This window comes from Lactuca virosa, chromosome 3, assembly GCF_052849685.1.
Source record: "Lactuca virosa cultivar CGN04683 chromosome 3, Lactuca_virosa_CGN04683_v6, whole genome shotgun sequence".
Lineage (NCBI taxonomy): Eukaryota > Viridiplantae > Streptophyta > Magnoliopsida > Asterales > Asteraceae > Lactuca > Lactuca virosa.
The window spans coordinates 26013523-26157701 of record NC_136428.1 but is presented as its reverse complement, the minus strand read 5'-3'; the positions used below and the strand labels follow the sequence as shown (position 1 = coordinate 26157701).

General features: G+C 37.1%; 1 pseudogene; it reads right to left on the bottom strand.

Annotated features, from left to right (window-relative positions):
- Nucleotides 1-48233: 48233 nt before the first annotated feature.
- Nucleotides 48234-83171, bottom strand: LOC145163367 (putative polygalacturonase; annotated as a pseudogene).
- Nucleotides 83172-144179: the final 61008 nt, after the last annotated feature.

Here is a 144179-nt window from a genome sequence, read left to right as displayed (position 1 = left end):
AGTCATGCAAGTTGATGCTACTACTAGAATCAACATTGTTCGCATTCGAAACCTTGAAAACAGTCATAATGCGAGGTCGTACTAATTTCTTGCTGAGAGAACTGGCGGCATCCTAAGCCGAAGTTAGAGAACTGCGAGAACGACAAATATCACAAGACAGGCGTATGTATGAAATAGAACGCCAGTTAGCCAAATCCAGGGCCGGATCCAGTAGGAAGTAGATTATACTCCACTCCTCCTCTGTTTACTCCTTTGGTTATAGTCCAAGTCTTCGGATATGTTCTAGGGTTATTTTTCATGTTTGTCAGTACGACCGCGAAAATTTCATTTTCGGTAGGTCGGTTTGGGTCGATGTTTTCCTAGTATTTTGGTGTATTGTAGACCTGTTTAGGGTCAAGTTTTTCCAGACTATATGTATTCAATATGCCAATACAGTAGACTTCTATTTCCAATTCCTTATAACATTCATATTGAACTAAGTGTTTTAGTTCAGAGATATCATATTTATGTTCATTATTGATATCTGAGTGTCTCTTCATCTGTTATTTCTTAAAGTAAAAGAGACCTCCACGGAGAAACCCAAGGCTTGTCAATGTTAATGAAGCGCCAACACCACCTCTTCCACCACCTCCTCAATTTGACGCTGCCATGTTTCAGGCGGCAGTCACGACAGCTGTTGCAGCTGCTATGTCTCATATAAACACCACTGGTGCTAGTGGATCACGAGTTGGTGTGCATCCCTCCAACCACGGCGAGAGTCACGGGCACTCACGAGAGTGTACCTACAAGGACTTTTCAAACACTAAACCCATGACCTTTAACGGGACTGGGGGAGTTATGGCGTTAAGACAATAGATTGAGAAAACAGAGGTAGTCTTCGAGATCTACTCCTGCCCGGAGGGTAGCAAAGTTATATTCGCTGCATGTACCTTTGCTAATAGAGCCCTAACATGGTGGAACGTCCATGTTAAGTCACTGACCTTAGCAATGGCTAACTCAATAAGTTGGGAGAACTTGAAAACAATGCTGATGCGGGAGTACTGCCCACCGGGTGAAATTCAGAAGCTCGAGCAAGAGATGTGGGGGTCTTACTATGGTTGGTTTGGACATAACAACCTACACTAATAGGTTCTGCAACTTAGCAATTCTATGTCCAGATATGGTAGCCCTGGAGAAGAAAAAGGTTAAAAGGTACATCTGGGGGCTGACACCTCAGATTCAGGGAAGTGTTATTGCTTTCACGCCTGTTACCTTTGACAGTGCCAAAGAGTTGGCACAGTCGCTTATTGGCATGGAGCCTGTCCAAACTCTATGGTTGCTACTCCAGAACAACCCAAGGGAAACAACAACAGCAACAATAACAACAACAACAACAAGAAAGGCTGGAATAAAAGGAAAGGCAAATCTTCTCAGGAACCCTCGAAAAAGCAAAAGTTAGTGGTGGTCCATGCTGCTACTATACCTGCTTCTGTTCCTGCTAACCCCACACCAGCTAAGCCTTATGCTGGTAGTCTACCTAAACGTAACAAGTGCAATTTTCACCACAACGGAAATTGCCGAGAAATTCAGTGTCGAAACTATAACAGGAAAGGGCATACTGCCCGATTCTGTAAACCACCACCCCAACTAATTTCCCAAGTACTTGCTGAAGGAGTGAGCCAAGCATGCTATGAATGTGGAGAAGTAGGGAATTTCAAGAAAAATTGTCCTAAGTTAAAGAACGCTGGCGGTACTGGAAGAGTCTTGGCGATTGGTTATGAAGAAGCAGTAGCGGATCCTAATGTGCTGACCGATACGTTCCTTCTCAACGACTCGTACGCATGCATTCTTTTCGATACCGGTGCAGAGAAAAGTTTCGTAAGCCATAAGTTCAAATATATTCTAAAACAAAATCCCAAAGCATTAAAAGATACATAAACCGTTGTGATGGCCAACAGAAAAACCAAAAGTACCAATGACATTTACATAGGATGCACACTTACTAAAAATAACCATTCATTCCAAATTGACCTTATGCCGGTCTCAATTAAAAGTTTTGACATCATAATCGGCATGGATTGGTTAAGTCTTCATCGTGCTTATATCCTATGTTTCGAGAAAGCCATCCGTCTTAATCTGCCAAGTAACAAATCTCTCGTTATCTATGGCGACAAATATAGTGCGAATCTTCAAATCATTTCTTGCGTCAAGGCTCAGAAATATCTTCGCAAAGATTACTGCGCCTTCTTAGCTCACGTTGTTGATAAAACTCAAGAAGTGAAAAGCATCAAGGAAATCCCTGAAGTCTGTGACTTCCCTAATGTATTCCCTGAAGATATTTCAGGAGTCCCTCCTGAACGCCAAGTCGAATTCCGAATCGACTTGATTCACGGAGCTACCCGAGAAGCTAAATCCCCATATCCTCTTGCACCTTCATAAATGCAAGAACTGTCCAGCCAGTTGAGCGAATTACTCAGCAAGGGCATCATTAGACCAAGCTTCTCACCCTGGGGAGAGCCGGTATTGTTCGTGAAAAAAAAGGATGGATCATTTCGTATGTACATAGACTACCGGGAATTAAACAAACTTACCGTTAAAAATCGATACCCTTTGCCCCAGATTGATGACCTCTTTGATCAACTCCAAGGAGCTAGTTTCTTGTCCAAGATTGACCTGAGATCATGATACCATCAGTTATGAGTCCAGGAGTCCGACATTCTAAAGACTGCTTTCAGAACTCGCTACGGTCACTATGAATTCGTAGTGATGCCCTTTGCTCTAACGAATGCACCCGCAGTATTCATGGACCTGATGAATCGAATGTGTCGACCTTACTTAGACAAGTTCGTCATAGTCTTTATTGACGATATACTAGTCTATTCTCAGAGTAAGGAAGAACACCGCCAACACTTGCGACAAGTATTGGAAACTTTGAGGGAAGAGAAATTGTATGCGAAGTTCTCTAAATGTGAATTGTTGATTCGAAAGGTGGATTTCCTAGGTCATGTAGTCAGAAAGGATGGGATACATGTTGATCCCTCCATAATCAAGGCTATCGAAAGTTGGGCGACCCCTCGAACCCCAACATAAATTCGACAGTTTTTAGGTCTCGCTGGCTACTACAGGAGATTCATTTAGAACTTCTCAAAGATAGCGAAGCCACTCACCACCTTGACTCAAAAAGGTGTGCCATTCAAATGGGAGGAGAAACAAGAAACTGCTTTCCAAACCTTAAAACAAGCCCTCTGCAGTGCACCGATCTTGTCCATCCCAGAAGGAACGGAAGATTTTGTAGTCTACTGCGACGCGTCAAATCAAGGGCTAGGTTGTGTTCTTATGCAACGAGGCAATTAAGGTTATATCTTATGCATCAAGACAGCTTAAGACCCACGAAGTCAACTATACCACCCATGATCTCGAACTGGGAGCAGCAGTTTTTGCTTTGAAGATCTGGAGGCATTACCTGTATGCTAAAAAGTGCACAATCTTTACTTATCATAAAAGCCTTCAGCACATCTTTGATCAGAAAGAACTCAACATGAGGCAACGACGATGGGTAGAACTACTAAATGATTACGGATGTGAGATTCGTTATCACCCCGGCAAGGCCAATGTGGTAGCAGATTCCCTTAGTCGGAAAGAGTACTCGGGCCGCCAAGTAAAGTCTCTGACTATGACTATCCATTCCCACTTATCCGCACAAATCAAGGAAGCTCAGTTGGAAGCCTTGAAACCTGAGAACATGACGGGTGAAGATTTGAGGGGAATGGAAAAGAATTTTGAAATCAAGGGTGATGAGTTCGTTATTTCATGAATCGAATCTGGACACAGAAGTATGGTGGCTACAGAGATGTTGTCATGAATGAAGCCCATAAAACTCGATACTTTGTTCACCCGGGTTCAGACAAGATGTATTTGGACCTAAAGAAGCTCTATTGGTGGCCAAACATGAAAGCCGAAATAGCTACTTTTGTGGGCAAGTGTCTAACTTGCGCCAATGTCAAAGTAGAAAATCAAAAGCCCTCAAGTTTACTTCAACAGCCAGAAATACCTGAGTGGAAGTCGGAGCGAATTACAATGGATTTCATAACCAAGTTACCTAGAACAACGGACGGTCATGATACCATTTGGGTTATTGTCGACACATTAACCAAATCCGCCAACTTCCTGCCAATAAAAGAAACAGATAAAATGGAGAAGTTAACAAGGACGTACATAAATGAAATAGTACGGTTACATGGAGTGCCAATATCTATTATCTCTGACCGAGATAGTAGCTTTACCTCACAGTTTTGGCAATCATTGCAAAAATCCTTCGGAACAAATCTTGACATGAGTACAACGTACCACCCTCAGACTAATGGGAAAAGTGAGAGAACAATTCAAACGTTGGAAGACATGTTAAGGGCATGTGTGATAGATTTCGGTAAAGCTTTGGATACCCATTTACCACTTGTTGAATTCTCCTACAACAACAGCTATCACACTAGCATTAAAGTTGCACCCTTTGAAGCTCTCTACTGCCCGATTCTGTAAACCACCACCCCAACTAATTACCCAAGTACTTGCTGAAGGAGTGAGCCAAGCATGCTATGAATGTGGGGAAGTAGGGAATTTCAAGAAAAATTATCCTAAGTTAAAGAACGCTGGCGGTACTGGAAGAGTCTTGGCGATTGGTTATGAAGAAGCAGTAGCGGATCCTAATGTGCTGACCGATACGTTCCTTCTCAACGACTCGTACGCATGCATTCTTTTCGATACCGGTGTAGAGAAAAGTTTCGTAAGCCATAAGTTCAAATATATTCTAAAACAAAATCCCAAAGCATTAAAAGATACATTCACCGTTGTGATGGCCAACAGAAAAACCGAAAGTACCAATGACATTTACATAGGATGCACACTTACTATAAATAACCATTCATTCCAAATTGACCTTATGCCGGTCTCAATTAAAAGTTTTGACATCATAATCAGCATGGATTGGTTAAGTCTTCATCGTGCTTATATCCTATGTTTCGAGAAAGCCATCCGTCTTAATCTGCCAAGTAACAAATCTCTCGTTATCTATGGCGACAAATATAGTGTGAATCTTCAAATCATTTCTTGTGTCAAGGCTCAGAAATATCTTCGCAAAGATTACTGCGCCTTCTTAGCTCACGTTGTTGATAAAACTCAAGAAGTGAAAAGCATCAAGGAAATCCCTGAAGTCTGTGATTTCCCTGATGTATTCCCTGAAGATATTTCAGGAGTCCCTCCTGAACGCCAAGTCGAATTCTGAATCGACTTGATTCCCGGAGCTACCCCAGAAGCTAAATCCCCATATCCTCTTGCACCTTCATAAATGCAAGAACTGTCCAACTTGTTGAGCGAATTACTCTGCAAGGGCTTCATTAGACCAAGCTTCTCACCCTGGGGAGAGCCGGTATTGTTCGTGAAAAAAAAGGATGGATCATTTCGTATGTATATAGACTACCGGGAATTAAACAAACTTACCGTTAAAAATCGATACCCTTTGCCCCAGATTGATGACCTCTTTGATCAACTCCAAGGAGCTAGTTTCTTGTCCAAGATTGACCTGAGATCATGATACCATCAGTTATGAGTCCAGGAGTCCGACATTCTAAAGACTGCTTTCAGAACTCGCTACGGTCACTATGAATTCGTAGTGATGCCCTTTGCTCTAACGAATGCACCCGCAGTATTCATGGACCTGATGAATCGAATGTGTCGACCTTACTTAGACAAGTTCGTCATAGTCTTTATTGACGATATACTAGTCTATTCTCAGAGTAAGGAAGAACATCGCCAACACTTGCGACAAGTATTGGAAACTTTGAGGGAAGAGAAATTGTATGCGAAGTTCTCTAAATGTGAATTGTTGATTCGAAAGGTGGATTTCCTAGGTCATGTAGTCAGAAAGGATGGGATACATGTTGATCCCTCCATAATCAAGGCTATCGAAAGTTAGGCGACCCCTCGAACCCCAACATAAATTCGACAGTTTTTAGGTCTCACTGGCTACTACAGGAGATTCATTTAGAACTTCTCAAAGATAGTGAAGCCACTCACCACCTTGACTCAAAAAGGTGTGCCATTCAAATGGGAGGAGAAACAAGAAACTGCTTTCCAAACCTTAAAACAAGCCCTCTGCAGTGCACCGATCTTGTCCATCCCAGAAGGAACAGAAGATTTTGTAGTCTACTGCGACGCGTCAAATCAAGGGCTAGGTTGTGTTCTTATGCAACGAGGCAATTAAGGTTATATCTTATGCATCAAGACAACTTAAGACCCACGAAGTCAACTATACCACCCATGATCTCGAACTGGGAGCAGGGGTTTTTGCTTTGAAGATCTGGAGGCATTACCTGTATGCTAAAAAGTGCACAATCTTTACTTATCATAAAAGCCTTCAGCACATCTTTGATCAGAAAGAACTCAACATGAGGCAACGACGATGGGTAGAACTACTAAATGATTACGGATGTGAGATTCGTTATCACCCCGACAAGGCCAATGTGGTAGCAGATTCCCTTAGTCGGAAAGAGTACTCGGGCCGCCAAGTAAAGTCTCTGACTATGACTATCCATTCCCACTTATCCGCACAAATCAAGGAAGCTCAGTTGGAAGCCTTGAAACCTGAGAACATGACGGGTGAAGATTTGAGGGGAATGGAAAAGAATTTTGAAATCAAGGGTGATGAGTTCGTTATTTCATGAATCGAATCTGGACACCGAAGTATGGTGGCTACAGAGATGTTGTCATGAATGAAGCCCATAAAACTCGATACTTTGTTCACCCGGGTTCAGACAAGATGTATTTGGACCTAAAGAAGCTCTATTGGTGGCCAAACATGAAAGTCGAAATAGCTACTTTTGTGGGCAAGTGTCTAACTTGCGCCAATGTCAAAGTAGAAAATTAAAAGCCCTCAGGTTTACTTCAACAGCCAGAAATACCTGAGTGGAAGTCGGAGCGAATTACAATGGATTTCATAACCAAGTTACCTAGAACAACGGACGATCATGATACCATTTGGGTTATTGTCGACACATTAACCAAATCCGCCAACTTCCTGCCAATAAAAGAAACAGATAAAATGGAGAAGTTAACAAGGACGTACATAAATGAAATAGTACGGTTACATGGAGTACCAATATCTATTATCTCTGACCGAGATAGTAGCTTTACCTCACAGTTTTGGCAATCATTGCAAAAATCCTTGGGAACAAATCTTGACATGAGTACAACGTACCACCCTCAGACTAATGGGAAAAGTGAGAGAACAATTCAAACGTTGGAAGACATGTTAAGGGCATGTGTGATAGATGTCGGTAAAGCTTTGGATACCCATTTACCACTTGTTGAATTCTCCTACAACAACAGCTATCACACTAGCATTAAAGTTGCACCCTTTGAAGCTCTCTACTGCCGTAAGTGCAGATCCCCTCTATGCTGGGCTGAAGTAGGCGATACGCAACTTGCCAAGAACCAAATACCTGATAGTACTCTAACCGGTCCCGAGATCATTTGTGAAATCACATAAAAGATTGTTCAAATCCGGGAACGGTTGAAAGCTTCTCGTGATAGACAAAAGAGTTATGCGGATAAACGACGAAAACCCTTGGAATTCTAGGTTGGTGATCACATTCTATTGAAGGTCTCACCCTGGAAAGGATTGATACGTTTTGGTAAACTTGTCAAGCTAAATCCAAGGTACATTGGACCATTCTAGATCATTTCTAGAATTGGTCTTGTTGCTTACAAACTCAATCTACCGCATGAACTCAGTAACATTCATCCCGTATTTCATGTCTCAAATCTCAAGAAGTGTTTGTCCGATGAGACTCTTGTTATCCCACTCGACGAAATCGAATTAAATGAGAGTCTCAACTTCATAAAACAACCCATAGAAATCCTAGACAGGGAAGTCAAGAGAACCAAACAAAGCCGTATCCCGATAGTGAAGGTTCGCTGGAATGCAAAACAGGGACCTAAATTCACTTGCGAGCGGGAAGATCAAATGCAACAGAAGTATCCACATCTTTTTCCCTAGTCTTTCTGTATTGATTTAATCCGAATTTTGGGACGAAATTCTCTCTAACGGGGGGATAATGTAACATCCCGTTATTTTCTATATGTAAAGTCAACCCTCATCAACCAAAGTCAAACTTAGGTCAACTAAAGTCCTCTTTGTTATATTGGATTTTATTAAGGTTAGTATAATAACCTTTGCACGTTAAAACCCTAAGAATATTAAATGTTTAAGAAAGGAATAAGTTAGAACTTCACAACAATTTTTCTTCTTTCTTCTTCTATTCGGACCATACACTTCGGGACGCAAAAGGTTCACGGCCGTGAAGTCCTCGGACCGTGAACCCTCGCAGCCGTAATCATCTTCTCTGCCACAACCGCCTACGGACTGTGTACGAGGTTCATGTTGGGTTTTGAGCATTCTAACACTCCTATGGTGTACATGCAACCCTATAAACCTTGGATCTATGTTTTCTCTATTATACATGCAAATAATAAATATTCCAAGGTTTCATCCTAACTAGCATATTATGAAGCAACTATACTACAAAGTTCTAGTTAGATGACATACCTTTGATGTTGCTTGAAGGCTTGAACTTTAAGAGCTTAGCCCCAATAGTGTGGAAGCCTCAAGTGGAATCACAAATCACCAAAACACCTTGGAAGAACTTGAGAGAATATGTATGCTCACTAAAATCGGCCCACACTTTTTTCACACACTAGTGTACATTTTTGTGAGCCAAGGACCCCTTTATATATTATGGAGGATTAGGGTTACATCCATGTAAACCCTAATACCCATGACCTTTCATTTCTATAGGATCCATGGGTTAAAAACTCCATGGACTATCCATGAAAGCTTAGCCCAACCTAAATGAACTTGGCCCACTCCATACATATATATATATATATATATATATATATATATATATATATATATATATATATATATATATATACATATATAAGAGTCCATATTTAATTAGTTCCTTTTGACCACTAAATTAATTCTAAATTAATTCTTGATCAATACTGATTAAATAATATGATTCCATATTAATATATTAGAACTTATAATATATTAATATAAATCATAAAACATACTATTCTCAAAAGACTATCCATATAAATTGTTCTGGTGAAGTGCAACCCAAATGGACCATGCCAAGTCGGGTCAAGTACATACCAATTATAGTTATTGCCTTAGACATTAATCCAACAGTCTCCCACTTGGATAAGTCTAAAACTATTATTGTGTATGACTCCAAAACCTAACTGGCAATCGTAGCTCTTAAAGCCGTTGTCGAACTCTGACCTAGTCAATGACTTGTCCATTAGATAAGGGATCATATATTCCTCCATTCTAGATATCATATGGACTGAGACATGGATTATCAATCATTCTCTCAGTCTATTTGTTGTTTCCCGATTTCCGATTCATGATGACTGACTGATTGAACAAATCAAATCAGTCCTGGCTTGGCCAAGCACTCACATGTGTCATCACTAAATCATCGAGGGGCCCACAAATATCGCTTTTATCCCGAAGGTAAAAGGAATGGATAAACTTCGACTCATATGGCTTGTTCTACAACTTGTTGAATCATACACAAAGGAACGTTTTATAACATCGAGTTACCAAATGTGTTTTCGTGCAATCAATGTATAACCAACTCATAGTAACAACTCATATCTCTAGGTTTGAAGAATATAAGATATTATCGTCTTATGATCACTCGTGATAAAATCCATGAAGTGATTCAAATGAGCGTGGGTTGAATCCAATACTCAGAACTTATGAGCACTCATGAGTGTTGTAGCACCACTTTGTCCAACATCTAAGACCTCTACAAGCCAACCCATGACAGTCTTGATTCATATCTAGTTCCAACATATGACCGACTGTGGATGGTTTGAATAACTTAGTCATTCGGGAAGAATGACCTAGTTTATTCTGGAAGTCAAAACATGCAAAATGAAACACAAGAATAATTGAATCCAATATCGTATCAAAACCTATGAATATAAATAGAACACTTTTATTTATCACCATACTGATTACTCATTATTCATTGTTTTGGTTTTATCAACTTTATACTTGAATTAAAAACACTAGTTGTCCCATGCTCCATGCATGTACACTATTTTTTTCAAAACAATAACTTTTCCATACACCAAGTATGCACTCTATGTTTGTCTATGATCCTTACTTTGCGAAATAAACCAATTGAACATAATTTCAATGATTCCAATTTGACACTCCCAAATCCTTATCGAAAAATGTGAGAATTTCAAAATCCTATCATTTATCGAAATCTGTTTAGATTTTAAACTTATATGCACTGACCCTCTTGTAATGAATATGTACAAAGTAACAAAGACTTGTGAACAGTCATTATAAGGTATTCCAATGGAGATCAACTCCATGGAAACTAAGTCTCATATTCAAAGTACACTGCTTTGAACATGCTTCTTGCATTAAGTTTTCTAATCTTACACAGATAACTACCACCTATGGAGACAACTCCATATTCTCATTTTGACTATCACTTCTGAACAAGAGATGCCTCTTTTCAGAATATGTCAATATGGTCCTTCCAAAATTAGCACTATACTTCCAATTGTCCTTGAGCAACCAATCTTTGGTAAACCTTAGATTGTCCTCGACAATTGCTTAATCATTTTAGTCATATCCAATTCTAGACCTTTTCCCTTCTTAATGCCTCTGGGCATTTGGAAAATTTAGAAAGGACAAATATTATAACACATGCAATCGATCCTGTACCCAAAGCAAATGGGACACGATTAATGATGTCTCACATAAAGACATGATTCTAGACCAGTCTTTTTCTACAATATTTTTATTTGCCATGTTTTCAAAATTTGACTATCAAGAGGGATGTCGTAATCATAATCGAATTTTGAGAAAACAATATATAGAATTTCCTTAAGTTGAACCAATCCAACATGAAATTCATATATATATATATATATATATATATATATATATATATATATATGTATATATATATATATATATATGTATATATATATATATATATATATATATATATATATATATATTCTTGACTAAAGATGATTAAGGTCTCAATCTATGCCTTTAGAACTGAAATGAAGTATATCCTCTCCCTTAATTATAGCAACACAACTTTTTCAACCCCTGCAACTTCACGAATTGAAACTTCTGTTTTCTATAATTAACATTGCTAACTTGCAATACTTATCATAATTATCATGCTCCCACTAACATGATGATTATTAGCACAACACTTATGCTCCCACTACTTTGACATGTATCTAGAAGACAGCTGGGCTTCTAGAAGTCAATACTTTATTGACTTTCTTACCAAAGTTCAGATTTCTAATACGAGATTGCTTTGATAAGACTTTATCAAACTCATACACTTTATCTTAGATAGCTTACAGGTGTGTCTAAACAATTTCAGAACTATGAAAAGGGATGCCGTAATCATAGTCCCAATTGTTTAGACCTTTTCCATTTCTCATAAGTCCATGTTAGTGTGCCGGTTAACCACGCACGCTCCACTAACAACTTTGAGAACTGCAAATATCACAGTTGCTATCTTCTTAAAATCTACTTAGTGAAAGTTTTTCCTCACCATCATTTTCATGATTCGGAGAGAAACCTTGTGACACTTAGATTTTATGGTGTATGTGTTCTTATCCATGTGAATTTTGTCAAAACCATAATCACAAGACAAGGTTAGTGACAAATTCAAACTCATATGGATTGAACTTGTGGAATCTTAACTATAGGGCCTGCCATTGCTTCCAATTAGTTATGCAAACAATTGAGAACATGTAGAACTCAAGTGGCTCTGATACCACTGTTGGGTTTTGAGCATTCTAACACTCCTATGGTGTACATGCAACCCTATAAACCTTGGATCTATGTTTTCTCTATTATACATGCAAATAATAAATATTCCAAGGTTTCATCCTAACTAGCCTATTATGAAGCAACTATACTACAAAGTTCTAGTTAGATGACATACCTTTGATGTTGCTTGAAGTCTTGAACTTTAAGAGCTTAGCCCCAATAGTGTGGAAGCCTCAAGTGGAATCACAAATCACCAAAACACCTTGGAAGAACTTGAGAGAATATGTATGCTCACTAAAATCGGCCCACACTTTTTTCACACACTAGTGTACATTTTTGTGAGCCAAGGACCCCTTTATATATTATGGAGGATTAGGGTTACATCCATGTAAACCCTAATACCCATGACCTTTCATTTCTATAGGATCCATGGGTTAAAAACTCCATGGACTATCCATGAAAGTTTAGCCCAACCTAAATGAACTTGGCCCACTCCATATATATATACATATATAAGAGTCCATATTTAATTAGTTCCTTTTGACCACTAAATTAATTCTAAATTAATTCTTGATCAATACTAATTAAATAATATGATTCCATATTAATAGATTAGAACTTATAATATATTAATATAAATCATAAAACATACTATTCTCAAAAGACTATCTATATAAATTGTTCTGGTGAAGTGCAACCCAAATGGACCATGCCAAGTCGGGTCAAGTACATACCAATTATACTTATGGACTTAGACATTAATCCAACAGTTCACGGCCGTGAACCCTCATATATATATATATATATATATATATATATATATATATATATATATATATATATATATATATATATATATATATATATATATATATATATATATATATATATTCCAGCTAGTTTTTGCTTCATTTCTTCACTTTCACTCGAGATTTCAACCTTTTCTCTCAAGTATAATCAAGCAAGAACACCCTCTCTCCTCAAGAACATGCTAGGATCATCCTTTCTCATCATATTCAAGTGTTAGTCACTAGTTCTTCATAAAATTTAACATGTATCATTCTTGATCTTGTTATCACTGCAAGAACACCCTTCCATCTTCTTATACTAGGCTAAAATCCATTGATTTCACTAGTTTTCACGAAGAACATGCAAAGAACACGAATAACAACTATCAGAAACCATTTGAATCTTCTTAGAAACTTGCTTAGGATCATCAAGTGTTTATCTTTCATCAAGAACTTAGGGTCGTCAACACCCCTCTTGGTCGTGAACACCTATCAACTTCCATTTTAGCTTCTAACACTCCTATTTGTAAATTATACTTACAAATTAGTCTAGTTTCTAATCATTCCTATGATTATTTTAGCTAATTGGTTGCATATATGCTATACAAATTACTATATACGACTTTTTTTTGCTCTGGGATTACACTTGTGGAACTAAACATCCTATATCAAATCATCATTTGAAATCACCCTACAAAAGATGAGTTAATACCCCCGTATTTTAATAATTTTTACAGTTTTAGGGGGGGGGGGGGGGGAATACAAGTCTAACACAAAGATTTTGTGTTACCAATAAATGGTTTCAAAATATCTCACAAAATGGATTTCAATTATTTCCAAATCAATAAGTCACCAAAAGTATTTCAGAATGTTAAATTCTTTAAAATAATTTTATTAACTTATATTTTTCCACAAAAATCATATATATATATATATATATATATATATATATATATATATATATATATATATAAGATTTAAAGGACTTAGGGCTGATAACTCACCTTATTCCCTTTTCCTTGTTTGGATGTGGGCTTGAAGTATCACTTATTTGTCCGAATGTCGTTTAACTTTTAGTTATATATATTTGTATATGTATATAAATATAAAGGTTATTTCATTCAGTTTCAATACCCTTTGGAACATGTCGAACAAGGGGTTGCCTTCATGAACAGTTAGTATCAATACAGATAGTACATATAAATTATAATAGGTAGAATTTATGATTCAGGAACAATAATTCACGAGCCAAGTATACTAGAGTACATTGTTTTACAAGAATAAGGAGTAGATTCAAAAATACATAAGGGTATACAACTATCAAATACATTCCAAGTATACTAAATAAGGAACATACTATCAATCATTTATTTTAGAATGATTAGGTATTCATTATTATTATACACATAACGTCTATATGCTTTTTATGAGTCAATAGATTCAGGTTGTTTAATACACTTAAACAACATAGTTAAAGTCCTGATATTATAACCAGAATCTCCAGTCGGGGATCGAAACAAGTGTATATAGATCTATATTCGGATTGACAACCCCACACTCGGGCTGCTAGCTACAGTCGGGCATACACGCCTATGACTGACAATTGTTATCAACAGTTGTAACGCCTTCAAAGCGTTTAATTCAGGCCATCTAGTCTTAGTATGGTTATAATAACTCATTAAAAAGATATTAACAATACGTTAGTGTTTAATTAACTAAACATGTGTACATTTTCAATGTATTAGTTTACAACAACAACTGGTGGAGCCAGGCACACTCACTTTTACAGTTTTCCAAAGGAATACAAAAACAGAACATTGGTTTACAAATAGAACGGTTTTTATGAGATTAAAACTACTTTTCATATACAACAGAAAATATAGGATTTTCTGGAACAGTTTACATATTCAAAGAACAGAAAACATACTTTCAAACATAAATACTTATGCACTCACTCAAATTTATGTTGATACTCTCTTTTCAAATTACTTGTATTCTCAGGGAATCAGTAAGCAGGTACTCCCCGAGCTTTTGAGAAGATGGAGCCATTTTGAGTCATGTCTTCTGTATTTTGCTATAAATATTTTGGTGTCAATATACAGTGGTTGAACACATGTAAAAACATGTTCTTATTAATGCAATGGTTGCTTGTACTCTGAATACTATAATGCATGTGTTGTGATACTACAAATGAAGTCATCCACCCTAGGACGTTTCCGCCATCTGGTTTGGGGGTGTGACATCGATTATTAGTTGTTGTAAAGCTATTTCGTTGTTAAGGTTATAAATCAAAATAAATTAAATAATAGTGATCTTAAATAATATCTAAACAGATTAATCAATAAGTAGAGGTATAGAACTATATAAAATGGTTTTGTAGGAATATTCAAGGTAAATGAAACTGATTACAGGTAAAAATGAAGTTCAGAATTCAAAGAGTTATTCTTGAAAGTATAAGAAAAATGGTGCTTTTGGATTTAGGGTTTATAGTGTTACTATGGCACGTTTGAGGGACCAAATTGGAAAATATGTTTAATGACTCCATGCGTTTGATTAGGAGATCCATCTTCACCATTAGTTACATCTTACACACATAAAACCTACTTAAGATTGCCTATTGGTCTCCATTTTTTTAGGCTACTACTTCATGAGGGAAGACAACTGGAGGCAGGGGAAGAGTGAAGGTAACATCAATGATGAAGAAGTTGTGAGGAGAGAGAGAGAGAGAGAGAGAGAGAGAGAGAGAGAGAAAGAAAGAGAGAGAGAGAGAGAGAGAGAGAGAGAGAGAGATTGAGTGTATGTGTGCGTATATGTGTGCAAAGGGGATAAAGAGTGAAACGATTGAGAAGGAGGCTTGGGCATTCGAGCTCTTTTCTGCTAACACGTTCTTGACAAACGACAGAAGTACCAATTGGAATTCGGTAAGTTTCCTCCTCATATTCATGTTGGTAATCCTAATTTTTGTTATGAATGGAATATGGAATGAAACACCCCGAAAATACGGTCCTAAAATTTCTTATTAAAATCATCTAAGAAAACCATAATGTATCCACATCATAATAAAATCACAAGTCATGTATCCAAAACATTATATCTAAATACTGTATCAAAACCGTGTATCAAAATATCATAGTCTAAAACATCCCAGGTCATAAACTGTGGTGTGTGTCATGTAGTCATCCCGAGCTCTTCCCCTTGCTAGTGGAATGTCACACCCCCAAACCAGATGGCGGAAACGTCCGAGGGTGGAGGACTTCATTTGTAGTAGCACAACCCATGCATCATAGTAATCAAAGTACAAACAACCATTGTATTTAAAAAGTATAAGTATTTACATGTGTTCAATCATTGTATATGGAAACCAAAATAGTTATACAAAAGAAGAAGATATTACTCAAAGTAGCTCCATCTTCTCAAAAAGCTCGGGGAGTACCTGTTTATTGTTTCCCTGAGAATACAAGTAATTTGAAAAGGGAGTATCAACATAAAGTTGAGTGAGTGCATAAGTGTTTATGTTTAAAAGGGTGTCTTTGTATCTTGCGTATGTAAACTGTTCCAGAAAATCCTATATTTTCTGTTGTATATGAAAAGTAGTTTTATTCCCATAAAACCGTTCTATTTGTAAATAAATGTTCTGTATTTGTAAAACTTGTAACTGAGAGTGTGCCTGGCTTCACCAACTGTTATTGAAAACTGTATTGAACCATTGTAGTTTGTATTTTGTAAACTGGTACTTTGAAGGTGTACTTACGTTTAGTTGATTATACACTAACATATTGTTAATATCTTTTTAATGAGTTATTATAACCATACTAAGACATGATGGCCTGAAACAAATGCTTTGTGGGCGTTTAAACTGTTGATAACAATTGCCACTCATTGGCGTGTATGCCTGACTGTAGCTAGCAGCCTGAGTGCGGGGATGTCAATCCCGATATAGATCTACACACAACTTGTTTCGATCCCCTGGCTGGAGATTCTGGTTATAATGTCAGGACTTTACCGTGGTTGTCTAAATGAATTAAACAACCTGAATTGAATGACACATAAAAAGCATATAAACGTTACATGTATATTAGTCATGAAAACCCAATCATTCTGAAATAAATGATTGACAATATGTTCTTGAATTATTATTCCGAACATGTATTTGACAATTGTAAACCCTTGATTTGTTTTGAATCAAAACCCTTGTTTCTTGTAAAACAGTGTATTCTAGTATACTTGAATCATGAATTATTGTTCTATGTATCATAAATTATACATATTATAATTTATATGTACTTTCTGAATCGGTATTTAACTATTTTTGCATGTAACCCCTTGCTCAACATGTTACAAAGGTATTTGAACTGATGAAATAACTTTTATATTTATAGACATACACAATTCTATATATAAGTAAAATTTAAACGACACTCGGACAAATAATCGGTACTATAAGCCCACATCCAAACAAGGAAAAGGACCCAGAATGAGTTATCAGTCCTAAGCCTTTTAAATCTTATATATATATATATATATATATATATATATATATATATATATATATATATATATATATATATATATATATATATACAAATATGAATTTTAGGCAAAAATATAAGTTTATAAAAGAGTTTAATGTTATGAGTATTTTTGATGATTTAATGTCATTTTATCATGATTTGAAATCATGATTTTATAACACAAAGTTCTTGTGTTATATTTGTATTCCCCCCTTAAAACAGTAGAAATTATGAAAATACGGGGGTATGAACTCACTTGATAGGTGGTGATTTGAACATCGTTTCGTTTCCCGGAAAGGAGTTTATTTGACGAAAAACCGGCTTAAATCGAGCAGAGTTTCGACTGGAGAAAGTTGTTTTTCTCGGGAATCTCGGGGCTTCGAGGCTTACTTAGGGTTTTAGACTTGATACTGGGGCTTTAGGGGTTGTATGTAAGTTTGTGGAAATGAAAGAAGTGAAAAGAAATGGAAAATTGGGTGAAAATGTGTAAAAATCCGGAGAGTCTCGCATGGCTTATATAGGCCGAAGCCTCGGATCCGAAGCTGTGGGAGGCTGCCGCGTGTTCGGACAGTTGGCAAAGGCAAGAGGCTCGCTTCGGACAGCTGGCTCGGTGTGTCGGACTAGGAGTGGACCAAACTTCGGTCCAATTGGAAGAAGGCGCGTGTCCGAGGGGTGTGGTCCTGCGAGGGTGTCGGCTGGCTACTGGACCTCGGCCTCGGTCCAATCAGAAGGTGACACGCACAACTTCGGTCCAATCAGAAGGTGCCACGAAGAAGACACGGGGAAGCCTCGCATGCGAGGGTGACGTGGCCGAAGGTACACCATGCACAATTGCCCGGTTTTCAATATTTCTTGATTTATGTGCCAAAAACTTGCGAAAATCATAACTTTCGCATACGAGCTCTGTTTTTGACGTTCGTTATATGCACCCGTAGGTAAAATTATTCTCTACGAATTTTGTTTAGACTTTGTCTGCTAATTTTGACATTATTTTTAATATTATTATTTTTAACAGACCGGGACAGGAAATCCGTTAAAAATTCATAACTTCTTCATCCGACGTCCGTTTTTGTCTGTTTTTTTTACCGTTGTACTACTATTGATGAGACCTTCAGTTTTCGTGTAGGTTGTGTCGGCTAAAAATCACTCGATCTTTATTTCGAGTTTTTAGCTGTACACTGCTATACTGAAACTTAGAAAAATCGTAACTTCCTCATACGAAGTCAGATTTTGCCGTTCTTTTCATGAAAGTTCTCGGTTTAACATAAACTAAAAGTTTCATTTATATTGTTATGGCTAAAAAGCCTTTTATTGAAAATTCAGTTTTTACACTGAATAGTGTTTTGCCGGTTTTGTCGCGGATCTTCGGTTGGTCATAACTTCTTCGTTATAACTCGGATTTTAGTGTTGTTTATGTTTTTGGAAACCTTGTTACAATCTATACCACTTGGTTCATCCCAATCGAGATTGTTTAACAATTTATTTTTGAGGGTCAATTATGTAAATATACACAGTATGCTAAAATTTTTCTTTATTGTTTTTAAAAAGAACTACAAATTGACCTACATTATTACATAGGTTTGAAATAACGGTTTGTTACATGGAAGTACCTGAAACCACAACTGAAAATTGTAAGCACGAAGCTTAGTGAGTCTCCCCAATCTTGTTGGATTAGGTGTCTAAGCCCATAACTATAACTGATATGTACTTGACCCGATAGTAGCATGGTCCTTTTGGGTTGTCTTCACTAGAACAATTTGATAGGATGGACTTTTAAGAAAGAGGTTATTTGTGATTTATTAATATATTATAAGTATAATATATTAATTGATAAATTTATATTATTTAATTAGTATTGATCAAGAATTAATTTGGAATTAATTTAGTGATCAAAAGAGACTGATTAAATATACGGGGACTGATTAAGTAAATCAATGATTCTTATAGTGTGGGCTTATGATCCATGGTTGATTAAGAGGGGCTAAACCAATATGATAGTCCATGGAGGTTTAACCCATGGAGCCTAAGAAATATGAAGGGTCATGGTGCATTAGGGTTTGCATGGATGAAACCCTAGCCTTTATCACACTATAAAAGCAACCCCCTAGCCCTAAAATCGGTGCCCATTCATTCTAAGAGAGTGATAATCGATTTTGAAGATAACTAGCCTATTCTCTCAAGCCTCCTCTTGCATTTTGTGTTTGTGACACATTAGAGGCATCACACTTGAGGTGGTAAAGCTTTCTAAGGCCAAGACCTACAAACTACATCAACAGGTATTCATCTAACTTGGTTTTTATGTTGTATATCCTCTATTGTATGCTAGTTAGGATGTATGCTTTGGAAAATTGAAATTGCATGTATAATTAGAGAAAAATTAGATCCAAAGCATCTAGGGTTGCATGTGCACCATAGGAGTGTTATAGTGCTTAAAACGCAACAGTGCTATCAGAGCCTAGGATTGTTTTCTATTATATTTGATGCTGGTTATTTTTTAAAGCTGAAAAAAATGATTTTCTGGCCTCCGACTGATGAACTCGCCGAGTCCAATGATCTGACACGCCGAGTTCACTCACTAAAAGGGCAACCCGACGAGTCCAATTCATGCACTCGTCGAGTAGAGGCTGCTTTTTGCAGAATTTTGAGTTTTGGCCAGAATTGGATTAGGATCATTACCACAAAGTGTTTTGTATCATAAAAATCGTATTTTCTGATTTGGTAATGATGATCCTCATCCAATTAAAGGAAAAATGCCAAATTTTAAGATAATAAGATAATTATTTGTATTATTTGATATGAATTGCCTTGCTATATGAGTTAGATTAGATCAATGGTAAATTATATGATAATGTAGTTAGTTAAAATTGATCTATATTGTTCTTGAAGTGAGTTTTGTAACTTGTCCTCAAATTATATGTAAAATCTCATTCATGAACATTAAAACTCATAAGTTTTCATAAGTTATGGAAACCAAAAGTTTTGAAGAGTTACAAAACTTGGCCTCAAGTTTTGGAATTTGTGAAGTCTCACTTATGAAACATTTAATTCCAAACCTTAGAATTTTAAAAGTTTAAAATTCAACCCTTATACTATTATAATATTATAAGTTTATATATATATATATATATATATATATATATATATTTATATATATATATATATATATATATATATATATATATATATATATATATATATATATATATATATATATATATGTATAAGACAAGTCAGTCTTACCGTTAGTAGGCCTCATTCACGAAGCCTATCTATAAGGGGGTATAAGGTTACTGCCTATAAAATGATGGTTTAATGGATGTCTACTCTCACCCACCGCTTTCTTGACTGATGGAGGGTCGTTAGCCGAACGGGTAGGATAGGACATTAATTCTCGTTATAAGTATAATGATAATTATGTAAGTAACTAAATGTTTTTTTAAATTCCCAATCTAAGTTACATTAGGAAAAATGTGAAAATGGAGCTATTCCATGAAATTGCACTATGCACCTTGCGGAGTCGTTAGTGGAGCGTGTGTGGTTAACCGGCACACTAATCTTGGACTAGCAAGGGTGGCAAAGGGTAGCTTGATATTAATCATAGATCAATGGAGCGTGTGTGGTTAACCGACATAATGATTAGGTGATTTGTAACATTAAGAGTACCAAGCACATTTGCATGGTTATTCACACCTTGTTTGTGATCCTCGGCATCCCAGTCACAAACTTGAAGGGCATAATTGAGATTTAAACATGCCATTGAAAAGTTCATTGAATCTCAAAAGAATCTAGGAATTTCAATCCAATTGAAAACTTAATAATGAATTTCGTTTTTCATGGTGTAAATTGGTAAATCGTCATTTACCTACCTTCAAATATTTTGCAATTGGATTACGACATCCCTCTTCCGAATTGTAAAATATTATGTTGGGTCCTAGCCTTAATATTTCATTTGGGTGTTATATTAAGGATTCTTATCTAATCAAAACTTGTTCTTTTTCTTTTCAGATGTCTATCCCAAACAATGCTTCAGGCTCCAACCCTTCTAGCTCATTATCCCTCATGAACTTGGTTAGGAGAACTATCTTTGATGGGTCAACCTTTAACGATTGGATTAGAAACATTCGTCTGGCCCTTCGCTACGAGGACAAAGAATATGCCCTCGATAAAGAGCTGGAGGAGATTGATGAACAAACTGCTACTCCCGAACAAATTGAGGAATACAGGGGTCATGAGAGGGACGCGACAAAGGTGTCGTTCATTATGATTGCTACCATGACTTCTGAGCTTCAAAAGTCCTATGAGGACTTTTGGCCCTACGAGATGCACCAAGATTTGATGGAAAAGTACCATCAAAGTGCTCGACAGGAAAGGTATGAGATTATTGCCTCCATGATCACAACCAAAATGAAGGATGGAGAGTCCATCACGACCCACTTGCAAAAGATGCAGAGATTTGTGGACCGCTTGTTGAAGTTGAATGTGAACTTCGATGAAGATTTGGCTATTGATATCATTCTACATTCATTGTCTCCTTGTTATGATCAGTTCAGAATGACTTATCATATGAACAAAGAGGAAGTCACTCTTAGCAAGGTTCAAGGCCTACTAAGAACTACAGAAAACAATTTGAAAGGGAAGGCTGTTGTACCTACTCCTACTGCTGCTGCCCCTGTTCTGGCAATTGGACATGGGAAAGGGAAGAAGAGGAAGGCTCCTTCTAAGAGCCGCAACGGAAAGTATCTTGATGGATCCTCTTCCAGTGGGACCAAAGTTGGTTCTTCTAATCCCTCTACCAATCCAAAGGAAGCAGAGTGCTTCCATTGTCATGAAAAAGGGCGCTGGAAACGAAGCTGCCCCAAATACTTGCAGGACATTAAGGATAAGAAGATAAAGCCCACCTTCACTGGTATTTACATTATTCTATCTAATAACTCATCGCATGCTAATTCTTGGGTCCTTGATACAGGTTGTGGATTACACATTTGTTCTGATTTTCATGGACTAAAAGGAAGTAGGGATGTGGAGCAGGGGAAGATAAACTTAATCATGGGGAATAGGAAAGTGTCACATGTGACCAAGATTGAAGTTTATTCTTTATTGCTTAATAGTGGGTTAAATTTAGATTTGAATAATTGTTGTTACTCATCAGATATGACAAGAAATATTATTTCCTTTCATAGTTTGTATAAACAAGGTTTTACCTTTTCTTTTAAAAAAGAAATTGGTAGTATTAATGCTTATTATAACGGTGTATTTTATTTTGAAGCATTACCTTGTAATAGTATATATGGAACTGTGATGGTTGTATATAACTTAGGAAATAATACGTTGCATATTGATTCGTCCAATGTATTGGATAAAGCAGGCTTATGGCACTGTCGTCTTGGACATGTTAACAAAAAGCGCATATCCCAACTCCAAAAGGATGGAGTCTTGGAGTCATTCAACTTAAAATCGGATGACACTTGCAAATCTTGTTTGCTTGGAAAGATGACCAAGTCACCCTTCACTGGTACTTGTGAAAGGGGTGAGGGTTTGTTCGATCTTATACATATAGATGTGTATGGACCTTTCAGATCCGCCACAAGGGATGCTAACCGCTTCTATGTGACTTTTATTGATGATTATAGTAGATCTGGGTATATCTATTTAATCAAGCATAAGTCAGAAACCTTTGAAAAGTTCAAAGAGTTTAAACAAGAAGTAGAGAATCAATTGGGCAGGAAGATAAAGATGTTGTGATCCGATCGAGGTGGAGAGTAAGATAATGTGGAATTGTTTCACAGTTGACACCACCTAGGACACCGCAGTTGAATGATGTGGCTGAGAGGCGCAATAGAAACTTGTTGGACATGGTTCGTTCCATGATGAGTCGAGCTCGTTACCTATCTCATTCTGGGGGTATGCCTTAGAGACTGCCACCCTTATCCTTAATCTAGTACCTACTAAGAAGGTTTCCAATACACCTCACGAGATGTGGACAGGGAAGGTTCCCTCGTTATACCACATCAAGGTTTGGGGTTGTGAGGCTTTCGTAAGATGAGAGACTCAAGACAAGCTCAAACCTTGCAGTGAGCGATGTATTTTCATCGGCTACCTACAAAAATCCTTTGGATATCTCTTCTACAGACCGAGTGACAATGTTGTCTTCGTTGCGAGGAATTTTCAACCCCAATTCTACCACATATCATATATGATCAACCAAACACCATATAAACAATCGAATAACATGTAAACAATCACATTTCATACATAGATAACCTTTACTTGTTCAACCTTTTATTAATGACCAACCGTTTGTTACATACTCAACCTTTTAATATACAACCAACCTTTGTTATATATTGAACCTTTTATTATACCTATCGAACTGATTGATAGAAAAGTGTCCCTTAGTGCTACGTAACCCAAGAGAAACACCCCGTTCACTACTTGTGTGCACAGCCAGCCGAATGCTCTAAGTGGCTCATGACTTCCACCCGAAACACCAACCCCGTGACTCCACTTTCGCTACTCCGACTTTGCAAAGTACAAGTACCCCGCGGTGTCGTTCAAGAATCGGTACAAACAGTGCCAATTCTAGAGCAACACCACCCGAGTCCCACGTGATGTTTACGCTTGTCACGAATGATGGACCAACATCACTCCAGCCCACGAACACCGGAGTGCCCGCAAACCATGTGTCACACGGTCATCTAGAAAGACTGGAAACTATCAACCTCTGTGGATATAGCTCTTCCTATAGGTACTCTTTCATCCTAGTAGGCACCTTCAATGATCCGGATAAGGTTTTAGGCAAATATCATGAACTACCCAAACCCTCTATAAATAACCCCGCAATGTCATTTATACATTAGGTAAAGCATGTAATTCATACAATATAAGTGTGTATTTAAACAAGAAATATATTCATAACCAACACATCAAATGACTTTCATACATTATTCATTCAAACAACTTAAACTAGCATGTCATATACATCAAGTTCATTAAAGTGTAAGAAAAATAGCAATTAGGTCATAACATAGCATTAGAACAAAGCATATATTAGCATAAAAAATATCATATCATCATCAAGCACAAGTAATGACATGGTCATCCTAAAGTGAATCAAATCATCATCTATGGATTGCACGTTCCAATCATGCAACCTTAGTGAGTTAAAACTATGAACTCACCTTTAGCCTTGATGAAATCGTCCTTCTATTCTAAAGGACCCACCTAAACATCACACATAACATTCAATTAATAAAAAAAGTAAATGGTTTAAAATGCAATTTAATTCTAACTTTTATATTATTTTTTTTTATAATTTCCCAGCTCGACCCCCATTCAGTTTTTTAAACATAAAACCAAATTTTCAACTCTAATTGGGATGAAATCCGACATTCTAGAAACTAGACTCGATTTCCTAGAACTTCATGAGAGAGGAGTATCTCCCAATTCGGCCCAGATTAGCAGATATAGCTCTCGCAAGTTGGGGAAAAGTTGTTGTGAAAAATTCCAACATTCACCAAAATTCACCATATGCTTCAAGACTTTAGGTAAAGGATTATAGTCACTCAATTTTACACACAAGAGGATTGAATGATAGTACTAAGACATCAATTGTGTACTTTATGAGAATATCAAACAGAGGACACAAAAATGTTGAGAGTAGAATGCCTAAACATATAGACGAACGTTTAGAACAAAGTTCCAGATTTTGATCCGTAACAGCCACCTGTTCAAAGCCATTTTAACACCACCAAGGACTGCAAACTATACAATATTTTTTTATATTTTAGTATTTTAGACTCTTCGGTTTTCATAAAGTACTTTTGAAGGTCCAAACAAAATTTCTACAATTTTATATGATTTTCACAAAACTGCCTATCAATGCAGCTAAATTCTGACCAGCTGGTGGAAAAGACGATTTTCGCCTAAGTTGGAGGCAACCACAGGTCCTGAAAAAATTCATGGACAAACTAGACACGAATTGCAAACAGGGATAGATTGTTAGTTTTGCTGACTTTTCCATCTTTGAAATTCAAGGACTTTTTGACCGCTTAACCTATTAAATCATAACCAAAAGCACCCACAAAGATAAAAAATGAGTTCTTAACAGTAGCAACTTGTCAAGAAACATTAATAGCAATTTCATTCTCACACCAAGGTTCAAATTAGTAATCAACAAAGAAAACAAGGTCTCCAAAACATAGAGTAATACATGAACATGAACTAAGAATTCTTGAGGGTGTTCATAACCAAGTTTTGACAGCAATAAGCCATCAAAATACAGCCAATAGAACTAGAATAAAACATATGAACTTTCAAAGGTTTCTAGGAAGAAGAAGATGAGATTGTAATCATCAGTTAGGAAGAGGATTGACAACCTTAATCTTCAATTGACAAGGAATTTGACATATAAACACAACAAAAGAGATTAGAAGGTGATTTTACCAATTACTTGTCCAAAAACGATGCACTCCCTCTTCCCCTTAATCACACTTGTTTCTTTTTTTCTTCCTTATTGGCTTGATCGACGACGTACACGACAACAAAACAAGAATCAGTTTCTTTTTGTTTGTTCGTTCCTATGATCGAGCGTGGCACATGGATCGATTTCTCTCTTGCCCTTCAATTTGACGCACACAAGGCAAGGAAGAGTGTCGATCGTTTTTATTCTTTTGTAGTCACGTGATATTGGACGGACACAAGGAGAAGTATCGATCCTTTTCCTTGGGGGTTACTCCAAGTTTCCTAGTTTGTCCCTCCAGATTCTCAAGAAGATTTCCAACACACCTAACCCTAATTATTTCATAAATCAATTTCATTAAATTACACACCTTTTAAATTTTTATTAATTCTTTTAGATATTAAATAATACTATTTTTAGTTAATTTATTACATTTTAACCTCATGAAGCTAAAATATTTTGCATAAATAGTCCCTCGAGTAATGGAAAAATTAACGTCGTTTACGGTAGGATTTCGGGGCGTTACAATTCTCCCCTCCTTAGAATGATTCCGTCCTCAGAATCAGATACCGATACGAACAACTTAGGGTAACAAACCTTCATGTCTTCAACTGTTGGGTTTTGAGCATTCAAACACTCCTATGGTGTACATGCAACCCTAAATACCTTGGATCTATGTTTTCTCTATTATACATGCAAATATCAATTTTCCAAGGTATTGTTCTAACTAGCATAATATAAAGTACACATAATATAAATTCTAGTAGAGTTACATACCTCTTGTTTGGTGCTTGATTCCATGAAGCTCAAGAGCCTAGTGCCCCAAATGTGACACCTCAAATGGTTCACACAACATCATATGCACTTGGAATAACTTAGAGAGAAATCATCACTTCATGAAACCGGCTTGCCCTCTTCATGCATACATGGTCGCCGATTTTGCAAGAATAAGATGCTTATATAGTTGTTACAATTAGGGTAAACCCTAATTGTCATGGCTTTCCATTTCCTTGGATCCATGGGTTCAAATACACCATGGAGCATCCATGGAGCATCCTATGGGTTTTGGCCCAACTTGATAATCCATGGAGTCTTAGCCCACAATACAAGTATGGATGATTTACACAATCAACCCATATATTTAATTAGTCTTCTTTTGATCACTTAATTAATTTTAGATTAATTCTTGATCAATACTAATTAAATAATCTCATTAATATATTAGAACTTATAATATATTAATAAACCTGAAGTGTTATTTCTCTCATTTTAGTCTATCCAAATGCACGATGCCATGCAACCCAAATGGACCATGCCGGGTCGGGTCAAGTATATACCAATTATAGTTATGGACTTAGACACTAATCCAACAGTCTCCCACTTGGATAAGTCTAATAACTATTATTGCAAGTATGCCTTCACAACCCGACCAGCAATCGTAGCTCTTAAAAGCTGCTGCCGAACTCTGAACAAATCAATAACGCGTCCATTAGATAAGTGATCATATATTCCTCCATTCTAGATATCATATGGACTGAGACATGGATTATAATCATTCTCTCTGTCCATCTGTTGTTTCCCGATTTCTTATTTACGACGACTGACTAATTGAACAAATCAAATCAGTCCAGGCCCGGCCGAGCACTTACATTTTGTCATCACTAAATCATCGAGGGGCCCACAGATATCGCTTTTATCCCGAAGGTAAAAGGAATGGATAAACTTCGACTCATATGCTTGTACTGACTACTTGTTGAATCATACACAAAGGCACGTTTTATAACATCGAGTTACCAATGCGTTTACGTGCAATCAATGTATAACCAACTCATAGTCAACAACTCATATCTCTAGGTTTGAAGAATACAATGTATTATCGTCTCATGATTCACTCGTGATAAAATCCATGAAGTGATTCAAATGAGCGTGGGTTGAATCCAATAATCAGAACTTATGAGCACTCATGAATGTTGTAGCAACCACTGCTATGTCTAATGCACATTAGACAAATCATACAAGCCAAATTCATGACAGTCTTGATTCATATCTACTTCCAACATATGACCGACTGTGGATGGTTTAAATAACATAGTCATTCGGGAAGAATGACCTAGTTATTCTGGAAGTCAAAACATGCAAAATGAAACACAAGAATAATAATAATCCTATATGGCCCCAACACTTTGAGTGTACATAAAAACCCTTTTATCTAAGCACCATGTTGATTACTCATTATTCATGTTTCGATTAATCAACTTAATACTTGAATTGAAACAATAGTCATGCCATGCTCCAAGCATGCACACTATGTTCGTCCAAACAATAGCTATGCCATACTCCAAGTATGCACACTAAGTTTACATGTGGTCCTCTCTTTGTGAAACAGATCGATTGACAATATTTCAATGATGCTCATTTCACAATCCCAAATCCTTTACAATAAATGTAAGAACACCAAATTCTTGTCATTTACCGTTATCTTGTTAGATTCTAAACTTATATGCAATGATCCTCTTGTAATGAATATGCACACAAGTCAAAAAGACTTGGCAACAGACATTACAAAGTATTCCAATGGAAAGCAATTCCATGGAAACGAAGTCTCAAATTCAAAGTACATTCCTTTGAACATCCTTCTTTGCATTAAGTTCTTTAATCTTACACAGATTCAAAGAATAACTTCCACCTATGGAAACAATTCCACATTCACATTTCGCCCATCACTTTTGAACAAGAGTTGCCTCTTTTCAAAATATATCAATATGGTCCTTACTCTATACTTCCAATTGTCGATGAGTAACCAATCTTTGGTAAACCTCAAATTGTCTTCGACAATTGCTTAATCATTTTAGTCATATCCAGTTCTAATCCCTTTTCCCTTCTTAATGCCCTAAGCATTAGGAAAATTTAGAATGGATGAATATTATAGCACATGCAATCGATCCTATATCCGAAGCATATGGGACACGATTCATGCTATAAAAAATTTTTATTTGCCATATTCTCACAATTCGAACTATGAAGAGGTATGCCGTAATCATAATCGAAATTTTGAGAACGCAACATATATAGAACGCAACATATATAGAATTTCCTTATGTTGAACCATTCCAACATAACATTCATATATATCCTTGACTAAAGTTGATTAAAATCTCAATCTAAGCTTGTAGAATTGGAATGAAGTATAAAATCCTCTCCCTTAATTATAGGGAAACAACTTTTCAAAGCGAATTGAAACTTTTGTTTTCTATAATTATCATTGCTAACTTGCAACATAATCATCATGCTCCCACTAGCATAATGATTATTATCTTACTAGCATAACACTTATGCTCCCACTAGCTTTGACATGTACTTAGAAATCAGCTGGACTTCTAGAAAAAAAACATTACTTTATTGACTTTCTTACCAAATTTCATATTTCTGATACAAGATGCTTTGATAAGACTTTATCAAAATCATACACCTTTCCTTAGATAGCTCACTTTTGTGTCTCAACAATTATGAAGAGGAATGCCGTAATCATAATGTTTAGACCTTTTGTCATTCTCACAATTGCTATCTACTTAAAATCTACTTAGTGTAAGAGTTTCCTCACCATCATTCTCAAGAATCGGAGAGAAACCTTATGACACTTAGATTTAATGGTGTATGTGTTCCTATCCATGTGAATTTTTCATTACCATAATCACAAGACAAGGTTAGTGGCAAATCCAAACATATATGGACTGAACTTGTTCAATCTTAATTTCTTGCCACCCGGCAGCAAAAGGGCCTACCATTGCTTCCAGGTTGTTATGCAAACAATTTCGAACTCATAGAACTCACAAGCATAGTCATCTTTTAACTGGAATAGACACAGAAATAAGAATATGTCAACACGATAAGTTACAAACCTCAAGTCGTGGGCTAGTGATTAACAAAACTCTTGATTCGTTCTTGAAACTATTTCAGGATCTTTTAGACTTCCACTGGCCTCTTGACATATAAGACTCTCTTGCCCAATATTCAAGAGATAGTGTGGATTCTTTTACAAACACTTCACACAATTGGCCTTAGTTGGTCTTTGTTTTATCCAAAACATCACAACTTACCAATTTCAAATGTACAAGAGTAAGAAAACATTTTACTCTACATTTGACAAGTGTTTTAAACTTTCTAAAGATTATGTCACTCAAGGCTCAATCTTGGAGTATGACTCTAAGATTTTATTTTGGAATGAAGTATGATTTATCTTTTGATTTAACCATTTCCACAATTCACGATTCCTCTCCTTAGCCACCTAATGCACTAAGGTGTCCTTAGAGGATCAATTGTGATATGGTTCCATCATCACTAAGATAATCATAAAACAAGATACACAAGTACTCTCCCATCTCTTCAGATTGGAGAAACTATTATCTTTCTGCCTTATTTGATTCTTCTTATTCAACCTTTGTGGTGGACCTGACTAGTACACAACCTAATGTACCCGATCCTTTAGTCCTTCGCTTGACTCACATGCGAATGTGAACAAGGAATTAGTCTTAATTTACCAAAGATGAAAAATCTTATTCATCACACAATACAACTTGCATGATTCCAAGTTTCTATCCAACTGAAACTTGGGTGATGAGAATCTTTCCTTATTTGATAAATTATGACACTACCACAAACGAAAGAATCAAATTCATTTTCCAATATTGCTTATCAATGGAAACATATAAACAACAATTTTTCACAAATGCCTTTGTAAGGATAATTAAAATAAATAAAATCAAAACTTTTCTTTTATTTTAAAACTTGCGGAAAAACTTGTCCTTACAATGCAAATTCATATGAAAACTTTGTTGTTATCTATTCCTAAGCAATATCTCATAACCCTTATGCAGTGGCTCAAAATTCTGGTCATCGAACCATACGATCAGAATCAGCACACTTTTACTTTAAGCTTCCTTTGATTCTTCAAAAACATCAAAATGTAATTAAATTACATCATGTATTAAGAATCTCCAAAAGAGACTTAAGAGAGTTAGATAACGGACTTTACCTGAATTAGAGTCAAACTTTTGACTTTACCATCCTTATGAGGTTTCAGGTAAATTCGGCAGCTTCGCAACCAATGCCCCTTTTCTTTGGCAATAGGCACATATGGACTCTTTAGGGATGGTACATGGGACTATCTCAGACTTAGCCTTTCTCTTTACCATTTGGTCAACCGAGTTGACTATGGCCGATCCTTTTCCATTGGGAAGAGAAAGTTTTTCTGGATTTCCAGTGTCATCATTGTCAATGTCCACGAAGTTTTGGGAAGTCGATCCTCTAATCAAATTTGCTTTACCAGTGTTCAAAATCATTGCTGATTCAGCATCACCAAACAAATGGATAAGATCATTAAAGGGTCATGTCGTGATCTGTCATCAGGGAGTGACTGAAGAACCAAGTCAACAGCCAGCTACCTCGAGACTTCGACACCCGACTCTCCCGGCTTGTCAATATGTGACTTAATCTCCAAGACCTAAGCACATATAGACTTTGTCTGCCAATAGGGATTGAGTGACTTAGAACTTATCAAGTCTTGAAACTTGTGGGATAGGGAGATTTATTGGAGGAGGTGGAGGAAATGAAGTATGATTTCCAGTCCCATTAGTGCTCAAAAAAGGGATTAGTCTTTCACCTTGATTGCCTTATGGGATATCATCTTCATTAGGATAGCTTGTTCCTAAAGATTTGGGAAGACCATAGTTGTCTGAAGGAGACATCTATAAGGGAGAAATTCAAGTTAATTGATTTAAAGTCCTTAATATAACACCCAATATGAAATATTAAGGCTAGGATCCAACAACCTATTTATAACTGGAAGAGGGATGTCGTAATCCGAGTTATAAAATAGTTGAAGGTAGGTAAATGATGATTTACCAATTTCCACCATGAAAAACGAAATATAATTAAGTTTTAATTGGATTTGAAACTCCTAGATCTTTTGAGATACATTGAACTTTCAATGGCATGTTTGAATCTCGATTGTGCCCTCTCAAGTTTGTGACTGGGATGTCGAGGATCACAAACAAGGTGTGAATAACCACGCAAATTGACTTGGTACCCTTAATTTTATCACCTAATCGATGTGCCGGTTAACCACACACGCTCCACCGATCTATAATAAAGTCAAGTTACCCTTTGCCACTCTTACTAGTCCTTATTAGTGTGCCGGTTAACCACACACGCTCCACTAACGACTTGGTAAGGTACAAAGTGTAATTTCATGGGTTAGCACCTATTTCACATTTTCCTAAGTAAAGTAAGATTGGGAATTTATAAGTGTTTAGTTACTTAGTATTTATCATTATACTTTTAATGAAGGGAGAATTATAGTCCTTTCCTACCCGTTCGGATAACGACCCTCCACCTGTCAAGGAAGCGGTGGGTGAGAGTGGACACCCATTAAACTGTCATTTTATAGGCAGTAACCTTATACCCCCTTATAGACCGGCTTCGTGAATGAGGCCTACTAATGGTAAGATTGACTTTATCTTATACATATCTATATAATTAAAATTATAATAATAGTATAAGGGTGTATTTTAAACATTTAAAATACTTAGTGGTTTAATCTATTAATTAAACTATACGCTTAATTTAATTAAACTTAAACCATGTCTTTATGGAATTATTAACTCTTTTAATTAAACACTTTAATTAATTTAATGAAGTCCATTAAGTTTGAATTTTAGCTTTTAAAATTCTAAGGGTTCAATTTGGAATTAAAGTATACATGAAGAGTAACTTTACAAATTCCAAAATTTGTGGGCAAGTTTTGAAACTATTCAAGACTTTTCATTTCATAACTTATGAGTTTAATGTACATTAAAATGAAGACTCTTCATTTTTATGTAACTCCTTATCTTTTAATGACATCTTTTAAAGAAGTGACTCTTTAACATCCATAACTTGAGGACAAGTTATGGAGTCATAATACTATTTAATGAAAAGGACTCTTCACTTTTATGTAACCTATGACACTTTTATGAGTTTTAAGATTCATAAATATGACTTTTCATATAACTTGAAGACAAGTTACAAAAACATATTTTATGAACTCCTTTTAGATTAATTTGGATCAAAAACAACTAAAACACAATTTTTTTCATTAATCTAAACTAACTCATAAATCAAGGAAACATAAAAAACTTTTGGTAATCCATAATTTGAGGACAAGTTATGGACTCCTTACAATTTCATTGAGATCAAGAATTATAATAAGAAACAATTTGCAAATAATTCCTATGATCTACCAAAACTCATAAGCATGAACATTCACAATCAACAATTTTCAAGAATTACATAAACATATATAAACTTGAAACTTTGATTATGGCATTGAAATTGGTTTAACATAAACATTACCACATTAAAAACAGGTTTTATAAGACCAAAACAGTCAAAGGTAATGATTCTAGACCAATTCCAGCACCAAAACTCGAAGATATGCTGTTTGGGGGTCCAACTCGTCGAGTGCACGAACCAACTCGGCGAGTTGGATGCATTTGGTCTTGGACTCGTCGAGTCCATCAGTGAACTCGGCGAGTCCACTGTCCCAGCAGCAAAAAAACTTCGATTTTAAGCAGTTTGCATCAAGTATAAGTGAAAACAAGCCTAGGCTCTGATACCACTGTTGGATTTTGAGCATTCTAACACTCCTATGGTGTACATGCAACCCTAAATACCTTGGATCTATGTTTTCTCTATTGTACATGCAAATATCAATTTTCCATGGTATTGTTCTAACTAGCATAATATAAAGTACACATAATATAAACTCTAGTAGAGTTACATACCTCTTGTTTGGTGCTTGATTCCATGAAGCTCAAGAGCCTAGTGCCCCAAATGTGACACCTCAAATGGTTCACACAACATCATATGCACTTGGAATAACTTAGAGAGAAATCATCACTTCATGAAATCGGCTTGCCCTCTCCATGCATACATGGTGGCCGATTTTGCAAGAATAAGATGCTTATATAGTTGGTACAATTAGGGTAAACCTTAATTGTCATGGCTTTCCATTTCCTTGGATCCATGGGTTCAAATACACCATGGAGCATCCATGGAACATCCTATGGGTTTTGGCCCAACTTGATAATCCATGGAGTCTTAGCCCACTATACAAGTATGGATGATTTACACAATCAACCCATATATTTAATTAGGCTTCTTTTGATCACTTAATTAATTCTAGATTAATTCTTCATCAATACTAATTAAATAATCTCATTAATATATTAGAACTTATAATATATTAATAAACCTTAAGTGTTATTTCTCTCATTTTAGTCTATCCAAATGCACGATGTCATGCAACCCAAATGGACCATGTCGGGTCGGGTCAAGTATATACCAATTATAGTTATGGACTTAGATACTAATCCAACATCAACCACCTTGGTTACTTCTGACCTATACCTTTCCTACCACTAGAACTTAATGAGATTGACTCATTTTATCCCCTACTGCTTGGTCTCACTCTAACCATGTTATCTACCATCTCTTCCATCTCTTGCGTCAACTAATCGTCTCACCACTTTTCCATCATCAAGTCACTCGGCTCTTAACTTGCTGCGATTGCCAACATGAATAATTCTCAACCAAGGAGAGTCTTTTAGTATCACTGTTTGTCCATTGGGGAGCATACACAATCACTTCCCCTCGCTGCATCTTCTTACCCCTAACCAAAGTCGGATGTAGATTTCTATTTTCCTTCATCTTGATCGTGTGTAATCTTAGACAATTGCTACCCAACCGCATGTATCGTCTTTTGTTTAATGAGTTGGACTAGCACTCTATAAAACGAGGAACTTGGTCGAATTATTCACACTCAAACAAATCATGAAGCTATGTCACCATTTCCTTCATAACCGAATGAAACAATTTAAAAGATTCTTTGGCTTTGGATCCTTACAAAAAGTATGGTCAAACGAGATCTCTACCTAACGTGGTGTTTACACACTCGACACCTCATCAGGGAAAAACATCGCTACATTCCTTAGCAAGCTCTGTATCAAAGAGGCTTATCATCTTCCTTGAACTCTCAATCGCACGAGTCAAGAAGACCTCATATCACCTCGCTAGGAACTTGAGTGTCATCATCATAGGAATTGTAGGAGAAAGAATAAAGAATTGAATTTTTCTTGTAAGACATACCCTCTCTCGACAAGCAGAATACGCATAAGCTCTTCAACTCAGAGAATTTCAGTCCGGTTGGCGGAAAACCAAACCATACTGAAAACAACACCGAACAATAAGATTCCAAAAGGAAGACAATGTTAAGGAAATTGTGGTCATCTGCAAAGATTTCAAACACGTCAAACATCTCACTACACAAAGGATAGATTTCCTACAGCCACATTACAATCTAATGTCGACGTCAACAGGCTCTAAGGTACATCAAAACGAGCACAAAAGAGAACAATGACACAAAAAGGTCTACCAAACATACATCCATTGCAACTCTGATCACCAGGTCCTCAGGTTTCTTATTGGTCCCTCTAGTCCCAAATATATACCATGTGCTTATGATGATATTAGCCCAATACTAACGTTCACACACACACACACACACACACATATATATATATATATATATATATATATATATATATATATTTGCTTCTGGCATTACCACGAAGTTATCTGTGTCATAGGTTTAGGTTAAAGATCTATGCACCTACTTGTTGGGTTTTGTGTACAATAACAATCCTATGGTACACATAGAACCCTAATAGCTTTGGATCTTAGTTTTCTCTAGTTATACATGCAACAAAAATTTCTAAAGCTTGAAACCTACAACTAGCATACAATTTGACATATGAATCATAAAAGTAAGTTAGAAGATTACCTCTTAATTGTAGCTTGTAGGAATTGGTCTTTCAAGAGCCTAGCACCTCAAGTGTGATGCCTCAAATGTATTATAACAAACCAAGAACAAGAGGAGGACTTTGAGAGAGAGGTTTGGAGACACAAAATCGTTTTTGGTTTCTAAGAACACTTGGTCCGCGATTTTGGCTTTGAGGTATACATATATAGTGTATAATTCCATGAGTCATAAGCAAACCCTAATTCTTACACTTAGGCTTATGATCCATAATTCATATGGACTAATATTTCATGGACTTTCACATAAGCTTAGTCCATTATGGATCAATAGCCCAAGCCATATGTATCACTGATTTACACAATCAGTCCCCGTTAATTTGATTAGTCTCTTTTGATCACTAAATTAATTACAAATTAATTCTTGATCAATACTAATTAAATAATATGATTTCTCAATTAATATATTATACATATAATATATTAATAAATCACAAATAAACTCTTTCTCAAATATCCATCCTATCAAATTGTTCCAGAGTGTTACAACCCAAATGGACCATGCTGTGCCGGGTCAAGTACATACCAATTATAGTTATAGGCTTAGACACCTAATCAAATAGTCTCCCACTTGGTTAAGTCTAATAACTATAATTGCAAGTACGACTTCAAAATCCGATTGGCAATCGTAGCTCTCAAAAAGACCATTGTCGAAATCTGATCTTATTAGTAACGCATCCATAAGATAAGGGATCATATATTCCTCCATTGTAGATATAGTATGAACTGAGACATGGATTATAATCATTCTCTCTGTTTATGTGTTGTTTCCCGATTTCCGATTTATGACGACCGACTAATTGAAGAAATCAAATCAGTCCAGGCTTGGCCAAGCGCTTAGGGTTGTCACCACTAAATCATCGAGGGGTCCACATATATCGCTTTTATCCACTTTGGGTAAAAGGAACGGATAAACTTCGACTCATGTGCTTGCTCTATTTACTCATCAAATCACACACAATGATACGCTTTATAACACCGAGTTACCGGTGCGTTTACATATCATCAATGTGCAACTGACTTGTAAACTGCAACTTATATCTCTCCGTTTCAATAATATAAGATATTATCGTCTCATGATCACTCGTGATAAAATCCATGAAGTGATTCAAATAAGCGTGGGTTTAGTCCAATACTCAAATCTTATTAGAGGAATACTCATGAATACTGCAGCAACCTTGTGCTATGTCTAAACACCTTTAGACAATCTACGGACCCATTCATGACAGTCGAGCTTCAATACCTACTTCCAAAGTATGGTCGACTGTGGATAGTTTGAATAATTTTATTATTCGGGAAGTCAAAACATGCAAAGTGAAACACAAGAATAATCAAATTCAAGATGGTGTCAAAGCTTTTGAATATAAATAAAACACATTTTATTTAATCACCATATTGATTACACATTTTTCATTGTATAATGTTTCGATTAATCAACTTAATACTTGAATTAAAATAATAGTTATCCCATGCTCCAAGCATGCACACTATGTTTGCCTATGGTACTTACTTTTTGAAATAGACACATTTTCAATGAAATTCATTTCACAATTCCAAATCTTTATCATAAGTGTAAGATCCTAGACTATCATGCAATAATTCATTGTGTAATGTCATGGTTCCAAAGTCATATAGACTTTGCCAATGATATTACAAAGTATTCGATTGGAGATTGTTACAATACAATTCCCCGGAAATGAAGTCTTACATTCAAAGTACATTCCTTTGAACATCCTTCTTGCATAAAAGTTTCTAAGTTTCTCATATATTCTTAATATCCAACCCCCATTATGGAAACATTTCCATATTTTCCATATGACAACTAATTATTAATAGAATCCTGTCTATTCATAATAATGTCAATACAGTCCATTCATTAGTATACTTCCAACTATCCTTAAGCAACCAATACTTAGCGAATCTTAGATTGTCCTTGATAGTTGTTTAACCACTTTAGTTATATCCGGTTCTAGTCCTTTTTCCCTCTTAATGCCCTAGGCATTTGGAAAATTAGAACACGAGAATATTATAGCATATGCAATCGATCCTATACCAGAATCATATGTGTTACAATTCATAATGTCTTACATAAAGACATGATACTCGATCAGTCTTTTGCTATAACATTTCCATATATAGAATTTCCAATGTTGAAACATTCCAATATGGTAACCATATACACTCATGACTAAGTCTGATTAATACTTCAATTTAAGCTTTTAGATTGGAAACAAATTATAAGTACCCTCTCCCTTAATTATAGCAAAACAACTTTTCAAAATATGCAACTTTGTGAATTGAACCTTGTGTTTTCTATAATTAACATTGCTAACTCGCAACACTTAACGTAATAATTGTGCTCCCACTAGCATAATAATTACATTATTATTAGTATAACAGTTATGCTCCCACTAGCTTTGACATGTACCCAGAATTAAGCTGGACTTCTAAAAATCAATACTTGTTGACTTTCTTCCCAAAGTTCATATTTTTGATACAAAATGCTTCAATAAGACTTTATCTAAGCTTCTCAAACTCATACACCTTTTCCTTAGATAACTCACATGTGTTTCTAAACAATTTTAGAACTTATAGCAATAAGTCTCAAATGTTTAGACCTTTTGCCATTTCTCACAATTCGAATTATGAAGAGGGGTGTCGTAATCATAATCGAATTTGAGACTCACAATTAATATCTCCTTAAAATCTACTTAGTGAAAGTGTTTCCTCTCAATCATTTTCATAAATTGGAGAGAAACCTTATGACACTTAGATTTTGATGGTGTATGTGTTCCTATCCATGTGAATTGTCATTGCCAACCATTATCATACGACAAGGTCTATGACAAAATCAAACTCATATGGAATAATCTTCTTCAATCTTAATTTCTTGCTACTTGGCAGCAAAAGGGCATACGATTGCTTCCAGGTTGTTATGCAAACAATTGAGAACTCATAGAACTCACATGAGTACTCAACTTAATTGGAATGGGCACAGAAACAAGAATATGTCAACACGATAGGTTACAAACCTTAAGTCGTGTGTTAGTGATTAACAACATGTACATTCTTGATTAGTTCTTGAAACTTTTCAAGATCATTAAGACTCCCACTGACCTCTTGACACCAAAATATTCAAGAGTTAGTGCCGGTTCTTACCAAGAAAAACACTTCACACAATTGTGGAAGAGTAAGAAAACATATTTTTCTATACCATATTTGATGAGTATGTTATAAACCTTCTTAAGGTCATGTCACTCAAGTCACAATCTTGGAGTATGACTCTAAGACTTAACTTTGGAACGAAGTATGACTCACCTAACCATTTCAACAATTCACGATTCCTATTCTTAGCCATACAAATGCACTAAGATGTCCTTAGAGGATCAATTGTGATATGGTTTTCATAATCATTAAGATGATCATAAAACATGATGCTAAAGTACTCTCTATAATTTTCAGTTTGGAGAAACTTTTATCTTTCTGCTTAATTGATTCTTCTTATTCGTTCTGCCACACATTGAAAGTTTTCCAATTATTCAAAATTACACTTAATCTTGTAAGTATAACCATGTTTACTAAACTTTTAGTAAATCATAACGAATAGTCTTATCGTTCTTTGCGGTGGACCTGACCAGCGCACAACTAAGTGTACCCGATCCCCTAGTCCTTCACTTGATTCACATATACATGTGAACAAGGAATTAGTCCTAATATCCCAAAGACGAAGGTTCTCATTCATCACACAACACAAGTTGCATGATTCCAAGTTTCTATCCAATTGAAACTTGGGCGATGAGAATCTTTCCTTATTTGATAAATTATGACACTACCACAAGCGAAATAATCAAATCTATTTTCCAATATTTCTAAAAATAGAAATATACAAACATAAATTTTCACAAATGCCATTGTAAGGATAAATATAAAACAAGATAAAACCAAAATTTTATTTATTTATAAAATGCGGAAAAAACTTTTCCTTACAATGCAATTACAAATGAAAATTATGTTCCAAAATGTTTCTAAGCAATCTATCATAACTCTTAAGCAGCAGGTCAAAAATCTGATCATCGAGCCATGTGATCGGAATCCATCTCTTCACGATCAGATTCAGCTTACTCTTCCTTTAAGGTTCCTTTCTTTTCTTCGATCCTACAAAACATCAAAATGTAATCTCATCACATCATGTATTAAGAATCTACAAATAGGAACTTAATAGAGTTAGATAGTGGACTTACCTCAAGTAGAGTCAAACACTTTGACTTTACCATCCTTGTGGTCCTTCAGGTAGATACGGCAGCTTCGCAACCAACGCCCCTTCTTTTGGATGTCACACCCCGAAACCGATGGCGGAAACGTTCCGGGGCGGAGGACGTCATGTGTAGCATCACAACCAATGAATAACAGCAATCATAACAACACAACCATTATAGTGAATACTTAAATAAAAAGGTTTACATCAGTTGAAACTTTGTCTGAAACTTTGTTTGAATTACATCCAATAGGTTTGTATAGTATAAACATAAAACTCTTATTGCTCCAGTTCCTCGAAAATCCAGCAAGTACCTGTCTACTGATTTCCTGAGAATACAAGCAGTTTGAAAGAGTATTAGCATAAAGCTGGTGAGTTCATAAGCGGTGGTTTGTAGTGAAAATCGTTGATGAGTTCGGAAAATATTTGTATAGTTTCAAGAAAATCCGATATTTTCCTTAGTGAAAATGTAGTGTTATCAGTTCTGTAATAAACCATGAATATCAGTATGTTTCCAAGAAAATCCGATATTTTCTTTAGTGAAGAGGTAGCGTTATCGATTTCGTTAAAACCATGAATGTTCGTTACTGAAAATACTACCTCATGTGACTAGCTAAAACTAATCATGAAGTATAAGTATTTTGTATGTGAAACCATTGCATAATCGGCTCTGTTTGAAAACCATGGCTTTAGCCAGTATACGTAGTGTGTATCAGTCCTATTTAGTAGAAATAAAAGTGTTGAAGTGTGCTAGGTTGTAAACTAAAGGTGAATTATACATAATGTGAGTCGTATAACGATGCTTGATATGACTAGAGACCTTTCCAACGTTCTTCAGGCGTCGAGTTAAATGATATTTGTACATCTCAGGCGTGCCCGCCTAACTGTAGCTAGCAGTCCAGATGTGGGATTGTCAGTCCCGAATAGATCTATTTACAAATCTCACGCTCTCCCTCCAGGAGACTCTGGTTATACAGTGGTAGGATTTTACCCTGTATACCTAAGGGTACAGTAGTGAAGTAGCGCCTCACAGTATCGTACAATCTAGTTTACATGTAGTGGAGTAGCGTTCTATCGTAGTGAAAATCCGTATGTATACCGTATATAGTGATAATTACAGTTATGAAAACCATGATAAAGTAGTGATGTAACTGTAAACTATTTCTGTCTTAGTGCATATGTTTAGTAGTGAAAGTTTTTGTACTCGTTATGTTTAGAAAATCCCAAACTATACCGATTATAGTTTGCATGTATAGTGAATAGCGTGTCCGGAAAACTATGCAAATTTTAGTGAAAACGTCCCTTATGCTCAACACAGTACAAAAGGGTTAAAGTATGAGATTTGCATAAGTTTTGAAGACATTTATGTTTAGCTTGTATTCCCCTCCTGAAAACATTAAAAATACGGAAAAATGTAGGGGTATGAACTCACAGTTCTTGTGTGAAATCGTTGACTGAAATGAAGATCCTCGAGTTGTTGCACATGACACTTAACGAAATCCTATTATCAAATGAATACATATATGTATCTAAATTAGCGATCTCGTTAGATAACCTGTTAGAGGAACACCTGTATTCGGTTGAGGAATGTTACCGGGACTTGATCGAATCGATGAAAGTGGGTTTTCAGCCAATAGCACCACTTAAAAGGTGTTTACGGCCGTGAACTAGGGTTTACGGTCAACAGACAGTTTACGGCCATGAACGGGGTTTACGGTCGTAACTGGGGTTTACGGTTTCTGAAGGCTTGGTGAGTTTACAGCCATAAACTCAAGAACAGGGTTTACGGTCTTTGAAGGCTTGGACCGTAAACTCAAGAACAGTGTTTACGGTCATTGAAGATGGACCGTAAACTCAAGAACAATGGTGCTGATTTCGAAGAGATAAGCGTTTCCAGACGTTCTGAAGTGACTCCAAACGGTGTTTCTCGATGTTTCCCGAAGTTTGAAGGTGTTTACGGTCAAGGTTCTTAGAGAGAAAATGAGAGAGTTTTTGGCCAGAAATGTTCAAATGAAGGTGGAGGTCTCATATTTATAGTGGTTTTGTGGTCGGTGGTGAGGGTCCACCCTTTGCTGACCGTAAACAGGTATACGTCCGTAAACGAGTTTACGGTCGTAAACGAGTTTACGGTCGTAAACGAGTTTACGGTCGTAAACTAGTTTACGGTTGTAAACTAGCTTAGGCCAGATTTGATTTGGTTTTTCGAGATAATCGGGTTTCCGCGCGATTTTTGGTTCCGACTCGTAAATAATTTAATTATATATAACTAGATTATTTTCTAAACCAAGAAGTTTTGTCGGAAGAGTTAATGAATTCGAAATTTTATTAACGAATATCGCGTAACGGAAACGGACAAAGTTTCGGGTTGTCACATTGGCAATAGAAACAAACAGACTCTTTTGGAATGGTACACGGTACAATCTCAGACTTAGCCTTTCGCTTTACCACTTGGTCAAACGGTTTCACCTTGGCCAATCCCTTTCCATAGGGAAGAGAAGACTTTTCCGGACTTCCAATGTTTCCATTGTCAGTGTCCATGGAAGTTTGGGAAGTAGATCTTCCAATCAAATTTGCATTACCATTGCGGCAAATCATTTCTGATTCAGCAGCAATTAGCAAATAGGTAAGAGTGATAAGGGTCATGTCGCGGTCTGTCATATAGTAATCTTTAATGAAATCACTATATGACTCAGGAAGTGATTGAAGAACCAAGTCAACAACCAACTTCCTCGAGACATCGACTCCTAACTTTCCCAGCTTGTCAATGTGTGACTTCATCTCCAAGACATGTGCACACACAAACCTTCCATCTTGGTGTTTGCTAGCCAACAAGGTTTGAGTGACCTTGAACTTTTCAAGTCTTCGAAAATATGGGTTAGGGAGAACTATTGGAGGAGGTGGAGGAAGAGAACCATGTTAGAGTACAAAGTTATCCACGTATGACTTTGTAATGGTTTGACTTTTGTAAGACCCACTTACATGTGGTGCATTAGCCTTTTGACTAATGAGCTAGAGAGTGAGAGAGAGACATGTAAACACCTCTATATAAGGTGGGTTCATACCACTTGTAGAGGTGTGCTGGAGAGGTGTAAAAGTGAGTGTGTAAGTGTGTGTTCTTTATGTAGATGTAGATCTACGTCCTTTTTTGTAACACCATACATATTCAATACATCTCTTGAACACCCAAATCACCATGTTCATTGTGTAATCTTTAATTCCGCATGCCAAACCATGTTCTATAATCACTACAATTGGTATCAGAGCGGGTATTCAAAGATGAACGTGATTTTTGAAGAACGATTCTCGGTTTCGCAAAATTTGTCACAATTGGAGCAATTTTTGATGAGTCTCTATCTATGAAATCTCTTAATCTTGAATTAGTGCGTTGCGTTTTTGATTGTTTGATCGTTTTGTCTCAATGGATCAAAATTCGTTTTCATCCTATTGATTGATCCTTTTTTTTGTTGCTTAGATCTAAAGTTCATAAATAAAATCAAATTCCAAAATTAATCCAAATTCCATTTCAATCCCCATTGCTATGATCCAATATGTTTTCTTTAATTGATCAAGATCAAATTATATTCAAAATCATGTTCGTTACTGTTCATTGTGGGCCAATTGCTTGATCCAGATTAAATTGTTTCAATTTTCTTTACATAAGCCCGAATTTTCGATCATTACTGTTCATATCCAATTCATGAAGCCCAAAAATTCGTTAAATCAGATAGATACATATGATTCGTTGTTCATCGTTCTTCGTCCTATGCATATAAGAGTTGTACCATCGAAGACTTTTATCTTTGTTCCTACTCCAGAATGTTCCTGATGTGTAATGACGTTACTTCATATTTAGTTGGTTGATTCAGTTCACACTTGATCATCAATTATTCATCGATTAAGCAATTTGTTCTTGATTATCATCTGTTCATTGATAATCTCAACTTGTTCTTGATCGTATTCAATTTTTCCACAAAATCAATTTGAAGATCTCTATGATAAGCTGATGTGGATAGATTTGATTGTAAATGGAAATTTAATTTCGAATTCGATTTTGGAATATGAAGAACTGGTTGATTTTGGTTTTGATGAACTCGATGAAGAACAGATGAAGAACTTTATTTTTCTCGGATGGTTAAAGACGAAAGTCAACATTTTGTTTTTGATCTAAAATTGATATTGAGAAGATAATTGTGGTGTTTGTCGGTAATCGAATTTGAATAGTCAAACTCAGAAAGTCAACATTTGTGTTCTTGGATGTTGAATGATCGATGCTTGGGTATCAAGATCGATAGTCGACTGGAACCAAAAAGGATTTGGATTCGATGGCTAATCGCTGATGTTGATTTGATAATCATTGAATGTTCGACTGAAGTCTTTGTCGTTTCACTATTCGTTGATTTTGATTTTGTTAAGGACGAAGGACTGGTTGAATGGTCAAGTTGGATTAATGAAAACTGAAGGATGTGTTTTGAGTATGAGTCAGTAATCGATGACTGCTTGGCATTGAGAATCGAAGGTTTGATTTTGTGATGCTATTGAAATCGATGATTGGAGAATCAATGTTGAGTATATGGAATGGTTTAACCAGAATGTGTTTATTAGGGTCTATGGATGGATTGCAGAAAGCAAAGGGTAGCCGATGAATGAAAAAGCGAAGGATGATTTGGATTGATCAAAGAACGAACTGATTGAAGACAGGATTTGTTTTTTAATGAATGTCTATTGATTTTGGGGAAGAACTGTAAGAACGAAGGTTTGGAATTGTGGGTTTGAGTCGACGATTTGTGAGGAAATAATGAAACGAAGGTTTTGCTATTCCAAAACTAACAACAAATTGGTATTATGAAGGAAAGATAATCTGGTTGATTGAAGACGAAGGCAGACAAAATCGTGATTTAGAAGGTCTTCGATAAGCTAGTGTTGTTGATTGAAAGTGAATGATGAGCAGGTTTTGGGTTCACACCAAAAAGCGAAGGCTGTGTTGAAATTAGCATTAATGGTCGATGGATCGATTTTGATGGTTTCCATTTTAATAACGAAGAGGTTACTGTTCATGGATAAGGCTTCGAATGCCTTCGTTTTCGTTAAATGGCAGTGAAAAAATTCTTTAAAACGGTGTTGTAGTTTTGGTGCTCTGATTGAACGAAGGGGGGAGAGAAAATGGGAAAATGATTTCGTACGAAGGGTGATGAAGTTTCGTACGAAGGGGAGAAAGAAAAATTTTCGTACGTTGAAAGGAAATTGGGAAGATGAAGTTTCATATGAAGGGTGGAGATGAAGTTTCATACGAAGGGTGCTGTGATTTCGTATGAATTAGGGAAGAAGAAAGCAAAGTTTCGTAAATGGTCCTTAAAGTTTCTTTAGTTTAACATCTTTTTCAACTCTTCGTATGATTGGGACAACATTTCGTATGTTTCGAAGAAAAGTGCAGAAGTTTTGAAATCACCCCCTGAAGTTTCGAAAATTTGGCGCTTCATACCTAAATTCGAAAAAGGACTAATTTTGCTGAGAATTTGAAGAAAATGCATTCCAGGCCCCTGCAGTTTATGCAAATTCACGCTTTCTACCTAGCTTTGGAAAAGGGGGAGAGTTTTGCATTTTTTGCTGTTTTGGGCGCACCGGGTCACTGCAGAATTTTGAAATTGACAATTTCTACCCATTTTTGAGAAATTTTGTCAAAGGAGGTCCGTGAACGAAGCTAAAAATTGAAGATTTTTTGGATTTTCCGGATTGAAGCACAAAGTTTATGCCACATGCTAAGGGGGAGTTTTGACACGAAAAATTCCGAATAAAGCACGTTCTCTTTCCTTGAAGGTTTTATAATCAAATTTCGATTATAAAAAGGGGGAGAAATATATATGGAAATTCGAACTTGAATTTTTCATATTACGCGGAAGTGATTGAAGAACCAAGTTAACAACCAACTTCCTCGAGACATCGACTCCTAATTTTCCCAGCCTGCCAATGTGTGACTTCATCTCCAAGACATGTGCACACACAAACCTTCCATCTTGGTGTTTGCTAGCCAACAAGTTTTGAGTGACCTTGAACTTTTGAAGTCTTCGAAAATGTGGGTTAGGGAGAACTATTGGAGGAGGTGGAGGAAGAGAATCATGTTGGGGTACAAACTTATCCATGTATGACTTTGTAATGGTTTGACTTTTGTAAGACCCACTTGCATGTGGTGCATTAGCCTTTTGACTCATGAGATAGAGAGTGAGAGAGAGACATGTAAACACCTCTATATAAGGTGGGTTCATACCAGTTGTAGAGTTGTGCTTGAGAGGTGTAAAAGTGAGTGTGTAAGTGTGTCTTATTTATGTAGATGTATATCTATGTCCCTTTTTGTAACACCATACATATTCAATACATCTCTTGAACACCCAAATCACCATGTTCATTGTGTAATCTTTAATTCTGCATGCCAAACCATGTTCTATAATCACTACAAATCATGATTTCCACGATCAAATCGTGGGACATCATCTTCATGAGATAAGTTATTTCCAAAAGATTCGGAAAGATCATAGTTGTCAGAACTAGACATCTACAGGGATAAATTCAAGTTAGTTGATTTAAGTCCTTAATATAACATGCAAAATGAAATATTAACGCTAGGACCCAACACAATATTCTACAATTTGGAAGAGGGATGTCGTAATCCAATTGTAAAATATTTGAAGGTAGGTAAATGACGATTACCAATTTCCACCATGAAAAATGAAAATGAATATTAGGTTTTAGATGAATTGAAATTCCTAGATTCTTTGAGATTCATTGAACTTTTCAATGGCATGTTTAATCTCGAATATGCCCTTCAATTTTGTGACTGGGATGCCGAGGATCACAAACAATATGTGAATAACCATGCAAATGTGTTTGGTACTCTAAATGTTACAAATAACCTCATCAATGTGTCGGTTAACCACACACGCTCCATTGATCCATGATTAACATCAAGCTACCCTTTGCCACCCTTGTTAGTCCCAAATTAGTGTGCTGGTTAACCACACACGCTCCATTAACGACTTAGCAAGGTGCAAAGTGCAATTTCATGGGTTAGCATCAAATTCACATTTTCCTAAAGTAACTAAGATTGAGATTTATAAAAATTTTAGTTACTTTATATTTCATTATACTTTTAATGAGGATTTAAATGTCACTACAAGAAAAATGACTTACAGTCACACCAAAAAAGTGTGACCATATGCGTATAGTGACATTTTATTTTTTCACTGAAAGTGTGACGGAAGGTGACGCCATCGTATGGGTCTTATGGTCACTTTAAAATGTAGTGTCCGTATGATATGAAAATATGTGGCCGTATTATAAAAGTGTGGCAAATGTGTACGGAATTTTGTTCCTTAAATATCCAATATTGTAGCATTAAACCGTCAGTAGACACATTTATTTAGTAACTATGGTGACTGTATATCACCAACTTGCGACATTCATGATGTTTTAGTGTAGTTGTTTTCTTTTATATTGTCACACAATTTAAATTTTATTAAGACTATTGTGTATCTTTTGTAAACATGTAATTACGGTGAGCATGACCATGTTTGCTAGATGGCCACATGTAATTAATTCCATAAGTGGCGAATTGCTAAAAATTAGTCACAAAAAAACAATCAATTTTTGTGACTATAGCCTATCGTATAGAGACACACAATTAAGTGAAATACAATCATAAGTATTATAAAGAAACACATTTTGTTAAAATTAAGGACTATTCGGTGTCGTATTAAGACTATTGGGTATATTTTAGACACATATAATTACGGTGAACATGTCCATGTTCGGTAAATGGACACATATAATTAATGAGGTAAGTGACGATTTGCTAGTATTTAGTCTCAATAACAATCAATTATGGTATTTATTTGCCACATAAATTTTTTTTGTGTTGTTATTGTTGAACTTATCGTCACAAAAACTTTAGAAAACATGATTTTAAAATAATTGTAGACTCATAATTACTTTAGATTATGGTTATTATTAACCGTTTAGCCATATGGCAAAAAATGATATAATGTCACCATTGTAAAATTTTAGAGACATTGAAAAACTATAAAACATAGCCAAATTTATATTAAAGTCACAATAATTTAGTTTTTGTTGTTACTTTTTCTATATTGTAGACACATTAAAAGAATATAAATTAAAGTCATCAAAACCCGACAATATGAAACAATATCAAAATTCAGAATTAGATGTTATTAATAACTGAAATCCAAATCCATACATTAAATTCGTACTTAAAATACCAAAAAAAATTATACTGATTGCAAGTATTAAAATATGGTAAATAAAGCAAAAACATCATAAACCAAAAACTAGACATAACTAGGCATTCATCGTGTTGGTACTGCTCCCTGTCTTCTTGAGAAGGGTGTCAAATGATATATAAGTTGGTTTCCGTTTCTTTGAGTTTTGAAGTTCATGGTCTTTGAGGTGATATCTTATTTAGTACCTATACCAACAACATTGAAACAAAAAAAGAGTACATTAAAAATTTAGTAGAGTGGTTCATGAAGGAAAAAAAGTGTAATGAACAAAGAAGTTAACATAAAAAAACCTTTAAATCGGCTTTCACAAGGTGTTTTGGCCATGGAACAAAACTTTTATATGCCTGCTCAACTGTTTTCAATTCTAGAGTTTCATGGGGTAGAAATGAATCTTTTTTTACCAATTCATCAATGGTCCTTATTCAAGATTATTGTTATGTTTTTTGTCACCATTTAAAGTATAACTGATTTTTACAATTTTGATCCAAGCAATATAGTCACTTACTTGGAGAAGGGACCAAAAACATTACAAAAAAACTCAATGAAGGAGCAAAACTGGAAGAGAAAACTTGTGGGGAGTAAAATTGAAAAAATCAGCTAGACTCAAGGACCAAAAATGTAATTTACTAAATAAGAGAACAATGCTAATAAATCAATATTTTAGTTTTTATTGTTTTATATTACATACCTGGATCAATTCCATCGGTGTTGGGAGAGTCGGATGGAGCCAATATTGTAACATTTCGGATAACAACATTACTGTGTATAGACAAAAAAAAACAAAAAAAAGGTATACGTTAGAAGTTTAACATGGGAGTTTGTAACTATTTTTGTAAAAAATGGGTTTAGATATTAATAATACATGCAGTATACAGGATGAATGTTCCAGAAAGGTGAATTCTTGAAGATGACAATAGAAATAATGAAGCTTCTAGAATCCTTGAACTCAACAAGATTTGGTCTAGTGAACTGCAAGGTTCTCTGTCTCCACATGTTCCACCACACATCACCTTGCCCATATATTGTCCCATTCTCACCTGAAAATGATGATCAATTCATCAAAATAATACGTAAATATATAAAGTAATTTCAAGAGCAAGAATTTATGTATTATACATTATACATACCAGTAATAATGACATCATGGAGACCATCTCCATGGATGAAGCTCATGTACCTTCCACCTGTACATTCTCTTCCTCTTCCATAAGAAGGCAATGGAGCAATAAGAGGTCAGTTGGTTGTGTCCTGAACATAATCACAAAAGGATAATAAAGTTAATTACAATCATATTATGTTCTACTGTTTGCTAAACAAATAACTTTACAGATGAATTGTTTATAAATATAAGAAAGTATGTCTTCAATATAGCTGTCAATATAGATTTTGCACATAGGAACCCACTAAACTTACCATTAGCCCTGTTGTTTTCCGAAATAAGTTTTGCTTATGTTGATGCTTTGTCGTCCCTAATAAATTAAACTTTTTGCTCCTTTAATAAATCATTAACTAATCATCATGGGCAAAGTATTATACTATTATTCTCAAAACACAACATCACTTCAATTAGCAACAATGCAAAATAAGTACAAACTGTTTTTGGGAACTATATTTAATAGTCTGGTCTCCAAATAGCAACAATGCAAAATAAATACAAATTGTTTCTGGACTTGTGGAAGCACTGTGAACTACAACAGGAAGAACATTAAGTAATTGTTTTTCAAATATGCAGAGATTGTTGTTTTCCTTTTGTTTTGTAGCAAATTAAGTTTGTTAGCTCAAAAGTCAATAAACTACACCGTAACTTGACAAATTCAACAACCCATTTCAAAATTTGTACATTATAATCTGTGACAACCCGAAATTTCTATTTTGTACAACCATTCACTTCAATAGAAGTCAGAACAGTTTCTGCTAACTTTTGAGTTGTGTAGAGTCAGTTTGAGTGTTCTAAAGCCTAGTACTTCAGGAGATAACAGGAGAGAGGATGCCCTAGGGTTTATTGTGCAACAATAATGTCCTAAAACTCCAAGAGTTTGGAGTTTACGGCCTAAACAAGGTGTTTACGGCCGTAAACCCTAAGGGGGTATAAATATGACACTTAGTCATATTTACCACTTTTTCACATTTTCAAGATCCAAAACTCAAATCCTCTCAAGTACCATCCGATTTTCCTTCTTGATCTTCAACTTTGTAAGTGTTTTTTACCCTAAAAATTTGATATTTTACTTAATCTAGGGATCTTACATGATTCCATCCGTGAAATCATTCCATATGTGTAGATCTTCAAGTTTCACCAAGAACACCAAGAACACACACTAGTGTTCTTGGACTTCTAACACCTTTTCAAGCTTGTACATAGTAAGTACTCTTACCCTAGTGTGTTATAAGACTTGCTACACTTCTTAATCATCTAGAAAACATAAGGAAACAGAAGATCAAAGGTGTTTACGGTCCAAGATGTTCTTGGACCGTAAACCCTAATGAAGGGGCCAAAGTGTGCCCTAGTCCCTTACTAAGCCTTGGATACTAGTGTAGATACCATCCTTGATGTGCTTAGGACTTAAAACATCAAAACGACCATAAACCATTTGGGTTTACGGCCGTAAACCCAAGGAGAAATGGTCCAAGGACCGTAAACTCCACAAAGGGGTGAAATGGTGCCCTAATCACTTCCTAAGGCTTAAACATGAAGTAGGAATGCTTCTTATGACCATTAAAGCTTCAAAACACAAAATGGTAAAAGTACCATGAGTTTACGGCTGTAAACTCATGAATTACGACCGTAAACTCAATGAGAGTTGGTCCCAAAACCGTAAACTCCAAAAGAGTTTACCCTTGGACCCCAAACTCAATAGCCAAGTCCTACAACCCTTAGATGCAATCTTTAGTACTTATAACACTTAAATCAAGTGTTTTACATGTATTAGGATGTCTTAACTTGGTTAATTAGTTACTAAATGACTAATTGGATACATATATGTGTGATTATATGTTAATTAGGATCCTTGTGTGTGTTCAAGTCTTCACTTGACACTTAGCATCCTATGCTATCCGTTCATCCAAACCACTCACTACAGGTGAGTTCATACCCTTTAATCAACCTTTTAAATGATTTTAAATGCTTTTATGGGGGGATACAAGTTGAACTATTATAGTTATTATATCAATCACATGTGATTAATAACTACCAAACAAGTGGATTTCTTACATTTCAAACTGTGTTATCAAACTGTTTTACTTCAAACTGTTTTACAAACTCTTTCACATATCAAATACTTTTATTAAACCCTTTTAAACTTGTATTCTGTTAAATGTGTACATATATAGATATAGTTATATAAGTAGGATTGAAAGGACTTAGGACTGATAGCTCACCTTACTTCCTGTTCCTTGTTTGGTTGTGGACTTAGGGTATTCAGGTTATTTGTCCAAAGGTCGTTTGAATCCTAGTTATATATTATGTATATGTATATAGGTATAAAAGTTCCTTCTTTCATTCAGTTGAATACCTTTGGGTAGCAAAGGTATGCACACATGTTCATACATTCAAACAACATTACTAGTAAGCTATAATAGGTATAGTTTAGGGATATACTAATACTATTAATAGAACAGTGAAACATACAAAGAGTCAGTTCATACATGAGTCAATACTATACAGAGAGAACATAACATACATATAGAAAATACTATGATGAGAAACAAACAATACTATACAGAGAGAACATACATACATGCTAGACAGGGAGAGAACACACAATACAGCTAGCACATACATATACTAGAACACTACTACAGTTATGTGAGCCACGTAACGGGGCATGGCACTACCTGTCATGACTGTTTTGTATCCAGAATCTCCTTAAGTGGGGAGCGTATGAGTTTGTGTATAGATCTATATTGGATTGACTATCCTACACCTCGCTGCTCGCTACAATGGGACTTGCAAGTCTACGAGTGCCAAACGTTATTTCTTCCGACATCTTACATTGTCGCGTTCTATAGTCGGTAGCAGGGTATAGGCCGATCACATGGTACTTTCAATAACAATTGGTTTAAGGTAGTTAGTATAACAGTAGTTACAAGAGACACACACAGATACTAGATGCCTTGGTAGAAGGCTACTTTTAGTAGGAAACATAGGGTTTTCTAGGGGAGTTCAAACAATTACAAACTTTTACACCTTATACAATTACAGACTTACAAACACTTTCATACAAATACAGACACTAATATACTTATGATCTCACCAGCTTTAAAGCTGACAAACTCTTTCAAAATAACTTGTATTCTCAGGTCACCAATAGACAGGTACCGGAGCCAGGTTTTGAGAAGATGGAGCTCGTTCAAGACTCATCTTTTATTTTGATTCATATTTTTGGTGTCTATATAACTTGACAGAACATACTTGTATGAAATTATATTATTAATGCAATGGATGATGTTGTTGCTTGTTTACTACTATGCATTGTTGTGATACTGTACATGACGTCCTCCACCCCCGAACGATTCCGCCGTTCCGGTTTTGGGGTGTGACAGATTGGTATCAGAGCACTGTTTATAGTGAATCGAGTGTATCAACCCATAAAAGATATACGAACTATAAACACTACAGGATTAGAATACTCTGATAAAGAGCTTATACTTTTAAATAATAAAATATTTAACTAAGTATACATACCTGCATTCATACTAAAATCAGTGTCACTAGGACAGAACAAAAGTATTACGATTGTTGGGCAGCACAAGTAGACTTAGAGACATATGGTCAACCCTGGGAAGATATAGCCTGATCAACTATATTACCCGAGGAGTGATTAGCATGTGCCTAAGTGTGGTTGTGAGGTTGCAACAAGTCTAAAAACTTACCAACACTACTACAACGAGAACAATAGAACATAACATAAACTTAAAATACTATAGGAGTATTTTGTGTTACTATTAATTACTTATCTGAGAACTAAAGGTCTTTATTAGTATGTCAATAGTTGCTGAGTGGATACACTAAGGTTATATGTATCTAGGATATCATAGACTTAGAATCTGTGATCTTTGCTTTACTTCCTGTTCCTTGTTTGGTTGTGGCCTTAGAGTTAGGGTCACTTATTCGAAGGTCTATCCTGTCTTGGTTACATATGACTGGTATGCACTACGCAGATGTTGAAATAACTGATAAAGATCATCTTATAAATATCTAATTAGTTCGTCTATTTAGTTATTTCTTTATCCCTTTCCTCGCGTAGATATCATGGCTGGATTCCATCTTCCCAGAGACCCGTACTACCTCAACAACGGCAATGCAGGATGGCTGGGAGAAGAGCCAGAAGATGATCACCCAATCCCTTTGGATGATCACGAAGCTAAAGGTTTTTCTGATGGTTCTGACTCAGAGCCAGAAGTCAACAACCTACCCCCAGCTGCTCAAGGCCCAAACCCAAACCCTCGTCCAGCATTTCAAGGACCCACTCCTCTGTGGGCCACAAACTTGAATAGATGGAGTCAGGAACAGGGTCAACCCATTCCCTACAATGGAGATAGAAGCTTCTACAACCTCACCGAGGGAGGTTCAGCTGACAGGGTCCTACCCATCATGGTTCGTAGGATTTCTCGGAACACGGAACAAGGTCGAGCGACTATCGACCGAGTCATAGAGATTGACGCCAACTCTGGCGTTAACATGGTCCGCATTCGCCAACAAGAGTCTGCTCATGAAAGGACTCAGGTCCGTAATGCGGTTCTGCAGAGGGAACTTGCTGAAACCCAAGCTGAAGTCAGGGAACTTCGCGCTCAACAAGTGTTGGATTTCAAAGCACTCCATGGATGATGACAATGGGCCCCCTTGATGAAGTGTAGGTTAAAAGCCCAAGACTTGTATTTTCCCTATAAATAGTCATGTATTATTCATTATTAGGGTTAAGAGTGAGGCAAAATGTAGCCGCCACGTTGTGAGGTTTCTTAGGTAATGTTAGATTCTTTAGTCTATGCTGAAAGTGTAATTTATTCCTCATGTTTGAATAAATCGAGTGATCATTCGACCTAATCTTCATATTTGTGTTTGTTCTTATTTTCCGCATCTTGTTCATCAAATCTCAATTAGGGTTTTAATCCCAACAAGTGGTATCAGAGCGGGTCTTTGAAGATCTATTGATTTTTGAAGTATCGGTTCTTGATTTGATGATTTTCTGCACAAGTTATTGAAGATTTTTGGTGTTTTGGCGGTTTGGAATCAAGGTTCTTGTTCGTTCTACTGTTCATGAAGAGCTATAATTTTCTTCTACTGTTCATCTGGGTAATTTATTCCGATTCATATTCTCTTTGTATTTTCTGATTGGATCTTATCAGTGAGTTCAATTCGTAATCAACATATTACATTGACAGATCTATTCCATTGATTTAGCCCAACTGTTTTTAATCTATATTCATTCATCCGATGGAGCCCATCATTGTTGTTTACTATTCATTTGTTTCACTCAAATTGCCCACATATTTCGTACACTGTTCATTGTTCCTTTATTGCCGATTGAAATCACAAAATCTTGCAAATCAAAAGTTTTTTTTTGGATTACTTCATGGCAATTGAATACTCTTTTGTTCTGCTGTATCTTACGATTCTCGTTTTCTATTCGATTTTGGTCTTGCTCTTGAGTTTTGGTCTTCAAAGCGATTTTATATGACCTAATCGACTTTGTTCTCGAGTTTATGTTTGAACCAAAAATTAGATTAGAATGTTCTTGGAATAATCTCTTGGTATCTGTATGATCGATCGTGACACTGGGTTTAGATTTGCCAATCGATGTTACTTAGGGATTGTTATTTATAATTGATTATTTTGTTTTGAGAACTGGTGAAGAACAGATGGACATGGTGATGGATTTGATTGAAAATAGATTGTTGATCTAGAAACAATTTGAAGAAGATGACTTTCGTGTTTGTCAAGTATGATGAAGGGTTTCGCTATCGAGGTTAGATCTCAGTCGTAATGGTTGTGTGATTAACTCGCAATCGTTAATCAATTGAGACTATTATGTATAGTCAAACCAGAAAAGTCACAATCAATGATGAAATTAAATTGGTGCTGCTAATACTATCAGAACAATGAAAGAAAAGCGAATCTTGACACCTTTTGCAAGTTGAATCTGTCTCGCTTTCGAATTACCTTCAGCTGGGAATCTTAACATTCATCTGCAATCGGAAACGTTTCTGTGCTCAGAGTATTAGGGTTAATCGGAAGCGCTTGTCACTCGGAACTTTCAGTATTCGAAATTGAAATCGGATTTGGAACTCAATCGGAACAATTTGAGCAGATGTTCTTGGTGGTCAATGCGAATAGTCAAAATTACAAATGGATTAACTACGAACAATCGGAGCTCGTCAGTCTGGGCTCATACTCCTTTTTCACGAACATTCGTTGTCATGGATTCACATCGGGTTTGTTATCAATTGATTAGGAGCGAATGCAGAGTGAGAACAATAAGCGAACCTATGAGTGGATTCGCCTTGGGGTAAATGCTGATGATCTTGGACCGAACCTGGAACAACGAACTTGGGTTCGCTTGTTAATGGTTGGAGCGAACGGAGGATGAACCGAAAGCGAACCTGTGCTCGGAACGAACATGGTTTCGGTTCAATGAACCTGGACCGAACTTGGTTTCGGTTGCTTGTACTCGGAGCGAACCTATTGGAGTCGATGTTTATATGTGCCAATTTCAAGGTTTCGCGTCTAGTTTGAGTCATCATTGAAAGATCAACTGGAGTATGATGCAGTGTTCGTTCAATCTCATCTAAATGGGGAAGATGACTAATGATTACACTTTTGGTCCCTGTTGTTTTCACAGTTTGGCTTTTTTGGACCATTTACAGTTTTTGTTACAAATAAAGGGGTATATTGATGCAGAATTACCATTTCAGCCCCTGTTTTTCAGCAAGTGACAGTTTCTGCCGAATATTCTGAAAAGTTTGCAAATTTATGGGCTGGTGAACAGTTTTGGATTTTTTTTAACGCACATATTTTTTCGTGAACAGAAAAATAAAGATTCCATCTAGTTTCTGCCGAATATTCTGAAAGTCGTTTTTCGGATTTTATACTTCATTGTATATATCATTTTGTCGAGGGGGAGCACAGTAATTTTTATCCATTCATGATCATTCTCATGACCATAAGAAGGCTTTATAATCATGTTTTCGATTATAAATCGGGGGAGAATTTGGTATGGCCATTCGAAATTGGATTTGTGACATTTCAAAGTTGAAGATTTTTGATAAAGCTTGTGGTAGAATTATGAAGGTAGCTTTTACAGTGGAAGTTCTTCATCGAGCTCTGCTAAAGCTTTTACAGAGAAGTATCCTTTACAACGGAAGTTCTTTATCGAGCTCTGCTAAGGACTTGTTATTGATGGGTTTTGAGCATTCTAACACTCCTATGGTGTACGTGAAACCGTAGAAACCTTGGATCTATGTTTGACTAAGATACATGCAAATAATTATTTTTCCAAGGTTCTTATCCTAACTAGCATGGCATGGGGTACTTGAATCAAATAAAACTAGTAGAATTACTTACCTTGTAGTAGTAGTTAATTGCTTGGAGTTTAAGAGCCTAGCACCAATAATGTGGATGCCTCAAATGGAAGTCACAAATCACCACAAACTTGGAAACTTGAGAGAATAGTACACAAACTTCTTGAAATTGGCCCTCTTAGTTTACACACATCAACTCGTGTTATTTCAAGAACTAAAGCCTCCTTTATATAGTGTGGTGGATTAGGGTTACATCCATGTAAACCCTAATACCCATGTCTTTTCATTTCCATGTGATCCATGGGTTAAAGCTCCATGGAGTATCCATGGACTTTCCATGCAAGCCTAGCCCATTCCAAATAAGCATTAGCCCACACTATATAAATACAAGAGCCCATATTTAATTAGTCATACTTTTGATCTCTAAATTAATTCTAAATTAATTATAGATCAACACTAATTAAATAATATGATTTATATTAATATATTAGAACTTATAATATATTAATAAATCATAACTTATACTATTCTCAAAAGATTATCCGTAAATTGTTCGGGTGAAGTGCAACCCAAATGGACCATGCCGGGTCGGGTCAAGTACATACCAAATATAGTTATGGACTTAGACACTATCTCCAACAGTCTCCCACTTGGATAAGTATAATAACTATAGTTGCAAGTATGACTTCAGGAACTGATCAACAATCGTAGCTCTTAAAACTCTGTTGAACTATGAAGCGTCATTTTTAGATAAGTGATCATATAATCCTCTGTTCTAGATATCAGCCGGACAAATACATGGAACATGGTCTTGCTTATTGTCCAACATTTGTTTCCCGATTTCCGATTTTTTTGACATAGAACATAACTGAACACATCAATTTAGTTCTGACCGGGCCCGGTACATAGGTCAAAACAAAATCATCAAGGGGCGCAGATATTGCTTCTAATCCTAGAAGGAACAGATAAACTTCGACTCATATGTTTGCTCTACTACTTGTTGAACTACACACAAAGGCACGGTTTATAACATCGAGTTACCAATGCGTTTTCGTGCAATCAATGCATAACCAACTCATAGGCAACAAATCATATCTCTAGGTTTGAAGACTTATATGATATTACCGTCTCACGATCACTCGAGATAAATTCCATGAAGTGATACAAGTGAGCGTGGGTTGAATCCAATTCTCAGAACTTATGAGCACTCATGAGTGCTGTAGCCCCGCTTTGTCTAACATCTTAGACCTCTACAAGCCAACCCATGACAGTCTTGATTCATATCTACTTCCAACATATGACCGACTGTGGACAGTTTGAATAATATGATATAAACCATAACATAATTATTCTGGAAGTCAAAACATGCAAAAAGAAATAATAGTAAACGATTGACAAGAGATAGCAACACTTTACTCATAAATAACAGCTTTTATTTATCATCAAATGTCAGTTACATTTTACAAATTTCAAGATTATCTAACTACTAAAACTAATATCATCCTTTAGCCCTATGCTCCGAGCATGCTGGAGATGCTTAGCCCGAGTCAATCCCTTCGTGAGGGAATCTGCTGGGTTCTCATCCGATGATACCCTCTTTGCTATGAGGATTCCTTCTTCTATTCGATGTTTGATGAAGTGATATTTTCTGTCAATGTGTCTGGATCTCCCATGATCTCTTGGTTCCTTGGCTAAGGCAACCGCACTATTGTTGTCACAGAAAATCTCCATTGGCTCCTTTATAGCTGGTACAACTACAAGGTCTCCGATGAAGTTCTTTAGCCATATAGCCTCCTTTGCTGCCTCGCTTGCTGCTATATACTCTGATTCACAAGTGGAATCAGCCATTGTCTCCTGCTTGGAACTTTTCCAAGTAATTGCCCCTCCGTTTAGAGTAAAGACCCAGCCCGACTGAGAGCGGAAATTATCCCTGTCAGTCTGAAAGCTAGCATCACTGTACCCTACAACTCTTAAGTCCTCACTGCCACCGAGGGTAAGGACCCAGTCCTTAGTCCTCCGTAGGTAATTGAGGATATTCTTTACCGCAGTCGAGTGTGCCTTGCCAGGGTTCCCCTGATACCTGCTAACCATGCTCAAAGCAAAGGCTACATCAGGTCGAGTACACGTCATAACATACATGATCGATCCTACAGCTGAAGCATAAGGTATTCGACTCATTTCTGCTATCTCAGCCTCAGTACTAGGGCTTTGTGTCTTACTCAATCTGGCGTTACTCTGGATGGGTAACTCTCCTTTCTTGGAGTTATGCATGTTGAACCTTTTCAACACTTTGTCCACATAGGTGCTTTGACTAAGTCCAATTAGTCTTTTACTCTTGTTTCTCAAAATCCTTATCCCTAGGATATAGGCAGCTTCTCCAAGGTCCTTCATAGCGAAACACTTCCCAAGCCAGGACTTTACATCCTGCAGGGTTGGGATGTCATTTCCTATGAGTAGTATGTCATCCACATACAGTACCAAAAAGCTGACTATACTCCCACTAGCCTTTATATAGACACAAGATTCATCTTCACTCCTTGAAAAGCCAAATTCTTTGACTTTCTCATCAAAGCAAAGATTCCATCTGCGAGGTGCCTGTTTTAATCCATAAATGGATTTCTCGAGCTTACACACTCTACTGGGGTACTCTGTACTGACAAAACCCTATGGCTGAACCATGTAAACATCTTCAGCCAAGTTTCCATTAAGGAAAGCGGTTTTGACATCCATTTGCCATATTTCATAATCATGAAATGCAACAATGGCTAACAGAACCCTAATAGACTTAATCTTGGCCACTGGTGAAAAGGTCTCATCATAATCAACTCCCGGAGTTTGAGAATAACCCTTTGCAACCAGTCGTGCCTTATAAGTGTGTACATTACCATCCATGTCGGTCTTCTTCTTGAAGATCCATTTGCACCCAACTATCTTACGATCAGGTACATTGTCAACCAAGTTCCAAACTTGATTGACATACATGGACTGTATCTCGCTATCCATAGCCTCTTTCCATTTAGCAGCCTCAGGGCCTGCCATGGCTTCCGTGTAGCTGTTAGGCTCATCCAGATTTACCAGTGTGTTATCACTGATAAGTGTCTCCCCTTCTGTAGTAATATGAAAACCATAATAATGCTCAGGTGCATTCCTAACTCTGGTGGAACGCCTCAGAGGTATAGATTCTTCAGTCGGCTCAACAGGAGTTTCCTCCTCAGGTTGAGGGCTAGGGTTTGAGGTTGCTTCACCACTTGACTCTTGAATTTCCTCAAGGTCAATTTGCCTCCCACTGTCTCCTTGGCTCATGAATTCTCTCTCTCGAAAGAATCCTCTTCTTGCTACAAAGACCACGTTATCACTGGGTCTGTAGAAGATGTAACCAAAGGATTTCTGTGGGTAGCCGATGAAAATACACCTTTCACTTCGGGGTTCGAGCTTATCGTGAGTCTCGCGTCTCACGAAAGCCTCGCAACCCCAAATCTTGATGTGGTCTAGATTGGGAACTTTTCCAGTCCACAACTCGTGAGGTGTTTTGGCAACCTTCTTTGTAGGGACTAGATTAAGGATATGGGCGGCAGTCTCTAAGGCTTACCCCCAAAATGAGATTGGTAGCGAAGCTCGACTCATCATGGAACGAACTATGTCCAACAAGGTCCGATTGCGCCTCTCAGCTACACCATTCAACTGTGGTGTCCTAGGAGGTGTCAATTGTGAGACAATCCAACATTCTTTAAGATGGTCAAGGAACTCAGTACTAAGATACTCACCACCACGTTCGGATCGAAGCATCTTAATGTTCATGCCCAACTGATTCTCCACTTCTTGCTTAAACTCTTTGAATTTCTCAAAGGTTTCTGACTTATGCTTGATTAGGTAGACATATCCATATCTACTAAAATCATAAGTAAAAGTCACATAGAATCGATTAGCATCTCTTGTGGCGGTTCTTAAGGGTCCACACACATCCGTGTGTATGAGGTCCACCCCTAGCACAAGTGCCAGTAAAAGGTGACTTTGTCATTTTACCAAGCAAACAAGATTCACAACTATCATCTGACTTTAGGTCAAATGACTCCAAGACTCCATCCTTTTGGAGTTGGCCTATGCGTTTCTTGCTTACATGTCCAAGACGACAATGCCATAAGGATGCTTTATCTAAGCTAGCGGAAGAGTTAATACACAATACATTATTTCCTAGATTATCTACAACAGATACAGTTTCATACACGCCATCACAAGGTAATGCTTTAAAATAAAGAACATTATTAAAGAAAGCATCAATACTACCATTATTATTATCAAAATAAAAGGTAAAACCTTGTTTATACAATTCATGAAAGGAAATAACAATTCTTGCCATTTCTGGAGAATAATAACATTTATTCAAATCTAATGTAAACCCACTATTTAGCACTAAGGAATAAACTCCTCTCTTGGTGACAGGTGAAGCTTTCCTGTTTCCCATAAACTCCTCTCTTAGTCCCTGCAAATCACAACATATGTGAATACCACAACCTGTATCAAGGACCCAAGACTTAGAATGAGGTTAGTTATTAGACAATATAGTGTATATACCTGCATGGTTGGGTTTTACTTTCCCATCCTTCAAATCTTGCTGGTACTTTGGGCAGTTTCGCTTCCAGTGCGACTTTTCATGGCAATAGAAGCATTCAGCCTCATTAGGGTTAGAAGAAGGAGTGACAAAACCTTTCTTGGTTTTGCTTGATGAGGAGCCTTCAAGGGTCTTACCCTTGGTACCCTTAGAAGGGTTCTTTCTCTTCTTCCCTTTGCCATGCCCGATTGCCAAGACATTGGCCACAGTTGGAGTAGGAGTAGGAGTAGTAACAACCGACTTACCCTTTAGACCACTTTCGGCGGTCTTCAAGAGTCCTTGAAGTTTGCAGAGGGTGACTTCTTCCTTGTTCATGTGATATGTCATGCGGAATTGATCATAACACGATGACAAGGAGTGCAAAATGATGTCTATTGCTAACTCCTCAGGGAAGTTCACATTCAGCTTCAGTAAACGGTCCACATACCTTTGCATTTTCTACATGTGGCCCGTGATGGGTTCACCATCCTTCATTCGGGTTGTTATCATGGAGGAGATTATTTCATATCGCTCTTGACGAGCACTTTGATGGTAGTGGTCCATCAAGTCCTGGTGCATCTCAAAAGGATAATAGTCCTCATAGGACTTTTGGAGCTCGGCTGTCATGGTGGCCATCATGATGCATGCCACTTTTGTAGCATCTCTTTCATGTACCTCATATTCAGCAAGCTCTTCAGGAGTAGCAGTTGGCTCGGGTACCTTCAGCTCCTTGTCGAGAACATATTCTTTTTTCTCATACCGAGTGACCATCCTGATGTTTCTGATCCAATCTGTAAAGTTGGACCCATCAAAGATGACTCTCCCACAAAGATTCATGAGAGAGAAGGAGCTAGTAGGGTTTGAGCCAGAAGCATTGTTATTGGAAGACATCTGAAAAGAAGAGGGAATAGATTAGATTAGATATAGAGATAGTCCTTAACAAAACACCCAAATGTAATATTAAGGCTAGGACCTAACACAATATTTTATACCTTAGAAGAGGGATGTCGTAATCTAAGCTATAAGATATTTGAAGGTAGGTGAATGACGATTCACCAATTTCCACCATGAAAAACGAAATATATAATTAGGTTTTAATTGGTTTAGAAACTCCTAGATTCTTTGAGATTCATTGAACTTTCTTCAATGACATGTTTCAATCTCGAGTGTGCCCTTCAAGTTTTGTGACTGGGATGCCGAGGATCACAACCTTATACCCCCCTTATAGACCGGCTTCGTGAATGAGGCGTACTAGCGGTAAGACGACTTGATCTTATACATATATAAATATTATTAAAGTTATAATATTATAAAGTATAAGGGTTGAATATTAACTTTTAAAATTCTAGGGGTTGCAACTAAAGTTTTTAATATGACTTTACATGTTCCAAAACTGGAGGGCAAGTTTTGTAAACTTTCAAAACTTTTCATTTCTCATAACTTATGAGTTAATGGTTATTAAAAATGAAGACTCTTCATTTTTTGGAACCTATGTGTTCTTTTAATGGTTATTTATAAATGTGACTTTTGGTTATCCATAACTTAAGAACTAGTTATGCACTCCATTAAAACACATAAAGATCAAGAATTAATCTAATCAATTATTACCACATAATTTCTATGATCTTCTAAACTCATATGTTTATGAATGTTCATATCAAAAATTTCAAGAATCGTAAGTACATATACAAAACTTGAAATTTTGATACGAGCTTTTGAACAAAACTTCGATTTTCAAGTTTTTTTTTTTTTTTTTTGCATCAAGTATCAAATAAACAAACCTGGCTCTGATACCACTGATGGGTTTTGAGCATTCTAACACTCCTATGGTGTACATGCAACCCTAGAAACCTTGGATCTATGTTTGACTAAGATACATGCAAATAATTATTTTTCCAAGGTTCTTATCCTAACTAGCATGGCATGGGATACTTGAATCAAATAAAACTAGTAGAATTACTTACCTTGTAGTAGTAGTTGATTGCTTGGAGTTTGAGAGCCTAGCACCAATAATGTGGATGCCTCAAATGGAAGTCACAAATCACCACAAACTTGGAAACTTGAGAGAATAGTCACAAACTTCTTGAAATTGGCCCTCTTAGTTTACACACATCAACTCGTGTTATTTCAAGAACTAAAGCCTCCTTTATATAGTGTGGTGGATTAGGGTTACATCCTTATAAACCCTAATACCCATATCTTTTCATTTCCATGTGATCCATGGGTTAAAGCTCCATGGAGTATCCATGGACTTTCCATGCAAGCCTAGCCCATTCCAAATAAGCATTAGCCCACACTATATAAATACAAGAGCCCATGTTTAATTAGTCATACTTTTGATCTCTAAATTAATTCTAAATTAATTATAGATCAACACTAATTAAATAATATGATTTTATATTAATATATTAGAACTTATAATATATTAATAAATCATAACTTATACTATTCTCAAAAGATTATCCGTAAATTGTTCGGGTGAAATGCAACCCAAATGGACCATGTCGGGTCGGGTCAAGTACATACCAAATATAGTTATGGACTTAGACACTATCTCCAACAGTTATATCTCCAACTTCTAGTATTTTCTCGATCAAGTGGCATTACGAATCTTAAAGTTTGGGTTGTTACATGATATTTTTTGATGGCTTATATCATTAGCTTATTTGAAGATCATTGTGACTTGGAGGGGGAGCTCTTCAAAGACAAGAAGTGATTCAGTTTCTTTGTTCTGAAATGGGTTTTTATGGCGGGTTTGGTTTTCATGAAGATTTTTTTTGGGATTACATTCGAAAATGAAGTTTAAAGACATTACTTCAGTGCTTGGTTTATATATCCTAGAGCCCGTGTTTGAAGACTATTGAAGAATCAAGATTCATGGATTGCTTCATATATTCCTCGTTGCAGATCTTTTTATTTTCTAGATGCTTGTTTTGGAAGTTAAAGCATTGTCAACCATTCCATACTTTGACGGGAGATTGTAGGGTTTCAAAGCACTCCATGGATGATGACAATGGGCCCCCTTGATGAAGTGTTGGTTAAAAGCCCAAGACTTGTATTTTCCCTATAAATAGTCATGTATTATTCATTATTAGGGTTAAGAGTGAGGCAAAATGTAGCCGCCACGTTGTGAGGTTTCTTAGGTAGTGCTAGATTCTTTAGTCTATGCTGAAAGTGTAATTTATTCCTCATGTTTGAATAAATCGAGTGATCATTCGACCTAATCTTCATATTTGTGTTTGTTCTTATTTTCCGCATCTTGTTCATCAAATCTCAATTAGGGTTTTAATCCCAACAGCAAGTAAGATCTGAAAGGCGTATGAGGGACATAGAACGTCTTCTGTCGGATTCAAGAACTCACTCTAGTAGTTCTCGTCGCCGTTAGAGTCTCATCGACTTCTCTTTTGGATATAACCTAGTTTGTGTAAAAACTCTAGTCTAATTTCCTATCTTTGTAAATCTTAGACCTGTTAGGTCTTGATTAGGTCGTAGTTCTGTCAAAATTTTCCCATCTTGGTTGATGTAAGACCTACTTTTAGGTCATTTTTCCAGAACTTGTTACATCTGTAATACCAGTATTATTGACAGATACCTAATCTTATGGACATCAATATCCAATTGCTATCATGTGCTAGCACTAGATCATCCTTCAATCGTGCTATTCAATTGTGTTGTTGGGATATGGAGAGTTAGTCCATGAGTCATTCTCATCAATTTTCCTATTAAATTCTTATCAATGTCTTCATCTTTCTAAACTTATAGTTAAAAGATGCCTCCACGTCGATCAACAAGACGCGATCCTCCGATAACTGCAACACCAGCGGCTCCTCATATCGATACGGCAGCATTAAATGCTGCTGTAGCTACGGCTGTGGCTACAGCCATGGCTCAATATCATTCATTTGGTTCCACTGGAGGAGGAACCCCTGTTCAATCTACTCTTGGTGAAGCCCCTGTGCGCTTGAGAGAGTGCTCCTATAAGGACTTCACTAGCTGCAAGCCCAAGTCCTTTAGAGGGACTGGCAGAGTCATTGCCCTCTCGCAATGGTTCGAGAAGACCGAATCGGTTTTCGAAATCTGCTCCTGTCCAGAAGGGAGCAAGGTCAAGTTCGCTGCTTGCACCTTTGAAGGCAAAGCCCTGACATGGTGGAATAGCCATGTCAAGTCACTATCTCTTGTGGTGGCTAATGCTATGGGCTGGGAAACTTTGAGACACCTCATGATTGAGGTGTACTGCCCGAGGGGTGAAATCCAAAAACTGGAAGAGGAACTGTGGAGCCTAACCATGAAGGGCTCCGATATAGTCTCCTACACCGCCAGGTTCTGTGAACTGGTGGCCCTCTGTCCCAACATGGTTCATACAGAGGGGAAGAAGATAGAGAGATTCATATGGGGGCTGGTGCCTCCATTCCAAGGAAATGTTTTGGCTTCAAACCCCACTACATTCGATAGTGCCAAACGATTGGCACAACGGCTTATAGACCATGGGGTTCGTACCCCGGCCGCAACAACAACCCTGGCCATCTCGGAACCTTCCAAAACTGCTGATTCCAAGTGGAAGCTCTGGGATGACAAGAAGAAGAAGAAGGTTACCAAAAAGCAGCAGCTCGTGGCAGTTCATGCTGCGATAGCACCTGCCACTGTTGCTGCTCCGGTAAAGCAGTACGCTGGAAGCTTGCCTAAGTGCAACAAATGCAACTTCCACCACACAGGAGCCTGCCAGGAAATGCAGTGTTCAAACTGCAATAGGAAGGGGCACACCGCCTGTTTCTGCAAAGCTCCGGCGAGGCCACTCAACCAAGTCCCCGGCATAGGAGTGGGCCAAGCTTGCTACAGTTGTGGCGAGGTGGGCCACTACAAGAGGGACTGCCCTAAGGCAGGGAATGCCGGAAGAGTGGGAAGAGTTCTGGCCATAGGCCACGAGGAAGCAGTTGCCGACCCCACAGTGGTCACTGGTACGTTTCTCCTCGATAACTCTTATGCATGCATATTGTTTGATAGTGGAGCGGAGAGGAGTTTCGTGAACCAAAAATTTGCTCATTTACTTAAGCAAAAATCATGAACACTTAAAGAACCGTTCACTGTAGAAATGGCTAATGGAAAGTCGGAGAGAACTAGCAGTATATTCATAGGGTGTACCCTAACACTAGATAGCCATTCTTTTTCGATCGACCTCATGCCAGTCTCAATTAAAAGTTTCGACGTCATTATCGGCATGGATTGGTTGAGTCTTCATCGTGCCGACATCATGTGTTATGAAAAGGCTGTTCGCCTTAATCTGCCGTCTGGCGAAACTCTAGTAGTTTATGGCGACAAACCCGACACAAATCTTCGTATCATTTCGAGCATTCAAGCTCAGAAATTCTTGCGAAAGGAATGTCGCGCATTCCTTTCTCATATGGTCGATGTGAGCCAAGAAACGAAAAACATTCAGAACATTCCAGAAGTACGCGACTTTCCCGACATCTTTCCAGAAGAACTCCACGGATTACCTCCGCAACGTCAAGTCGAGTTCAGAATCGACTTAGTTCCAGGGGCTACCCCCGTAGCCAAATCGCCCTATCGTCTAGCACCTGCAGAGATGCAAGAACTATCATGTCAACTTAACGAACTGCTCAGCAAGGGCTTTATAAGACCAAGCTTCTCACCCTGGGGAGCTCCAGTCTTGTTCGTCAAGAAGAAAGACGGATCGTTTCGTATATGCATCGACTACAGCGAACTCAACAAACTGACTGTCAAAAATCGTTACCCTCTGCCTCGTATTGACGATTTATTTGACTAACTTCAAGGGGCGAACTTCTTTTCAAAAATCGACTTAAGATCCGGATATCACCAACTACGAGTGCTAGGGGAGGATGTTCTGAAGACAGCCTTCCGAACTAGTTATGGTCACTACGAATTCGTAGTGATGTCGTTCGGATTAACAAACGCGCCTGCAGTATTCATGGATTTAATGAATAGGGTGTGTCATCCTTACTTGGATCAGTTCGTCATCGTCTTCATCGATGACATACTCATCTACTCTCGTAGTAAGGAGGAATATAGTCAACATCTGCGACTAGTCTTAGAAACACTACGTTCGGAGAAGGTCTATGCGAAGTTCTTGAAATGCGAATTTTGGATCCGAAGAGTCGAATTCTTAGGGCACGTGGTTAGCGAAGAGGGAATACACGTGGACCCTTCCAAAATCAAAGCCATTGAGAGCTGGTCAGCACTGAAGACGCCTACAGAAATTCGTCAATTTCTAGGCCTCGTTGGCTACTATCGCAGGTTCATTCAGAACTTCTCCCGCATCGCGAAACCTCTTACAACACTGACCCAGAAAGGCGTGGCCTTTGACTGGGAAGAGAAGCAGGAGAGAGCGTTCCAAACGCTCAAGCGAGCCTTATGCACCGCACCAATACTATCCCTCCCCGAAGGGATAGAAGACTTCGATGTCTATTGCGATGCGTCAAATCAAGGGCTCGGCTGTGTTCTGATGCAACGAGGTAAGGTCATCGCCTATGCCTCGAGACAGCTAAAGACACACGAGGTCAACTACACTACCCATGATCTTGAGCTAGGAGCAGTTGTGTTTGCTCTGAAGATCTGGAGACACTACTTGTACGGTACAAAAAGCACTATCTTTACAGACCACAAAAGCCTACAACATATATTCGACCAGAAAGAGCTCAACATGAGACAACGACGGTGGGTCGAGCTACTCAGTGACTACGAATGCGAAATTCGTTATCATCCGGTGTAACGCCCCGGTTTTTCTCGGTACGTTTGGTTATTTTAATTTAATTATTCTTCTAACCTTAGGTTAATTTATTCAACCAAGGTCTGATTTCTTATGTTATTTGACTGTTTTGATCATCGTGTAAACTCCTTTTATTGAAGTCCATGGGCTATGGGCCTATTTGCAAAGTCCATCTAGTAAATAGTACTTAATGTGTTAATTGAGTCATTTGGAACACACACAAGAAAAACACTCTAAACCCTACTCTCTCTCTCTCTCTCACATCATCATTCTCTCTCTCTTTGGGATCAAGAGCAGCCAAGAGGCTATTGTTTGGAGCTTAATTCTTGTTCATTTCCAGCCTTGACTCATATTGGTATGAACCTCCTTATCATTTCTTACAACTTGATTCATAACCTTGTTCTAGTTTTATGATTTCATCTTCACTTCTTCTCCTTCTTATTTGATTTGCATCTCTTTTGTTATTTGCAAAGAATTGTATGTTATACATCATCTCAAGATCCTATCTTCATCCCATATATGGTGGATGATGGATCTAGGGGATTACATGTTGCAAAAGATCATGGAAACCCTAAAAGGGAGAATGGTGATTCTATGTGCTTTATGTTCTTTTTCATGTTGATTATTATTACAATCTTGTGGAAAAATGAAATCCTAATGATACCTAACCCTTGTTAGTACCAACATGATCATGGGGACTAAATTGGGATGATGAACACATCTTAAAATGTGTTTCAAAGGGAGAAGGATGGATAAGCCAAAAAGGAATCACGGGTGGCTACGATTCTGTTTTCCATCAGATCTGTGGTCATTTTGTAAAACTCATATCTTGAGCTCTAGAACTCAAACGGACCCCAAACTAGTTCCCAAAGTTAACAAATTGAGTTGGCTAACTTTCTTAAGCAGGCCAACCTCACTGATAAGGACTTTATCTGTGGCAAAGAATGGCATCTTTGCTGTTAGATCTGATCCGGGTCTGTTCTGATATGTAATTTTGTTTACATCATTTCTAAGGCTTGGAAAACGATCCAGAGTGATTCCAAGTTTCTATATGTTCCTGATATTATGAATTTAAGATCTGGAGCAGATGGGGTGTTATTTCAAATTATAAATTGGTTAGAATGGATCCACACTCCAGATCAGTGGGCAGTCACCAGCTTTTGCTAGTGCTGTGATTGTCTACAATGTGAATTTTATATATGGAGTTTAGGAGATGCTTTTCATTCAATTCTAACTCTGCGACTTTCAATTGTCTGTCCTTTACTTCTTTGAATTTTGGTTTGGCCGAATTCTACTCACAAGTTGGGTAGAATTGGCCAACATCACTTGACTGTATTGTTGGAGACAGAAGTGATACACCATTTTGTAAAATTCATATTTAACTCATCTTTTGGAGTTAGAAGGAGTTCTTTATAGTTCTGGAATCCTGAGCAATCAAAGTTTCCTATACAATTTAGTTAAAGCTATGTTACTGTTTTAGATTTTGGAGTAAATCCGTTTTGAACAGCAGGTCTGTTTTGGAGACCTTGCTGTGATTACTCTTTTCTCAACTCATAGCTTCATTACTTCTCCTTTCTAACCTTTAGTCCTTCTTAGGTGAGGTTTTGAAGTTTGCTCAAGCTTGGTAGCATTATTTGATTGTTAGCTATCCTTACTACTCACTCAAGGTGAGTTCTCTCACACCGTTGTATTGATGTTTGCGTTTGCTAGTTAGCTCGTGTGTGATTATTTGAATTTATTATAAAGGCATGCTATATAACCATTGTTTTAATTTGTACATGTGCACTGTATGTAACTAATTATGGATATGGGGACACCACCAAAGGATACAGATTTACCGGTGCGGTGGGTAGGTAAGATCACCAACGTTGTACTCATCGTGAGGTGCGGTGATTAGGGCCAAATGATAGGGGATCTTCCCGGTGCGGTTCAAACCTTCAAGTCCTTCTTGTATTATAGGCATTGATTCGTTCTATGCCCTTATCATATAATTATAAATGGAAAATGGATTAGGGTTAGTAAATATGAATGTTAGTATAATGTCTGTGTTTGAATTCACTAAGCTTTGTGCTTACGGTTTACCTTATAACTTTTCAGGTGTTAAGATTAAAGAGGCTAAGGCTTGAAATGGAGCACCGGGACATCGCTACTAGTTATTTTTGTTGGGACCTTATTATTATTATTACTTCCGCACTTATTTTATATGACTATTAAGTTGATGGATTATGTTATGACTATTTCAGTTTTTTTAATTTAATTTAAGATGCGTTTTTAAAGTTTAAAATTTTTGCAAAAATTTGGGTGTCACAAGTTGGTATCAGAGCCACAGTTTGAGGGAACTAGGCATTCTTGTGGATGTTCTAGACTCAAATTTGAGGCTCTATAAGAGTTTATTTTCTTTTTAAAAGATTTTTCAAACTTTCTGAAGACTAGTAGTGGAAGATGTCGCGGTGTGCCAGTCGGCCAGCGAAGTAAGCCTTATTTCTTATGTTAAATGTTTATGTTAAATTGTTGACTATGAATTGGATTCTACTAGTCTTAAAATGTTAGATTACACACTTATTTAGTGTTAACATGTGAGAGAGTTGTAAAATTAACGGCTAGAGCGAGCTGGAAATTTTGAAACTAGACGCGAATGCGAAATTAGAACTTGTGTGGAAGGTAGTAGAAGGGCCCCTACTATTTGAAACATCGGTGCCGGTTTCGGGTCGGGGCAAGGTTGAGAAATTTTCGGCAAGCTCAGTGTTTCGTCTTCCTAGAAATATCTAGGCTGAATTATTTCTAAATATTTTCCTCCTTCTACGGATACAGATGGCTCCGCCTGCTCGACTTAATCAGCTCCAAATGGAGCAAGTTAGGGAGAATGTCAGTGAGGAATTCAATAACGCTTTCAACGAACTAATCCCGGGTGTGACCAATGACATAATCAACCAAGTCGGTGCTCTTCTGGATGAGCGCCTCGCAGCTATTCCCGGGGGAGCGTTACCGGCTCCGCCCGTTCAGGATTCGGCATACTACTTCGAGAAGTTCAGCAAGTGTAGCTGTCCTCTTTGGAACGGTGAATCCGACCCAGTTGCTGCTAAGCACTGGATGTCATATGTTGAGGGCGCCTTCATGACTGTTGGATGTCCGGACCAGTACAAAGTTGTGATCGCCATGAATCAGCTGCGAAAAAGGGGAAAGACATTGTGGAACACCATCACTGCTCTATTAAACGAAGAAGAAGTGAGGGCCATGTCTTGGGCCCAATTTGTGGAGAGGTTCGAGGCACAATATCCTAAGGTGGAGTAGCAGCGGATGCAACAAGAGTTAATGGCCTTACAGCAGACTACCGAGTCCGTTAGCGACCTGAACGCCAAGTTCTTAGAGATGCTATCTTTTTGTCCCTCGTTTGCTGGGAACGAGGCCTGGTTAGTCAGCCGATACACTGCCATTCTACGTACCGAGATTCGGGAATTCGTTAGCATGCAGGAGTTCCCGACTTTATCCGCGATCATGGATGCAGCGAGGAAGAGGGAAATCGAGTTGCAGACCCAGTCCAAGAGGAAGGCCAATGACACCTCTTCCAAGACATCCGGAGATTCCCAGAAAAAGCAAAAGCAGGGTGGTAAGTCAAGGTATGAGTACATGCCGTCTTCAGGTCAGGGCGAGAAAAATCCGTTGATATGCTACAACTGCAAAAAGCCAGGGCATCATTGGAAGAATTGTAGGGCTCCCTCTGCGAGTGCAATTCCTCAGATTACTTCTGCTGGTCCCGTCTGCTATCACTGCAACGAGACGGGACACAAGAAGCCCGAATGCCCGAAGTTGAAGGCTGGTAAAGGAGACGGGGGTACAAATCCTGCAATTGCATCGACTTCTAAGGGACCCACTATCGTGACACGAGGTCGTGCTCACCAGATGACTGCAGATGAGCCGGTGATTACCACGACAGTGGCAGGTAAATTTCTTTTTTTTTTCTCCTTTCTCTCCACCCTTGCATTATTTAATAAATGGTAGTTAGAATTGTTTACATGATTGTATGTGGTGAATCAAGCACTTATTTGCTAGATTCCGAGCCCGCTGTTGTTATGTTTGATAGCGGTGCTACCCATTCTTTTGTATCTCGCACGTTTATTAATCGTTTGGGGCGTAGTATCGGAAAATTGGCTCGCCCAATGGTTGTCGAAGTTGCCGACAACCGCACTATTTATGTTACCGATGTTTATCAGGATTGCACTCTCGAGTTTTCTGGAGTTGAATTCCCCATTGATCTTATCCCTATTGCGATGCGAGAGCTCTGCGTTATCGTAGGCATGGATTGGCTTGATGCGTTTGATGCAGAAATCCACTGTCGTAAGAAGCAAGTTCGTGTTCAAAACCCTAGAGGAGGAGAACTTATTATTCAGGGGGACATTCCCCGCCTGGCCATGGCTTCTTGCTCTTCTGCTATAACACTAGACGACGTTCCTATCGTTTCCGATTTCAGCGGTGTCTTTCCGGAGGAACTCCCTGGCTTGCCACCTATTCAGCAAGTGGAGTTTCGCATTGATTTGGTGCCAGGTGCGACTCCGGTAGCGAAATCTCCTTACCGCTTGGCACCACCTGAAATAAAAGAGCTCCAAGATCAACTTCAAGAACTAAGTGATAAAGGGTTTATACGGCCAAGCTGCTCGCCTTAGGGTGCTCCTATTCTCTTTGTGAAGAAGAAAAATGGATCCCAACGAATGTGTATTGATTATAGGGAGCTAAAGAAGCGCACGATAAAGAATAGGTACCCGTTGCCACGTATTGACGATCTTTTCGATCAGCTTCAGGGAGCGTCTTGGTTTTCCAAGATTGATTTACGTTCCGGTTACCATCAGATGCGGGTTCGTGAAGAAGACATTGAGAAAACAGCATTCCATACTCGTTATGGGCACTTTGAGTTCGTGGTGATGCCTTTTGGGCTCACCAATGCACCCGCAACGTTTATGGATCTCATAAACCGGGTGTGTAGCCCGATGCTTGACCGTTCGGTCATAGTGTTCATAGATGATATCTTGGTCTATTCTAAGAGCAAAGAGGAGCATGAGCAACACCTTCGGGAGATTCTGGAAACTCTGGCAAGAGAAAGGCTTTATGCTAAATTCTCAAAATGTGAATTTTGGTTGGATGAAGTTCAGTTCTTGGGGCATGTGGTAAACAAACACGGTATTAAGGTCGATCAAGCCAAGGTTGATGCGGTTAAACAATGGAATATTCCAAAAACACCTTCTGAAATTCGCAGTTTCTTGGGTTTAGCCGGTTATTACCGGAGGTTCATTGAAAAATTCTCTAAAATCGCCTTGCCACTCACCCGATTGACCAAGAAATCAGTGAAATTCGTTTGGGGCCCGGAGCAGCAGTTGGCGTTTGATGAGTTGAGGAAACGATTGTGTGATGCTCCGATTTTGGCCTTACCTGATGAGGTTGAGGATATGGTGGTTTATTGTGATGCATCGCTTCAAGGTCTTGGTGTCGTGTTAATGCAACGAGATAGGGTAATAGCATATGCCTCCCGACAGCTGAAACCCCACGAACAAAACTACCCCACTCATGATTTGGAGCTTGGGGCTGTTGTTTTCACTCTTAAGATTTGGAGACACTATCTCTATGGAGTGAAGTTTATCATATACACTGACCATAAGAGTCTGAAATATTTGTTCGAGCAGCGGGATTTGAACATGAGGCAGATCAGATGGTTGGATGTGGTAAAAGATTTTGATTGTGAAATTCACTACCACCACGGTAAAGCTAATGTGGTAGCTGATGCTCTCAGTCGTAAACAATCTGTCGAACCGATTCGAGCTAAGTGTCTCCGGATCACGATGGTGTCGTCTTTGTTAGAACTGATCCGGGACGCCCAAAAGACGGCAATACTGGAGGAAAACATCAGGCGTGAGAAGATTGGGAAAGAGTTGCCTAAGATGGAACGAGACGGGCGGGGTTTGCTGACTCGCTACGGTAGGGTTTGGGTTCCATATACCGGGGGAAATCGGAAAACCCTAATGGATGAGTCTCATAAGTCAAAATTTTATATCCATCCTGGTGCTACTAAAATGTATCGGGACCTTCAGGAGGCTTACTGGTGGCATGGAATGAAGAATGATGTGGCTCGATTTGTGGAAGAATGTATGACCTGTCGGAAGGTCAAGAAGGAACACCAGAAACCGCATGGGAAGTTGCAACCATTGGAGATTCCTGAATGGAAATGGGAGCATCTAACCATGGACTTCATTACAAAAATTCCTAGAACTGCCCGAGGAGCCGATACGATATGGGTGATTGTTGATCGTTTGACTAAGAGTGCTCACTTTCTGGCTATAAAGGAGAGCCCACCGGCAGAGAAATTAGCCGAGATCTTTGTTCGGGAGATTGTCTCATTACATGGGGTGCCCGTTTCTATCGTCTCCGATCGCGAAACCCGATTTACTTCTTGGTTCTGGAGGAATTTTCAAGAGGATTTGGGCACACGATTACATTTTAGCACCGCCTTCCATCCGCAGACAGACGGGCAGAGTGAGCGGACGATTCAGACCTTGGAGGACATGCTTAGGGCATCTGCGATTGATTTTGGGGGTAGTTGGGATGACCATCTACATCTAGCTGAGTTTTCTTATAACAACAGCTATCACTCGAGCATTAAAATGCCTCCGTATGAAGCCTTGTATGGGAGGAAGTGCAGGACGCCCGTTTGTTAGGGCGAGGTTGGGCAGAGGGTACTTGGGAGTACCGATATCGTGCTACGGACTATGGAGAAAATCCAAGTGATTCGGGATCATTTGGTCACAGCGAGGAGTCGTCATAAAAGTTATGCCGACAAAAGACGCTCCAATCTTGAGTTCCAGGTGGGAGATTATGTGTTGTTCAAAGTCTCCCCCTGTAAAGGTGTGATTCGATTTCGAAAGCGGGGAAAGCTTGGACCCCGCTTCATTGGACCCTACAAGGTCATAGCCCGTGTGGGAAAGGTGGCTTACCGTTTAGAGCTGCCTGACGAGCTTAGTCTAATTCATAATACGTTCCACGTGTCTCAGTTACGAAAATGCGTTGTTGACGAGACCGCTGTGATACCACTGGAGGACATACATATTGACGAATGTCTCAATTATGTTGAGAAACCAATCGCTGAACGAAAGACGAAAGCTCTCCGCAACAAGACTATAAACCTGGTTAACATGCAGTGGCAACATAGGAAGGATTCGGAATGGACTTGGGACCCGGAATGCGAGATGCGGGCTCATTACCCGGATCAGTTTCTAGGAGTTGACTTCGAGGACGAAGTCCGTTCTTAGTGGGGGAGAGTTGTAACGCCCCGGTTTTTCTCGGTACGTTTGGTTATTTTAATTTAATTATTCTTGTAACCTTGGGTTAATTTATTCAACCAAGGTCTGATTTCTTATGTTATTGGACTCTTTTGATCATCTTGTAAACTCCTTTTATTGAAGTCCATGGGCTATGGGCCTATTTGCAAAGTCCATCTAGTAAATAGTACTTAATGTGTTAATTGAGTCATTTGGAACACACACAAGAAAAACACTCTAAACCCTACTCTCTCTCTCTCTCACATCGTCCTTCTCTCTCTCGTTGGGATCAAGAGCAGCCAAGGGGCTGTTGTTTGGAGCTTAATTCTTGTTCATTTCCAGCCTTGATTCATATTGGTATGAACCTCCTTATCATTTCTTACAACTTGATTCATAACCTTGTGCTAGTTTTATGATTTCATCTTCACTTCTTCTCCTTCTTATTTGATTTGTATCTCTTTTGTTATTTGCAAAGAATTGTATGTTATACATCATCTCAAGATCCTATCTTCACCCCATATATGGTGGATGATGGATCTAGGGAATTACATGTTGCAAAAGATCAAGGAAACCCTAAAAAGGAGAATGGTGATTTTATGTGCTTTATGTTCATTTTCATGTTGATTATTATTACAATCTTGTGGCAAAATGAAATCCTAATGATACCTAACCCTTTTAAGTACCACCATGATCATGGGGACTAAATTGGGATGAGGAACACATCTTAAAATGTGTTTCAAAGGGAGAAGGATGGATAAGCCAAAAAGGAATAACGGGTGGCTACGATTCTGTTTTCCATCAGATCTGTTGTCATTTTGTAAAACTCATATCTTGAGCTCTAGAACTCAAAAGGACCCCAAACCAGTTCCCAAAGTTCAAAAATTGAGTTGGCTAACTTTCTTAAGCAGGTCAACCTCACTGATAAGGACTTTATCTATGCGAAAGAATGGCATCTTTGTTGTTAGGTCTGATCCGGGTCTGTTCTGATATGTCATTTTGTTTTCATCATTTCTAAGGCTTGGAAAAGGATCCAGAGTGATTCCAAGTTTCTATATGTTCCTGATATTATGCATTTAAGATCTGGAGTAGATGGGGTGTTATTTCAAATTATAAATTGGTTAGAATGGATCCACACTCCAGATCAGTGGGCAGTCACCAGCTTTTGCTAGTGATGTGATTGTCCACAATGTGAATTTTATATCTGGAGTTTGGGAGATGCTTTTCATTCAATTCCAACTCTGAGACTTTCAGTTGTTTGTCCTTTACTTCTCTGAATTTGTGTTTGGACGAATTCTACTCACAAGTTGGGTAGAATTGCCCAACATCACTTGACTGTATTGTTAGAGACAGAAGTGATACACCATTTTGTAAAATTCATATTTAATTCATCTTTTGGAGTTAGAAGGAGTTCTTTATAGTTCTGGAATCCTGAGCAATCATAGTTTCCTATAAAATTTAGTTAAAGCTATGTTTCTGTTTTAGATTTTGCAGTAAATCTGTCTTGAACAGCAGGTCTGTTTTTGGAGACCTTGCTGTGATTACTCTTTTCTCAACTCATAGCTTCATTACTTCTCCTTTCTAACCTTTAGTCCTTCTTAGGTGAGGTTTTGAAGTTTGCTCAAGCTTGGTAGCATTATTTGATTGTTAGCTATCCTTACTACTCACTCAAGGTGAGTTCTCTCACACCGTTGTATTGATGTTTGCGTTTGCTAGTTAGCTCGTGTGTGATTATTTGAATTTATTATAAAGGCATGCTATATAACCATTGTTTTAATTCGTACATATGCACTGTATGTAACTAATTATGGATATGGGGACACCACCAAAGGATACGGATTTACCGGTGCGGTGGGTAGGTAAGATCACCAATGTTATACTCATCGTGAGGTGCAGTGATTAGGGCCAAATGATACGGGATCTTCCCGGTGCGGTTCAAACCTACAAGTCCTTCTTGTATTATAGGCATTGATTCGTTCTTTGCCCTTATCATATAATTATAAATGGAAAATGGATTAGGGTTAGTAAATATGAATGTTAGTACAATGTATGTGTTTGAATTCACTAAGCTTTGTGCTTACGGTTTCCCTTATAACTTTTCAGGTGTTAAGATTAAAGAGGCTAAGGCTTGACATGGAGCACCGGGACATCGCTACTAGTTATTTTTGTTGGGACCTTATTATTATTATTACTTCCGCACTTATTTTATATGACTATTAAGTTGATGGATTATGTTATGACTATTTCAGTTGTTTTAATTTAATTTAAGATGCGTTTTAAAAGTTTAAAATTTTTGCAATAATTTGGGTGTCACATCCGGGTAAAGCCAACGTAGTAGCTGACGCCCTAAGTCAGAAAGAATATTCTGGTCGTAGAGTCAAATCTTTGACTATGACTATCCATTCACACTTGTCCACACAAATTAAGGAGGCTCAGCTCGACGCTTTGAAACCTAAAAATGTGGCGGGTGAATCACTGAGAGGGATGGATAAGAACATGGAGGTTAAGGGTGGCAGAGCTTATTATCTCATGGATCGGATCTGGACCCCGAAACTCGGTGGTTTCAGAGACTTGGTCATGACCGAGGCACACAACACTCGTTATTCTGTCCACCCAGGTTCAGATAAGATGTATCTGGATCTTAAAAGGCTATATTGGTGGCCTAACATGAAAGCAGAGATTGCTACCTTCGTGAGTAAATGCCTTACTTGCGCCAAGGTCAAGGTCGAATACCAGAAACCGTCAGGATTACTCCAGCAACCGAAGATACCTGAATGGAAGTGGGAGCGGATCACTATGGACTTCCTAACCAAGTTGCCCAAGACAACGGGTGGACTTGATACCATATGGGTCATCGTCGACAGATTGACTAAGTTCGCACACTTCCTGCCTATCAAAGAAACAGACAAGATGGAGAAGCTTACAAGAACTTACATACGGGAGATTGTACGACTGCACAAAGTTCCCTACAAAGTTCCCTACAAAGTTCCCTAGGAACTAGGCTGTACATGAGTACAGCCTACCATCCACAGACCGACGGACAGAGGGAGAGGACTATCCAAACCTTGGAAGATATGTTGCGAGCCTGTGTAATCGACTTTGGGAAAGCATGGGATACTCATTTACCCCTTGTCGAATTTTCCTACAACAACAGTTATCACACGAGCATAAAGGTTGCTCCATTCGAGGCCCTCTATGGCCGAAAGTGCAGATCCCCTCTGTGCTGGGCTGAGGTGGGTGATACCCAGTTAGCTAAAGGACGAGTTCCTGAAAGCACTCCCACGGGTCCGGAGATCATTCGAGAAATGACAGAGAAGATCGTTCAGATTCATGAACGATTGAAAGCCTCTAGAGACCGACAGAAAAGCTACGCTGATAAACGAAGGAAACCGTTGGAATTCCAGGTGGGCGACCGTGTTCTATTGAAGGTCTCACCCTGGAAGGGCTTAATACGCTTTGGAAAGCGTGGAAAGCTAAATCCAAGATACATAGGGCCTTTCGAGATTCTTGCAAGAATCGGCCTTGTAGCTTACAAACTTAACTTACCATGCGAACTCAGTAACGTACATTCTACTTTCCACGTCTCGAACTTGAAAATGTGTCTGTCCGACGAGACTCTTGTAATCCCACTCGACGAGATCGAGATCAACGAGAGCCTCAACTTCGTGGAAGAACCTGTAGAGATCACGGACCGGGAGGTCAAGCAAACGAAACAAAGCCGTATCCGGATAGTGAAGGTTCGCTGGAACGCCAAGCGAGGACCTGAATTCACTTGGGAGCGAGAGGATCACATGAAACTGAAATATCCTCGTCTTTTTACTTAGTTATTAGTAACTCTAATTTCGGGACGAAATTTCTTCTAATGGAGGGATGATGTGACAACCCGAAATTCCTATTCTGTACAACCATTCACTTCAATAGAAGTCAGAACAGTTTCTGCTAACTTTTGATCTGTGTAGAGTCAGTTTGAGTGTTCTAAAGCCTAGTACTTTAGGAGATAACAGGAGAGAGGATTCCCTAGCGTTTATTGTGCAACAATAATCTCCTAAAACTCCAAGAGTTTGGAGTTTACGGCCTAAACAAGGTGTTTACGGCCGTAAACCCTAAGGGGTTATAAATATGACACTTAGTCATATTTACCACTTTTTCACATTTTCAAGATCCAAAACTCAAATCCTCTCAAGTACCATCCGATTTTCCTTCTTGATCTTCAACTTTGTAAGTGTTTCTTACCCTAAAAAGTTGATATCTTACTTAGTCTAGTGATCTTACATGATTCCATCCGTGAAATCATTCCATATGTGTAGATCTTCAAGTTTCACCAAGAACACCAAGAACACACACTAGTGTTCTTGGACTTCTAACACCTATTCAAGCTTCTACATAGTAAGTACTCTTACCCTAGTGTGTTATAAGACTTGCTACAATTCTTAATCATCTAGAAAACATAAGGAAACACAAGATCAAATGTGTTTACGGTCCAAGATGTTCTTGGACCGTAAACCCTAATGAAGGGGCCAAAGTGTGCCCTAGTCCCTTACCAAGCCTTGGATACTAGTCTAGATACCATCCTTGATGTGCTTAGGACTTAAAACATCAAAAAGACCAAAAACCATTTGGGTTTACGGCCGTAAACCCAAGGAGAAATGGTCCAAGGACCGTAAACTCCACAAAGGGGTGAAATGGTGCCCTAATCACTTCCTAAGGCTTAAACATGAAGTAGGAAATCTTCTTATGACCTTTAAAGCTTCAAAACACAAAATGGTAAATGTACCATGAGTTTACGGCCGTAAAATCATGGGTTTACGACCGTAAACTCAATGAGAGTTGGTCCCAAAACCGTAAACTCCAAAAGAGTTTACCCTTGGACCCCAAACTCAATAGCCAAGTCCTACAACCCTTAGATGCAATCCTTAGTACTTATAACACTTAAATCAAGTGTTTTACATGTCTTAGGATGTCTTAACTTGGTTGATTAGTTACTAAATGACTAATTGGATACATATATGTGTGATTATATGTTAACTAGGATCCTTGTGTGTGTTCAAGTCTTCACTTGACACTTAGCATCCTATACTATCCGTTCATCCAAAACACTCACTACAGGTGAGTTCATACCCCTTAATCAACCTTTTAAATGATTTTAAATGCTTTTATGAGGGGGGGATACAAGTTGAACTATTATAGTTATTATATCAATCACATGTGATTAATAACTACCAAACAAGTAGATTTCTTACTTTTCAAACTGTGTTATCAAACTGTTTTACAAACTCTTTCACATATCAAATACTTTTATTATACCCTTTTAAACTTATATTCTGTTAAATGTGTACTTATATAGATATAGTTATATAAGTAGGATTGAAAGGACTTAGGACTGATTGCTCACCTTACTTCCTGTTCCTTGTTTGGTTGTGGACTTAGGGTATTCAGGTTATTTGTCCGAAGGTCGTTTGAATCCTAGTTATATATATATTATGTATATGTATATAGGTATAAAAGTTCCTTCTTTCATTCAGTTCAATACCTTTGGGTAGCAAAGGTATGCACACATGTTCATACATTCAAACAACATTACTAGTAAGCTATAATAGGTATAGTTTAGGGATATACTAATACTATTACTAGAACAGTGAAACATACAAAGAGTCAGTTCATACATGAGTCAATACTATACAGAGAGAACATAACATACAGATAGAAAATACTATGATGAGAAACAAACAATACTATACAAAGAGAACATACATACATGCTAGACAAGGAGAGAACACACAATACAACTAGCACATACATATACTAGAACACTACTGCAGTTATGTGAGCCACGTAACGGGGCATGGCACTACCTGTCATGACTATTTTGTATCTAGAATCTCCTTAAGTGGGGAGCGTATGAGTTTGTGTATAGATCTATACTGCATTGACTATCATACACCTCGCTGCTCGCTACAGTGGGACTTGCAAGTCTACGGGTGGCAAACGTCATTTCTTCCGACATCTTACATTGTCGCGTTCTATAGTCGGTAGCTGGGTACAGGCCGATCACATGGTACTTTCAATAAAAATTGGTTTAAGGTAGTTAGTACAACAGTAGTTACTTAATACAACACTACAGTATTATTTCATTTTCCCATTACATTCACTTTGTGATCTTCACACAATAAACAATAATGTAAAAACTATATTTTTGGTTAATGATAGTCAGATTTGGGAAAATACACTCTTACAAGAGATACACACAGATACTAGATGCCTTGGTAGAAGGCTACTTTTAGTAGGAAACATAGGGTTTTGTAGGGGAGTTCAAACAATTACAAACTTTTACACCTTATACAATTACAGACTTACAAACACTTTCATACAAATACAGACACTAATATACTTATGATCTCACCAACTTTAAAGCTGATAAACTCTTTCAAAATAACTTGTATTCTCAGGTCACCAGTAGACAGGTACCGGAGCCAGCTTTTGAGAAGATGGAGCTCGTTCAAGACTCATCTTTTATTTTGATTCATATTTTTGGTGTGTATATAACTTGACAGAACACACTTGTATGAAATTATATTATTAATGCAATGGATGATGTTGTTGCTTGTTTATTACTATGCATTGTTGTGATACTGTACATGACGTCCTCCACCCCCGAACGAATTCGCCGTTCCGGTTTTGGGGTGTGACAAAATCAATGAAAAGACAGAGTATAGAAAAATTATTGAAATGACTTCCAATTTGAAGTATTCCAGCTACTGAAACTTGTTTTAAGGTACGAAATCTGTGTGTAGATTTCTAAGATTTTTGCAATTAACGAAGAGCAAAAAGTTAAAATGGATATGAGTACCTGTGTAGCTTGGATAACAGCACCTTTAGCTAGATATAGAGTCATTCGACTAGTAAGATTGAACCTATCTGTTAGATAAACACTAGGAGGAATGTGAAGAAGCGTCCCTCCTCTCCTCTTCAAATGCTCAATCCGGTTAATCGCCTCCCTGAACGATTTCGTATTCAGCGTTCTACCATCTTCGACAGCACCAAAATCAGTTATTGAGATCTTATCGCTCCGGTATGCCACCGACACAATTCTAGAACAAGTAACCAATCCATCCGCCGAGCAGGAGCACTGCAGGAACACTAATACGACGGCGGAAGGAACCTGATGTTATCGATATGGCTGAGGGGCGATGTGGCGGAGTCGGGGTGGAGGAACAGAGAGGCAACGGTGACCCCATGAGAGAACAACGAAAAAATAAACCCTAGCGGTTCAGATTATGTTGGGGGTAATGCGAATTAAGAAACTGTAAGGCGATTTACCGGATTGAGAATATATTCATTTTGAAATTTTTGACAAATCTTCAGTTTTGAAATTTTTGATAAATCTTCAATTTTAAATTTTTTGAATATATTACCGGATTGAGAATATATTCATTTTAAAACTTTTGACAAATCTTTAATTTTGAAATTCTTGACAAATCTTCAATTTTGAGTTTTTTGAATATATATATATATATATATATATATATATATATATATATATATATATATATATATATATATATATATATATATATATATATATATATTGTCAAAATAAAACTCGCTAAAAACATAATTGTTTTTTTTGTTTTATGTTTTATGTCAAAATTAAATGATTTTAGATAAATATTACGTTTTTAATAATTTATAAACTTATAACATGTACAAGATTAATGTAATTTATCAACTAAAAAATGGGTGAAATATGATATCTTAGAATTTGACTGTGCTCTTTAAAAATTATAAAGTATTTGTGTGATCTTAAAAGTAGTATTTTTGATTAGTTGGTAAGTTATTTTGACTTTTGTCCCATGTTCGGGGGGTGTGTATTTTAGGTTGGGTGGTATATGGGTGAGGTGGGTAGGAGTATATGGTTAAATTTTAAATATACCTGAACAAATAGCATTTAAAATGCATAAATAGTTAAATAAACTCAAAATGTATAAACTTAAAATTGGAATAAACTCAAAATATCTACACTCAAACATGAAGGGTTAAATATTAGTAAAAAAAGGTTATAAGAGGTTGGGTTGGTGATAGGATGTGTAGGGTGTGTGGTATGGATTTGTAGGTGAGTTGGAGGTGGGGTGAGCTGGTAGGCTACGACATGGGCTTTTGGGAATAGGAACATAAGTATAGGTGTAGGTAGGTATGTGATAAGTTTATGTCTGATTAGCGGTATATGTTATGTATGGTGAGGATGGGTGGATGTGAGAGTGTTTTTGTGGATGTGGGTGAGGTGGGTGGTATGGGTATGGGTGTGGGTGTGGGTGGGGATAAAGTTTGGTAGATGGGTGGGTAGGTGTGGGGTATGGGGTGTGGAGGTAGTTAAGGTGGAAGTGGACCTTTGCTTATAAGCCTAAATCCTAAGTATGCCTTATGCTTTATGTCACAAGCCATATGCCTTGAGCCTTATGTCTTGAGACTCTGTTGAATCATGAAAAAGTGACCCTCTTGAACTTCAACCACCGCAGCCAATAAGCCACCGCGGTCAAGCTTCTTATTCAGCAACCGCATCCGAAGTCGTCTAGTCAACCGCAGTCATTCTACTTTACTTAGTTTATTTGTCTTTCTGTAATACTCTCTATTCTCCAGTATGCCTTGCATGCCTACTCTTAGAGAGTGATTCAATGTAACTTCTTGAGTCTCTATAAATAGAGCTCATTCTTATTGTTTCAGTAGTGAATTAATCGAAGAATCTGAATACACATCTCTGAAGTTATCCTCTATATTTCTCTCTATCTACGCATCACTTCTTACTCTCAAAACTTACTAGAACATAACTGATTACAATCTCTCTTCGGAGCAAGTCTCTTGTGACTTAATCACTAAGTTTGATCTCACTTATTAACTTGGTTTGAATGCATTCCTCGTTATGAATCAACTTATGTGTATTCTTGATATAACAATTGTTGTCATTTCATTTCTTTACCTTTCCGCAACTAACTCTCTAACTATCTAACTCTAACTTATTAATATTATTGTTGAGCTTTTAGATCCTTCGAGATTAACTATTCCGCATTTATACTTGTTCTAACGTTTGTTCAAGTGTGTCTTAAAGTTTTTTCTCTCAACAATTGGTATCAGAGCCATAGTGGTTGCTTTTTGAAAAACGGAACTCTGATTTTCAAAGGGCCTTCTATACCACTGAAGCTCATCTTTTAAAAAAAACTTCAAAAAATGGCACAATCATTATCTCTGAATGTTTCCAACAGTGTTGGTGGTTCTAATCGAGCCCCAATACTGGTAGCAAATGAGTATCATCACTGGTCCCAAAGAATGGAAAGATACTTAAGGAGACTTGGTAGAGATGTATGGCGATCCGTAGAAGAAGGACCACATGTCCCAGTTCTTACACCAGTCCAAACTGACGGTGCTACAACCAGACTAGGAGGAGGTCAACCAGTCATGAACCGTCCCACCAAGGATGATCTCGATAAAATGGACAATGATGATGTTGCTTTTTATGAAATCTCCTGTGGAGTTGCTCCTGACAACTTCAATATTATCATAAATTGCAAATCAGCAAAAGAGATCTAGGAAGTTCTCAAGAATTTGTATGAAGGCTCAGAACAAGCACAAGACAAGAAGTTTACTACCGCACTTAATGAGTTCAACAACTTCAAAGCTCATACTGGCGAAAGCTTGGAAGACTCCTTCAAAAGATTCACCCTAATAGTCACCAAGTTATCCAATGCGGGCACCATCCGCAGTAACCATGAAACAAATCTTCAGTTTCTTAATGGTTTGGGAAGACATTGGACTACGGCTAAGATGATAGTCCAAGGCGATAGAAAGATTCATTCTTTGTCACTCTACAAGCTCTATGGAGAACTGCAAGCACAAGAATCCACCGTACTCAAAGACTGTGCTGACTTCGGAGGACCACTTGCTCTCATTGCACAAGCTCCACATTATCAATCTTACTCTCCCTCGTATGACACTCCACCGCAGTCATACGAAGCTGATTCAGAGTATGATGATGAAGAAGAATTTCAGAAGGCTATTGCTCTGGTTAGCCAACAGTTCAACCGTCTACCACCTCCTTCCTTCCACCAGAATCAACAGTTCAACAAACCTCCATTCATCCGTAACTTCAGTATCCAGAATAACCATCCTCGATATTCCAAAAGTTCTCATCCACCACCGCAATATCAAAATACTCAACCAAAGGAGGCACCGCAGTCTACTCAAACCACTGACTCCGGTACTCCCTCAGAAGACAAGACTAATGTTGTAATTTGCCACAAATGCAACAAAGAGAATCATTGTGCAAGAGATTGTAAGGCCAATGTAGTAAAAGACAAAGCATTCTACCTTAGAATGGCTCAAGAGTTGGAAGATAAGGAAAAGGCAAGGGCATACGTAGCCCATGTCATCCGGAGACGAAGATGAAGCCATCAACAGTGTCAAAGGAAAAGGGAAAATCTGCATGCTGGCAACTGCGGATGATGATGGGTCTACAAAGCTGGACAAGAACTACTGCTACATGGCAAAGGATGGAACTCTAAGCATCGTCGAACAGGTAAAACTCATGATCCAAACTCTAAACTATAGCATGCATGACTATCAACCTTACATAGATGATCTTAATGACACGTGTGCTGCCGTCCTTACAGACTATAACAAAGCCTTAGATGAGAAGAACATTGCGTCCCAAGAGATGTTCCATGTGAGAGGACGACTGGATAACAAAAGACTCAAAATGGCTATGTTAGAAAAGGACTTAGAGTTAGAGAAAGATGCAAGAATGTTGAGTGAAACACAATTAGAAATAGCTTTGAACCAGAGAGATTTAGCTCAGAGTGAAATTGTACATTTAAATCTCTTAATCGAAAAATTGTTCAATGAAAGTGAAGCCATTGAAAATTTGGTAAATAATGGAACCATGGACAATACATACAATTGGGGTTGGTCCAATGGATATCCTACCGCAATGGATTCCTCACCCCGATTCAACAAAGACAGACTGTATGTCCATCCAGACCGAGAATTTCATTTCCCAGTCAATGACAAGACCTTTCCCGAAGACATCAAAACTCACTTCGGTAGACTTCATAATCTAAGCAATAATTGTGTCATTGAGGAAATTGTGCCTGAGGTTTCGGGTCACACATGTGATCAAATTCCTATCTGTGGCACCATTTACCCAAACTCTCCAACCTCATCTCTAGTTGATGAAGAAATTGTCATAGAGGGCCCCGAAGTCTCGAAAGACTTTCCATCTTTGCCCTCAGACCGCAGTCTCTCACACTGTAATCAAAAGTCCCACAAAAGTCATACTGAAGTCCCAACTCAGACTTACTCTGCAGTAGTCAAATCATCACTACCGCAGTCATCAGTAAAAGGATCTGTAACTCTTCAGCCTATTCATCATGAATTAACCATAGAGAACTTTGAAGTGGGTCACTGCTCTCAGACCCCTGAATATTCAAGTTCGGATGACTCTAGCCCATGTTTTCAAAATTTTTCTAAGAATTCCAGGAAACCGCAGTTGAACATCAAGGACTGCGGTTCTCCAAAAACTTTAGCAAAAAAGGCTTTCAAAAACGAAATTCGCTCCCGAGGCACAAATAGACAAATCTTTTCGAAAAACAAGAAGCATGTCAGATTTCCAAAGTCCAAAACTCCAGAAAAATTTGTTTTGTCACACTATTTTTTGAAAAACTCTCCCATCAAGAAAACATACAAAAAGGAATGTATAATTTCAACAGTCATTCCTAATTCATCTGACACAACCCAAAAAGGTGTAAAGTCTTTTCAAAACAATGGTTTTCAAATCTATTCCTCAGATGATCCGAAACGGAAATGTATCTTACCCACTCAAACACTTTTAAAGTCACATCAAAATTTTAACAAATGGAAGGGTATTCTACCAAATCCAACAAAAAGGACACAAAGATCTACACGTGCTAAACCTTTTTCAAAACAAACTTTTTAGAAACCAAACAACACTCATGTCAAATCTTTTCAACCTCGGACCGGTCACAAGCCCAACTCATCCTTTAGACCGTTGACCAAACGTGGTGTTAGAACAAAAGACAAATTCTCAACCTGTAAATGTCAGTGTAGTTACCAAAAGGATTCATCCTATGTCAAATCTAGTTGGAGTCAGAAACCTCATAATTTTTCAAAACCACACAACACTCCAAAACTGCACAAACACCCAGGACTAGGATTAAAAGTTGACAAGAAACCAGTCCCTGCAACCTCGGTCCATGCATCATTCAGAAACTCATATGTTGTCCCAGGCTCCAAACTAGTTTGGATGCCTAAACTAACCGTGTAATTCTCAGGCTTTGTGAAAGGAGGAACAAGAAGAAGAATGGTTAATCGACAACGCCTGCTCCTTGCACATGACCGGAAGGTTAGAATACCTTCGGGATTTCAGGCCAATTTGCAACGGTGGAAATGTTACATTCGGCAACAATGCGAATGGGATCATCCGAGGTTATGGTGTTCTCATTATGGGGAACTTTTCTATTTAAAAGGTTGCTTATGTAGAAAGCCTTAAACACAATCTCATCAGTGCTGGCCAACTATGTAAGGCAGGCCATCGAGTTGAATTTGATGATCAATTTTGCTATGTAATGACAAGTGATAGGAACACATGTTTGATCAAATCTCGATCCGAAGGTACTATGTATCCTCTGGATGTCTCTCTGATCATAGGCAAACCGCAGTTATGTTTCCTATCCAAAGAAGTATACGAAGTCAGCTGGCTATGGCACCGCAAGCTAGCTCATCTCAACTTCATATACATCAACAATTTGGTCACTGGAGAACTAGTCAGAGGACTCCCTATTCTCAAGTTCAGCAATGATACTCTCTGCCCTGCATGTGAATGTGGAAAGCAATCCAAAGCAAGTCAGCCCATGGTGATTGACTCTTCAATTTCTGAACCACTAGAGCTCCTTCACATTGATCTCTGCGGTCCATCAACCGTAGCCAGTCTCCATCACAAGAAGTACATACTAGTTATAGTAGATGATTTCACACGCTTCCCATGGGTTTTCTTCCTCAGACTCAAGTCAGAAACACCACAGATTCTCATCAATTTCATCAAGGAAATCGAACTTCAGAAAAAGCTGCCAGTACGACGAATCCGCAGTGATAATGGAACCGAGTTTACTAATCATCTCCTCAACAGTTTCTTGGTGTCCAAGGTCATCATTCACAACTTCTCAGCTCCCTACACACCGCAACAAAATGGGGTAGTAGAGAGAAGGAACCGCACTCTAGTAGAAGCAGCCAGATCCATGCTCAACTTTGCACACCTTCCTCTCTACTTCTGGGCTGAAGCAGTAGCACCCGCATGCTTTGTGCAAAACCGAAGCATTGTGTGCAAACGCCTCAATAAAACACCGTATGAGGGCCTTAACAATCGCAAGCCAAATGTTCGCTTCTTTCATATCTTTAGGTGTAGATGTTTTGTGATCAACAACAGAGATCAGCTTAAGAAGTTTACACCGAAGTCTGATGAAGGCATCTTCCTTGGTTACTCCCCTAACAAGGTTGCTTATCGAGTTCTCATTAGACGTACAAGGTTGATCATTGAAAGCTTCGATGTGAAATTTGATGACTATCACATCCGCAACACCCCTCCATCCACTGAAATCACCGCAATCCTGGAAAGTGATATTCCTGCCTCTTTGGGTCCATTAAATCTTGTTGAAGTCAATTATGACGATCTCTTCGACCCTGTAGAAACAGCCAAGTTATCCGAAGTTCTTGTGTCTCAAGAAGCTCAACAGCAGCACGCTGATGTATCTGGTCCTTCGCTATCCGAAGTAGCATCTCTCAATACTTCCACCTCACCGGTTGAGGGGGAAAGCTCTACTCCGGATCAAGCAACAAACATCGAGGTTCCAGTACTTGATACAGCTAAAGTTCCCATCCGTAGAGAATCATTACCATCCAACGTTTCTTCCGACTCGGATGATGAAAACATACAAAACATCGACACAAGAAAGGATTCTAGGATTATCACTCTTCCATCCGCAGTCCAAGGGGAACCTTCTCAGGTTCCAGAGGAACTCCCATCAGCAATCCAGGGGGAACCTCTTCCAACTGCTTAAGAAAATTCCATTCTCGCCCCAACAATCCAAGATGATTCTGCAGGATGTTCTTAAGTCCAGGGGGAATTGACATCTCCAACCGCATAATCTTCTGATATCGAAGACATTCCCTCTACCGCAGCTGCTGATCATCTGCAACCCCGTCTACACGTATGGACGAAGGACCACCCACCAGGTCAAATAATTGGCAACCCATCCGCAAGTATCCAGACTCGATCTTCCAAGGACTTATTGATCATTGTCACTACGCAGCATTTATGTCCTCAGTCGAGCCCCGAACGATCAAAGAAGCATTACTAGAACCTGATTGGATATGCGCAATGCAAGAAGAGCTAGAAGAATTCAAAAGAAACAAAGTGTGGCAGCTCATCCCGAAACCACATGGTCACACCATTGTTGGTACTAGATGGGTATTCAAAAACAAGCTGGATGAATCTGGTGCGGTAGTCAGAAACAAAGCAAGGTTAGTTGCAAAGGGCTATAGTCAACTTGAAGGTATTGACTATGATGAAACGTATGCTCCGGTGGCACGAATGGAAGCAATCCGAATCTTCTTAGCCTACGCAGCCCACAAAAACATCAAGGTACACCAAATGGACGTAAAAAGTGCATTTCTCAATGGGGAATTAAAAGAAGAGGTTTACCTTCAGCAACCTCCAGGCTTTGAAAGTATTGAATTCCCAGACCACTGCTACAAACTTGAAAAAGCAGTCTACGGTCTGAAGCAAGCCCCAAGAGCGTGGTACGAGACTCTCTCTGAATTTCTTGTCTCATCCGGATACAAAAGAGGAGTGATTGATCCCACGTTATTTAGAAAAGCAAATGGTGATCACCTCATGCTTGTAGAAATATATGTGGATGATATCATCTTCGGATCAACTGATCAAGGAATGGTGGATGAATTTGCTAAGCTCATGACCAACAAGTTCAAAATGAGCATGAATAGAGAGATTAACTTCTTTCTAGGACTTCAAGTTAAACAAGTTCCGCAAGGGATATTCATTCATCAGGAGAAATACACCACTGAACTGTTATCAGGAGAAATATTCCATGGACAACTGTTCTTCGGCTATGGTCCCCATGGCCTTCGGATATAAGATCTCTGCTGATCCCTCAGGCGAATCTGTGGATCACAAGACTTATAGAGGTATCATAGGCTCTTTGATGTACCTCACCGCAAGCCCTCCAGACATTTTCTTTGCAACTGGTGTATGCGCAAGGTATCAGGCTGACCCAAAAATGTCGCACATGACCGCAGCCAAACAAATACTAAGATACCTAAAAGGAAACAAGTCTCTTGCATTATGGTACCCCGCATGCAATGATTTCAGTCTTCAAGCATTCACAGATGCGGATCACGCCGGATGCAGACTAGATCAAAAAAGCACTTCAGGTGGATGTTAATTTCTGGGTGGAAGACTCGTCAGTTGGTCATCAAGGAAACAAAGTTGTGTATCTTTGTCTACCGCAAAAGCTGAATATGTGGCCGCAGCCAGCTGTTGTTCACAAGTTCTATGGATGAAGACACAACTTATGGACTACGGATACAGAATGTTGCGGATACCAATTTACTGTGACTCTGAAAGTGCTATAGCGATCTCTCACAATCCTATTCAGCACTCCAAGACCAAGCATACTGAACTACGGTATCACTTCATCAAAGATCACATCCTGAAAGGTAACATTGAACTCATCTTTGTCCATACTCATGAAGAGATTGCTAATGTGTTCACAAAGGCACTTGACTCTACAAAGCTCAACACTTTCTTACAAATTTTCTACAATACATTCCCAAGGAGAGCCCAAGGGAGAACCCTACCGAGCTTACTTTTGCAAGATTCTGGTCCCTCTGCATTTCACACCTCCATGCGGACGCAGGGATCAGCATGGGCAACGACATCAACTACTTTTTCACCAAGGATCTTAAAAGGTACAATCCCTCATCTGATCAATCTGTTTTTGGACCAATTAGAAGACTTCCAACCCACATTCTCACCACTCTTGGTCTTGAGACTGCTGATGTCTCAGATCATATTGAGGCTACGGAAGGTATTGCCCCATACCTTCATACCCCGCCTTTTCAAAACCCATCCGTAATCATTACCCCTGGAAGTACCGCGGTCCCATCTTCCACTACTCTCTCAAATCTTTCTCAAAGAAGAAAGAAATTGGCCTCAACTCATCAAGGCCCCTGCAATGTCTCCAAGAAACAAAGAACCCCAAAGAAAGATGCTCCCAAACCAACCGTACCCTCCAAGAAACGAAAAACCAAACCAACCGCACCCACAAATGACAGTGACTCTAATGAGGATGCGCAACCAATTGCCATCCTTAAGAAAAGAAAAACCAATCCCACTGGCCATATGCATGACCGGACTGATACCTCAGCCTCTCAAAAGGCTCCGGTAGTCCTTGGGGTGGTCGCAGACCCATTCAACACCACCATCGAATACCACTCAAGCTCAGAAAGTGAGTCTGTTTCATCACCTCGTGGAGACTCCCCCCCAGTTCATTCCCAAGAGGATAACACTGGTTCTCGGCCTAAGGTCTCCAGGGCTTCCCGACTGCATTTCTTTTCCCCTGAGGAGTTGAAATCCATCCTCTTGAATGTCATCCATACACTTCAAACACCTTCCCAAACGCAAGGCACTTCTTCCGCCCTTGTCGGAACTAAGTCGAGGCCAAACTTGACTACGGGCCAAGGAGACCGAGGAAGCTCAGGAAATCCTACTCTGCTTACATCAGTAACAGGTGGTTTAGGCACGGTGAGCACAAATGTGCCAGGATCCGTGGACCCGAAAGACACTTCGGTGCGATTCAAAGGATTGGACGGTGAAGACTCTAATGACTCATGGTTAAACTATACTCCAGTATCTGAGGTAGACATCAAGAAATATGCCGCTTTCCGTAGGGCAATCCAAGCACACAAAGAACAGCAAATCAAGCAACAGCAGCAGAAGGAACAGGAAATCCATTTTGTGGCTAAGTATTGGGCAGATGCAATTAACAATGCCAATACCATAGCCACCATACTGAAAGTTCAAGACTGGATGTGTGAGATGGCAGAAACTCTCGGCAAGGCTCAAGAAGCAGCTGCTGATCAAAATGCTTCCAAAGTCCCTCCAACTCCCACTGTCCAAGAATCACAAGACGAAGGAACCGCAGTAGAAGTCAGCTCTGCTCCCACCTTCAGTTTTTGACGATGTTGATCTACAAGAGGTAAATAAACCCTCTCCCTCTGATGATGATCTTATGATGTTGGATGAAGAAGAAGAATCCAGTGGCTCTCACCACTCAACTTCCAAGCCCAAAGAGAAGAAGAAAAAGAAGAAGAATGCTGTCACAAGAAAGGAATTTTTGAGCCTGCAAGCAAAGGTCGATCAAATTCTTGCTGCGGTCAAGCCAACTCAACCGCAACCAGAAGACACACCCGGACCGCAGTCATTGATCGAAAGAATCGAACGCTTGGAAACTCGTGAGAGATTGGCTGCTGAGCGTATCTCCCTCAAAGTTGAAATGGGAATCCGGTCCCTTGACAACAATCGACAAGCAGATCACAAGGACTTCGTGGCGGCTGTGGAACACCTCATCTCTGAAGTGACCGTAATCAAGAAAGATCTACAAGCAGCCATTGCGGATCAAGCCACCCAATCTCAAAAACTGATAGTTAAGACTAACACTGCATATGAGACCATTATCTCAGTCCTTCAAGCTACTATCAACCGATTGCAACGTTCCTTGTCAACCAACTTCCATGGTCCTGAAATCCTTCAACTCACCAAAGAAATTCACAGGCTGCTCTTCAACTCCACCATCCCCAACAATCAACAGTTGGCAGATGCCCTTAAAGCCCAATTTCAGTAAGTTTTTGCCAAAGTTGATGGCCTTCGAAAATGGCTTGAGGAAGCTCCTGGGTTGCATTCCTCAAGAGGGGGAAGTGAAGAAGAAGAAGACCATCACTCCAATCACTCCAAAAGCCTCTCCCAACATCAAAGCCCCCCCATCATTACAGAAAAAATTCCTACACTGCAACCCTCACCTCAACTATCTCATCATACTCCACCTCAAAAGGAGATCACTCCTGAGAAACCAGAGACCCCTCCTCACTTCAAAAATCTGGTGGATCACATGTCCTCTCCAAGCTCAAATGACTCCCCTGCCACTACCCAAAGGAAAAAAGATTGGAAAGCAGCTAAACTTGCTGAGCTTATATGGAGAGAATGCGGTTTTGACACTATCATGGATGAATCCTTGATAAACTCCTGGATCAATCCTCACCGCAGACTGCTGGATGATGACCACAAGCCATACCTCACATATGTTGAACCCCCCTCGGATGGCTACTGGGATGTTCCAATCTCCCCAAATGTTAAATACTTCACAGTGTTTGAGCCGTTTGACTGCAGCCTTCCAGACCACAAAAGACTGCCAATGGAATTCAAGAGACTTAACCATTTTAATGATAAGCATTCCTCTCCCATTGAGAAAATCTGGTCTAACGACAGACCATCCGCAGTCAAAAACAACAAGCCTCGGAAGTTCATGAAGGCTGACTTCATCCAATACACTCTCACTAGAAGGGAACACGACTATGTCCGCACCCAAGCTGACTTCCCCTGCATGAATCCTGAAGAAGTTTTTCTCATAGCAAAGGTGTTCCAGAACAAGTCGGAGAAACACCCGAAGATGAAGATAGCTCTTGAAAGAGCTAGTATGTTTTTGAAAGAGAATGTCTATGATTTTGCTAAAATCGACGCAGACATCTACCCCACCATTGCCAAGAAGTTTGATCTACCACCTCTCGATCCTGCACCAATGCCTACCGAAGGCTATCAAGAAATATCCTTAGGTGCAACCAACTTTCCTGAGCTCGGAGTCATTTTCACAAGGAAGACCGATAAAGTCAAATACTTTATTCCTATGACTGCCATGAATCGCCTCACCAGGAAGCAACTTGAAATCTGTCGAACCGTAGTCGAAAGATCAAAGCATACAACTGCCGAAGTCAAGTTCGAGATTTTAAGAAGGATCACTTGGTTGGAAAACATCAGGAAGTTTTGGTGGATCCTGATCAAGTTTCTTAAACTTGATAGCTGAACAAAAGTTAAAGAGGTCACTTAGGGGGAAATTGTTGAATCATGAAAAAGTGACCCTCTTGAACTTCAGCTACCGCAACCAATAAGCTATCGCAGTTAATCTTCCTCTTCAGCAACCGCATCCGAAGTCGTCTAGTCAACCGCAGTCATTCTACTTTACTTAGTTTATTTGTCTTTCAGTAATACTCTCTATTGTCCAGTATGCCTTGCATGGCTACTCTTAGAGAGTGATTCAATGTAACTTCTTGAGTCTCTATAAATAGAGCTCATTCTTATTGTTTTAGTAGTGAATTAATCGAAGAATCTGAATACACATCTCTGAAATTATCTTCTGTATTTCTCTCTATCTACGCATCACTTCTTACTCTCAAAACTTACTAGAACATAACTGATTACAATCTCTCTTCGGAGCAAGTCTCTTGTGACTTAATCACTAAGTTTGATCTCACTTATTAACTTGGTTTGAATGCATTCCTCGTTATGAATCAACTTATGTGTATTCTTGATATAACAATTGTTGTCATTTCATTTCTTTACCTTTTCGCAACTAACTCTCTAACTATCTAACTCTAACTTATTAATATTATTGTTGAGCTTTTAGATCCTTCGAGATTGACTATTCCGCAATATACTTGTTCTAACGTTTGTTCAAGTGTGTCTCAAACTTTTTTCTCTCAACAGACTCAAGCCTTTATACTTAAGTCGGAAGACATAAACCATAAGGCTAAGCCATAAGGCATAAGCCTTAAGTCACATGATCCAATCATAATCATTATGTAATAAGACTTTAATCATTAATTTATAAGCCCTAATATCCAAGCCATAAGCCCTAATTAAGCTATAATTCATAAGCCTTAATCCCTAAGCTATAATCCATAAGCCCTAATACCTAAGGCATAAGCCATAATACCTAAGCTATAATACCTTAAGCCTTAATTCATAACTCATAAGTCATAAGTCATAACTCTTTAGCCATTAGGTCTGCCCTAGGCTAACCTAAATCACAAGTTATAAGTCGTATGCCCTAAACCCTAACTCTTAAGCCATAAGCCTTATGTATTAAGAAATAAATGATAAGTCACAAGCCATAAACTATAAGCCTTATGACATAAAATAAATGATAAGTCACAAGCCATAACCTATAAGCCTTAAGCCATAAGCCTTATAACATAAACCATAATTCATAATTCATAATCCATAAACCATATGGCATAAGCCCAAAGTATCCTGACGGTCTCAAAGATAATGTTGAGTATATTTGTTGGCCAACTAACACTAATATGGAGTTTTTCTGGTCCTTCAACTTTGTTCCTCCCAATCTTTCTCAGATTAATTCATAACTAATGATTTAGTATCATATTATTGATCCCCTAGAAAGTAGCTTATTCGTTACTATTCCCACCCACCCCCCCCCCAAAAAAAGGCCATCAACATTCCTATCTCTCGTAGTGAAAACACATTTTGATGTATAAGGAACGAAAATAACAACCTATACTTAGTGCTCAATCAATATTTTTTAGGGTTGGAAGTACAAATTTTTACCAAACAATGGACTATTTATAATATACTTCATAACTAATGATTTAGTATTATATTACCAATAGAATTATAAATTTGAAGTTACAAATTTATTACAATTTTTTTTTGATTTTGATCGACCAAAATTTTCCAAATTTGACCGATTTTAACCGAGTTTCACTCATTTTGACCGACTCATTTTGACCGTTTTTTACAGATACCCCCTTTTCCCCTGTTGTCGACACCGTTCTCCCTCGTCTCCCTTAAATTGAAATTTCAGTTCCCTCCCCACACATAATCTTTCCCGCTGTTTCTTCTTTTCCTCTTCTTTTTATTTCCAAGGATCGATGCTCTGATTGAAATAAAAAGGGCATTAGGAACCCTTTCTTGTTCTCCCACCCCTTAGGTCCCTTGTCCACCACCGCTACTCCATCGCCCCATGTTCGATCACGAGCTTACCGATGGTATTGTTGTATGGCTTCAACCCTAATTTCATATCTTCTAATTACGTGAGAACCCAACACTGTGAAATCCCTTTGAAACCTATAAACCCCTTCTAAATCGTTGGCACCGCTCCACCACCCCTATTTTTCAGTTGCAGCTCCACCACCCACTCCGCCTCGCTAGGATAGACTTAGAAAGACAAAGATCAACAAAAACCTACATACGACGAAAGAGGAAGACTGATGAGGAAGAAGACCGAAACTCACTCTCTTTTACGATATTACAGGGAATGAAAAAGACTGAGGTCTGGCATTTGTTTCATCTTTTGTGTTCATTACATGAAAATTCATGATTTCTTAATTCTTATTATTCTATTATTATTTTTTTAACTTTTGAACCCCATTATCCCACATTACCACGATTTCTTTACTTCCCCTCTAATCGACCCCTTAACCATTGCACTGATTACATCAACGATTCTTATTTCAGAAATTAGATATCGTACTAGACGAATCTGAAATTTCAAAGATGCATTTTTATTTCTCAGTTGATTCTTGTTTTTGAAATCACCTTTGATTTATGAAAGTCCGAAGTTTGAGAATTTGATAATTGAAAGACACAAATCATTGAACCGCCCACATCGCCCACATGGTTTCTTAATCTGTCTAAGTTTAAAGCTTCTTGATTGTTAAATTCTATTTCTTACTTTGATGCAAATTCCATTCTTTTACAATGTAATACAATTTTGATTTCGTATACTGTTAAATTTCATTTTTTTTTCAAATCTGATGTCGTCATTCCATTATTCTGATTTCTGATGCATTCAGATTTCTTATTCTTAAACATTTACACAGTCTCATTCTCAATTTTAGATTTATGATGAATACTAAATTTCCTACACATTTATAGCAACTTCAAGCAGATTACACTGTCTCGCCTTATTTTTTACAATGTTAGTGTCATTGATGTGAGTGTTTTTCTATACCTGGACCATTTTACCCCTACATGGAGTTCATTGTGTGTTGCTTTGTTGGTGCCTTGAGAATTGCAAATTTCATATAAACTTCATACTTCTGGTTAGTATGCTTCTGGTTGTTGTTTGATGTTGAGATTGTTGTTGGGAGTGTGTTCATCTATCTTCACCATTTTGCCCTTGGATTTTTTTAGGCCATAATGGTGATACCTTCATATAGGCCTCACAAGCACAACAAGTATTTTATGTGACAGACCCGCTCGATCAAAAAATGTCTATTGTGTTCAATACACCTCCCAAAAATTACAAAGATACATATGAAGATGTAGATGAAGAATTTAGTATTGTAGCTCCTCATAATGATAATATATTGCCACGTGTAGACACACTTGAGTTGCAGAAGGAAAATGATTATTTTTGTACTGATTCTCATGGTATTCTTATATGTACGGTATGTGTTTCTTAATGTCATGAATTACATTTTTAGCGATAATGTTTGTCCTTCTTTTAACATTTAATGATCTTTATTTTTATTTGTAGAAGGGAAAGGTCAAACCTTGATCCTAGCATTACGTGGAGAATAAGAAAATGACAAAAAATGACGATGCACTTTCCTTAATATTTTTTTACCATATTATACCATCAAACTATTCTGGTGTAATATTGTTATAACTCAAAGTTATTTTTTTTCAGTTTTTTACTGTAATGGTGGATGACATGTTATAACATAAACTGCATGTTATAGTAATGTACTTTCGTTATGCAATGTTAGACAAATTTGTATTCTTTTCATTTATTTATCATACTATTCTGTTAAAATAAGTTGTATTCTTTTCATTTTTAATGGTGTCTGATATGGTGTAATTAAAAGAATAGATGACAAAAATGGCAATTTGGTCCTTTCTTATAGCTCTTATTCAATACAACTATATTGTTATTTGTTTTTGTTTTTATTATTTTTAGTTTTTTTTGGTTTTTTCAGAAATTGTTTCTAACTTTACAAAACTGCCATTGAATTTTTTTTTATTAATTTATACAACCCTTTAACTGCAAAAAAAAAAAAGCAATGTACTTTTGTAAAATGCCATGATTGAACTTTTTGTTCATTTTTTATTCTGCCAAATGATATCAAAGATAAATATGGTCAAATTTAAGAGTCTTCCAAATACAATAGTACAACCAGAATAAACATTACATATGTGTCTATATTTACATATAGACACATATAATAGCTGTAATCGTAACTAAATGCTACCTACACACACAATATTTGTTTCTTCTTAAAGCCAATTTATAATATTTTGACACACATAATAAAAGGTACATGACCATAAGTAACCAATACTAACTTGTTTTATTTTCTTGCGTTAACTAAGTACAACTAGTATAGAACCGCCCTATGGACACACAAATATTTAGTGTGACCATATGTATCACCTTTTAGCTACTTTGTCCTTTATGTGGCTAAAAAGGCACCAGGTTATAAACAAAGATAAAACTAACTCATGTCACGATACGTTTATATACTGTCTCTCATAAAAAAAAGTATGACAATCTTAATCGATTCCTGTGGCTGATTGTGACCTATGGCCTCAGTGGTCGAGTGTGACTAATATTTGTCACATTTGGTATAATTAAGTGTGGTTAAAGTTTTGATTATCTATATAATGGCCACACAAACTAATTTAAATGTATCCAATAACAGTCTCTAAATTTTTTTAGTGACCTTTGGCCACACTTTTAATAAAAAGTGTTACAGGCCGTTTTTCGGAAAGTGTGACCGTAGGTCATTTTTGTACTAGTGTGTCCTGTCAAACCCGTTCGACTAACGACCCTCCACCAGTCAAGGAAGCGGTAGGTGAGAGTGGGCACCCATTAAACCACCATTTTATAGGCAGTATCATTATACCCCCCCCCCCCCCTTATAGATCGGCTTCGTGAATGAGGCCTACTAATGGTAAGACTTACTTTTTAATTATACATATATAATATATTAGACTTTTAATTTTATATAGTATAAGGGTGTATTTTACACTTTTAAAATATTTGATGGTTTAATCTATTATTAAATTATACTCTTAATTTTGATTAAACTTAAACCATATGATTATGGATTTAATAATAGTCTTTTAATTAAACATTTAATTAACTATTAATAAGTCCATAAGAGTTAATTTGAACTATTCAACAAAAACTTCAAGGTTATAAATATAAAATTCAAAATTAAACCATCTAATTAATTTTTAAGTTATGAACCCAAGAGTTTTAGAATTCAATGTTTCATAAAAAGGAAAAACTTTTTAAATTCCAAAACTGGAGGCCAAGTTTTATAACTCTTGAAAACTTTTGGATTCCATAACTTATGGACTTAATGTTTTTTTATGAATGTGACTTTTCATGTTCCATAAATTGAGGACAAGTTATGAAACTCTTCAAAACCTTTTGAGTTCCAAACTTGATGAAAAAATTTGTAACTCCTTAAAAAAACTTTTTGAGTTCCAAAACTTGATGACAAGTTTTGTAACTCCTTAAAAACATTTAGATCAAATTTTAAACTTATAAAATAACCATTTTATCTTTTACCAATTTGATCATAATACAACTCTTGTAGTAAGATAATTTCAAATCAAATTACAGTAATAATTAGTTTATCATATAATCTAGTAATTATTTTATAATTTCACAATTTATATTTTAATTGGATGAGGATAATCACTACCGTATCAGGAAAAAATAGATTTAATGATACAAGACAGTTTGTGGTAATGATCCTAATCCAATTGTGGCCAAAAAACCCGAAAACTGCGAACAGGTGATCCAACTCGTCGAGTCGGATAATGGACTCGTCGAGTTCATCACTGATGAACATGGACTCGTCGAGTTCATGTATGGACTCGTCGAGTCCTTCTGTCAGAGTGCAATTTTTAAACCTTTTCAACTTTGAACAATTAATCTATGCATCTATATAATAGAAAACAACCAGGGCTGTGATACCACTGTTGGGTTTTTTGTACTATAACACTCCTATGGTGCACATAGAACCCTAATACCTTTGGATCTACGTTTTCTCTAGTTATACTTGCAACAAAAATTTCCAAAGCTTGAAACCTACAACTAGCATACAATTTGACATATGAATCATAAAAGTAAGTTAGAAGATTACCTCTTAATTGTAGCTTGTAGGAATTAGTCTTTCAAGAGCCTAGCACCTCGAGTGTGATGCCTCAAATGTCTTATAACAAACCAAGAACAAGAGGAGGACTTTGAGAGAGAGGTTTGGAGACACAAAATCGTTTTTGGCTTCTAAGAACACTTGGTCCGCAATTTTGGCTTTTGAGGAAAACATATATAGTGTATAATTCCAAGAGTCATAAGCAAACCTTAATTATTACACTTAGGCTTATGATCCATAATTCATATGGACTAATATTTCATGGACTTTCACATAAGCTTAGTCCATCATGGTCAATAGCGCAAGCCATATGTATCACTGATTTACACAATCAGTCCCCATTAATTTAATTAGTCTCTTTTGATCACTAAATTAATTCCAAATTAATTCATGATCAATACTAATTAAATAATATGATTTCTTAATTAATATATTATACTTATAATATATTAATAAATCACAAATAAACTCTTTCTCAAATATCCATACTATCAAATTGTTCCAGAGTGTTACAACCCAAATGGACCATACTGTATCGGGTCAAGTACATACCAATTATAGTTATGGGTTAGACACCTAATCCAACACTATTTTGCTTCATTGATTCCATAACTTGTGAGAGTCCGTATACTACGATAAAACTTCTCTTCCTAGTCTGCCATCGACCAACGATAAACAAACAACTTGCAAGGCTTTGTCGAATACATGCAGTCCAATAATTTCTGCAAGATGATCTTCCATTTCCTCGTTACGCGAAACACTATTCGAACTATGAACGCTCCGGGATAACTAATGTTGTTGGGCACAAGCATTTCCCCCAACTTCGAGAGATATTAACGATTACAGGATCCGTGAGAAAAAAAAGAGGATGCTTCGATATCGAAAAGAAATAAATGTCCTAAAGGCATATAGAAAATAACATATAACTCTCAACACACACGCTTCCCCCCTTAAGAATCCTAGAGCACCTAACTGAGCACCTAACTTGAAACGTCGTGATTTTCACCATAATTTTTTTTCTTTTTAAAACATTTATTTAACAGAATATGTTAGCGGAAGACTTAGTTTTTAATTCAAAACATTTTCAAAACCACAATGTTACTTCAAAAATTCAAACATAATTCCAAACCATTTAAAATGTAAACAAAAGTACTTTAAAGTAAATAATCAAAAACGTGTGTGTGTGCAAGAGTGGTATCGTTTCTATAAATCTACTACACATAAGAACCCCTCTCACCAAGGACAATCTTCTAAATTGCTTGCACCGATCATAAGACACAAAAGAGAAAAGATACAAGTGTCAGCCCCTGCTGAGTGAGTTCATAAAGTTGCATATAAAACATACAAACCCCACATGGATCAATCATTAATTTTATGATGAAGCATAAAAATAACAGACAAGTAAAAGATAGCAAACAACTGCAGAATAACGTTAACCTGTCATATATCCCACCGCATACATGCATAAATGTTCAACCGCAATTCTACCGCATATCATATATGATCAACCAAACACCATATAAACAATCGAATAACATGTAAACAATCACATTTCATATATAGATAACCTTTTGTTGTTCAACCTTTTATTAATAACCAACCTTTTGTTACATACTCAACCTTTTAATATCCAACCAACCTTTGTTATATATTGAACCTTTTATTATATCTATCCAACCGATTGATAGAAAGTGTCCCGTTGTGCTATCTAACCCAAGAGAAACACCCGGTTCACTACTTGTGTGCATGGCCAGCCGAATGCTCTAAGTGGCTCATGACTTCCACCCGAAACACCAACCCCATGACTCCACTTTCGCTACTCTGACTTTGGAAAGTACAAGTACTCCATAGTGTCATTCAAGAATCGGTACAAAAAGTGTCAATTCTACCGCAACACCTCCCAACTCACACATTATGTTTGCGCTGGTCGCGAACAAGGGACCAACATCACTCCAGCCCACGAACACCGAAGTGCCCGCAAACCATGTGTCACATGGTCATCTAGAAAGACTGGAAATAGATGACACAAAAATGTTGAGAGTAGAAACAGATGACACAAAAATATTGAGAGTAGAAACAGATGACATCAATTGTGTACTTTATGAGAATATGAAACAGATGACACAAAAATGTTAAGAGTAGAATGCTTAAACATATAGACGAACGTTTTGATCCGTAACAACCACCTGTTCAAAGCTATTTTACCACCACCAAGGACTGCGAAATATACAATATTTTTGTATATTCGAGTAATTTAGACTCTTAGTTTTTCAGAAAGTAATTTTGAAGGTCCAAACAAATTTAATACAATTTTATATGATTTTCACAAAACTACTTATCAATACAGCCAAATTTTGACCAGCTGGTGGAAAAGACGATTTTCACCTAATTTAGAGGCAAGAACAGGTCCTGGAAAAATTCATGGACAAACTAGAATTGAATTTTAAACTTTGAGAATTTACGGATCATTAATCTGACTTCTGATGATTTTTCTAGATTCTTTTGAAAACAGGGACAGATTGGTAATTTTGCAGAATTTTCCAGCTTTGAAATTCAAGGACTTTTTGACCACTTAACCTATTAAGTCATAACCAAAAGCAGCAACAAAGATAGAAAATGAGTTCTTAATAGTAGCAACTTGTCAAGAAACATTAATAGCAATTTCATCCTCACACCAAGGTTCAAATTAGTAATCAACAAAAGAAAACAAGGTCTCTAAAACATGGAGTAATACATGTAGATGAACTAAGAATTCTTGAGGGTGTTTATAACCAAGTTTTGACAGCAATAAGCCATCAAAATACACCCAATAGAACTAGAATTAAACATATAAACTTTCAAAGGTTTCAAGGAAGAAGAATATGAGATTGTAATCATCAATTAGGAAGAGGATTGACAACCTTAATCTTCAATTGACGAGGAATTTGACATATAAACACAACAAAAGAGATTAGAAGGTGATTTTACCAATTACATGGCCAAAAACGTTGCGCTCCCAATTCCCCTTAATCACACTTGTTTTTTTCTTCCTTCTAGGCTTGATCGACTACGTAAACGACAACAAACAAGAATCAATTTCTTTTTTTTGTTCGTTCCTATGATCAAGCGTGGCACATGAATCGATTTCTCTCTTGCCCTTCAAGTCGACGCACACAAGGCAAGGAAGAGTGTCGATCGTTTTTTTTCTTTTGTATTCACGTGATATTGGACGGGCACAAGGAAAAGGATCGATCCTTTTCCTTGGGGGTTACTCCAAGTTTCCTAGTTAGTCCCTCAAGAATCTCAAGAAGATTTCCAACACACCTAACCTTAATTATTTCATAAATCAATTTCATTAAATTACACACCTTTTAAAATTTTATTAATTCTTATAGATATTAAATACTACTATTTTTAGTTAATTTATTCAATTTTAACCTCATTGAGCTAATATATTTTGCATAAATAGTCTCTCGAGTAACCGAAAAATTAACGTTGTTTACAGTAGGATTTTCGGGTCGTTACAATCCCCATTCCCACACATTTTAGGGAAGTTTGCCTATGCAAGGGTTTTGGTTCGACCCTCCTGGGATCAGCAATGGCTGTTAAATGTTCCTTCTTAATCTATTACTTCATTTTCACATTTAGTTAATATTTTAGCAACCAATTTTCTTGTATCAGGACATTTGAAAAGATCACTACTGTTCTCTATCGGGTGGTTCAGGATCCTAAGGAATCTCTTAGGGATTTTGTGAACATGTTTGGCAGGAAAGCTCTGAGTATCCCCAACATTGATATGGTAATTACCGTATTAACCTTCAAGATGGGCTTAAAGAAGGACTCTCCTTTCTACGAAGACCTTGTAATGACTCCATGCAAAAGAATGGTTGAAGCAAGGAGCAAAGCATTGAGGTTCATAAGGCTCGAAGAAGATAAGGAGATCCAAAAGAGGAGCAACCCCTCAAACTCATATAATAATCCCAATTGGAAGGCCAACTCCTCGGTCCAAAGATCCTATAAGTCGAAACCATATTCCAAACCTGATCATCATAGGGTTAATACCCTTGAAGATGAAGGAGTAGAAGAAGAATTTCCTAAGATTACTGACTATTGCAGAAGATTGCATTGCCCTCAGGAAAGAGATCAGTTACCTACCCAGCAAGGGATACCTCAAAGAGATCCTTGTAAGAAGAAACGATTGATCCAATGAAAAGGATCAGGATCCTAGAGAAACTAGGATCCCCTCCTACGGACGCCAATGTGATCAATGTGATCTCTAGAGGATCTGACATTTGTGGTATCTCTTATCCTACAGCAAAAATGCATTCTAAATTGTCGAAAATGGAGAAAGAAGAAAGGCCTCATAAGAATACGTCGATCACAAACAAGAAAGAGATCACCTTCAACGAAAACAGATAGAACAGACATCTAGGGTCCCCACCACGATGGACTGGTGATCACTCTTTACATCGCCAACCATTTTGTTAGAATGATCCTTGTCGAAGGAGGAAGCTCAATCAATATTATACTCCTAGATGCTTTAAAAAGAATGAACATCCCAACAGCCAAAATAGTCAAAAGATCCTTAGTGCTAATAGGATTCAGTGGCGAAACAAAGCATACGTCCGGTGAGATAAAGTTACCTATCTACATAGAGGAGGTAAACTCTACGCAATGCTTTTTTGTAATGGATATATTTTCCTCCTATAATGTTATACTAGGTAGACCATGGATCCACCATATGAAGTCTGTCCCCTCAACATACCATCAGTATGTTAGAATGCCTGCTCCATGGGGGACAGTAAAAGTAACAGGTGACCAACAAGAATCCAATGAGTGCTACAGGACCTTGATGAAATCTTCAACGGTACCACGAAAAGCATAGCAATTAAAGCAGGGGCACGAGGTGTGCTAGAAACTAGAGAGAAGGATGTGAAGGAAGTGCCCCTGAACCTAGAGGATCCTGAAGCCAAATTCCTCATAGGATCCTCAGTACTAGAACAAATCGAACAAGAATTAATAAAGTTCCTAAAATATAGAAGCAAAACATTCTCCTCGAAGCTTGAGGATATGAAAAGTATAGAAAAAAATATTATAACACATAAACTTAACATTGATCCTTCTTTTAGACCGATACATCACAAAAGAATGAAGTTCGCACTCGAGAGAAATCAGATTATCCAAGAAGAAGTAGAAAAACTTCTTAAAACAAGGATGATCAAGGACGTCAAGTTCCCAAGGTGGCTAGCCAACGTGGTCATCGTACAAAGAAGAATGGGAAATGAAGAGTATCTCTCGACTATACGGATCTTAACAAGGCTTGTTCTAATGATCCTTTCCCCTTACCACATATAGATTCCATGATAGATGCTATGGTTGGCCACGAAGTATTAACATTCATGGATGCATCATCAGGGTTCCAACAAATTCAAATGGAACCATCTGACCAAGAGGACACCGCATTCATAACCCCAACATGTATATATTGCTATACTGATATGACATTTGGTATTAATAATGCAGGTGCAACATACCAAAGGTTGGTTAACCGGATGTTCAAGGATAAACCGGGGGACATCATGAAAGTATACATTGAAGACATGGTGGTGAAATCAGAGAAAAGCTGAAGATCACCTCAAGGATCTTGAGGACACCTTTAACATACTAGACGAATACAACATGAAGTTGAATCCTTCCAAATGCCATTTTGGAATGAGATCAGGCAAGTTCCTCGGATACATGGTGACTAAAAGAGGAATAGAAGCAAATCCAGAGCAAATAAAGGCCATCATTGATTTAAGATCCCTATCCTCAACAAAGGATATTCAGAAACTGACAGGAAGAGTAGCAGCACTAATCAGGTTCATCTCAAGATCCTTAGAGAGGTGTAAAACTTTCTATGACATCTTGAAGAAGAACAAAAGGTTTGAGTGGACCAAAGAGCAAGAATATGCTTTTTAAGAACTTCAAAATTATTTAAGTTCAACACCCATGTTGTTGAAACCATTAGATGGGTAACCACTCCTCCTATACCTCTCAGTATCCTCTAACGTTGCAAGTGTTGTTTTAGCTAAGGATCTTAACGGAGACCAACATCACATCTACTATGTAAGTAAAAGTCAATTGGATCCTGAGAAAAGGTACTCTTATTTTGAAAAACTAATACTTGCATTAGTAACTGCTTCCACAAAATGAAGACACTATTTTGAAACATACTATACATGTAAGAACTAATTATCCCATTAAGAATGTGATGCAAAAAACAGAGATGTCAGGAAGGATGTGTTGGATTAATGTCTAACTCCATAACTATATTTGTTAGGTACTTGACCCGACCGGCATGGTCCATTTGGGTTGCACTTCACCGGCACAATTTATATGGATAGTCTTTTGAGAATAGTATATTTATGATTTATATTAATATATTATAACTTCTAATATATTAATATGAAATCATATTATTTTATTAGTATTGATCAAGAATTAATTTAGAATTAATTAAGTGATCAAAAAGAACTAATTAAATATGGACTCTTATATATATGGAATGGGCCAAGTTCATTTAGGTTGGGCTAAGCTTTCATGGATGGTCCATGGAGCTTTTAACCCATGGATCCTATGTAAATGAAAGGTCATGGGTATTAGGGTTTATATGGATGTAACCCTAATCCTCCATAATATATAAAGGGGTCCTTGGCTCACAAAATTGGCACAAGTGTGTGAAAATAAGAGTGGGCCGATTTTAGTGTGCATACATATTCTCTCAAGTTCTTCCAAGGTGTTTTGGTGATTTATGATTCCATTTGAGGCTTCCACACTATTGGGGCTAAGCTCTTAAAGCTTGAAGACATCAAGCTACATCAAAAGGTATGTCATCTAACTAGAACTTTGTAGTATAGGTGCTTCATAATATGCTAGTTAGGATGAAACCTTGGAATAGTTAATATTTGCATGTACAATAGAGAAAATATAGATCCAAGGTTTATAGGGTTGCATGTACACCATAGGAGTGTTAGAATGCTCAAAACCCAACAGGATGACAACGTGGTCCGTGAAGCTGAGCACATATGACATCAAATATGAACCAAGATCAGCAATAAAATCAAAAGCAGTAGCAGACTTTGTGGCTGATTTCAATGATGATATACAATCTGAAGCAAAATTGGAAAGCAAGGAACTCCAAAAGGAAGAAAGCATGGGAAAATGGACACTTTTCACCGATGGATCTTCCAACTTTAAAGGAACAGGCGTAGGGATCATACCAAAATCACCACGGGGGGACATCATACCCCAGACGGTCAGTTGTGAATTCGATGCAACCAACAATGTGGCTGAATACGAAGCATTGATCATGGGATTACAGCTGGCCAAGGATCTTCAAATCAAGGATCTTAATGTATTCCTTGATTCCTTATTTTTAACTAATCGTTTTAATGGATCCTATGCAGTAAAAGACAAAAGACTAATCTATACCTCCAGATCCTCAAAAAATTGGCCTCCGAATTTGAAGCTTTTCTATGTCAAGTTCCCAGAGAAGAAAATGTTGAGGCAGATGCACTGGCCAATCTAGGATCTTCCCTTAGGATCCCGCCAGAAGTCAGGATCCCTATAACCCATATATTGATCCCAGCGATAGAAGTTCCCTCCAACAAACCAGACAATCCCAATGACCATGATCAAACAACCAACGTGTAACGCACACAAGATAGGGCTAGATTATTAAAGAATAATAGGACAATTAGATATTATCAAAGAAGGATTATTTAGGGAAAATAATCTAAATGGAAATCGTTGTAGTCGTTAAACCGTGAGCGTGCATATAGAGAGCGTGCAAATCTGACTTCGTAAGAGGAAGTTACGATTTTTTGAAGTTTCAGCGCAGCAGTATATGGATCATATACTGAAGTAGAGATCGGTTGATTGTTAGGAAAAACAATCTAAACTAGGGTTGAAGAACTCGACCATATGGTTTCGTCGATATAAATACAGTCGAGAACGGATATCATATGAGAAAGTTATGAATTTTTAACGGACTTTAACAGTCCATATGTGTGCATATCGATATAAATAGACGTGCTAAGCCTCATTCTCCTTCATACCACCCACACTTCCTCTATCGATTTCCTTTGATTTTGGCCCCATTTTCCCTTAGTTCTAGCCTGCGGAGAAGTCCTACGACACCCCTGAATACTCATCTGAATAATAGCCTTCGAGTAGGAGATCCCGAGTCAGTATTTTGCCCACTTAGGTTTCGATTTTCATCAAGAACCTCTGTAAGTTAAGCTACAAAGTATCTCTTTCAGTGTAACTTATATTTATAGTCATAAGTCGTTATTATGAAACTACAAATAAGATTCGATGTCGTTAAACTAATTGATCTACTTACGCGGATGATGTCTAGAATGTATTTAATAAGGTGCTTAAAGTGGGATTTACAAACAGTATACTCTATATACCAAACAAACCCTACCACCGATATGATCCTACCTGGTTATTCCTTATTTAGATCTTGAAGTAGACTTTGGGATTGTGAGAAATCTAAACCCTTAGTATAACAGTCCTATGAAGTATGAAATAAGACCAAAACTTAACATTACGTACATCTAGGTCTTTTTTTAAAAACATGTAAGGCGAAGCTCTGCCCAATTCACCAATCACCAGACACTCTGCCAAGTGAGCGCATAGTTACTTTCATCTTACACATAGATATAAAGTATTTAAGAAAATTACATGATATATGTGTCTGTTATCCACGTTCCTGATATCTATGTTAAAGGAACAATATATCCATATTTTATTATATTTTAAATTGTATAAGTAGTTTTATTATCTATAAATATATTAGATAAACATGGGTAGATGTAAGATGATATAGATGTTGAGAATGATGGGTTTTGAGCATACAAACAATCCTATGTGTACATGCAACCCTAAATATATGGATCTAGGTTTTCTCTATTAGACATACAAGCATTGAACACAAAAGAAGAAACCCTAGAATTCTTCTGGTATTTTTGAAATTAACAAAACAAATATTAGAACACATTTTGTAATAACAATGGATTCCTTGAAGATCTTGACTTTGAAAATAAGTGTCACAAGCGTAACACTTCTAATGGCTCACAAACACACCAAGCAAGAGGATGAGATGAGAGAGGAGGGAAGTTGCTCAAAGTTTCGGCTCTTCCAGGGTTTCAAAGGGATGGTCGTAACTTAGAGGGGTGAGGCTCCTTTTATAATTGAGGTTGCTTGGTCCCAAAGCTAGGGTTTGCTGGTGGAAACCCTAATTTCTAGCTTAAGGCCTAACCAGCCCATAGACTCCCCTTCACAACGCTTTAGACGAAAACCTTAGGGCCTCCCTAGAGTTTTCATCCAACCATCTATACGGTTGTCCAAGAGCCCAAAACCACAACTATTAATTAATTTCTAAATAACCCCTGTACTTTTAACTATTTCCTTTAATTCCAAAATTAATTCCAAATTAATTTCTGATTAAATATTAATTAGATAACATGATTTCTAATTAATATTTTATTTTCATAATACATTAATAAATCATTTATTCCAAATTATTATTCACATAATAAATTCAACCCATCTCTAAAAATGTCATCTTATCTAGTTGCTAGTATGAAGGCAACCCAAAAGGACCGTGCTACTATCAATTCAAGTACATACCAATTATAGTTATGCGCTCAGACACCTAATCCAATAGTCTCCCACTTAGATAAGTCTAATAACTATAATTGCAAGTATAACTTCAAAATTGACTAGAAAATTGTAGTTCTCAAAGTTGTTGTCGAACTCTGACCTAGTCAGTAACCTGTCCTAAGATAATTAATCATATAATCCTCTGTTCTGCAAGATATCATGTGGAGAAATGACATGGAAAAATATCATTCTCATTGTCCAGCAGTTTGTTTCCTGATTTCTGATTTGTAATGACAAGGAACTACAATTGAACACATCAATTAAGTCCTGACGGGGCCCGACACACAAGTCAACACCAAATCATAGAAGGGCCCAAGATATCGCTTTTCCCGTTAGGGAAAAAGGAACATATAAACTTTGACATATATTCTTGCACTATTTACTCATCAAATCATGCACAAAAATACGTTTTATAACAGCAAGTTACTGATGCCTTTACGCATTATCAATGCCCAACCAACTCGTAAACCACAACTCATATTTCTCCGTTTAAAGATTATACGATATTATCGTCTCAGAATTACTCGTGATAAATTCCATGAAGTAGTTACTTGAACGTGGGTTTAATCCAATACTTCAATCCCTATTTCAAAAGTACTCATGAATATTGCAGCAAACCATTGCTATGTCTAATACTTTAGACAATCTACAACCCAATTCATGACAGTCTTAATTTACTACTTACTTCCAAAGTATGATCGACTATGGATATTTGAATAATTTAATTATTCGGGAAGTAAAACATGCAAAATTGAAACACAATGATAAACAATTGATAAAAGATAGTAAACAATACTCATAAATAAATCTCCATTATTTAATCATCAAATGTCAATTACATTTATTTGTTACAAGATTCTAAATATCCACTAAAACTAATATTATTTTTCAGACTAATGCTCCTCGCATGTTGAACGTGCTTAACCCTACTCAGACCCTTTGTGAGGGGATCTGTTAGATTCTCTTCAGATGATACCCTCTTTACGATGGGGTGTCCTTCTTCTACTCGATGTCCGATAAAGTGATATTTTCTATCGATATGTCTAGATTTCCCATGATCTCTTGGTTCCTTGGTCAAGGCAACCGCTCCTACATTATCGCATAAAATTTCCATCGGCTCTTTAATGGCTGGCACAACTCCAAGGTCTCCAATGAATTTCTTCAACCATATAGCTTCCTTTGACGCTCTGTTCGTAGCTATATACTCTGATTCACATGTAGAATCAGCTACGGTATCATGCTTGGAACTTTTCCAAGTCACAATTCCTCCATTAAGGGTAAACACCCAGCCATATTGAGAATGGAAGTTTTCTCTATCTGTCTGAAAGATGGCGTCATTATACCCAGTAACTCTCAAGTCATCACTGCCTTCAAGTACAAGGACCCAGTCCTTAGTTCTTTGTAGATACTTAAGAATGTTCTTTACCGCTTTCCAATTAGCTTTACCTGGATTTTCCTGATATCGACTAACCATGCTCAAAGCAAAAGCCACGTCAGTGCGATTACATGTCATAGCATACATGATCGATCAAACGGCGGAAGCTTATGGAAATCGACTCATTTCTGCTATCTCTGCATCGGTGCTCGGACTCTGAGTCTTACTCAACTTGGTATTACTCTGGATAGGCAACTCTTCTTTCTTTAAATTTTCCATACTAAAACACTTTAACACCTTATCCAAATGCGTACTTTGACTAAGTCCAATTAGTCTTCTACTCCTATTTCTCAAAATCCTTATTCCCAGAATATAAGCAGCGTCTCCCAGATCCTTCATAGTGAAACACTTTCCTAGCCAAGACTTAACCTCTTGTAAAGTTGGAATGTTCTTTCCTATGAGTAGTATGTCATCAACATACAACACAAGGAAGGTGATTATAGTCCCACTAGATTTGACATATACTCAAGATACATCTTCGCTTCTAGAAAAGTCAAACTCTTTAACCTTCTCGTCAAAGCAAAGATTCCACCTGTGAGATGCTTGTTACAATCCATAGATTGATTTCTCAAGCTTACACACTCTATTGGGGTACTTAGCATCAACAAAACCCTCTGGCTGACTCATGTAAAGATCCTCAACCAACTTTCTATTAAGGAAAGTGGTTTTCACATCCATCTGCCAAATTTCATAATCATGAAACGCAGCTATGGCTAGCATAACTCGAATAGATTTAATTTTAGCCGCTGGTGAGAAGGTCTCATCATAGTCAACGCCTGGGATTTGAGTAAAGCCGTTCGTAACCAATCGTGCCTTCAAAGTGTGTACCTTTCCATCCATGTCAGTCTTCTTCTTAAAGATCCATTCCCACCCAACTGTCTTACGACCTGGTGCATTGGCAACCATATTCCAAACTTGGTTGTCATACATGGACTGGATCTCGCTGTCCATTGCCTCTTTCCACTTGGCAGACTCAGGACCCGCCATGGCTTCCTTGTAATTAGAAGGCTCATCCAAATTTATCAGTGTATTATCACTGATAAACATATCACCATCTATAGTAATATGGAACCCATAAAACTCTGGTGTTATTCTAACTCTGTTGGAACGTCTAAGAGGTAACGATTCATCAACTGGTTCAACAGGAATTTCTTCCACGGGTTGAGTGTTAGTATTAGAGGTTCCTTCATCGTTTGACTCCTGAATTTCTTGAAGATCAATTGTACTCCCACTATCCTTTTTGCATATGAGTTCTCTCTCGCGAAAAAATCATCTTCGTGCTACAAAGACCACGTTTTTACTAGGTCTGTTGAACAAGTATCCAAAAGTCTTTTGTGGTAGCCGATGAAAATACATATCCCACTTCGAGGTTCAATCTTTTCATGAGTCTCTCGTCTAACGAAAGTTTCACAACCCTAAGCCTTTATATGTGCCAATGAGGGAACCTTCCCTGTCCACATCTCGTGAGGTGTTTTGGCAACCTTCTTTGTTGGGACTAGATTAAGAATTGTCGTATTAGTGTCTAAGCCCGTAACTATTTTGGTATGTACTAGACCCGGTTGTGCATGGTCCTTTTGGGTTGCCTTCACCAAAGCATCTTGATAGGATGATTTATGAAGAGAAAGGTTATTATGATTTGTTAATATATTATAAGAATAATATATTAATAGAGAAATCATATTGTTTAATTATTAATATTAGTCAAGAATTAATTTTGTGGCTAAAAGACATTAATTAAATAAAGGGGACTAGAACTGTCAATTGTATGATAGTTGAATATTGGGATAATGGACTCCATAGAAGTTGGAGTGGACGAAATCTATGGGGAAACCCATTAGAATTCGTCCAAGGCTTCTAAGGAGGGAGTCCATGGGTTGCTTAGGGCCTAAGAAGTCAAATTAGGTTTTCCTAGTTGAAAACCCTAATAGCCTACCTATATAAGGAACCCCTAAGGCCCCAAAAACATGGTGAAGTAATCCGTAAGGGTTCTTAGACGTTTTGGTGCCTCTCATCCTCTCTCCTCTTCATCATTCTCTTGCTCCTGGTGTTTGTGAGCCATTAGAGGTGTGACACTTGTGACACTAAGCTTCTTGAAGATCAAAGAAATCTTGTAGCCATTGAAAGGTAAGATCTAAACCCTAATTCATATGTTAATTCGATTACTGTATGCTAGATCTAGGGTTTATAATCTTTCGATGATTATTGCATGTTCATTAGACATACTAGATCCAAAAGCTTTAGGGTTTTGCATGTACACCATAGGATTGTTGTAGTGCTCAAAACCCATCAGTGGTATCAGAGCCTAGGGTGTTTGTTTGATGTATTTGGTGCTTTACATAATCGTTCAAGCTGAAAATCGTGAAAAACTGCATTTTGGAGCCTGAACTCGCCGAGTTCACTAGGAACTCGACGAGTCCATCCCTGACTCGACGAGTTTGTAGGTCTGATTACTGTTTGTGCGAGATTTTGACCTGTTTTGGCTGTGGATAATTACGATAAACGTTTTTTTATTGATAAAATGCTATTTGTATTGATATTATGTGATTATCCTTACCAAATTAGTAGATAATTGTCAAATTAATTTGATAATCATTGCCTTATGTGATAAACTTGATTTATTTTAATTATTTGATGAATTATCTTCCAAGTAATTATACTAGGTCAAATTTAGATAATTACCAATTATTTGATTAATTAGATTATTTGTAATTTGATCTAGATTGTTTTGAAAAGTTTCAAAACTTGCCCTCAAGTTTTGGAATTTAAATTTTTGATTAAAAAGTTTAATTTTTGAAATGTTTAAATTCTAAACCCTAAGGTTTTGAAAAGCTTCAAAACTTGCCCTCAAGTTTTGGAATTTAAATTTTTTATTAAAAGTTCTAATTTTAAAATTGTTAAATTCTAAAACCCTAGTTTTTGAAAAGTTCAAATTACACCCTTATGGTTTTATTAAGTTAATTAAATGTATAGTTAAAAGAGAGTTAATAAATCCATAATGATATGGTTAATATTTAATTAAATTAAAAGTATAATTTAATAAATTTGACCTCCTAGTATTTTAAAAGTGTAAAATACACCCTTATACTATATATAAAATTAAAAAGTCTAATATTATATATGTATAAGTAAATGTCAGTCTTACCGTTAGTAGGCATCATTCACGAAGCTGGTCTCTAAGGGGTGTTTAAGAAAGCGGCGTGTAAAATGACCGCCATTGGGTATCCACTCTTACCCACCGCACTCTTGACTAGTGGAGGGTCGTTAGCCGAACGGGTAGGATAGGACACAACCTTCCATTATAAGTATAATGAATACGAAGTAACTAAACACTTTTATAAATTCCTAAATCTTAGTTACTTTAGAAAAAATGTGGAGTTGGTGCTATTCCATGAAATTACACTTTGTACCCTTGTTAAGACGTTAGTGGAGCGTGTGTGGTTAACCGACACACTAATTGGGCTCTAAGCAAAGGTGGCAAAGAGTGACTCGATGTTTGTCATAGATCGATGGAGCGTGTGTGGTTAACCGGCACGTCGATTAGGTGACTGTAACATTGGGGGCACCTTGTATATTTGCATGATTATCCACAATTTGTTTGTGATCATCGGCATCCCAGTCACAAACGAAGGGCACACTCGAGATTTAAACACGCCATTTAAAAGTTCAATGAATCTCAAAGGATCTAGGAGTTTCAATTCATTTAAAACTTAAATTTCTTTTTCATTTTTCATGGTGGAAATTGGTAAATCGTCATTTACCTACCTTCAAATGTTCTGCAATTTGGATTACAACATCCCTCTTCCAAATTGTAGAATATTGTGTTGGGTCCTAGCCTTGATATTTCATTTGGATGTTATATTAAGGATTACAATCAACTAACTTGAATTTCTCCCATTTTGTAGATGTCAAAGTCTGACAACTATGGTCTTCCTGAATCCGTTGGAAAAAGTTTTCCACATGAAGATGATATTCCACGATTGGATTGTAGAAATGGAAATCATGCTTCACTTCCTCCACCTCCTCCAATAATTATCCCTGACCCACGTGTTCGAAGACTTGAAAAGTTCAAGGTCACTCAAGCCCTATTGGCAAAAAGACACAAAGATGGAAAGTCTGTATGTGCTCATGTCTTGGATATGAAGTTGCATATCGATAAATTGGGAATTTTGGGTGTTGATGTCTCAAGGAAGTTAGCTGTTGACTTGGTTCTTCAGTCACTTCCCGAATCATATAGTAAGTTCATTAGAGAGTACTATGTGATGGACCACGACGTAACCCTCATTGATTTGACTTATTTGCTTGTTGCTGCTGAATCAGAGATGATTTGGCACACTGGTCAAGCAAATTTGTCTAGTAAATCAATGTCTCAACCTTCTATGCACAATGGCAACATTGGAAGTCCAGAAAAGTCTTCTCTACGCAAGAGAAAGGCTAAGTCTGAGATAGTTCCTTGTGCCATTCCCAAAGAATCTGTGTGTTTCTACAGCCAAGAGAAGGGGAATTGGTTACGAAGCTGCCCTGACTACCTGAGAAATCTAAGAGATGGGAGAGTCAAGATGTATGACTCTATTTCAGGTAAAATCCATTATCTAACTCTATTAAGTTTTCTATTTTAGATTCTAAATACATGATGTGACAGGATTACATTTGGTGTTTTGTAGGATCGAAGAAAAGAAAGGAAGCTTAAAGGAAGAAGTGAGTTGAATCTGATCGCAAAGAAATGGATTTCGATCGCATGATTTGATGATCGGGTTTTTGGAGCTGCTACGTTTAGAGTTATGATAGATTGCTTAGGAATATGTAATAGCATAATTTTCATTTGAATTGCATTGTAAGGACAAGATTTTTCCGCAATAAAATAAATTTTGATTTTGTCTTATTTATATTTCCTTGCAATGGCATGTATGAAAATTGATGGTTGTGTATTTCTATTTTTAGCAATGTTGAAATGGATGTGATTCTTAGTTATGTTATTTGTGGTAATGTCGAGATTATACCAAATTAGGAAAGATTCTTGTCACCCGAGTTTTAATTGGGCAGAAACTTGGAATCATACAACTTGTATTATATGATGAATGAGAACTTTCATATTTGGAAAATTGAGACTAATTCCTTGAAAAATAGTTAAGTGAAGGACTAGGAGAGCTGGTACACAATGTTGTGCACTGGTCAAGTCGACCAAAAAGAACGATAAATTATTTGTCATGATTTACTACAGCTTAGTAAATATTGTTATACTTATAACATTAAGTGTAATTCTGAGTTATTGAAAGAGTTTTAATGAATGGCAGAACGAATAAGAAGAATCAATAAGGCAGAAAGATAAAAGTTTCTCTAATCTGAAAAGATGGGAGAGTACTTTTGTATCGTGTTTTATGATCGTCTTAATGATTAAGAACCATATCACAATTGATCCTCTAAGTAAATCTTAGTGCACTAGTATGTCTAAGAAGAGGAATCGGAAATTGTTGAAATGGTTAAATCAATAGGTGAGTCATAGTTTGTTCCAAAATCAAGTCTTAGAGTCATACTCCAAGATTGTGACTTGAGTGACATATATTAAGAAGTTTTAACACACTCATCAAATGTAGGGTAGAAAATTGTTTTTCTTACTCTTGCACGTTTGAAATTGGTAAGTTGTGATGTCTTGGATATGACAAAGACCAACTAAGACCAATTGTGTGTAGTGGTTTGTCTTGATAAGAATCCGCACTAACTCTCGGATGTTTGTTTGTCAAGAAATGTTTCTTGACAAGACAATCTTATATGTCAAGAGGTCAGTGGGAGCCTAAATGATCTTGAAAAGGTTCAAGAACTAATCGAGAGTAAACTTATTAAACAAAAGCACACGACTTGAGGTTTGTAACCTATCGTGTTGACATATTCTTATTTCTATGCCATTCTAGTAAAGTTACTTATGCATATGAGTTCTACCAGTTCTCAATTGACTGCATAAGGGCAAGCACCCTGCTCAATGGAAAGTACATTGATAGGTAGGAGTTGCTGCTAAATATCTTGGAAGCAATGGTGGGACCCTTGATGGCAAGAAATTGAGAATGAACAAGTTCTGTCCATAAGAGTTTGGATTTGTCACAAACATTATCTTACGATTATGGTTATGACAAATCCACATGGATAGGAACACATACACCATAAAATCTAAGTGTCATAAGGTTTCTCTCCTTCATGAAAATGATTGTGAGGAAACGCTTTCACTAAGAGAGATTTTAAGGAGATAGCGATTGTGTAAATTGCATTCTCAAATTCGATTATGATTACAACATCCCTCTTCATAGTTCGAATTGTGAGATTTGGCAATTAGTTTGAACATTCGAGACTGATTGCTGTAAGTTTTAGAATTGTTTAGACACACATGTGAGTTGTCTAAGAAAAGGTGTATGATAAGCTTAGATAAAGGCTTATCGAAGCATATCGTATTAGAAATATGAACTTTGGAATTCAATAAGTATTGCCTTCTAGAAGTCCAATGGTTTTCTGAATACGTGTCAAAGTTAGTGGGAGCATAAATGGTATGCTGGTATGGATATAATCATCATGTTAGTGGGAGCATGATTATTATTTTAAGTGTTGCAAGTTAGCAATGTTAATTATAGAAAAAAAGGTTCACTTTGCAAAGTTGTAGGGGTTGAAAAGTTGTTTTGCTATAATTAAGGGAGAGAATATTATACTTCGTTTCAAAATCTAAAAGCTTGGATCGAGAAATATTAATCAAATTTAGTCAAAGGACATATATGGATGTTATGTTGAAAAGATTCAACTTAAAAGGATTCTATATATGGAAATATTATAGCAAGGAACTGGTAAAGTATCACGTTTTTTCATTATGAATCGTGTCCCATACGCTTCGGGTATATGATCGATTGCATATGCTGTAATATTCGACCGTTCCAAATTTTCCAAATGCCTAGGGCATTAAGAGGGAAAAAGGACTAGAACCGGGTTTGACTAAAGTAATTAAACAACTGTCAAGGACAATCTAAGGTTCGCTAAGGATTGGTCGCTTGTGAGCAGTTGGAAGTATAGTAATGAATGGACCATAATGACATTATTATGATTAGATATGATTCTATTAATAATGAGTTGTCATATGGAAAATATGGAAATGTTCCCATATTGGGAGTTGGACGTTAAAAAATTTATGTCTAGATTAGAAACTTTTATGCAAGAAGGATGCTCAAAGGAATGTACTTTAAATGTGAGACTTCATATCTATGGAATTGTCTTGTAACAATCTCCAATAGAACACTTTGTAATTTCATTGGCAAAGTCTTGGTGACTTTTGTGCAATAAGATTACAAAAGGATAATTGCATAAAATGTTAGAATCTAACATATTCTAGTAGTGGCGAGAATTTTGTGTTCTTACACTATCGATAAGGATTATAAGTTGTGAAATGAGCATCATTGGAAATGTTTTCAATTGATCTATTGCACAAAGTATGGACCGTAGGTAAACAGAGTGTGCATGCTTGGTGAATGGAACAACTGCTGTTATAATTCAAGTAATAAGTTGATTATCCGAAACATTATACAATGAATAGTGTGTAATCAATATGGTGACTAAATAAAAGGAGTTTTATTTATACTCAAAAGTTTGGGGCCATATTGGATTCGATTATTCTTGTGTTTCACTTTGCATGTTTGGACTTCCTTAATAATAAGTTTATTCAAACGTTCCACAGTCGCTCATACTTTGGTAATAGGTATGAAAGAAGATTGTCATGAATTTGTTTGTAGATTGTCTAAAGTGTATTAGACATAGCAAAAGTTTGTTGCAACATTCATGAGTGCTTATGAATTAAGATTTGAGCATTGGATTAAACCCATGCTCACTTGGATCACTTCATGGATTTTATCACGAGTGATTGGTGAGATGATAATATCATATATTCTTGAAACCGAGACGTGTGAGTTGCATTCTGCAAATCGGTTGCACATTGATAATATGTAAACGCACCAGTAACTTGGTGTTATAAAACATATTGTTGTGTGTGATTTGATGATTAGGTACAAGCGAGCATTGAGTCAAAGTTTATCCGTTCCTTTTACCCAAAGTGGGATAAAAGCGATATCTGTGGGCCCCTCGATGATTTAGTGATGACACCCTAAGCGCTTGGCCAAGCCTGGACTAAGTTGATGTGTTCAATTGTAGTCTGTTGTCAGTCGTCATAAAGTGGAAATCGGGAAACAACACATGAACAGAGAGCATGATTTAAATCCATGTCACAGTTCATACGATATCTAGAATGGAGGAATATATGATCCCTTATCTAAAGTACAGGTTACTGATAAGATCAGAGTTCGACAGCGTCTTTGAGAAGCTACGATTGCTATCGGATTGTACTTGCGCTATAGTTACTAGACTTATCCAAGTGGGAGACTATTGGATTAGTGTCTAAGCCCGTAACTATTTTGGTATGTACTTGACCAGGTTGTGCATGGTCCTTTTGGGTTGCCTTCACCAAAGCAACTTGATAGGATGATTTATGAAGAGAAAGGATATTATGATTTATTAGTATATTATAAGAATAATATATTAAAAGAGAAATCATATTGTTTAATTAATATTAGTCAAGAATTAATAAGAACTAATTTTGTGGCTAAAAGACATTAATTAAATAAAGGGGACTAGAACTGTCAATTGGGTGAGAGATGAATATTGGGATAATGGACTCCATAGAAGTTGGAGTGGACGAAATCTATGGGGAAACCAATTAGAATTCGTCCAAGGTTTCTAAGGAGGGAGTTCATGGGCTGTTTAAGGCCTAAGCAGTCAAATTAGGGTTTCCTAGTTGAAAACCCTAATAGCCTACCTATATAAGGAACCCCTATGGCCCAAAAAACATGGTGAAGTAATCCGTAAGGGTTCTTAGACGTTTTGGTGCCTCTCATCCTCTCTCCTCTTCATCATTCTCTTGTTCTTGGTGTTTGTGAGCCATTAGAGGTGTGATACTTGTGACACTAAGCTTCTTTAGATCAACGAACTCTTGTAACCATTGAAAGGTAAGATCTAAACCCTAATTCATATGTTAATTTGATTATTGTATGCTATATCTAGGGTTTATAAGTTTTGGATGATTATTGCATGTTCATTAGACAAACTAGATGCAAAAGCTTTAGGTTTTTGCATGTACACCATAGGATTGTTGTAGTGGTCAAAACCCATCAAGAATGTGGGAGGCAGTCTCTAAGGAATACCCCCAGAATGAGATTGGAAGTGAAGCTCGACTCATCATGGAACGAACCACGTCCAACAAGGTTCGATTATGCCTCTCAGCCACACCATTAAGTTGTGGTGTCCTAGGAGGTGTAAATTGTGAAACAATTCCACATTCCTTGAGGTAGTCGTGGAACTCGATACTAAGACACGCACCACCTCTATCAGATCTAAGCATCTTGATCTTCCTACCCAATTGATTCTCGACTTCATATTTGAACTCTTTGAACTTTTCAAAGGTTTCTGATTTATGCTTGATTAAGTAGATATATCCATATCTGCTATAATCATCAGTAAAAGTCACATAGAATCGATTTGCATCCCTTGTGGTGGATCTGAAGGGCCCACACACATTTGTGTGTATGAGATCCAACAATCCTTCACCTATTTCACAAGAACCAATGAAAGGTGATTTAGTCATCTTTCCAAGCAAACAAGAGTCGCATGTATCATCTAACCTTAAGTCAAATGATTCCAACACTCCATACTTTTGGAGTTGGCCAATGCGCTTCTTGTTGACATGTCCAAGACGACAATGCCACAAGCATGCTTTGTCTAAACCATTAGACGAATCAATATGCAAAACACTATTACCTAAAATGTCTACAACCATCACAGTTTCATACATGCCATCACAAGGTAATGCTTCAAAATAAAATACACCATTATAATAAGCATAAATAGAACCATTCTCATTGTCAAAAGAATATCTAAAAACTTGTGTGTATAAACCATGAAAATAAATAATATTCCTCGTCATTTCTGACGAATAGCAACAATTGTTCAAATCTAAACTCAACCCACTACTAAGCACTAAATAATAAAAACCAATCTTGGTAACAGGTGACGATCTCATATTGCCCATAATCAGGTTCATCTTCCCATGATCCATATCCTCACTTCTTTATAGCCCCTGCAAGTCAGAACAAATGTGAAAACTGATGGGTTTTGGTATACTACAACATCCTATGGTGCATAGACAACCCTAAATACCTTGGATCTATGTTTTCACTAATTATACATGCAAATGATTTCCAAGGCATTAAACCTATAACTAGCATGCATTTTCATATACCAATTAAGACACTAGTTAGAGTAACATACCTTTGTGTTTGTAGCTTGATTCCATGGAACTTAAGAGCCGAGTACCTCAAGTATGAAACCTCAAATGGTTCACAAAACACCAACAACACCTTGGAATAACTTGAGAGAAAAGTCCTTATGCTCTAATCGGCTAGCCCTCTCATATGAACCCTTATGGTCCCGATTTCTTGAGCCATGAGGTCCTTACATATTGTGGCTATTAGGGTTACACAATGTAACTCATGTTTTTCCATATTTTTCGTGCTCCATGGGTTAAAACCTCCACGGAGTATCCATGGGTTACTCCATGGGTTTAGCCCAACATGAAGAACTATGGATCATAACCCCACATATATAAGAATGAATGATTTACACAATCAATCCCCATATATTTAATTAGTGTCTTTTGATCACAGAATTAATTCCAAATTAATTCTTGAACAATACTAATTAAATAGTATGATTTCATATTAATATATTAGAACTTATAATATATTAATAAACCATATATATCCTTTTCTCACAAAAGTCTATCCAAATTGTTCCGATGCCATGCAACCCAAATGGACCATGCCAAGTCGGGTCGAATACATACCAATAAATGTTATGGTCTTAGACATCTAATCCAACAGTCTCCCACTTGGATAAGTCTAAAACTATTATTGTGTATGACTCCAAAACACGACTAGCAATCGTAACTCTTAAAGCCGTTGTCGAACTCTGAGCAAATCAATGATGCGTCCATTACATAAGGGATCATATATTCCTCCATTCTAGATATCATATAGACTGAGACATGGATTATAATCATTCTCTTTGTCCATCTGTTGTTTCCCGATTTCTGATTTATGACGACTGAGTAATTGAACAAATCAAATCAGTCCAGGCCCGACCGAGCACTTACGTTTGTCATCACTAAATCATCGAAGGGCCCACAGATATCGCTTTTATCCCTCCAAGGGTAAAAGGAATGGATAAACTTTGACTCATATGCTTGTTCTACTACTCGTTGAATCATACATAAAGGTACGTTTTATAACTTCGAGTTACCAATGCGTTTTCGTACAATCAATGTATAACCAACTCATAGTCAACAATTCATATCTCTAGGTTTGAAGAATATAAGATATTATCATCTCATGATCACTCGTGATAAAATCCATGAAGTGATTCAAATGAGCGTGGGTTTAATCCAATACTCAGAACTTATGAGCACTCATGAATGTTGTAGCAACTCTTGCTATGTCCAACACCTTAGACATCTACAAGCCAACTTCATGACAGTCTTGATTCATATCTACTTCCAACATATGACCGACTGTGGAGAATTTAAATAACTTAGCATTCAGAAAGAATAACCTAGCTATTCTGGAAGTCAAAACATGCAAAGTGAAACACAAGAATAATACTAATCCTCTATGGTCCCAAGCACCTTTGCGAGTAAATAAAACACCTTTTATTTAAACACCATATTGATTACTCATTATTCATTGTATAATGTTTCAAATAATTAACTTTATACTTCAATCGAAACAATAGTCATGCCATGCTCCAAGCATGCACAATATGTTTGTCCAAACAATAGTTATGCCATACTCCAAGTATACACACTATGTTAGTCTATGATCCTTACTTTGTGAAATAGACCAATTGAACATGATTCCAATGATGCTCATTTCACAATCCGAAATCCTTACCGTAAATGTATGAATTCCAAATTCCTACCATTTACTGAAATCTGTTAGATTCTAAACTTATATGCATTGATCCTCTTGTAATGACTATGCACAAAGTCACAAAGATTTGCCAACAGACATTACAGAGTATTGTTGGATTAGTGTCTAAGTCCATAACTATAATTGGTATATATACTTGACCCGACCCGGCATGGTCCATTTGGGTTGCATGGCATCGTGCATTTGGATAGACTAAAATGAGAGAAATAACACTTAAGGTTTATTAATATATTATAAGTTCTAATATATTAATGAGATTATTTAATTAGTATTGATCAAGAATTAATCTAGAATTAATTAAGTGATCAAAAGAAGACTAATTAAATATATGGGTTGATTGTGTAAATCATCCATACTTGTATAGTGGGCTAAGACTCCATGGATTATCAAGTTGGGCCAAAACCCATAGGATGCTCCATCGATGCTCCATAGTGTATTTGAACCCATGGATCCAAGGAAATGGAAAGCCATGACAATTAGGGTTTACCCTAATTGTAACAACTATATAAGCATCTTATTCTTGCAAAATCGGCCACCATGTATGCATGAAGAGGGCAAGCCGATTTCATGAAGTGATGATTTCTCTCTAAGTTATTCCAAGTGCATATGATGTTGTGTGACCATTTGAGGTGTCACATTTGGGGCACTAGGCTCTTGAGCTTCATGGAATCAAGCACCCAACAAGAGGTATGTAACTCTACTAGAATTTATATTATGTGTACTTTATATTATGCTAGTTAGAACAATACCTTGGAAAATTGATATTTGCATGTATAATAGAGAAAACATAGATCCAAGGTATTTAGGGTTGCATGTACACCATATGAGTGTTAGAATGCTCAAAACCGAACAGTGGTATCAGAGCCTACGCTTGTTTTCACTTATACTTGATGCAAACTGCTTAAAATCGAAGTTTTTTTTGCTGCTGGGACAGTAGACTCGCCGAGTTCACTGATGGACTCGACGAGTCCAAGACAAAATGCATCCAACTCACCGAGTTGGTTCGTGCACTCGACGAGTTGGACCCCCAAACAGCATATCTTCGAGTTTTGGTGCTGGAATTGGTCTAGAATCATTACCTTTGATTGTTTTGGTATTATAAAACCTGTTTTTAATGTGGTAATGATTATGTTAAACCAATTTCAATGCTATAATCAAAGTTTCAAGTTTTATATATGTTTATGTGGTTCTTGAAAAATGTTGATTATGAATGTTGATGCTTATGAGTTTTGGTAGATCATAGGAATTATGTGCAAATTGTTTGTTATTATAATTCTTGATCTCAATGAAATTTTATGGAGTCCATAACTTGTCCTCAAGTTATGGATTACCAAAAGTTTTTTATGTTTGCTTGATTTATGAGTTAGTTTAGATTAATGAAAAAAATTATGTTTTAGTTGTTTTTAATCCAAATTAATCTAGAGTTAGTTCATAAAATATGTTTTTGTAACTTATCCTCAAGTTATATGAAAAGTCATATTTATGAATCTTAAAACTCATAAAAGTGTCATAGGTTACATAAAAGTGAAGAGTCTTTTTCATTAAATAGTATTATGACTCCATAACTTGTCCTCAAGTTATGGATGTTAAAGAGTCACTTCTTTAAAAGATAAGAAGTTACATAAAAATGAAGAGTCTTCATTTTAATGTACATTAAACTCATAAGTTATGAAATGAAAAGTCTTGAATAGTTTCAAAACTTGCCCTCAAGTTTTGGAATTTGTAAAGTTACTCTTCATGTATACTTTAATTGGAAAATTGAACCCTTAGGATTTTAAAAGCTAAAATTCAAACTTTATGGACTTCATTAAATTAATTAAAGTGTTTAATTAAAAGAGTTAATAATTCGATAAAGACATGGTTTAAGTTTAATTAAATTAAAAGTAGAGCTTACCTAATATATTAAACCACCAAGTATTTTAAATGTTTAAAATACACCCTTATACTATTATTATAATTTTAATTATATAGATATGTATAAGGTAAAGTCAATCTTACCATTAGTAGGCCTCATTCACGAAGCCGGTCTATAAGGGGGGTATAAGGTTACTCCCTATAAAATGGCAGTTTAATGGGTGTCCACTCTCACCCACCGCTTCCTTGACTGGTGGAGGGTCGTTAGCCGAACGGGTAGGAAAGGACTATAATTCTCCCTTCATTAAAAGTATAATGATAAATACTAAGTAACTAAACACTTATTAATTCCCAATCTTAGTTACTTAGGAAAAATGTGAAATAGGTGCTAACCCATGAAATTACACTTTGTACCTTACCAAGTCGTTAGTGGAGCGTGTGTGGTTAACCGGCACACTAATAAGGACTAGTAAGAGTGGCAAAGGGTAACTTGACTTTATTATAGATCGGTGGAGCGTGTGTGGTTAACCGGCACATCGATTAGGTGATAAAGTTAAGGGTACCAAGTCAATTTGCATGGTTATTCACACCTTGTTTGTGATCCTCGGTATCCCAGTCACAAACTTGAGAGGGCACAATCGAGATTCAAACATGCCATTGAAAGTTCATTGTATCTCAAAAGATCTAGGAGTTTCAAATCCAATTAAAACTTAATTATATTTCGTTTTTCATGGTGGAAATTGGTAAATCGTCATTTACCTACCTTCAACAATTTTATAACTCGGATTACGGCATCCCTCTTCCAGTTATAAATAGGTTGTTGGATCCTAGCCTTAATATTTCATATTGGGTGTTATATTAAGGACTTTAAATCAACTAACTTGAATTTCTCCCTTATAGATGTCTCCTTTAGACAACTATGGTCTTCCCAAATCTTTTGGAACAAGCCTCCTAATGAAGATGATATCCCAAAATGCAATCAAGGTGAAAGACTGATCCCTTTATTGAGCACTAATAGGACTGGAAATCATACTTCATTTCCTCCACCTCCTTCATTAAATCTCCCTATCCCACAAGTTTCAAGACTTGATAAGTTCTAAGTCACTCAATCCCAATTGGAAAACAAAGTCTATATGTGCTTAGGTCTTGGAGATTAAGTCACATATTGACAAGCCGGAAGAGTCGGGTGTCAAAGTCTTAAGGAAAGTTGGCTATTGACTGGGTTGTTTAGTCACTTCCTGATAACAGACTATGACATGACCCTTAATGATCTTACATATTTGCTTGATGATGCTGAATCAGCAATGATTTGGAGCATTTGTAAAGAAAATTAGATTGGAAGATCTACTTCCCAAACCTATTTGGACACTGAAAATGGTAACACTAGAAGTCCAGAAAAACTTTCTCTTCCCAATTGAAAGGGGTCGGCCATAGTCAACTCGGTTGACCAAATGGTAAAGAGAAAGGCTAAGTCTGAGATAGTACCATGTACCATTCCCAAAAAGTCCATATGTACCTATTGCCAAAGTAAAGGGGCATTGGTTGCGAAGCTGCCGAATTTACCTGAAACCTCATAAGGATGGTAAGGTCAAAAGTTTGACTCTACTTCAGGTAAAGTCCGTTATCTAACTCTATTAAGTCTCTTTTGGAGATTCTTAATACATGATGTAATGTAATTACATTTTGATGTTTTTGAAGAATTAAAGGAAGCTTAAAGTAAAAGTGTGCTGATTCTGATCGCATGGTTCGATGACCAGAATTTTGAGCCACTGCATAAGAGTTATGAGATATTGCTTAGGAATAGATAACAACAAAGTTTTCATATGAATTTGCATTGTAAGGACAAGTTTTTCCGCAAGTTTTAAAATAAAAGAAAAGTTTTGATTTTATTTATTTTAATTATCCTTACAAAGGCATTTGTGAAAAATTATTGTTTATATGTTTCCATTGATAAGAAATATTGGAAAATGAATTTGATTCTTTCGTTTGTGGTACTGTCATAATTTATCAAATAAGGAAAAATTCTCATCACCCAAGTTTCAGTTGGATAGAAACTTGGAATCATGCAAGTTGTATTGTGTGATGAATGAGATTTTTCATCTTTGGTAAACTAAGACTAATTCCTTGTTCACATTCGCATGTGAGTCAAGCGAAGGACTAAAGGATCGGGTACATTAGGTTGTGTACTAGTCAGGTCCACCACAAAGGTTGAATAAGAAGAATCAAATAAGGCAGAAAGATAAAAGTTTCTCCAATCTAAAGAGATGGGAGAGTACTTGTGTATCTTGTTTTATGATTATCTTAGTGATTATGGAACCATATCACAATTGATCCTCTAAGGACACCTTAGTGCATTTGGTGGCTAAGGAGAGGAATCGTGAATTGTGGAAATGGTTAAATCAAAGGATAAATCATACTTCGTTCCAAAATAAAATCTTAGAGTCATACTCCAAGATTGAGCCTTGAGTGACATAATATTAAGAAAGGTTTAAAACACTTGTTAAATGTAGAGTAAAATGTTTTCTTACTCTTGTGCATTTGAAATTGGTAAGTTGTGATGTTTTGGGTTAAACAGAGACCAACTAAGGCCAATTATGTGAAGTGTTAGTCTTGATAATAATCTGCACTGACCCTTGGTAAGAAATGGTTCTTGACAAGAGAGTCTTATATGTCAAGAGGACAGTGGGAGTCTTAAAGCTCTTGAAAGTTCCAAGAACTAATCAAGAATAAAACCTGAAGTTCTTCACTAGCACACGACTTGAGGTTTATAACCTATCGTGTTGACATTTCTGTGCCTATTCCAGTTAAAGTTGGCTTTGCATAGGAGTTCTGAGAGTTCTCAATTGGTTGCATAACAACTTGGAAGCAATGGCAGGCCCTTGTGCTGCCAGTTGGCAAGAAATTAAGATTGCACAAGTTCAGTCCATATGTGTTTGGATTTGCCTCTAACCTTGTCTTGTGATTATGGTTATGACAAACTCACATGGATAGGAGCACATACACCATTAAATCAAAGTGTCATAAGGTTTCTCTCCGATTCATGAGAATGATGGTGAGGAAACTCTTTCACTAAGTAGATTTTAAGTAGATAGCAATTGTGAGAATGACAAAAGGTCTAAACATTATGATTACGGCATGCCTCTTCATAATTGTTTAGACACACAAGTGAGATATCTAAGGAAAGGTGTATGATTTTGATAAAGTCTTATCAAAGCATCTTGTATCAGAAATCTGAACTTTGGTAAGAAAGTCAATAAAGTAATGTTTTTTTCTAGAAGTCCAGCTGATTTCTGAGTACATGTCAAAGCTAGTGGGAGCATAAGTGTTATGCTAGTAAGATAATAATCATTATGCTAGTGGGGGCATGATGATTATGTTGCAAGTTAGCAATGTTAATTATAGAAAACAAAAGTTTCAATTCGCTTTGAAAAGTTGTTTCCTTATAATTAAGGGAGAGGATTTTATACTTCATTCCAATTCTACAAGCTTAGATTGAGATTTTAATCAACTTTAGTCAAGGATATATATGAATGTTATGTTGGAATGGTTCAACATAAGGAAATTCTATATATGTTGCGTTCTCAAAATTTCAATTATGATTACGGCATACCTCTTCATAGTTCGAATTGTGAGAATATGGCAAATAAAAAAAATTTATAGCATGAATCGTGTCCTATATGCTTCGGATATAGGATCGATTGCATGTGCTATAATATTCATCCATTCTAAAATTTTCTAATGCTTAGGGCATTAAGAAGGGAAAAGGGATTAGAACTGGATATGACTAAAATGATTAAGCAATTGTCGAGGACAATTTGAGGTTTACCAAAGATTGGTTACTCATGGACAATTGGAAGTATAGAGTAAGGACCATATTGACATATTTTGAAAAGAGGCAACTCTTGTTCAAAATTGATGGGCGAAATGGGAATGTGGAATTGTTTCCATAGGTGGAAGTTATTCTTTGAATCTGTGTAAGATTAAAGAACTTAATGCAAAGAAGGATGTTCAAAGGAATGTACTTTGAATTTGAGACTTCGTTTCCATGGAATTTCTTTCCATTGGAATACTTTGTAATGTCTGTTGCCAAGTCTTTGTGACTTGTGTGCATATTCATTACAAGAGGATCATTGCATATAAGTTTAGAATCTAACAAGATTACGGTAAATGACAAGAATTTGGTGTTCTTACATTTATTGTAAAGGATTTGGGATTGTGAAATGAGCATCATTGAAATATTGTCAATCGATCTGTTTCACAAAAAGAGGACCACATGTAAACATAGTGTGCATACTTGGAGTATGGCATAGCTATTGTTTGGACGAACATAGTGTGCATGCTTGGAGCATGGCATGACTATTGTTTCAATTCAAGTGTTCAGTTGATTAATCGAAACATGAATAATGAGTAATCAATATCGTGCGTAGATAAAAGGGTTTTTATGTACACTCAAAGTGTTGGGGCCATATAGGATTATTATTATTCTTGTGTTTCACTTTGCATGTTTTGACTTCTAGAATAACTAGGTCATTCTTCCCGAATGACTAAGTTATTTAAACCGTCCACAGTCGGTCATATGTTGGAAGTAGATATGAATCAAGACTGTCATGAATTTGGCTTGTATGATTTCTCTAATGTCCATTAGACATAGCAGTGGTTGCTACAACATTCATGAGTGCTCATAAATTCTGAGTATTGGATTCAACCCACGCTCATTTGAATCACTTCATGGATTTTATCACGAGTGAATCATGAGACGATAATATCTTATATTCTTCAAACCTAGAGATATGAGTTGTTGACTATGAGTTGGTTATACATTGATTGCACGTAAACGCATTGGTAACTCGATGTTATAAAACGTGCCTTTGTGTATGATTCAACAAGTAGTCAGTACAAGCATATGAGTCGAAGTTTATCCATTCCTTTTACCTTCGGGATAAAAGCGATATCTGTGGGCCCTACGATGATTTAGTGATGACAAAACGTAAGTGCTCGGTCGGGCCTAGACTGATTTGATTTGTTTAATTAGTTAGTCGTCATAAATCGGAAATCGGGAAACAACAGATGGACAGAGAGAATGATTATAATCCATGTCTCGGTCCATATGATATCTAGAATAGAGGAATATATGATCACTTATCTAATGGACGCGTTATTGATTTGTTCAGAGTTCGGCATCAGCTTTTAAGAGCTACGATTGCTGGTCGGGTTGTGAAGGCATACTTGCAATAATAGTTATTAGACTTATCCAAGTGGGAGAGTGTTGGATTAGTGTCTAAGTCCATAACTATAATTGGTATATACTTGACCCGACCCCACATGGTCCATTTGGGTTGCATGGCATCGTGCATTTGGATAGACTAAAATGAGAGAAATAACACTTAAGGTTTATTAATATATTATAAGTTCTAATATATTAATGAGATTATTTAATTAGTATTAATCAAGAATTAATCTAGAATTAATTAAGTGATCAAAAGAAGACTAATTAAATATATGGGTTGATTGTGTAAATCATCCATACTTGTATAGTGGGCTAAGACTCTATGGATTATCAAGTTGGGCCAAAACCCATAGGATGCTCCATGGATGCTCCATGGTGTATTTGAACCCATGGATCCAAGGAAATGGAAAGCCATGACAATTAGGGTTTACCCTAATTGTAACAACTATATAAGCATCTTATTCTTGCAAAATCGGCCACCATGGATGCATGAAGAGGGCAAGCCGATTTCATGAAGTGATGATTTCTCTCTAAGTTATTCCAAGTGCATATGATGTTGTGTGAACCATTTGAGGTGTCACATTTGGGTCACTAGGCTCTTGAGCTTCATGGAATCAAGCACCAAACAAGAGGTATGTAACTCTACTAGAATTTATATTATGTGTACTTTATATTATGCTAGTTAGAACAATACCTTGGAAAATTGATATTTGCATGTATAACAGAGAAAACATAGATCCAAGGTATTTAGGGTTGCATGTACACCATAGGAGTGTTAGAATGCTCAAAACCCAACAAGTATTCCAATGGAGAACAATTCCATGAAAACGAAGTCTCAAATTCAAAGTACATTGCTTTGAACATCCTTCTTTCATTAAGTTTTCTAATCTTACACAGATTTAAAGAATAACTTCCAACTATGGAAACATTTCCACATTCCCATTTTGACTATCACTTCTGAAGAAGAGTTGCCTCTTTCCAGAATATGTCAATACGGTCCTTTCCAAAAATTTACACCATACTTCCAACTGTCTATGAGCAACCAATCTTTGGTAAACCTCAGATTGTCCTCGACAATTGCTTAATCATTTTAGTCATATCCAAATCTAGCCCTTTTCCCCTCTTAATGCCCTAGGCATTTGGAAAATTTAGAACGGATAAGTATTATAGCACATGAAATCAATCCTATACCCAAAGCATATGCGACACGATTCATGATGTCTCACATAAAGACATGAAACTAGATCAATCTTTTGCTACAATATTTTTTATTTGCCATGTTTTCATAATTCGACTACGAAGAGATATGCCGTAATCATAATCGAATTTGAGAACGCAATATATATATATATATATATATATATATATATATATATATATATATATATATATATATAATTTCCTTATGTTGAACCATTCCAACATAAAATTCATATATATATATATATATATATATATATATATATATATATATATATATCATTGACTACAAATGATTAAAATCTCAATCTAAGCTTTTAGAATTGAAATGAAGTATAATTTCCTCTCCCTTAATTATAGCAAAACAACGCTTCCCAATTGAAACTTTTGTTTTCTATAATTAACATTGCCAATATTGCAACACTTATCATAATTATCATGCTCCCGCTAACATGATGATTATTAGCATAACACTTATGCTCCCACTAGCTTTGAGATGTAATCAGAAATCAGCTGCACTTCTAGAAATCAATACTTTATTGACTTTCTTACCAAAGTTCAGATTTCTGATACGAGATGCTTTGATAAAACTTTATCAGAATCATACACCTTTCCTTAGATAGCTCACATGTGTGTCTAAACAAATTTCCAGAACTATGAAAAGGGATGCCGTAATCATAGTCTCTATTGTTTAGACCTTTTCCATTTCTCACAAGTCCATGTTAGTGTGCCGGTTAACCACACACGCTCCACTAACGACTTTGAGAATGCAAATATCATAATTGCTATCTATTTAAAATCTACTTAGTGAAATCGTTTCTTCACCATCATTTTCATGAATCGGAGAGAAACCTTATGACACTTAGATTTTATGGTGTATGAGTTCCTATCCATGCGAATTTTTCATAACCACAATGGGAGGTTAGTGACAAATCCAAACTCATATGGACCGAACTTGTGCAATCTTAACTTCTTGCCACCTGGCAGCACAAGGGCCCGCCATTGCTTCCAAGTAGTTGTCCCAACAATGAGAACTTGTAGAACTCAGATGTATAGTCAACTTTAACTGGAATGGGCACAGAAATAAGAGTATGTCAGCACAATAGGTTACAAACCTCAAGTCGTGCGCTAGTGATAAACTACAGGTTTTATTCTTGATTAGTTCTTGAAACTTTTTCAAGATCTTTAAGACTCCCACTGACCTCTTGACATATAAGATTCTCTTGTCAAGAACCATTCCTTGCCAAAGCAAATATTCAAGAGTTAGTGCGGATTCTTAACAAGACAAACACTTCACACAATTGGCCTTAGTTAGTCTCTGTTTTATCCAAAACATCACAACTTACCAATTTCAAATGTACAAGAGTAGAACACATTTTACTTTAACATTTTGCAAGTGTTTTAAACCTTCTTAAGATTATGTCACTCAAGTTACAATCATGGAGTATTACTCTAAGATTCAATTTTGGAACGAAGTATGATTCATCTTTTAATTTAACCATTTCTACAATCCATGATTCCTCTTCTTAGCCAAACAAATGTAGTAAGACGTCCTTAGAGGATAAATTGTGATATGGTTTCATAATCACTAAGATAATCACAAAACACGATACTAAAGTACTCTCCCATCTTTTCATATTGGAGAAACTTTTATCTTTCTGCCTAATTTGATTCTTCTCATTCGTTTTACCATACATTGAAACTTTTCCAATGTTTCAGAATTATACTTAAACCTGTAAGTATAACCATATTTACTAAACTTTAGTAAATCATGACGAATAGTCTTACCAATCTTTGTGGTGGACTTGACCAGTGCACAAGAATGTGGACTCGATTCATAGTCCTTCAATTGAGTCACATATACATGTGAACAAGGAATTAGTCTTAATTTTTCCAAAGATGAAAATTCTCATTCATCATACAATACAACTTGCATGATTCCAAGTTTCTATCCACCTGAAACTTAGGTGATGAGAATCTTTCCTTATTTCGTAAATTATGACACTACCACAAACGAAAGAATCATATCCATTTTCCAATGTTACTATCAATGGAATCATATAAACAACAATTTTTCACAAATGTCACTGTAAGGATATTTAAAATAAATAAAAAACGAAACTTTTCTTTTATTTAAAACTTGCGGAAAAACTTATCCTTACAATGCAAATGCATATGAAAAACATGTTGTTATCTATTCCTAAGCAATCTATCACAACCGTTAAGCAGCAGCTTAAAAATTCTGATCACTGAACCATGCGATCGAAATCCATCTTCGCGATCAGAATCAGCTTACTTTTCTTTAAGCTTCCTCTCTTTTCTTTGATTGTTAAAACATCAACATGTGACTTAGTCACATCATGTAATAAGAATATCCAAATAGGAACTTAATGGAGTTAGATAGTGGACTTACCTGAAGTAGAATCAAACTTTTTGACTTGACGAACCTTATGATCTTTCAGGTAAATAGGGCAGCGTCGCAACAAATGACATTTCCTTTGGCAATGTAAGCATATGGACTCTTTGCAATGGTACACGAGACTATCTCAAACTTAGCCTTTCTCTTTACCATTTAGTCAACCGATTTGACTATGGACGATCCATTTCCATTGGGAAGAGAAAGCTTTTTTGGATTTCCAATGTTACCATTGTCAATGTTCGTGGAAGTTTGGGAAGTTGATCTTCCAATCAAATTTGCTTTATCCGTGCTCCAAATCATCGCTGATTTAGCAACATCAAGCAAATAGGTAAGATCATTAAGGGTCACGTCATGGTCTGTCATGTAGTAGTCCTAAAGGAACTCACTATGTGACTTGGAAAGTGATTGAAGAACCTAGTCAACAACCAACTTCCTCAAGACCTTGACACCCAACTCTCCTGGCTTGTCAACATGTGACTTTATCTCCAAGATGTGAGCACACATAGACTTTTCTTGCCAATAGGGCTTGAGTTACCTTCAAATTTTCAAGAACTTGTGGGTTAGGGAGAATAATTGGAGGAGGTGAAGGAAGAGAAGTATGATTTCCATGAACCAACCACGAGACATCATCTTCATTAGGAAAGATTGTTCCTAGGAATTTGGGAAGATCATAGTTGTCTGAACCAGACATCTACAATGGGAGATATTAAAGTTAGTTTATTTAGGTCCTTAATATAACCCCCAATATGAAATATTAAGGCTAGGACCCAACACAATATTTTATAACTTGGAAGAGGGATGTTGTAATCCAAGCTATAAAATATTTGAAGGTAGGCGAATGACGATTCACCAATTTCCACCAGGAAAAACGAAATAGGTATTAGGTTTTAATTGGTTTGAAACTCCTAGATCTTTTGAGATTCATTGAACTATTCAATACCATGTTTAAATCTCGAGTGTGCCCTCTCAAGTTTGTGACTGAGATGCCGAGGATCACAAACAAGGTGTGAATAACCATGCAAATATACTTGTACTCTTAATTTTTATCGCCTAATCGATGTGCCGGTTAACCACACGCGCTCCACCGATCTATGATAAACCTTAAGCCACCCTTTTCTAACCTTGTTAAATCCAAGTTAGTGTGTCGGTTAACCATACACGCTCCACTAACGACTTAAGCAAAGTGCAAAGTGTAATGGGTTAGCACCAAATTCACATTTTCCTAAGTAACTAAGATTGGGAATTTATAAGAGTTTAGTTACTTAGTATTTATCATTAATGATTTTAATGCAGGGAGAATTAGAGTCCTGTCAAACCCATTCGGCAAACGACCCTCCACCAGTCAAGGAAGCGGTGGGTGAGAGTGGACACCCATTAAACTTCCATTTTATAGGCAGTAACCTTATACCCCCTTATAGACCGACTTCGTGAATGAGGCCTAATAATCGTAAGACTGACGTTTTTCTTATACATATATATAACTATTAACTATTAATATTATAATAGTATAAGGGTTGAATTTTAACTTTTAAAACTCTAAGGGCTTAACTTGGAATTAAAGTATTCATGGGGAAACTTTACAAATTCCAAAACTTGAGGGCAAGTTTTGAACAATTCAAAAACTTTTCAATTCCATAACTTATGTGTTTAAAGTAGTTTTAATGAAAAACTCTTCAAGTTCCATAACTGGAGGACAAGTTATGGAAGACTTTAAAGCATTTAAAATTAGACTCTTCATTTTCATAAGTTATGGAAATCTTATGAGTTTTAAAAATCATAAATGTAACTTTTCATATAACTTGAGGACAAGTTACAAAAACATATTTTATGAATAACTTTTAGATCAATTTGGATTGAAAACACATTATCACATAATTTTTCTATTAATTTAAGCAAACTCATAAGAACAAGATAATTCATATCAAAAAAAATTCATGTAATTAGCCTAACCATTAAACTAATAAAAAACATGAATCTATTGACAATTATCTTTTTGAATTGGGTTAGAATGAACATTATCACATCAAAAATAGGTTTATAGGTTCAAATACAGCTTAGGGTAATGATTCTAGTCCAATTCCAGCCTTAAAAGTCAAAAATATGCTGTCATTGGCTTCTACTCGTCGAGTGTACGAACCTACTCGACAAGTAGGATGAATTTCTTCATGGACTCGATGATTCCATCAGTGGACTCGGCCAGTCCAGTGCCCAAAAAGCCAGAATTTTCGATTTTTAAGCAATTTCAGCAAGTATAACTTGAAAACAAGCCTTGGCTCTGATACCACTGATGGGTTTTGGTATACTACAACATCCTATGGTGCACATACAACCCTAAATACCTTGGATCTATGTTTTCACTAATTATACATGCAAATGATTTCCAAGGCATTAAACCTATAACTAGCATGAATTTTCATATACCAATTAAGATACTAGTTAGAGTAACATACCTTTGTGTTTGTAGCTTGATTCCATGGAGCTTAAGAGCTGAGTGCCTTAAGTGTGACACCTCAAATGGGTCACACAATACCAGCAACAACTTGGAATAACTTGAGAGAAAAGTCCTTATGCTCAAATCAGCTAGCTCTCTCATATGAACCCTTATGGTCCCGATTTCTTGTGCCATTAGGTCCTTATATATAGTGGCTATTACGGTTAGACTATGTAACTCATGTCTTTCCATATTCTTCATGCTCCATGGGTTAAAACCTCGATGGAGTATCCATGGGTTTAGCCCAACATGAAGAACTATGGATCATAAGCCCACATATATAAGAATGAATGATTTACACAATCAATCCCCATATATTTAATTAGTGTCTTTTGATCACAGAATTAATTCCAAATTAATTCTTGAACAATACTAATTAAATAATATGATTTCATATTAATATACTAGAACTTATAATATATTAATAAACCATATATATCCTTTTCTCACAAAAGTCTATCCAAATTCTTCTAATGCCATGCAACCCAAATGGACCATGCCAAGTCGGGTCGAATACATACCAATAATAGTAATGGGCTTAGACATCTAATCCAACAAAAACCACATCCTATATTAAGGACCCAAGAATTCGAATGTGATGAGTTTTTAGATAGAATAGTGTAAATACCTGTCGAGGTTGGCTTAACCTTGTCATCCTTTATATCTTGCAAGTACTTGGGGCAGCTTCGTTTCCAATTCCCCTTGTCATGGAAATAAAAGCAAGTAGCCTCTTTGGGGTCAGAGGTGGGGGGAGCATCAGAACTAGATTTTCCTTTAGGGCCATTGTTTGACGACTCGGCTTAAGACTTTCCTTTCTAGTTCCGTTTTGAGGGAGCTTTCCTCATCTTCCCCTTCCCTTGCCCAACAGCTAAGACGGGAGCAGCAGTAGCAGGAGTGGATGAAATACTCTTTCCTTTCATTCCACTTTCAGCGGTTCTTAGCAAGCTTTGGAGTTGACTCAATGTGGTTTCCTCCTTGTTCAGATGATAAGTCATAACGAACTGATCATAACAGCTAGGTAATGAGTGCAAGACTATGTCAATAGCCAATTCATCATCGAAGTTCACATTGAGTTTCAACAGACGATCCACATAACGTTACATGCGTTACAAGTGGGTCATGGCAGACTCTCCATCCTTCATCTCCCTAGTAATGAGGGACTTGACTATCTCGTATCTTTCTTGACGAGCTCGTTGATGGTACTTTTCCATCAATTCCTTGTTCATCTCATATGGCCAATAGTCCTCATAGAACCGTTGTAGCTCAGGAGTCATAGTAGCAACCATGATGCACGACACTTTGGTCGCATCATTACAGTTTCTCCTATACTCAGCTATTTCTTCAGGAGTATCTTTAGTTTCATCAATCTCGTTCAGCTCCTTTTCGAGAACATATTCCTTGTCCTCGAAGCGCAAAGCCATCTTGATGTTGCGTATCCAATCATTATAATTGGTATCATCAAAAGTGACTTTTGAGCAGATGCTCAAGAGCGAGAAGTGGTTGTAGTTGTTGTTGGAGGAACCAGAAGTGTTGTTGGAAGTTGACATCCGAAAAGGAAAAAGGACAAGTTTTTTTATTAGATAAGGAAATCCTTAATATAACACCTAAATGAAATATTAAGGCTAAGATCCAACTAAATAATTCATAATTCAGAAGAGGGATGCTATAATCTAATTGCAAATTATTTAAAAGTAGGTAAATGATGATTTACCAATTTCACCAAGAAAAATGAAATTTTGAACGAAGTAGGTTTTAAATGAAATTCCTAAATCTTTTGAGATTCATTGAAATATTCAATGGCATGTTTAATCTCGATTATGCCAATTACATTTCTCACTGGGATACCGAGTATCACAAACAATGTGTGAATAACCATGCAAATTATCTTGGTACTCTCAGTGTCATTTATGACCTAATTAATGTGTTGGTTAACCACACAAGCTCCATTAATCAATGATAATTTACGAGACACCCATTGCCACCCTTTATAAGTCCATATTAGTGTGTTGGTTAACCAAACATGCTCCACTAACGACTTTCATAAAGTGGAGTGTGCAATTTCATGGATTAGCATCAAATTCACATTTTCCTAAAGTAACTAAGATTGGGAATTTAATAAAAACATTTCGTTACTTTAATTATTCCATTATACTTATTAATGAGAATTAAGTGTCCTTTCAAACCCGTTCACCTAATGACCCTCCACCAATCAAGCAAGCAGTGGGTGAGAGTGAACACCCATTCAACTGTCATTTTATAGGCAGTTTCCTTATACCACCCTTATAGATCAGCTTCGTGAATGAGGCATACTAGCAGCTCGACAGACTTTTCTTATACATATAGTAAATATTTAAACTTTTAGTATTACATATAGTATAAGGGTGTATTTTAAACATTTCAAAATACTAGGGTTTTTAGATCTATTTAAAATTTTGAAAATTAAAAACAATTTTAATTTAAATTTTAAAGTTTAAAAACTTTGATTTAATAATTATTTATTAATTAATCCTTTAAATAATTTATTAAATCAATTAAGGATTATCCATTAAATCAAATAAATTAATTTAACCTAATCCCTTACACCTAGATTTCGAAAATTTGGGAGGGATATACCAAATCTTTAATTATCTTATTAAACAATTAATAAGATAATTACCAAAAATAACAACCCACCCAAAAACCCTAATTTCGAAATCCATGACTTGGGGTAGAAGGCAAGGCTTTCAATCCTTGCCTTATTTTCGAAAACCCTAGGGTTAGGAAACCCTATATCTCGAAAATTAGGAGGACAAAGGAAAGGGTTTAAAAACCCTTAGGAATTTTCGAAAAACAGGGTTATGAAACCCTAATTTGCGAAAAATCAAAGGACTAGGTTTTAATTGCCATAAACACTAAGTTTTTGAAATTCAATCAATTGCATCAAATCTAATTGAAAACAAGACCAATAGCTCTGATACCACTAATGAGTTTTAAGCATACAAACAATCCTATGTGTTCATGCAACCCTAAATACTTGGATCTAGGTTTTCTCTATTAGACATACAAGCATTAAATATAAAAAAAGAAACCCTAGCATGCTTCCTGTAATTTTCAAATTAACAAAACAAATATTATAACACATACCTTTATTGTTATATTGTAATAACAATGGATTCCTTGAAGATCTTGACTTTGAGAACAAGTGTCACAAGTGTAACACCTCTAATGGCTCACAAACACACCAAGCAAGAGGATGAGAGGAGAGAGGAGGGAATTTGCTCAAAGTTTCGGTTCTTGTAGGGTTTCAAATGGATGGTTGAAACTTATAGGGGTGAGACTCCTTTTATAGTTAAGGTTTCTTAGTCCCAAAGCTAGGGTTTGCTGGTGGAAACACTAATTTCCAGCTTAAGGCCTAAGCAGCCCATGGACTCCCCTTCACAAGGCTTTGGACGAAAACCTTAGGGCCTCCCTAGAGTTTTCGTCCAACCCTCTTTAGGGTTGTCCAAGATCCCATAACCACACCTATTAATTAATTGCTAAATAGCCCATGTACTTTTAATTAATTCCTTTAATTCCAAATTAAGTTCTGATTAAATATTAATTAAATAACATGATTTCAAATTAATATACTATTTTCATAATACATTAATAAATCATTTATTCCAATTTATTATTCACATAATAAATTCAACCTCTCTCTCCAAAAGTCATCCTGTTTAGTTCCTAGTTTGAAGGCAACCCAAAAGGACTGTGCTACTATCAATTCAAGTACATACCAATTATAGTTATGGGCTTAGACACCTAATCCAACATAGAGATGAAAGATGATATAGATCATGAGAGGCCTATCAGATAAATACTGGCATCTATGGACTTAGTTCCTATTAGATACTAGCAACTATAGACTGAGTGCCCATTAGATAAGCACCGGCAGCGATGGCTTCATGCCTAAACACCGACAATGATGGACTTCGTGCCTATTCCTTAGGAAAAATCCTTCGGAATAAAAATAGAACGATACTTACTGACATGTATTGCGGAGAAATCCATGTAACAGTATTGTATGCAACGATGATTAAGAGGACCCTTAGGATAAATCCTTAGGGAAGAATAAATAGTAAAACAAGGATGGGTAATTGGGTTAATTGTATGTTTGATGATGAAACACATTAACTATATTACTGTGTGTTGAAAACCTTATGTACTCACCAGGTTTCCCAACCTGACCCACTCAGCTTCTTTGTATCACAGGTAGCAGTACAAAGTTGCATGCATGATGAGAGATTCAAGGAAATGTAGTTTGTTAGTCTAAGATAATGAAAGGCTCGTTTATGCTTATGTTTCTGTATTGACGATGACATCTTGAATTTTATAAATAAAATATATTTCTTGGAAATGTCTTGATAACATTATTATCATCTTTTGGGACAAATTCCACAAAGTAAACCTTTTTAAATGAATACTCTGATTTAATTAGCATAAACAAATGGGTCGTTTTTTTGCGTAAAAATAGGGATGTCACAGTTGGTATCAGAGAATTAGTTTAATCGAACTAAGAAATTTATGGAATTTCGACACTTAAACCTAGATAGCAAAGCGATGATCGTGAGATGTGTGTCTATTATATTCTGGGTAGTACACCCAAATTGACATTAGCACTAGCTTACTATAGGATTAGATGCCTGATTTGCTTTTATGTGCTAAATGAGTTATACTATAGCATGCCTTAGGATTGCTTATCTATGATGCTATTATTAGTTAAAATTTAAGGTCTGTTGCCGACCTAGAATTAGGAAATTTATGTGTTCAGGTTTCTTGACGTTTAATTGTGATATTAGAACTCGCATATAATATTTTTGAGTAATAATGAGAATTATACATAAAATAAAACCTTCCCTATCTCAAAATTCTCGTCACTATACATTAAATGTCTGCTTTGGTGTATAGAACGTCATGGTAAGAACACTTATCGGATTACGAAAACCAAATGGAAACGAGCAGCCTGAGCCACGACTGATTGAGCGTGTACCATAGGTAGTAGTTGCACCCGAGCCTATCATGTTGGTGATGATACACGCAATGTTGGATCGACAGATGGAAGAGACAAGGCGCCTACTTCAACAGAATAACGAGCCTACGACACCTGTTGATCGACCTAAGTTAAATGTAGAACAGTCAGAGGAAGGAAATTATGGTAGGCTTGTTAGTAGAGTAGAACCCTAAGTGGTTAGAAGAAATAACAATGAGGGAGGAAATAAAGGAAATAATGGACATGGTTGCAAGTTCATGGACTTTATTGGAGCAAAACCACCGAGTCTTGCTAGAAGCCCCACCCCGATGGAAGTCGTGGATTAGATCTCTGAGATGGAGATGGTGTTTGATAGTTGCAATTATAGCAACAAGAAGAAGACTGTCCTTGCGGTTAGATGATTGAAGACTATGGTATTAAGCTGTTGGAGGTTATTGGCTGATACCATGCTTTTTACAGAGAAAATGTATTGGGAAAATGTTCTAGTGCAGTTGAAAATGCAGTACTGCTCTGAGATGGATCTCCTGGAAATCAACGTCGAGTTCCAGAATAAGAAGAAGGGAAAAATGAGAATCACCAAGTATGCTGCAAGTTTTATAGAGAAAATGAAGCTTGTTCCTTCTTTGGTTCCAACAGAACTCTCCAAAGTCAACTACTTTGCTAATCGATTGCCAGCAGACTTTCGTCCAATGGTAAAGATAGCAAGGACTCTGAACGAGGCCATCTGGTCAGTCAGGAACGTAGAGACCCAAATTAAAGAGAAAGGTTTGTAGAGGGCAGAGGAAGGAGAGAAAAGGAAGCTGGAGGGATCTTCAAAATTGGATAAGAAAGGAAGATTCTGAAAGTCCAACCTGGAAAACCCAAAGTCTGGGGGTAGTGGTGAAGCCAAGTGGTGTGAGAAGTGCAAGAAAAAGCACTTTGGGAGATGCAACGAAGAAGTGACTTGTTATAAGTGTGGGAGGAACGATCACTATTCTAAGGATTGTACATTTGACGACAAGGTATGCTACGGATGTGGAGACAAGGGGCATATGTCGAAAGATTGCCCAAAGAAAAAACGGAGTAGAATGATTGAATGTGCCACCGAAGGAAAAGGCAAGAGCATACCATATGCTCCTTGATGAGGCAACAATAGGTCGAGAGTAGAGAGCTTCTTATCCAAAATTCAAGATATGAAGCAATTATATTAGTATTAGGTTGTGTAATCATTTTAAGAAGTAATATAATTTCCTAAATTATGTGACGTGCTTTCTGTGTGATTTCCTTTTTATGATAACTCAAGGCAATACTTCGGACAAGTATGTGTAGGTGTGAAATGTAGTAGAGGCCTATACTACTGGAAGCACATGACTCGCACTTGGATCAGGGAAAGTCATAAGGTTACTAAATCTTAAAGTAGTTGAGTTATTTTGTTCCTTTCCATCATTACCTTTGCTTTAGTATTGAATAGTCCGACGTTAGTGACCACATCAAATCGAGTTTGACTAATCTACGAAGTAACTTCGACGTAGCATCCGACTTTAGATTGAAGGAAAAGATAATCGAAGAGATCAGTAGAGGTATGGTGTTCTTCGTTAAGATTAAGAAGCCTGTAGCTAGAAATGCTACGTGAGAAAATATGATTATATCACATTTGAAAATGAAGGAAGATATCCTTTCATATTAAGAGTCTGACTCAAAAAGACCCGAGTCGAAGTAAGGACCTTAAATTTAGGTTAAATCTAGAAGTAGTCTCCAATGAAGATTAAATTTAGAATGAAGAGAAAATGAAAGAATTTAGCTCCGTTAACAGTCAAGAAGTCTAAGACTTGGAAACTCAACAGAAAAGACATAAAAGTTATGATCACCGCCTAGGATGGAAAAGTAATATGTGGAGTCATATACAAGCCCTGTTTTGTTGATGATTCTGGGACATAATCATCCTAAGGGGGAGATAATTGTAACACTCTCAAGATAGGGCTAGACGATTAAAAAATCATGGGATAATTAGACATTATCAAAGAAGGATTATTTAGGGAAAATAATCTAAACGGAAGTCGTGGTAGTCGTTAAACCGTGGGCGTGCATATAGAGAATGTCCAAATCTGTCTTCATAAGAGGAAGTTATGATTTTTCAAAGTTTCAGCACAGTAGTATATGTCTCAGAAACCGAAGTAGAGATTGGTTGATTGTTAGGAAAAACAATCTAAACGAGAGTTGAGGATCTCGTCCATATGGTTATGTCGATATAGAGACAATCGAGAACATATATCA